At 46.4% G+C, this 144,179-nt stretch overlaps 3 protein-coding genes across 5 annotated transcripts; 1 reads left to right on the top strand and 2 right to left on the bottom strand.

Moving 5' to 3' along the window:
• Positions 1-8,757: 8,757 nt before the first annotated feature.
• Positions 8,758-23,616, bottom strand: PHF13 (PHD finger protein 13). The gene is made up of 4 exons (XM_040429894.1): positions 23,165-23,616; positions 16,603-16,704; positions 14,061-14,661; positions 8,758-11,941 (listed from the first exon to the last, which is right to left on the bottom strand). The coding sequence occupies exons 1-4, from the start codon at positions 23,198-23,200 to the stop codon at positions 11,715-11,717; spliced, it is 966 nt and encodes a 321-aa protein (XP_040285828.1). The 5' UTR covers positions 23,201-23,616; the 3' UTR covers positions 8,758-11,714.
• A 27,226-nt stretch (positions 23,617-50,842) lies between these two features.
• Positions 50,843-84,349, top strand: KLHL21 (kelch like family member 21). Of its 3 annotated transcripts, none has more exons than XM_040429883.1 (5): positions 50,843-50,940; positions 69,867-70,940; positions 78,346-78,751; positions 82,342-82,414; positions 83,815-84,349. In XM_040429883.1, the coding sequence occupies exons 2-5, from the start codon at positions 69,884-69,886 to the stop codon at positions 84,130-84,132; spliced, it is 1,854 nt and encodes a 617-aa protein (XP_040285817.1). In that variant the 5' UTR covers positions 50,843-50,940; positions 69,867-69,883; the 3' UTR covers positions 84,133-84,349. The 3 variants fall into 3 exon arrangements, with proteins under 3 accessions (XP_040285817.1, XP_040285813.1, XP_040285809.1); XM_040429879.1 differs by lacking the exon at positions 50,843-50,940 and adding an exon at positions 51,361-51,472; XM_040429875.1 differs by lacking the exon at positions 50,843-50,940 and adding an exon at positions 67,863-68,016.
• A 7,476-nt stretch (positions 84,350-91,825) lies between these two features.
• On the bottom strand, positions 91,826-114,964 carry ZBTB48 (zinc finger and BTB domain containing 48). The gene is made up of 11 exons (XM_040429866.1): positions 114,898-114,964; positions 111,771-112,460; positions 109,304-109,581; positions 106,271-106,382; positions 101,095-101,187; positions 100,433-100,519; positions 95,502-95,656; positions 94,332-94,468; positions 93,615-93,779; positions 93,445-93,533; positions 91,826-92,302 (listed from the first exon to the last, which is right to left on the bottom strand). Exons 2-11 carry the CDS (start codon positions 112,455-112,457, stop codon positions 92,003-92,005), a joined length of 2,103 nt encoding a protein of 700 aa, XP_040285800.1. The 5' UTR covers positions 112,458-112,460; positions 114,898-114,964; the 3' UTR covers positions 91,826-92,002.
• Positions 114,965-144,179: the final 29,215 nt, after the last annotated feature.

Genomic DNA, 144,179 nt, shown 5'->3' with positions numbered 1-144,179 from the left:
TACCGTAGTTTCGGTGATCACAGCGGCTCTCTAACACAGCTGATCAGTGGGGATGCTGGAACTTGGACCCTCACTGATATGATAATGATGACCTATCCTGAGGATAAGTCATCATTATCTTTTCTGGGATAACCCCTTTAAACATAATTATAACAGGTATGGAAGGTAAAAGTTATACTTCTGCTCCAAAAACCCTCCTCTTCAGCACCGCCGTACCAATCCTAATCACTGCAACCATAATAAATAGCATGCTTTTGCCTGCTGAGATTACGCCCCACTTCATGTGCTGCCATATGGTGCTTCAATACAACACCATATTTTACCCTCATAATATTGTACATCTGAGGGAGAATATAGATTTCTTTTTTCAGATTACATATCCTGAGATGTATGGTTCCACTTATAGAAATACAGGCGGTATTATGTATTATGGCGCTACACAACTTTACACCAGTCTTCTCTGTAGTACCAGTCAGCACCTCTAAGGCCCCTGATCCACGGAGCTTTCAGGGGTAACTAAATCAAAGAGCCTAACTATCCGATTATACTCATATTCAGCCAAACATGTATGTGCATTCAAAAGGGAGAGAGCAGAGGTGTCTGGCAACAGCTTATCTCATGGAAGAGCAAAAGGATCAGGCGAAAATATTAATTTTTCCCGATCCTTCTGTCCCCCCACATCATCAGTCATGGAGAGTTGGGAGCTCCCAATACACATTACACTGTTGGATGAACCAGCGGGTGCAGCTGACATACATTAATGTGTAGGGGGGCCTTAAAGGGGTTGTGCACATTTGGTGGCGGTTTTTGGAACACGCCCACTCCTGGACAGACCTGCTTCCCGATACTGACTCCTGGCTCCTGCGCTTTCCAACCTCTGCTTCGCCGCTTGGGTCCTCGGTTTGACGCCGCTGCATCCAATCACTGGCCGCAGCAGTGACCTGCTCCTCTTGCATCTCCTGACAACCACTTAACAACTGAGGGGTAGAGTACGATTGTAAAGAACAGTGTAATCCAAATAATTTCACTGCAAATGTAAGCCTTACTTTATATTTACCTTTGTATGGAGACAGGTTAGGAACCATTTCAATACAGAACTGATGAAGAAATTCAACCAAATTTATGCATAGGAAAACTGGAGCAATTACCCATAGCAACCAGAGGGCCTTTAGAAAATGGCAGCTGGACTCCAGTTCCTATGGGTAACTTTCCTATACTTATGTCTAGTGCTTGGTGCCATATGAGCAATATAACATATAAAGAAATAACGACAACCACTTAAATATGGTGCAAAATGGCCACGGTCCTTTATTAAGGGTTACATAAAATATTAATCATGAAATCATCAATAAATCATTTAATAAAATAAACAATAATCCATCAGTAATGTCCACAATTGTCCCCCTAGCAAAGCTGGGTGACTAACCCTCCTCTGGTTCCGGACCGCGACTTGTAAATTGGGGAGGGAGGGGGCGGCGCGACGTCTTCTCTCTTCCAGGTTCGGCAATGGACAAGGCTCCAGACCCGCCAAACACCTTCTTAAATACTTGAATCTTCAGGTGTTAGAGCGGCCAATCAGAAAGAGGCGGAAAACCGGTACCCCAGTAACAGGTAGGCAACGATGAACCAATCACAGCTCTTCCTTAAATCACCTCAGATTAGCTGAAAAATAAATGGCAGAAAACAAGCACAAAAAGGGGGGGAGAAATGTGACAGAACTACTACTCCCAATATACTCAATGACACCATGGTGGGAATCCGGCATACGCCTTTGTGCCCATGGTCATGGTGCCATATGAGCAATAAAACAATATAACATATAAAGAAATAACGACAACTACTGGCCGCGGACCTTTATTAAGGGTTACATAAATTATTAATCATGAAATCATCAATAAATAATCATTTAATAAATAACCAATAAACCATCAGTAATGTACACAATTGTCCCCCCAGCAAAGCTGAGCTGGGTGACTATAACCCACCAGACATGCGGGTATTAACCCGCATGTCCCCCACTAACAACCGTGGCCTTATCCATCATGTCCTGAATATCAGTGTTAAAAATATCCAAGCCAATATCGGACAAATGTACTAAATCGTCCCGATAAAGGCCACTAATAAAACCTTCCAACTCCGTATGTCTAAATGACCAGCCATTCAATCTTGGAAGATATTTCTCTAAATTTGTATTGACCTTTTTCTTGATATTCTCTATAAACCCAAACTGATCACCCTTCCATATTAAACGAGGGATGATCTCTGAGAAAATGAACATGACCTCAGGCAACAGGGACTTAATACAGCTCAAGTCTTTTTTCATTTGATCAATCAATTCAGTAGTTTTAATTTTTCCCAAATGGTTCCCCCCAGCATGGATTATTAACACATCTGGCTGGGGTAACGACTGTGGCTCACCTCTCAAAATTGGAAGGATTTGTTTCCATCTTAAACCCCTAAAACCCAATCAAAAAATAGACGTAAATAACGAACCAAAAAACATTTTTTGCGAATAATTACGCTCAGCAGCCCTTCTTTTCGCCCAAAAGACGAATGACCCAGAATCCAAACGATCAATTGCTTTGAACCTAGAAGAGATTGATTTTCAGTTACAAAACTAACTTAGGCCGGACATATAGCTTGTATCTGTTAGATTCCCAACAGCCAATTCTCTTAATCACTGCTTCATTCAATCCTAAATTGGCTGCACCAATTCGGAAAGAATGAGACAAATACTGCTCGGAAGCCAAATTCAATGACTCTAAAAAAAAAAATCTGTATTGCATTAAATTGGTAAATTGTCACACCTGAACCATCCTCGTGTACCAGGAATGAAGCGTTACCATGAGGTCTAATTTCAAAATATAATTTCACTGTCCTCACCGGACACAATGGTGAATCTGCTAGAGCCACTAGATTAATCCAAGAACTTTTCCCCAATTGATCCGTTTTTCATTTTCTAACAAAAAAGGACACCGAACTACCACTTAACTTAATATCTTCCAATCTCAAAGGATCTATTGACCTTCTATTTGCTGCTAACAATTCACCTATGCGAAATGCGCCAAAGAAAGCAACCACAAAAGCTACTTTGAATAACAATGCCTCGTAACCTTAATATGTGCAGAATACTAAAGCCGAAACTAATCTATCCAACAGCTCGAAAGTAATCGGACGTCTACCATCCCTCCGGTTACCAGCTCTCCTAAGGCCTTTAATAAACTGCTTCACCACAAACTGAATAGAAAAAGCCTGACAACCCGCTAGTCTAAAAAAGAATGAGATACCAGCTACCGCCTTATGCAAAACCGAATAACCAAAACCGTCTTCTAACAAAGAGCAAAGAAATTGAAAAAATACGTTTAAATCAAAAGAAAAACAAAACACGTTTCTAGCTAAACAAAATTGGTACCACCTCTTCCAAGCCAAAGAATATCCCCCCCAGGTTCTAGGCGCTAAAGACTTCTGAATGAACGTGCTGATTATGTTCGGATAAGATTCCAGACCTGTTCCGCGAATGGGATTCCCACTCTCTCTGCTTGTGGCACTAGCGAAAATAATCTTTCCCACTGAGCACGGGAAAGAGAATCGGTTATATCATTGTCCTTACTTGCAATATACTTCTTTGCTTTGATCCAAACTGTCAACTGTAAATAACAATGAACTAAATAACACAACAATTTAACTACTACTTCGCTATTTGATGACAAACAATTAACTGCAAACTCCCTTATCCGAAAAAATGAAAACCCTCTTATTCCTGAAAGCATTACCCCAAATAAGTTATATAGAAGAAACCGCAGCACTCTCCTGTCTTCAATTCAGTGGAATTTATTTCACCAGCAAAAAAAAATGTGACGTTTCGACCGTAAAGGTCTTTCTCAAGCAACCCCAAATTACCCCAAATAACAAAAGAGACTACTATAGGAAATAATTCCAATAACACTAAGTTCTTAGTCAAACCGAGCTCCCTCCTCCAATCAGGCCATGGTTCAGCTGACCATTGGCCGTTTAAAAACGCTCCATAACCCCATGAACCTGAAGCATCAGTATACAAACCGATTGCACCTGCTTCCTTAAACTCTTCCTGCCAAGCACTACGACCGTTAAAATGGATTAAAACACCTCCTTAAATACTTGAATTTCCCGCTTCAGGTGTTAGAACAGCCAATCAGAAAGAGGCAGAAAACAGGTACCCCAGTAACAGGTAGGAAACGATGAACCAATCACAGCTCTTCCTTAAATCACCTCAGATTAGCTGAAAAATACATGGCAGAAAACAAGCACAAAAGGGGGGGGAGTGACAGAACTACTACTCCCAATATGCTCAATGACACCATGGTGGGACTCCGGCATACGCCTTTGTGCCCACGGGCAGGACATTAGTAGGAGGTGCATGGGACAGGCATTCAAAGAACACCGGGACACATTTATTAAGGCACTTGTGACTATTTTAGTCGAAAGTCCCCTTTTTAACTGGCCATGCAACAATAATTTGTTGCACAGCAAGTTTTGCTCTGTGTTCACCAGTTGGGCAGGACAGAGGGGGGGGGTGTCAGGGGCCTGGACTCCAGTCCCAGCAAATTTACTAACATTTACGCCTGGAAACAGAACAGGGGCTGGCATAGTTTTATCGCCAGGCACAAGGATTTCCATTAAATCTTAGGGCAGCGCAAGGGGGAAATTAGGACCGACGTAAAGAGCCAGTCTTAGTAAATGCGCCCTACTCTGTTCGGCTCTGCCTCCTCCGTTAGGGTGTAAATCAGAGTAAAATTGCCATTTAGACACTATCAATTATTGCATGTTGTTGTGGTTGGAAAAGTTGTTACTAGCTACAGGTTTGTTTTTTACTTTTTTAAGCCTCTCTTTACAGACTGAATCCTAGCCATGAACTTCAGTAGTCTCAGAATAAGGACTCATACACACAACCGTATGTATTTTGTGGTCCGCAAAAAATACGGATAACATCCGCGTGCATTCCGTATTTTAATAGGATAAGTTCTATTATTTTGCAGAATGGAAGTAAGGACCTACGGAAATGGAATGCACATGGAGTAACTTCCGTTTTTTGTTTTTTTTGCGGACCCATTAAAATGAATGGTTCCACATACTGAACAATAACGGAACAGACACGGAAAGAAAATACGTTCGTGTGCATGAGCCCTAACTATAAAAGAAATGTGAGGCAAATTAAGAAAATAGCCTAAAAGAAAAAACATCTGCAGCAACCAATGAGTAGGTTATATTTTTCAACTGTAGAACACAAAATAAAAGCTGTGCGGTGATTGGTTGCTAAATCTCCCCAATAATGTTTTATTTTACTTTTCTCATTACAGCTTCATTATATCTTAAAGGGGTTGTGTGTGATATTGTAGCTGTTCCCTTGACATCACTGGAATGGAACTGCAATTTCAAACAAACTCGTGAATAGGAGTGCCAAGTTTTTCTAGGCCTTTAACACAAAAAAATATGAAAAAAAAAAGATCACTTTTAATTTACGATGAAAAAAAGAGGTGCTATCAGTGGCGTACATAGAATAGTAAGGGCCCCGTAGCAAGAATCAAACTAGGCCCCCCACACAGGACAGAAGGGTTTCCACCTAAACCCCTTTTAATGACCCTTGGGCCATTTTTTCCACTGCCTCATATGCTCTTAGTTCTTCCTTTAGAGGGTAAAGTCCTGACCAAGTTTTCACCCACAGTAGAAGAGGAGATGATCCCAACTAGGCCCCCTCTTGCCCTGGGCCCCATAGCAGTCACATGGTCTGCCACTATAGAAGATCAAGCCTCTTTCACCACAGTTAAACATTTATTTTCTTTATTGTAAATTTATCCTGTAGTTGCATAGGCAGGGGCGTAGCGAGGGGACGCAGACGGGGAACATGCTGGGGGCTAGGGAGGGGAGCACCCACCCAGCAGTTCTTTTCACTGCCAGGTAGTTTGTTTGCATAGTGAAGCAGTTAAGTATTTGTGTTTTCTTTTTTTTTTTCTTTCATGAAGCTGGAGAGGGCAGGGGGGAGGCACAAGGAGGACATAACGCTGTGAGGGGGCACAAAAGTGGGCATAACTACAGTGAGGGGGCACAAAAGTAGGCATAACTACAGTAAGGGGGGTACAATCTGGGCCTACCTACTGTAAAGGGCACAAAGCTACTCTGTCGGGCATAAAGGTGGGCATTACTACAATGATGGGCCACTAGGAGTACTGTGTGGTAGCGGTAAGGGGAAATGCCCTAGATTAACCTATTATACATTGGGATGGCTCGGTCTTACAGGGCCAGCACAACACCCCCTCATAGGTATTTACCAGGTACAGTCACCATCCCTTCCTTATGTAATTATTCTTTTTCCTTTATCACCACAGGGACCTTGTTCCGGATCCAGAGGACATCACATCGACGCGCCAGAGACACCTTGGATGAGGTAGAACCAGTTAGGTCTTTCGTTTATTGCAAGGTGTATTGGTACCGCCATGTACCCTATGTGCCTTCACATGCTGCGGATTTTGGCGCAGAATTTTCCACGACCGAAAATCAGTTCCTTTTGTTTGAATGGAGCAGCAAACATGTGGATTTCTGCAAGTCCCATTCAGGTGAATGGAACTGATTTTCGGTCATGGAAAATTCTGCAAAATCCGCAGTGTGCATGCTCCCTTAGGCCTCTTTCACACAGGTGTCATGTTTTTTGCCCGGATAAGATGCGGGTGCGTTGCGGGAAAATGCGTGATTTTTCAGCGCGAGTGCAAAACATTGTAATCCGTTTTGCACGCGTGTGAGAAAAATCGGCATGTTTGGTACCCGAACTTCTTCACAGAAGTTCGGGTTTGGGTTAGGTGTTCTGTAGATCGTATTATTTCCTCTTATAACATGGTTATAACGGAAAATAGCATTCTTAATACAGAATGCATAGTACAATAAGGCCGGAGGGGTTAAAAAAAAAAATAATTATAATAATAATTTAACTCACCTTAATCCACTTGATCACACAGCCCGGCTTCTCTTCTATCTTCTTCTTTGCTGTGCACAGGAATAGGACCTTTGATGACGTCACTGTGCTCATCACGTGGTCCAATCACATGGTTCATCACCATGGTGAGGGACCATGTGATGCGACGTCATCACAGGTCCTTAGCCGGCAGCTCAACAGTAAAGAAGATGACAGAGATCCGCAACTACGCGATCAAGTGGACTCGGTGAGTTAATATTTTAATTTTTTTAACCCCTCCATCACTATTTTACTTTGCATTCTGTATTCAGAATGCTATAACATGGTTATAAGGGAAAATAATACAGATCGGGTCCCCAGCCCGATCGTCACCTAGCAACCATGCGTGAAAATCGCACCGCATCCGCACTTGCTTGCGGATGCTTGCGATTTTCACGCGGCCCCATTCACTTCTATGGGGCCTGCGTTGCGTGAAAAACGCTGAATATAGAGCATGCTGGGATTTTCACGCAACGCACAACTGCTGCGTGAAAATCACAGCTCATGTGCACAGCCCCATAGAAATTAATGGGTCAGGATTCAGTGCGTTCACATCACGCATTGCACCCGCGCGGACTACTCGCCCGTGTGAAAGGGGCCTTACAGTTCTTTTCTGCAACATGTGCATGGATTTATTCAAGATAATAGAACAGTTGCAGAAATGTGTGCAATAAATCTGCTACATATGAATATACCCTAATAGTATGCAAACAACTGAAGTGTGTTTCTCTATTCATATTTTGGCATGGGGGTATTGTTTTTTTTGTAAGGGTGCTTTAACACATTTTGTGCCGTTTTTCTGCATTTTTAATCACTCTTTTTTTTTTTTTTTTGCAACAGCAGCAAAAACGCCAGCCCCATGGCTGAAGGTCTATGGGAAATATGAAATGCAGGAAACTGGTACTAGCAAAGTTTTAGCCTTTCTTGCTTCTTTTCAAAAATGCAGCATGCTGGAGCTCTTGCCGTTTTGCCATCACCATCTCTAAAGGGGGTAAAAAAAAAAAAAACACAATGAAGAAAACGCTAGTGGTAAAAGACACTGGTATAGATTTATGAAAACTGTCTAAATGAGAAACTGCCTTTATCGCCCATAGTAACCAAAGTACATTTTATTTTCTAAAATTGCTAAAAAAAAATGAACGCTGAGCTCTGATTGGTTGTTACGGGCAACTAAGGCATTTTACTTTAAGGGTGCCTTCACACGCTGCAGATCTTGTTGCAGAATTTTCTGCGACTGTAAATCAGTTATTCATTTCAATGAGGCGGCAAACAGCGGGTCCACAATACATGGGCACCTGCCATGTGAACGCCGCATCACGGATGAGGACTTCTTCACTTAAATGGGTCCGCAATCCGAAAGGTCAGTGCTTCTGTGGGTTTTCTGTCCGTGCCGCTGCACCACAAAAAAGTAGTGTACCGTCGGATGCGGATCGCGGACCCCATTCAAGTGAATGAGTCAGCGCCCGCATGTGGTGGCCCAACGGTCGTGTGCATGAGGAGAAAAAGAAAGAGAAAAAGAAAGAGAGAAAGAAAGAGAGAAAGAAAGAGAGAAAGAAAGAGAGAAAGAGAGAAAGAAAGAGAAAGAAAGAGAGTTTTGACAAATGGGGCCCATAGGGGGAAATTTATTAAAACCGGTATAAAAGAAAAAACTTGTTGCCCATAGCAATCAAATTCCATCTTTCATTTTTCTAGAGCTCCTGTGTTATTTCTTGACATATAGAATAAAATGATGACTGCCCGTTGAAGTTAAAATATGGATATATTTATTTACAAATGTACAGAGTTTCACAGAAACATCTTCCTTGCAAATACACAAGTCTTGTACATCACAATGTTTTCCAGTCTGTGCTCTATGAAGCATGTTCAATGTTTCTCTCAGTCTTATTGAACAAAAAAACAAAACCGAGATAGATATATTTATATATACAAATACCTCCAATGTCGCTATCGGGAATATTACTGAGAGTAACTTTAAACAATGCAAGACCAAACACCCTAAAAGACAGAAATGAGCAAGTCATGACCAGCACACTCCAATAAAAAAAAAAATAATAATCATCTATGTACGGTAATTATTTTCAAAAAAAAAGTAAAGTTTTCTAGACAGACAATCTCTTCTGACTTGGAAATATATTCATGTACACTGGGTGCTATTGGCTCTGTTGCTTTGAAAGTAATAAGTGAACATGTAAGAAAACAAATAAAATAAAATAAGTGCACAACTGACAAGTAAGACTAACCCCATAAAACTGTGCCAAAGATGCAGACTTTAGATAGTGCCATTGTACAAATGAATGTAGGATAAAGTAGGGCGGTTTAGTACCAATGTTACAATAGTTTTCAGTGTTTGGTTACGAGACCATTTAAAAAAAAAAAAAAAAAAAAAATCTAATTTCTATAGTTAGGGGCGTTGTTTCTACGAACTTGTGATGATATACAAGCCCCTCTGTAGCCTTACAGAAAATAAAACATTAGGACACATTACCGTTTCCACACAATAGGCAGACAAATATACACAAAGATGTGTGTAGAAGACAATTACCTTATAGTTCACAACCTTGTTTTGGTCTCTTTTTTAAAAAGAACGGGTTTAAAATTTCACATAATGCTCTTACTTTGAAGTACATACTTTAAGTCTTCAAAAAAAATTAAAAATTGTCCAATAATAGTGATGGGAAAAAAATGGTGTCATAGTTGGCTAAAAAAAAAAAAAAAAAATGGCAGCAAAGGGTTTAAATGGCAAAGCAATTAAAAGTTTTTGCATAACTGAGCTGTTCTGCAGCAGCAGCTGCGGCTAACTTTCCTTCTATTAGCCAATAGGGAGACTGTACACCATTTTATACAAGTCGGGATAAAAAAAAAAATATCCGCTTATTGCCTTATTATTTATAAAGTGGGGGGAAAAAAAAAAAAAAGGAAAGTAGTTACATTTTCTGTGACATTCCAAAAAAATAAAAAAAATTCAATTGTCAACTACAACAACTAATCAAATGTGTTCCTTTTACCTTGTACTACTAGACTGAATCTCACTGGCTGCTACTCACACCACAATACTTGTGCCAAATATCAAAGGTTCAGTCAATTAAATGTAAATTGTGTAATATGACTGCCATTCCGCCTCTGCGTAACGATGGTGGTCTGGTTTAGTTCCTAGAATATAACCCACGTGTTCTTTTATTAATCCAGGCTCATGTCATTAGGTATATGGGACAAAAAATCCTAGTATATCCCCCCCCCCCCCCCCCCATATTGTGCTGGGAACAGTAGTTCAATTTCTATTGGTTATGTATTATCCGTCTCAGGTTTGTGGGAATGCAACACTTCTAGGACAACTGCAGGAGTTCTCAGTAGATGTCGGCCATTTTGTGGTCATATCTCAGATACGAGTGTGTCAGAGATTTCACAAAGAAAATGGCACCTACAGCCATAGTTTAAATTGTCCCTTAAAATTGTTAATTTGTACATTTTTATTTTTTTTCTGTTTTGACAGATTTTTCACCGTCAAGGAGAGGAATTTCCTCGGGACAACATTAGCCTTTAGAAGTTACTGGACATCCAGTCCATGGTGACTGAAAGGATGTCAACTGATGGCAAAAAATGGTGGATGGCAAGTGATGGTCTAGCAGGAAAAGTGCCTGCCGCTACTGAAAAGAAGGATTGGAATTAAGAACGTATTTAACGTCACTATTCCCCTCCCCCCAATACCCTTTCTCTTAACACCTTCTGTGAATGAAATATAATGGACAGAGGTAGATATATTTCCAGGTGTATGTGTGACATTTATTATGTTTAAAAATTTGCCAGCCTTCTGACCTGTTGAGGGAAGACAGTCTGGTCAGTACCGACACCTCCATCGGGCTTCCGATTCTGCTGAGCTCAGACTGGATCTGTTCCCTGAGTCTCTCTGTTCAGTTGCATACTGTAAATGGAACATATCCAGTCGGGACGTGAGCAGAAGAGCCTGCAGCCAGTATGAGCACACAGAGGAGACTGGGGAATCGGTGGCCTAATGGATGGCTAAGTACTGACCTTCCAACAACAGATCAGAAGGTTGCCGGATTTGTTTAAAAGCCTGGAGAAACCCTTTAACATGGAAGGTGAATTTAGCCTTCTAAGATGATAAACCTCCAAAACATTTACAAAAAAAAATAAAAAATATTTAAAAATTAAATAAAAAATAAAAAAAATCTGTAAATATAACTGACCACCTATGAGGGAAAATAACATTTATTGAAATGTTTTATATTTCTGTACAACAATCCGGCCTGTGTGTGTAGGAGCCAAAAAAAAAAAAAACTAAATGTAAAAACAACTTCAACTTCCACCTAAGTCTTTCATACTGAAAGAATTTTAGAACTAGAAAAATATTACTGTCAAACTGCAGCATTTAGATAAACTTTCAATTTTTAACAATTTTTTTTTATTATTATTTTGGTCTCGCCAGGAAAGGGCTAAAAGTTGCTATGTGGACATTTAACCCCAGTGCTGCCAGGTGTTCACGAGAACTCTTGTCGCAATAAAACAGTTCCTGTGGCCAGATTTCACGCAGGCAAAGATGGCCAACATAAAAATATTAGTTGCTAGTCTGTCAATGTGCGCATCCACGGAAAACAAATGTAGTTTATTGAAACGATACTGGTTTTATCTGCGCAGTAGTGCAGTCCTGTGTGCTTCTTTCGCTGCGTCCCTGTGCACACAATGGCTGTTCAGCTATTAGTTTTTTTTTTTTTTTTCAGTCCAAGAACAGCTTCCTACATCCCATACGTGAGCGGTTTGATCGTCGGATGTCAAATTTGGTGTCTCGGCACTTTTGGCAAACGTAGATTTCTGGAACATTGGACTTGCGGATTTTGGCACAGGACAGGTGAATCCAGGTATTGCATTCGTTGCACTCGATCATCGGCCGGCCAGCGAATGGCTTCATGCAGAAACAAGTGACAAGATGCCAAGATTCGTCATCTGCAAAAGAGCACAACAGTCAGACATCAAATATATAGAGTTACTTTCTTGGCTGGCTCATAACAGAGAACAATAGCTTCAAGACGGCAGCTTAGGAAATTGGGAAAGGGCACCAAGATCTAGGCTGCATTCAAACAACCGTGGGATGGCTGTGCCCGTGTTGTGGACTGCAAAACGCGGGCACGGGCCATGTGCACTCTATGCGGACCTATTCAGTCCAATGGGTCCGTGATCCGCAAGATGCGGCTAAAGACAGGACATATCTTTTGCTACATGGAATGGGAAGGACATGGAAGCCTCTGCTCTGGAAAAAGACGGGTCCACACCGCGCTGCGAGGTGTCCATGGTTTGTGGTCCGCAACACAGACACAACCATCACACATTCAGGTGAATGCACCCTTATTATAACGGTCTAAAAGAAAAATGCCTTTTGTTGCCCAGCAACCAATCACATTGCAGTTTTTATTTTTCAAGAGCACTATAGAAAATTAAAAAGTCACGCCGTGATTGGTTGCTATAGGCAACAAGGCAGTTTATCTTTTAGGCAGTTTCATTAATTCTCCCCTATGGTTTCCTTTATGCCAGTGACACCATGAAGCATGAACATGACATAAACCCCAATCCATCAGTGTAATTAAATTCCATAATCTGAAGAAACTTCCGCCGTCTGCCTATGGAGGCGTTGATGATTACTGCATCTTAACAGGGAAGAATAGAAGCAAAAAATAATAATTTTTCTGAATAATAAAAGTTGGCTGATTGGGAGGATAAGCACCCCGCTGTAACAACGTGCAGATTCTTATCCAAAATGGGCTCTGTTATAATTAAAGAGACATAAAATGTTGCTGGCGACGAGCAGCATAAGGGATTAGGAAATTCCCGGGGCCTTCATTGGCATGCTGGGTGGTAAAGGGCCAAGCAACAGGAGACAAAGACGTTGTTAGGACCTGACAACTGTATAGGCATGTGATGTACTATGCTCTACGATTTGAAAAAACCTTTTATAAAATCTGGATTATCAGATATTACCGTAGATGACCAGAATAATTTTACCAGTAGACAGAAAAGCACATTTTTAAAGATGGCTACATGGCCTTGCGGCTTTGTCCACTCAAGTGACCCATCGGCCTAAAAATTTGCTCATACTGGCAAAATAATTTCCCTTTGAATCAGCATTTGATAATCCATCATTCCTGTTAGTCTAGAACGGAAGACAGCTTTTGTTAACCTGTTTGCCAACTGTTGCTAGAGTAGACAAAATGGCCGCCTGCACTGAGGCCCAAGCTTGATGATAAGTAGCAAAATAGCCACAGCCCCTAAACAGTGAAGGTAGACATTTTAATATGCGTACACAACGGTCTGGAGAGTCCGGTTTGGCAGGATTTTTACAAAAGTTACCGAAGGCCACAGGACAGGCAGCCATTTTGTTTGCAACCACTTTGATGAAAAATATGGGTTAAAAATATTTTCACAATTCCCATATATCCATCATAGACGGGTATATAATAATGCCACATTATCAGTTGACAGACTCTGGCAGGAATGCATTTCTAGGAAAGTTACTCGTCTGGCTTGACAAATCCTAAGAGCCACACCGGCAAAATAATTTCTTGTTAACCCATGGTGCATTACCAGCTCAAAGCTACCAGTTATTAATCACAAACCTCACAGAACCAGACCAGAGGAAACAAACGTTATGCACTTTCTAGCCTACAATGGAAAATGTAGGCTGGTGGTTGCTACCTTCCACTACCTTTGATACACAAGGGTTGGCTGAATGTGGGCAGCCATTTTGTGGCTGAGGTTATTATGTACATGAGGCGGTAGCTTGATAAATGCCTAGGAATACAGGCAATATCTGCTTACAAACCAAAAGAGAGAATAATCTGAAAGACACAGCTGTAAGCAGTGGCAGCCATTTTGTGCACTGGACTGATAATATCCATAACATGGCAGCCAAAGTGCAATAAATCTATTAATGGAACAGGTCACTAAATTAGGGCTTCGGTATAACACTGAACAAACAAGTGTAATTATGCCAATTGATGGTGGTTGAGGGTGGTGCAAGATATGTTGTTAGTTACCTGGTAAAGCCAATCCCACCTATGAGCAATCTTACCTGAATCCACCATGATGTCCTCATCATTCCCTGTGCCGTCTTCGTCCCGGAACACCACCTGCTTTCCCTGCCGTATGACCGTTCGCTTGCCCAGGTTCACCTCTGAGTACTCAGTCTTTATTTCCTCTGCGTCGTCAGAGGTCATGGTGATGGAGGCACTGTCCATACTATTATTACAACTCTCAAATACTGGGTCTGGGGTCTCTTGCTTTAGGGACATTTTTAGGTCCAGTGCATGGTCTAGGACTGGAGCGGGCATGCTCTCTTCCGGCGATGAGTCCTCTGGCTCTATTTTTATGATGGCTTTCATGTATTCTTCCTCTTTTGCGACTTGTTGCTCCTTTTTCTTCATCTTTTTCTTTTTCTTTATTTTGTCCAGTTTCTTCCGGTCCAAGAGGAAGCTGCTGAGCTTGGAGTGCTTCAGCATGGAGGGGTAGGAGCAGTCATGTTTTAGCTCCCCAAAGCTTCTTCGCTTTTTGATCGGCAAAACCCCAGCCGAGGAGACGTCATGGAATCTGGAATCCCAGCTATCGCTGTCTACGGTGCTTCCGGTGCTGTTTGGAGGGCTGGAGCCAGCTCTAAGAGGGGACTCCTGAGGAGACTATTTAAAAAAAATAAAATAAATGATCACCCCTTACTCGAGATATCTCAGATACAAAAATACTTTTGTTAACCTAATTTCACATTGACAAAAAAAAAAATTTAAAATCACTATTCATAAGAAAATCAATAATTCAGTAAACATTAAAAAATGGCACAGATTCTTTACCCTGGAAGGAATTTTATACTGCACCCAATGCCACCACCTGCTGCTGAGTAATGCATGTTGTATGCGTTATCACTTTTTATCATATTGACCAACTGAATATCTTTACAGGATTAGCACTGTGATGGACCCATATATACAAGAATATAACTACTATAATACCACCTCTAATGTACAAGAATATAACTACTATAATACTGTTCTCTATGTACAAGAATATTACTGTAATACTACCTCTAATGTACAAGAATATACCTACTATAATACTAGCCACTATGTAAAATAGAACTACTATAACACTGCCCCCTACATACAAAAATATGACTACCGTAACACCGCTATAGACAGGAATATAAATACTATATTACTACTCCCACCATGTACAAGAATACTTATCTATAAAGGCAAGGACATTTCCTGAACTATGCTCTGCAAGTTATTGCTGGGAAAAAAATATATAAAATCAAGCAAAATATATAAAGTTGCCTAAAATATTCACCCTGTGAAAGGTTAATCACCATTACCTGCAGTTTGGGTGGTGGCAGCCATTTTGTGGGCTGAACGAAAGCTAAGCTTTCCAGTTTTTGAGGAAATGATCAGTGACTCACAATGCTCATCTCACAGCCAGGTCATCACCACTTTGTGATGTCACTGGCGTTTTGAAAAACCTTGGATATGTACCACCACAAAATGTCCGCCGTCACAGCAAAACGACAGCCAGATTCACTGACTAGCCAGATTATATTTACTGCTATAATAATATACCTAAAAAAAAAAAATGGAGTCAGCGGAAAAGGAATATTTATAAAAAATGTGGGCTTTTTTCCCCTCCCATTGCCTCTGTAAACCAGACAGGGTCTCTTTCACCAACACAAACTCCCTAACCCTGCCTGCACATTCCCGGAGGGATCCTTCCCACATTCAATGGTTACATTCACTTGTACCAATGCAAAGTTTGCCAGAAAGACCTATAAGCCTGTGTAACCGCACATATTTTTTCCTCCTCCTTTATGGCTGCGTGCTTGTTAATTTACGATGCAATTTGAGATGGCTCCCCCGGTCTCCTGCAGCCCCTTCACTCAGGAGGCAGAGAGATCCGTTCAGCCCGATGAAGAGGTCTTTAAGAGGAGAAAATGGTGCACATGGCATTGTCATAGTTGCTGGGCATATTAGACACACTTATCTTAAGTCTGGGGGCCTTTTACTTCAATCATTTGGAGTCCTTAAAGGGGTTATCCAATTTCTGAAACAGCCCCCCCTATGTGCCGAGCCCCTCACCAGCAACATACTTACCCGCTCCCGGTCCCCACACCGCCGCTTCTCCCTGTACACGGATGAAAACATCCGGTGTTGGGGGGGAGCAGCCAATGGCAGGCGGGAACAAGCCTCCCTAGCATTGCGGGTGACGTTAGGGAGGCTCGTCCCGTCTGCTCCCCCCTGACACCAGATGTTTTCATCCGTGTACAGCGAGAAGCAGCAGCAGAGGTGCGGGGACCAGGAGCGGCGCAGGGAGGAGGGTAATTATAGTACCTGTGAGGGGCCCGGCACATGGGGAGCTGTTTCAGAAATTGGATAACCCCTTGAAAAGGGATTATCTAAGTTTTTGTTTTTACAAATTGGCATGGATAGTGTTATAATAGTAAAAAAAAAAAAAAAAAAAAAAAAAAAGTTACTTATAATCCCCTCAAACCCCCTCTGTTCCAGTGCCACCTATCTACAGACTTCAATGTCATCAGGAGATCGTTCTTACTGAAACTACCGCGTATGACGACTTACCTCTTCTGGGTATGGTATGTATCCTGCATATGCCAGCACAAACGTACAGAACTTATTGAAGTCCTCCACAGTCCTCCTCCGTCTGTAGTTTGGTGTTCCATCCTAAAATATAATAAAAATAATCTTGTGTAAGAACCAAGTTCTCATCCATATATGTCTTAAACCTCACATAGACGTCTGTGGAACACGGTCCGCGAGATACCGGACAGGCATTGCAGGAGCGCACTGCGTCATTGGTTGCTATGACGCCGTGCGCTTTGTGCCGCAGCAGTACAGTAACACGCTCGTATGATCTATACCAGTGTTTCCCAACCAGTGTGCCTCCAGCTGTTGCAAAACTACAACTCCCAGCATGCCCGCACAGCCAAAGGCTCTCCAGGCATGCTGGGAGTTGTAGTTTTGCAACAGATGGAGGCACACTGGTTGGGAAACACTGATCTATACAAGTGTATTACTGTACAGCAGCGGCAGCACGAAGCGCACGGCGACATAGCAACCAATGACGCCGTGCGCTCCTGCAATGCCTGTCCGGTATCTCGCGGACTGTGTTCCACGGACGTCTGCATGAGGCTTTAGCCAATGTTAAAGGGGTTTTCTGGGAGTTAAAGGAGTATTCCGGTTGTAATAAGTTATCCCCAAACGTTTGGCTATTTCCACCAGTCCTACAGAGAGGAGCAGAGCGACAGTGCATCTACTGGACCTGCTGATCCATCCAAATCCTGGCACCCCTGTCAGCAGGAAGGAGCCCAGGCACGCCTCCTGCCACAAAATGTCCACCCGCCCCTCCTACATCACATCCCAGCCATAACTCTGCCCCCCTTTTCCCTGCTCCCAGCAGGAGGGCATGTCTGGGCTCCTTTCTGCAAGAGTGACGCCCCTCTTGGCATCTTACTGGCTCATTTGCATACCAAATAAACTGGATTTTCAGAAGATAGAAAACATCCCATGATGCAAAAGGACAATTAAATAAGACAATAATATCCCACAACCACAGTGAATCTTTCTGCAAGTGGACATGAATCAAAACTTCATGTGGCCCCTGGATTAAACAAGGTTGAGCACTTTTGAAAGTCACAGCCAGCTAGAAGCAATACCAGCAGGAGCCAGATGGTGAAGCTGAATCTCACAGATACATTGATGCAATACCAGGAGAAACCTCATGGTGGAGCTGAGCCTCACAGCCAAAGAGATGCAATACCAGGAGAAACCTCATGGTGGAGCTGAGCCTCACAGCCAAAGAGATGCAATACCAGGAGAAACCTCATGGTGGAGCTGAGCCTCACATCCATACAGAAGCAATACCAGAAGAAACCTCATGGTGGAGCTGAGCCTCACAGCCATATAGAAGCAATACCAGAAGGAACCTAATGGTGGAACTAAATCTCACATACATATAGAAGCAATACCAAGAGAAACCTCATGGTGGAGCTAAACCACACAGTCATATGTAAGCTATACCAGGAGAAATGTCTTGAAGGAGCTACTATTCATCAACATCCTAATGAAGACTGCAGCAAGTATGTCTGGTATTACTTATGCACAGTACACAAACACATACCCATCGTATGAACTAAGTTTTATAAAAGCACAGACCATTAATAATGGCAATAATATGTTCATAGGATAACATGTAATCAAGTCCCGTCACCTCAAACACAGGCAAAGCGTGTGTTCACATACTTAGTCCTACAGAGTCCGCACCCTTATTAACATACACATTCAATAACAGCAGTGAACACACAGCTAATAAAACCAAATGGCAAGCTCCACTTATGAAAGCCCGGCACAGATCAGTGGGCCCCCTAGTGGACATGGCAGCACTGCAGCACAAGGAAAGTGCTGAATCTGCAAGCCGGCCCACAATTAACCCTTTATGACAGCACTCGCACCTGTCCACAACCTGCACACAAATATCTCACAGTCAGGCAAGGCAATGTTATAATACGAGGTCTTGACAGAAGACGACTCATTCTAGTATATCAGTGTCTGCAAAAGCCCAATGTGTCCACCATTATGGATTATCGGCGATAATTTATCGCCCATCGATCCCAGGCTCCCCGACAACAGATATCCTTATACCCTAACTTCCAGCATCTCTCATACAAGCTTCTGGAAAAGCTTGGTAGTTGCATTTGAAGCTGCTGTGATGGTGGCCATAATGGTTCCCACCCAGCTTTCCCAGATACAGACACGATTATGACACAATTTTTAGCAACTTGACACTAAAGGAGCCCTTTTTATGGTGTAAATTCGCTAATAATGAAAAGCTGTGGGGTTATTTAAAGGGGTCCAGCACTTAAAGAGTGAGGCAAGGACTACAACATCCAAAATCCTGTCCCAAACTGGCATCAGGCGTCAACAAAATGGTGCCAGGAACAACCACCCATAATAATGCTGTCCATATATAAACTACAGAGGGCGGCAAGACAACGGGAGGAGGGCGATATTCTTGAGGTGATCTCCATTAGAATCTTCCCTGCAGATCCCAACAGGACCTCAGCAATGGCTGAGGGGAAGGAGAAGACATGTCAACCTGGACTGTGTCTATAAACAAGGGTTACAAGACCAGCGGCTGATGGCTGCCACATCTAGGGTCACCCCACTGAGGAACACGACCACTAGACTCAGTCTAAAATGGCTGATAACAGGGATCAATACCTCAAATTCAGCAGCACGTATTAGACATTGAGGCGTGCAGTAGATCGAACTATCCTACATTGTCCCCTCCAATATGACCTACAGAGATCAGACTGACCCCACTGCCCTCCTTACAGGGGGTATCTATTGGTCCTCAGTCCGTAACTGGGTGTCAGGAGCCTTGGGGGGAGGTCTTCAAGGGTGGTACCATTGTGAGATACCATACAATAAGAGCTGGCCGACCTCAATGGGTTAAATAATGCTAGGGAGGTTACACGCACATGTAGACAGTATATATATAGAAACATACACAGCACATACGTACATATCTACACAGAGCGAATACATATACACACCCACATGAATACAGAACAGAAATGATATATATATATATATATATATATACACACACACACATACTTTCTGAACACATACGTATATAGACATCACATACATACATATACAGAATACATATACAGGAGACACACAAATATATGCAGAACACATACATATACACACACAGCACATATATACTCTCTATACACATACGTATAAAGCACATATACACATCACATACATACCTATACAGAATATACAGCACTGACACACACATATACATGTATGCAGAACACATACATATGCAGCACATATATACATATACAGAATACATATACAGCACTGAGACACACACACACATATAACATGTATGCAGAACACACAGCACATATATACCTATACAGCACAGACACACACACACACACACATACATGTATGCAGAACACATATATATATACAGCACATATATACCTATACAGCACAGACACACACACACATATACATGTATGCAGAACACATATATATATATATATATACAGCACATATATACCTATACAGCACAGACACACACACATACATGTATGCAGAACACATATATATACACAGCACATATATACCTATACAGCACAGACACACACACACACATATACATGTATGCAGAACACATATATATATATACAGCACATATATACCTATACAGCACAGACACACACACACACACACACACATATACATGTATGCAGAACACATATATATATACACAGCACATATATACCTATACAGCACAGACACACACACATATACATGTATGCAGAACACATATATACTCTCTATACACATACGTATAAAGCACATATGACGATGCACAGTTTAGGAGCTATCGCCTATATACTAGTACACCTGAAACATAAAGTATGTATATCTGCAGTGTAGAAGACCCCACTGTGGAGCCCCCCTTATGCTGTCCAGACAGACCGGGATTCCTTTGCGATCAGCCCCATCTGGACAGCACGTCTGCTCCACACAGCACAGACAAGACTTGTACATGTAGTGCAGCGATATAGGGATTGTCTGCGATCACGACTCGTCGGACCGCCACATACCTGTCCAGTGCCATAAGGGGGGCCGATAATTAACGCATCGCTTGATCAGGTACGTGGTCACATTAAGAGACGGTAAACGTCCTGACCTTGAATACAGCAGCCCAGTGATCAAGACAACACATCTGCAATAGTAAAGCTTCTAAGACCCCCAGCCCGACCACCCTAAACATATTTAAAAGGAAATCTACGTCAGGACTAAGGATGGCTAAACTGTGATTAATGAATAGAATGCGAGCCTATGGATATAACACAGACAAGATCAGACCACTGCCAGACTAAACTGCCATCAAAGGGGTCCTGGTCAGAGGGGGGGGGGGGGGGGGGGGGGTATATGGCTAACAGTAGCACTGCAGCCTTAAGGGACATCCCTGGTGACACTGTATAGGAGGAGACTGGAGGAGAGCCCAAGGGAGGAGCGTGGCTGTGACTGACAGTTAACCCTTAAAGCCCCTTTGGTCTTGAAGCAAATGCTGAGACAAGGCAGTGAGATATCCAGGAGATCTGAACTGACTGGGCAGAAACAAACCCCAGTGGAAATTCATGGAGAGGAGCACTGGGTTTCCCTCTGAAGAGCCCAGGAGCCACAATGTAACAATAAACATTCAGATACATTGTAACAACCAGAGCACCATGTAACAGATCACAGGTGACAGGGCTCTATAGAGCTCAAACTACTACACCCCAGTCTATAAGCATCCAGATTCTAGAGGGGGCTTCTTATTACCCCCCCTTCCCCCCTGTAGACTGGGATCCTCAGGGATACAATGTAACAATAAACATTTAGATACATTGTAACAACCAGAGCACCATGTAACAGATCACAGGTGACAGGGCTCTATAGAGTCAGTCTCTAGCACAACCCTAAAACTCTACTACACCCCAGTCTATAAGCATCCACATTCTAGAGGGGGCTTCTTATTAACCCCCCCTGTAGACTGGGATCCTCAGGGATACAATGTAACCAGCAACTCCTCCTCCTGGCTCCTGTCCAGACACACAATAACCATTTTAATGTTTGATTGTTGCTAAAATGAGGCTAGGACAGGGGCAGAAGTGGCTTTCTAGGGCTGACCCTTGTCTAATAAAAGAGTGAGGGGCTCTACAAGGACTGGCCAGGCTGATTAAGATTTAAAGAAAATGGTCACAGCAGGAGCTGCCCCCTCCCCCACTAACACATTGTGGGTCTCTCTATATCACATATAAATGTACAATACACTGTATTGATAGACATCTAATGGCTAAATCCTATAAAGTCAAGACAGAAGAGGGAGAGGGGGGTAAATGAGGAAGGACCCCCACCACTTCCTGCATATACACCGACTCCCCTGCTTTGTGACCCAAGGGGAAGGGGGGATGGGGCACCCCTATCAGATGTCAGCACCCCAAAGGACAAGGACCCCTCAACCCTCTTCATACTGAGCCACACAAAGCAGATAAGGAATACTAGAGGGAGTGGGTGTAGTCTAGATCATCTGGCTCCCCTGATCTCCTGCATTTCTCTATAACCAGGGGCTCATAGGAACCTCTCCAGGGGGGCATTTTGCACTTCAATATGGGGGTTCATACTTTTAAAATACTCAATCAAACCACCCATCCCCCCCCCCCCAGCCACACTCTGGAGTGACATCTTGATCTTACACTAAACAAGTGGGGTGCAATAGGTTTCCCCTCATCAGCACCCACACATTGCCCCAGTGGAGGTATACCAGAGACCAGTCGACATGATCATGGAGGACTACATGGGTGGCAGGCTGGCAGCTGCTTGCACAGTGCAGGACTTTACTGTCTGGGTTGGAAAAGATTCAAATAAAGTCAAGTAAAAACTGTAAAAACAAGCTTTGGGGGGCAGGGAAGGGTCCCCCATAACAGTCCAGTCCTGACCACAGAACTGGGGTGATCGCCTATGTGGAGAGAGCTGCTTCACCACCACTACCCCCTCCCCCCAGTCTGCCACCAGGTCCACAAGATCTCACACACCCTCACTCTATTCTAATCAATCGACTACATCAAGGGGGTACTTACCAGCCAGATACCCCCCTAGCCCCCCAAAATGTGAGCTTGGTCACGCCTCACAGTCCTGGCTGTGGAGTGCATTCAAGATGGTGATTTTCGGGGGATCACACTGCCAGGCTTAGATACCTGGAGAGCACAATCCATCCCACAGACAATAAAGACACCTACAAATGGACTACAGGGGAAGAGGGGGCTGCCAGGGGCTACAGGCAGGCACATGGGGGGCCCTTCTCAGGGGCCACAGAAACACTTTTTTGTTGCAAGGACAAGATGGCGTAAGTTGTAACGAGAGATGGGTCAGGGAGTAATAGGGCTGATCTGGTAGACAGCACAGCATTCGGGTGCACAAGTACAGCTCCATACATTGCTATGGGTGGGGGAGGGTGCAGTGGGGTACACACACACAAGGGGTGCTGGGGGGGGGGGGCTGCCCTGATGCCTGCATGGCCAAAGCAGAAATAAAATCAACTTACCTCTGAATCAAAAGTTGAGGATGATGCAGTATCCATGAGTGGGGGCTGTGGGGGGGCAAAGGAACCAGGAGAGGCAGTCCAGGGGGGAGGGGGGTGATCTACAAAAGGTAGGTGATCCAGGGAATGTGTCGGTCAAGGGATGGGGGGGGGGGGGGATTCACCCCTTTAATCTGTCGGGGGTCTTCCTGCAAAAGTTGGGGTGCAATCCGAGGGAGGGTCAGGTGTCCTGCCCAGGCACATCCAAGCTCTCTCCAAACCGTCCTCAGGGCTGAGTCAGATCATATCTTCACACCGAGCCAGCGACATATAACCAAAGAGGCAAAACCGCCCCCCACACCGAATCCCAAACTGCCTGCTGCCACCCCCCAAAAAAAGAAGCTCGCACTGTGCAACAGCCCCCGCCAACTCCTCCAGCTTTCAATGGATATCTCGTTTTCTTTGCTCTCTTCTCACCCTCCTAGTCTCTTCTGATGTCACTGACAATTTGCTTTTGTTAATCTCTCCTCCTTGGTAGGATTGGTCAGTCTCTGGAGGAAATCTCCCACAGCGCAGAGGACGCCGGGATATGTAGTTTTTTTTTTCCTTTCTCCGCTGGCAGAGGGTAGATATTTTTTTCATTTTTTTTCAATAAGCTTTATTGGCAACGGACAAAAGTTGTCTAAGGTTGTTTTAAAAATGCGTTATCGGCGTAGGATATATCGCATACCGTTGTTTTTTTTTTGTTGTTTTTTTTTAAATCTAACTTTATAGAAAACTTGCTGTTTGCTCTATTAGAGTGTTTGAAGGGATTTTTGTTTCGTGATGCACTGGTCGTAGGAGCATGGTGGGCGTGGAGGAGCCATAAATCAGATAATAGGTCAAAGCCTTGAGCTGCAGGCTGGTTTGCTGGGCATGGCTGTCTGTCTGTTGCCATGAGGTGCTTAGGTCACATCAATGGAGGGGGGGGGGAGTAGGAGGTGGGTGAGGGGTTTCCTCCTCTGAGGGGGAAATAATCCAGAAAACCATGGTGAAATGCAAGGAGTCTCACTGTGTGACCCTTGTGAGCAGTCGATAAAGTTTATTCAATTGTAACATGTAATTATAGGTCCTCACACTTGCCCCAGGTTATAGTCACCATAGGTGATAACTGTAAGGGTCCATTCAAACGTCCGTAAGTGTTTTGCGGATCCGCAAAACACGGACACCTGCAATGTGCAATCCGCAATTTGCGGACCGCACATCACAGACACTATAATAGAAAATACCTTTTTGCGGACAAGAATAGGACATGTTCTCTTTTTTTCAGGAACCGAATTGCGGATCCAGAAAAAACTGATGCGGATCCTGAAAATGCGGATTCGCATCCGTTCTAGCCCTATTAAAAAAAGTGAATGGGTCCGCAAATTGCAGAACGAATGCGGACCCAAATTACGGACGTGTGAATGGACCCTAAGGCTGTGTTTACATCTCCACTTATTATTTCCGTTTTTCTGTTCCGATATAGGAGCAGAACAATGAAAATGACGAAAGCGAATGGCGCTCAATTGATCCCACTGACTATAATTGGATGGGCCAGGTTTCCATTAGAGAGCCCCCCATTTCACCTGACAAAAGAGCGTATCATACACTATTTTGTCCGGGTCTGCGAGGAGGTGCCTATGAACATATCTTTCGATTATTGGGGGTCTAACCCACACGAGAGTTAGAACAGGGCACCCCAATTTTAAATCTCTACACACAAACACAGTAGTGGTGCGGTGATACAGGACAGGAGACGAGTGGACATGCTGGAGCTCCATACAACTCTATTTCATCTGTGCCCCCTCATTCAGACATGCATTTTAGCTTTCATACTAGAGCTGCAAATCCCTGCTCGACTGCGGGTCTAATGATCCAAACTTACAGCTTCTTATATCCCTTACAGAATTTAAAAGGGTTGTCCTGGGTTAGAAAGACATGGCTGCCTTCTTCCAAAAACAGCACCACCTCTGTCACCAGGGTTGTGTGCAGTATTGCAGCTCTGCCCCATTGAACCCATGCCGTAGGTCAGCCGCATCGGATCGCGGACCCATTCACTTTAATGGGTCCGCGATCCGCCTGTTCCGCTAAAAGATAGAACAAGTCCTATCTTTTTGCGGAACGGAAGTGGGACGTAACCCCACGGAGGCACTCCGTAGTGCTTCCGAGGGGTCCCGTCCCGTGCGGCCGTTCCGCGATTCCAGATTTGCAGACCCATTGAAGTGAATGGGTCCGCATCCGTGATGCGGAATTCACACGGAACTGTGGCCGTGTATTGCCGCGGGCCGCAATACGGCCACGGATCACACACGTTCGTGTGAACTTAGCCTCAAAGGGAATCTGTCACCTGCTTTTACCATTTTAACCTGTCACCATCGCCATGTTCACTAAAGTACCTTAATTCCAGCAGTCTTCTTCTTACTTTATTTCGTTTTGTCATTTTGATAAAAAAGCCCTTTTTATGATATGCTAATGAAGCTCCAAGGTGCCCAGAGGGGCGTTTTTTTTCCTCTCCGGTGCCCTGCAGTGCCCAGCCCGCCTTAATTTGAATCCCAAGAATGCCTCCTGATCCTCAAATAACCTCCCACACCCCGGCAAACGGTTCCGCCCCCTCGCCACGTCATCGTCTACCTTCTAGAAATGCACCGTCCTTCTTCCTGTCGGCGGCCAGAAAACTCGCGCGGGCGCAGTACCGCCTGCGCGATCATCAACCTCCTCAGGGCATAGGCTTGATGATCGCGCAGGCCGCAGGCGGTACTGCGTCGGCGCGAGTTTTCTGGCCCCCGACAGGAAGAAGGACAGGGCATTTCTAGAAGGTAGACGATGACGTGGGGAGGGGGCGGAACCGTTTGCCGGGGTGTGGGAGGTTATTTGAGGATCAGGAGGCGTTCTTGGGATTCAAATTAAGGCGGGATGGGCACTGCAGGGGGGCGTCACTGGGCACCGGAGAGGGAAAAAAACACCCCTCTGGGCACCTTGGAGCTTCATTAGCATATCATAAAAAGGGCTTTTTTTTTTATCAAAAGGACAAAACGAAATAAAGTAAGAAGAAGACTGCTGGAAATAAGGTACTTTAGTGAACATGGCGATGGTGACAGCTTAAAATGCTAAAAGCAGGTGAGATTCCCTTTAAAAATGCCTGATCAGTCCAAAAAATGTATTGAAACGCCGGATCCGTCTTTCCGGTGTCATCCGGTATTTTAAATGCCGGATCCAGCACTAGTACATTCCTATGGAAAAATAAGCCGGATCCGGCATTCAGGCAAGTCTTCAGTTTTTTTCGCTGGAGATAAAACCGTAGCATGCTACGTTTTTCTCTTTTGCCTGATCAGTCAAAATGACTGAACGGATTACTCTCCATTCAGAATGCATGGGGATATAACTGATCAGTTCTTTTCCAGCATTGAGCCCTTTTGACGAAACTCAGTGCCGGAAAAGAAAAACGCTAGTGTGAAAGTACCCTTAGTGAAAAACGGACCAAACATGGACACTACACGGATATTTATCACTTATTTATTAATTAGTGTTAGTATATAGCTTGGCCCACTCCCCCTCACTCACTGAAGCCATATGGCACCAGGAGAGAGATAGTGTGTGGACTCTCATTGCAGTCCTTGGTGACCATGTGGTGCCGGGGGTGGTGTGGGGTGGGCCCAGCGTGCATGCTGGTAAATGCCTTCCCTGGATTCAATGAAGGCCATTTTGGCACCGAAAATGACAGAAATTCAGGTGAGCCCAGCATGTGAGTGGAACCTACACTTTCTGAATTGTATGTTAGCCGCCATGGCACATAACAGGTATATAGTGTTAGGAACCCGTCTAACTAGAGATTGCCTTGAGGTTCGGCAGACGGGCTCAAATAATTTTGTACAAAATGATTTGCCAAGTATCTCTAACTTGCTAGTATAGCATTTGCAATAATGTGGTGCTATGGGATGTGCTGACTGACCCCCTTTTTTACTTCATATTTATCACTGACCCATAGACCATAATGGGCATCACGGACCAATGTAGTGCATGTCTCCATGAACAGACACATTAAAATCAATGGGTGCGTGTGCTGGAAAGCACGTCAGTGAAAAACAGGGATGTGAACAAGGCCTTAGGCCTCATGCACACGGCCGTTGTTTGGGTCCGCATCTGAGCTGCCGTTTTGGCGGCTCGGATGCAGACCCATTCACTTCAATGGGGCCGCAAAAGATGCGGACAGCACTCCGTGTGCTGTCCGCAACCGTTGCTCCGTTCAGCGGCCCTGCAAAAAAATATAACATGTCCTATTCTTGTCCGCAAAACGGACAAGAATAGGCAGTTATATCAATGGCTGCCCATTCCGCAAATTGCGGAAGGCACACAGTCGGCTTCCGTTTTTTGCGGATCCGCGGTTTGCGGACCGCAAAAAACGGCACAGTCGTGTGCATGTAGCCTTAAGATGTAATTGTTCACTGACTGCAAGCTTGATCCTTGCAAAAATGTAGCAGCTTTTTCTTTTTTAGCCACTGCCATGCATGATAATGGAGAGGTGGATGCACTGGAGGTCATAACTGTCAGATATTTCTTTCGTCTGGCAGTCTAATGTGATGTCAGCAATGGTTGCCTTTAGCCTGGGTCAGTCTATGGTTTCCTGTATAAGGGAAGTGAAGTGACCACCCAACAAAGTGGCACCCACAGAATAAGGCCTCATGCACACGACCGTTTTTTTTTGCGGTCCGCAAAACGGATTTCCGTTGTTCCGTGATCGTTTTTTCTTCGGTGGGTCTTCCTTGATTTTTGGAGGATCCACGGACATGAAAAGTGAAAAAAAAACCGAAGTCAAGTTTGCATTGAAAATGAAAGGAAAAACGGACACGGATCACGGACCACGGACGTGGATGACTATCTTGTGTGCATCCGTGATTTTTCACGGACCCATTGACTTGAATGGGTCCGTGAACTGTTGTCCGTGAAAAAAATAGGACAGGTCCTATTTTTTTCAAGAACTGGAAAAACGGATCACAGACGCGGAAGCCAAACGGTGCATTTTCCGATTTTTCCACGGACCCATTGAAAGTCAATGGGTCCGCGAAAAAAAACGAAACAACGGCCGCGGATGCACACAACGGTCGTGTGCATGAGGCCTAAGACTGCCAAACCAAGTTTCCATTTATTACAGAATTACTGGACCAAAAAGCATGGACAGCCTCAAAACTAGACTTACATCACAAGTATGTAACAATCCCATGCTGACTGAACCCGTAAAAGCTGGACCTACCAGTGCCCGCTGTATGCTTCCCCTGGTGGGATCCTGTTGGTCTACATCCTCTTGCAGCATCTTCCGCTTGGTGTGGCCTTCTCGAGAGGAACGTTGGTCATCACCCTACAACACATCCATATTTTATACAGTTTAATGACAAGGGCAGTAGATTAGGGATGAATACCCAACAACCCCCGAGTCTAACAAATGGCTGCCCACTGGTTGCCTACTCACACTTTTACAACTATACTCAGCGCCACACTACTGCCCTCTCACTGCTCTTCATCACTATGCCCTATCTAACAAACAGCCTGGGCAGGACAAAGCCAGGCCAACCTGAATAGAGAGGATGATCGAACCTATTCATGTGGAAAGGTCTGCTGGTCAACTGCTGGATATGTAAGCTGCCTGCATGTATCATGAGCACACCGACCTTTGTGTGCGCATGCACTTGGGAGTTTATTGTGCATGCGCATACCACTATACTCCTCAGGTTTGTATGGACAGGACACCCTGGCCAATATCTATTTTCCTATAAACACGGATCAGCCGTGTACATGATTACTGCCATACAGAGTGATAGATAAGCAGCTGACACATACCTCTGGTGATGCTTATCTCACAGGGAGCAACAGTTTTGTTGTGATAAAATCAAATATGTATGCTGCTTTTATCTTCGATAACAGCCGCCGGGGGCCTTCATCGGGCTGTTCTCGGAACTGCCTGCTCCCGGTGACCGCATTTGATTTCAGACCGGCTCGTGGCACAGGTAAGAGCTTACCTGTGCATCGCCGGACGGGTGAGTCTACCTTACTAAAGATGGCAACACTGTGAACTGACCATCACTGGTGTGGAGAAGTATGGCACCTCATACATCACTTTATTACAAAGTCATTGGGGCACATTTACAATAATCTCTGCACCTGTTCTTAGGTGGAAAAATGCTGTTTTAGAATATTATTTTTTAAATCGCATTACTAGTGAAATTGCCTTTTTCACCTATTTAGATTTTTTAGACTAAGGCTACATGCACACGAACGTTGTTTGTTTCCGTGTCCGTTCCGTTTTTTTGGTGGATAGGATGCGGACCCATTCATTTAAATTCACCGTGTGCGGTCCACATCAGTATGTCCTTTCCGTAGCCCCGCAAAAATATAGAACATGTCCTATTCTTGTCCGTTTAAGACATTGTTACAATGGATCCGCCAAAAAAACGGATGGAATACGGATGTGTTCATGTGGTCGTGTGCATGTAGCCTAATTCAGAAGTTTCATCATTTCTGTGACTTTTTTCTGACCTATTTATGTAGGCGCGCCTTTATGTGCACCTGAATTTGTTGCATTTTGCATTAAAAGTCACACTTTCATGGAGACATGCGCCAAATTACAGCTTATTGGCGCAACTTTTTTTTATGCTTCTACCAGTCTTAGTGAATACAAACCTGTCAAACTGAAAAAGATCCACCAGAGGGCAGACTAATATCAATCTGCCTAGTCTAATTCATGAAGTGCTCTGCGACACCACTGAGCCAATTCTCAGGTAAAGTAATCTAAGGTCCATACGGAGTGGAGGCACAGAGCGGAAGCCCACGGAATCACTACTGAGAGCTTCCGTGGCATTTTGGTCCATGCCTCCGCACCACCAAAAATAGAACATGCTCTATTTGTTTGAGGTGCAGACGAATCACAGATCGATTTATGTTGAATGAGTCTGCATCTGTCAACGCAGGCCACATAGACGGTAACCATGCATTTGGGGATCGCAATGAGCGGCAAACGTTCGTGTGCATGAGCCCTTACAAAGAAATTAAATTCATGTGGCTATACCATTGTGGCAATTACAAATTGGGCTATCCAAGATGTAATTTATGTGTATACATGGTTAAATCTCCTACTTTTAGTTCAACATACACAGGTTATATCTATCCAATTAAAATGCATTTGATTGTAATAGTTCTAATGCAATCTCCAGTACATTGGATGACCGTTAGGCCTCTTTCACACGAACGATACGGATTGGCTTGGGATGCATTCAGTGAAACTCGCACCATTTTGCAAGCAAGTTCAGTCAGTTTTGTCTGCGATTGCGTTCAGTTTGTTTAGGCCCCTTGCAGACGAGCATTTGTCACGCTGCAAGTCTGCAGCGCAGCTCCCGTCCTGACCTCCCAGCACTGACCGGCTCACATAGCATTATATTGATTTATGATGCTATGTAACCCTTACAGTTCTGGAATGTATTGGATAACAGTGGCAGCATTATGTCAGCGTTATCCAATACATTCCAGAACTGTAACGGTTAAATAGCATCATAAATCAATATAATGCTATGAGACCCCAACAGTGCTGGGAGGTCAGGCCGGGAGCTGCGCTCCGGACTCGCAGCATGACACCCGCTCGTCTGCAAGGGTTTACAAACATCTCCTAGCAAGCATTAGTGAAAAACGCATTGGATCCGGATTACAGACGGATGCAATGCATTTTTCACTGAAGCCCCATTCACTTCTATGGGGCCAGGGCTGCGCGAAAAACGCAAAATATAGAACATGCTGCGATTCTGAACTGATGCGGGGGAAAAAAACGCTGATGTACGCAGACCCCCACTGAAATGAATGGGTCAGGATACAGAGCGGGTACTATGCATTCACTTCACGCATTGCAACCGCGTGGAAAACTGGCTTGTGTGAAAGAAACGCATCAGTGAACATAGGTGCGCGTTCAGACCGTGCGGTTGCAAACTGGAGTCTGTCAGGTGCATCCTAGCACTTTAAACAAATACACCAGGGCAGTGTTGGCAGCCTGCGAGTAATTACGAGGTTGTGCCAGGAAAGATCACTTCTCGCCTGAGAAGCATACTGGATTTTTACTTTGAATTCAGTTAAGGCCTCATGCACACGACCATGGTTCGGATGCGGACTCATTCGCTTCTATCAGGCCGAAAAATATGCGGACAGCACTCCGTGTGCTGTCCGCATCCGCACGTCTGTTCCGTGGCCCTGCAAAAAAAATAGAACATGTCCTATTTTTTTCCGTATCACGAACAAGGATAGGACTGCTCTATTGAGGGCTGGACTATCTGTTCCGCAAAATGTGGAATGCACACGACCGGTATCCGTGTTTTGCAAACTGAAAAACGGACACAGTCGTGTGCATGAGACCTAAACTTTATGGAATGAATTATAGATCAGATTTATATTATCATTATTGATTAGCAACTTACATATGCCCTATGGTGTGATGAGGATGTGATTTGTATTAATATGTAAATGTCATCACATATTTGCATGTGTTTGTATGTTTATTTGTGGATACATTTACAAATGTTTAGCTACGATTAAAGGACATATTGCATGTCCGAAATGCGTCAGCATTTTAAAATACTTTCTATGAAATAAAGCTTGCAACATTTTAATGGAAATTACTCTTGCCAGACATTTTTCCTTTTAGATTATTCCCACATCAAATTGACTACAAATGGTTGTGGAGTATGATAGCCAAAATGCTAATCGTTTTGAGCCATACTTGCTAACTTTGCTGGACTGTCCAGAGATTCCCAGAAAAGTGGGGAGGTCCGGGAAGAGCAGGTCAACCTCTTGGGTGTTTGCTTAACAATATACTCATCTCCCTCCTTTTCTGTGGTTCTCTTCATCCACAGTAGACAACGTCATGATGCCAGCCCCAGTGGCAGGATGTTTAATGCAATGATACCTGGGAGTGAAGAGAACTGCAAGAAATGGAGAGAGGTGAGTATCTGCTCATCTGGCCTGTGGTCTGTATTAAGGAAGATATGTAGTCTGATGTCTGTATTAAGGTGGCGGTTTGGTCCAGGGTCTGTATTAAGTGGGGTTCTGTTATGGAAGATGTACTGAATGGTTTAGAGTCTGTATTATTTTAGCGGGTTAGTATTAGTTTACAACATTATATATTTGTTTAGAAGGTCTGATCTGGGGTCTGAAATCCTTTTTTTTTAGCTCGTTATTGCAAACCCTTGTCAGATATAAAATAACTAAATGGAGTAATTAAATCTCCCATTTAAAAAAACACCCATGCCCCCTTCCCCAAAGGAGAGAGCAGAGATGAGAGGCGAAGTTGGTTTTCCAGGTGCTTCATGTATTAAAGATCCTCATCCTACAACACATCCATACCATTAGTGGACTGAGATACCAGAGGGGCCCTGTCCTCAGCATAGAGCACCACAATGTGTCTTCAACAACCCAGCAGTAACTAGGAGCTAAGACATTTACAAGCTCAGCTGGTTACACACAGAAGGAATCCATCAGTGGGGCCCGTGCCTCTGGTCCCCTGTGAGATTTTCTGTACATATATTTTATGTACACCCCTGAAATACCATACTATCTACATGGTTCCAGGTCAGCAATAATAAAGGCAGTAGATTGGGGACTATATGGTTCTAGGTCATCAGTGATAAGGGCAGTAGCTTGGGGATTATATGGTTCCAGGTCAGCAATGATAAGGGCAGTAGATTGGGAACTATATGGACCCAGGTCAGCAGTGATAAGGGCAGTAGATTGGGGACTATATGGACCCAGGTCAGCAGTGATAAGGGCAGTAGATTGGGGACAATATGGTTCTAGGTCAGCAATGATAAGGGCAGTAGATTGGGGACTATATGGTTCTAGGTCATCAGTGATAAGAGCAGTAGCTTGGGGATTATATGGTTCCAGGACAGCAATGATAAGGGCAGTATATTGGGGACAATATGGTTCTAGGTCAGCAATGATAAGGGCAGTAGATTGGGGACTATATGGACCCAGGTCAGCAGTGATAAGGGCAGTAGATTGGGGACTATATGGATGCAGGTCGGCAATGATAAGGACAGTAGATTGGGGACTATATGGACCCAGGTCAGTAATGATAAGGACAGTAGATTGGGGATTATATGGTTCTAGGTCAGCAATGATAAGGGCAGTAGATTGGAGACTATATAGACCCAGGTCAGCAGTGATAAGGGCAGTAGATTGGGGACTATATGGACCCAGGTTTAAAAATGATAACGGCAGTAGATTGGGGACTATATGGTTACATTGGGCAGCCATATAAAACTATATAGATGTTATTATGTTATCTTCATATAATTCACTTACTAATAATAAAGTATTTCCAGTTTGGGCTCCAACTCCTCTTATTCTCCACCCCAATCACGTGATTGTAACTATCCGGCATACACTGAGGCAGCCTGACGTTTGATCTTCAGATCATGTGAATTCCTCCACTTCTAGTGCCGACCCCTTAGACGGAACGTGGAGGAAGTCATGCTGCATCAGTGATCACCAGACAGTTGCGGTCACGTGCCTGGGGGTCATAAAGGGGAGTTGGAGCCCAAACTGGAAACATTATATGACTTTTATGTGAATTGTATTGTATTATAGTGACTGCAGCACCCTTTATCCTGTGCCAGATTTATCACAGCATCTGATGATGAATGATAAATCTGTCACATCTAGTCTAACTTTACCCCACCTATTTGTTGGCTTAATGTATGCCAAAATGTTTTTCAAATTTGTTTGTACATTTTGTGGCGCATGATGTCGCATTATATGCCATGCCTCTTTCCCAGGAAGCCATGCTTCTTTTTTTTCTTTTTTTTTTTTACAAGCCTCACCCCCTCATTGGATGTATGTCAGATTTGCAATGCAATTGTATTTCTAATAGTAGATCTCTGCAATGGAGTCTATGAGAAAAGAGATTTCAGTTAATGATGGCAAGAACAATCGTTTGTTCAAACCTCTTCCAATAATTGCACTGTGAAATGAAATTAAATGAATGGCAATGAACTTCCCACATCGTAGATCGGCATATAGGGTGGTGAGGAGCTGTGTGACCACTGTACCAGGTGTTTGAATGCTGATATGTGTCTCCGGTTTAAAAGTTGTACTACGGTATATTGTATTTTATGCCATGTAAAGCCATGTGTTGTGTACTGTATATGCAGGTTGGCTTCAGATGTGGCAGGTTTGAAAGAGTCAAGAGGGAGCTGCTGGAGCTTGTAGTGTCCTTTGGAACATGCAAACAAGTTTTTGAAGTTTGGTAAGACCCCATTTATAGGTGTGCTGTTTTATGGGACAACTGTATGTGGCAAGATCTTGTTATCCAAGGCTATTGCAAATAATGCTGGGGCAGTTCATCCTACTTAAAGCCTCATAAGGCTACTTTCACACTCGCGTTTTGGCTTTCCGTTTGTGAGATCCGTTCAGGGCTCTCACAAACGGTCCAAAACGGATCAGTTTTGCCCTAATGCATTCCCAATGGGAAAGGATCCGTTCAGAATGCATCAGTTTGCCTCCGATCAGTCTCCATTCCGCTCTGGAGGCGGACACCAAAACGCTGCTTGTAGCGTTTTGCTGTCCGCTTGAGGAAACTGAGCCAAATGGATCCTTCCTGGTACACAATTTAAAGGGAATCTGTCACCTATTTTGAGCCTATAATACTGTTAACATAGCAATGTGCAATAAAGTACCTTCATTCCAGCATGTGTCCTCTTTCTTTTATTCAACTTTTCATTCAGATGAAAAAGCGATTTTTCTGATATGCAAATTAAGTCTCAAGGTGTCCAGAGGGGCGTTATTACTCTGCTCTAGTGCCCAGTAACGCCCCCCCCTGCAGTGCCCAGCCCGCCTTTCTTCCAAGCCCAGCACGCCTCCTAAGAAATAAATGTACTCCTACATCCTTGCCGAACGGCGGCGCCCCCTCCACTACGTCATTTAATTTATTCGCTGCACCGTCCTTGCTTCCTCCTCTCTTGGCCTCCGAAATCCCGTGCAGGGGCAGTATCGCTGAGTGCCTGCACGATACTCCTGCTCCAGAGGCCAACAGCGCTCTGATTACGTCACTGGGCTCGGCGCATGCCCAGTGACACTATTGAGGCTGTTGCCATCAGGAGCAGGAGTATCGTACAGGCGCAGGCACTCAGCGATACTGCGCCTGCGCGGGATTTCGGAGGCCAAGAGAGGAGGAAGCAAGGACGGTGCAGTGAATAAATTGAATGACGTAGTGGAGGGGGCAGGGCCGTTCGGCAAGGATATAGGAGTACGTTTATTTCTTAGGAGGCGTGCTGGGCTTGGAAGAAAGGCGGGCTGGGCACTGCAGGGGGGCATTACTGGGCACTAGAGCAGAGTAATAACGCCCCTCTGGGCACCTTGAGACTTAATTTGCATATCCGAAAAATTGCTTTTTCATCTGAATGAAAAGTTGAATAAAAGAAAGAGGACACATGCTGGAATGAAGGTACTTTATTGCACATTGCTATGTTAACAGTATTATAGGTTCAAAATAGGTGACAGATTCCCTTTAAGTCAATGGGGACGGGTTTTCTCTGACACAATCTGGCACAATAGAAAACGGATCCGTCTCCCATTGACTTTCAATAGCAATCATGACGGATCCGTCTTGGCTATGTTACAGATAATACAAACGGATCCATTCATGACGGATGCATGCAGTTGTATTATTGTAACGGAACGTTTTTTGCGGATCCCGGACGGATCCGCCCAAAACTCGAGTGTGAAAGTCATTGTTAATAGGGGTCGTTTGCTCCACTAACCAGCATGGGGGATGGTGAAATGTTGTTTTGCTGACGTGGGCTCTTTATCCTCCCTGGAGAGTGATGTTGTGGGGGCCATTGGCAGAAGTGGGAGACTGTCCTGATAAAGCTGGTGAGCTGGGGCACAGTAGAGAGGAGAACCCCAGAGTGGATGCTGGAGAAGAAGTTCAAAGCGAGCACTCCTGAAAGAGAAAAGAGAGAATTATCAGCAGAATCTGTCAATCTGGTGTCACCCCCCAAGCTCAACATTGTAGTTAAGTGACTTTCACCAAACCTAAACATGGAACTGTTTTTCTGATGTTTAACTGTTTGTTACCTGAGGGGTTATTACAGAACCCTGTGTGTTGAATCTGCATTTATCCTGTTGTCGCTGTGTGGGGTGATTCTCCTCCCAGTCTGTGTGGTATTAACTTGTTCTTCTAGGCACTCGTCACAAGTAATCCATCTCTTTGTGTGAAAGGAGCCCAAGGTCCTTTACACTCCTCAACATTGAAATTACAACACCAAGAAGAAAAAGTTGTGGAATTATGAAAATCACAGGATTGATATTGTTAATGATATGTAAACAATAAAAAAAATTAAAACAAAATATTCAAAACATCTCAATTTATCCAGTATTGAGTAAAAGCACCACATGCAGGAGACAGGTCTGGAGATGCTGCAGGCAATGGTAACACATTTAGGCCAAGCAGGCCGCTCACAGTACCACGAGGAACATTCAACCTGGTGCTGTCCTGTTGAAAAACAGCTCCTGGGACACTTTGGAAGAATGGCTGTACACCTGGTTCCACAACCAAATCAATGTAACTCTGAGCTGTTAGTGTACCTGAAATTAAGACTAGAGGGGTCTGTCTACCGTACATTATTCCACCCCATACCATAATCCCAGGAGCAGTGTGACATTCCCTTGTAAAGTGAAGAGACCTCCATTGCCATCTTGCTGGGCACCATGATAATGTTTGAGACTGGTGACATGAGGTCAATGGAACGCCTGTAGCTGGACATCTGGCTAATGGTATGCAAACACCATCTGATTGTTTTTTTTTGTAGACATCTGTTTGCCACACTAGGCGTCGGATGTGATGTCTAATTTCACTGGCAGTATAAAATGGATCAGTACGCACCATTCTTCTAATCAGATGATCTGTCAGTTATAACATCTCAGTCTAGGAGCATAGCGATCCTACAGGAGTGACCAAGGTCTCTTAGTTCAAGGATTCTGTCCCTGTCAGTGGCGATAACTAGCAAATAAACGAACAGAAGGTATCACACAATCAACCCATATCCCATATGATTTGTAAGATCTCATTTTAACAAAAAAAAAATTTGATTTCAATCTGGCTTTTTTTTATGTCCCTCTCATGGAGCTAGGTGCTTGCAAATTTGATCTAAGCAACGCAACACCTGCTACTTCTTGGTATTGCAATTTCAATGTTGCAGAGTATATATAGCATAAAAGATGTGATCAATAGTGATGATCGAGCATGCTCGGCCAAACACCTGTTCGGCTCGAGCATCTCGATGCTTGGCACATGGCGGTACTCGGCCGAGTACCGCATATGCTCAAGCGCTACGCAGCTAATAATCGTGCAGGTAAGTACTACCTTTCACTGTAATGCCGTAGGCATGTTGGCTACTGGCATTACAGTGCTTGGCTGGCCGGAACGCGTCATCGGGTGCTATAAAGCACCCGATGACACGAGTTTGGCTCAGTGTTAGTCAGGGAGCGCTGAGCATAGGAAGGGACAGACAGTGTAGGGAGTGTTAGGCCTCATGCACACGACCGTTGTGTGCATCCGTGGCCGTTGTTCCGTTTTCCGTGATTTTCTGCGGACCCATTGACTTTCAATGGGTCAGTTGAAAACTCGGAAAATGCACCGTTGTTCATCCGCGGCCGTGATCCGTGTTTCCTGTCCGTCAAAAAAATATGACGGACAACGGTTCACGGACCCATTCAAGTCAATGGGTCAGTGAAAAAACACGGATGCACACAAGATTGGCATCCGCGTCCGTGATCCGTGGCCGTAGGCTACTTTCACACAGACTGATCGCAGATCCGTCTGCATAAAAGCTTTTTCAGAGCTGAGTTTTCACTTCATGAAAACTCAGATCCGACAGTATATTCTAACACAGAGGCGTTCCCATGGTGATGGGGACGCTTCAAGTTAGAATATACTAAGAACTGTGTACATGACTGCCACCTGCTGCCTGGCAGCACCCGATCTCTTACAGGGGGCTGTGATCCGCACAATTAACCCCTCAGGTGCACACCCCCCTCCCGCCCCAGTTTTAAATTCATTGGTGGCCAGTGTGCCCCCCCTCCCTCCCCTGTATTACATTCATTGGTGGCCAGTGCGGCCCCCCCTCCCTCCCCTGTATTACTGTACATTCATTGGTGGCCAGTGGGCCCCCCTCCCTCCCCTGTATTACTGTACATTCATTGGTGGCCAGTGCGGCCCCCCCCTCCCTCCCCCTCTTAATTAAAATCCCCCCCCTATCATTGGTGGCAGCGGAGAGTTCCGATCGGAGTCCCAGTTTAATCACTACTGCAGCTCCCTCCCCCTCCTAATTAAAATTCCCCCCCCCATCATTGGTGGCAGCAGAGAGTTCCGATCGGAGTCCCAGTTTAATCGCTGGGACTCCGATCGGTAACCATGGCAACCAGGACGCTACTGCAGTCCTGGTTGCCATGGTTACTTAGCAATTTTTAGAAGCATTATACTTACCTGCGATGTCTGTGACCGGCCGGGCGCTCCTCCTACTGGTAAGTGACAGGTCTGTGCTATAAGCAATGCGCCGCACAGGCCTTTCACTTACCAGTAGGAGGAGCGCCCGGCCGGTCACAGACAGCGAAGGTAAGTATAATGCTTCTAAAATTGCTAAGTAACCATGGCAACCAGGACTGCAGTAGCGTCCTGGTTGCCATGGTTACCGATCGGAGTCCCAGCGATTAAACTGGGACTCCGATCGGAACTCTCTGCTGCCACCAATGATGGGGGGGAATTTTAATTAGGAGGGGGAGGGAGGTGGGGCCCAATGGCCACCAATGAATGTACAGTAATACAGGGGAGGGAGGGGGGGCCCACTGGCCACCAATGAATGTACAGTAATACAGGGGAGGGAGGGGGGGCCCACTGGCCACCAATGAATGTACAGTAATACAGGGGAGGGAGGGGGGCCGCACTGGCCACCAATGAATGTAATACAGGGGAGGGAGGGGGGGCACACTGGCCACCGATGAATTTAAAACCGGGGAGGGAGGGGGGTGTGCCCCCTCCTGCCTGGCAGCACCTGATCTCTTACAGGGGGCTATGATACGCACAATTAACCCCTCAGGTGCGGCACCTGAGGGGTTAATTGTGCGGTTTACAGCCCCCTGTAAGAGATCGGGTGCTGCCAGGCAGCAGGGGGCAGTCATGTACACAGTTCGTAGTATATTCTAACTTGAAGCGTCCCCATCACTATGGGAACGCCTCTGTGTTAGAATATACTGTCGGATATGAGTTTCCACGATCTAACTCAAATCCGATGGTATATTCTAACATAGAGGCGTTCCCATGGTGATGGGGACGCTTCAAGTTAAATATACCATCGGATTGGAGAAAACTCCGATCTGATGGTATAATAGGGACTCCTGACTTTACATTGAAAGTCAATGGGGGATCGATCCGTTTGCAATTGCACCATATTGTGTCAACGTCAAATGGATCCGTCCCCATTGACTTGCATTGTAAGTCAGGACGGATCCATTTGGCTCCGCACGGCCAGGCGGACACCAAAACGACTTTTTCTTCATGTCCGTGGATCCTCCAAAAATCAAGGAAGACCCACGGAAGAAAAAACGGACACGGATCACGGACCTCGTTTTTGCGGACCACAAAAAAAACCGGTTGTGTGCATGAGGCCTTATTGGAAGATTTTTATTACAAAAACTTTTCAGAGACCCAAAAGTCCTTTTGAGGACTATTGTGTGTGACAGCAGCAATATATATTTTTAGCGCATCCTGCGCTAAATAGCATCTAATAGGCCGGTGTGGACAGTGAAATTATCCGCGCCACATCTCCTGTGTAAAGTGTGCGCATCCCTAAAATATCAGTGACATCCAGTGTACTTTTTCCGTAGACGGTGTCTGCTGCGGACAGTTAAATTATCCGTGCCACATCTCCTGTGTAAAGTGTGCGCATCCAAAAAATATCTGTGACATCCAGTGTACTTCCTCAATAGACGGTGTCTGCTGCGGACAGTGACATTACCAGTGCGACATCTCCAGTGTAACGTGTGCGCATCCAAAAAATATCTGTGACATACAGTGTACTTTTTACGTAGACGCTTTGGACAGTGACATTACCGGTGGTACCTCTCCTGTATAACGTTTCCTCATCCCAAATACCTGTGACATTCCCTGTAATTTTTTATTAGCCGCTGGTGACATCATTGACATTATCTGCGAGATATCTCCTGTGTGACGTTTCCACATCCCAAATACCTTTTGATTTTTTTTCGCGCATACACTTTCAAATCCTACGCTACTGTACGTGTGACATACTTTCAAGCATATATCACATTTAAAATGAAGAAGGCGAGCAGTAAGGGATGGGAAAGTGGCCGTGATGCTGATGGTTCACTTAGAGGCCGTGGCCCTGGGCGCGTTGAAACTGTGCCTGCTTTCAGAGCACAAGAAAAACAGCCATCCACGATACCTAGCTTCATGTCCCAATTTGCAGGGCAGCACACTCTGTCTTCCACCCAGGGCCGGTGCAAGGATATTTGCCAACACAAGCGAAGCTACATTTTGGCGCCCCCCCCCCCCCCCCCCCACACAGCTCACCTGGCCCTGGTCCCGTCTGCAGCAGCTGGCTTCTCTGTGTGGTCCTGGTTTCTTCTCTCTGCTTCAGACAATCGCTGGTTTGAGGACCGTATTTTTCGCCCTCTAAGACGCACCTAGGTTTTAGAGGAGGATAATAAGAAAAAAATATTTTCTATTGCACCTCAGGTCAGACCAGCAATCAGACCCCCAATGTTAATCAGACCTCAGATCAGACCCCCAATGCCTCAGATCAGACCCCCATGTCAGCCATCATGCCCCCATGTCAGCCATCATGCCCCCCATGTCAGCCATCATGCCCCCCATGTCAGCCATCATGCCCCCCATGTCAGCCATCATGCCCCCCCATGTCAGCCATCAGCGCAAATAAAAACAAAAAAAACAAAACTTACCTCTCCTGCTCCTGGACGCCGCCTCTCCTCACCACCAGCGCTCTCTCTCTTCTTCCTGGTTCTCGGCTGTGAAGGCTGCGCACAGTGAGGTCACATGGTGCGCAGGCCTTTACAGCAGACAGCCGAGCAGAGGACCAGGAAGCGGGGAATACAAATCCTTCACCGATTCCCGGTACTAATGAAGCGCTTCCAAAATGGAAGCGCTTCATTAGTATTCGCCCCATAAGACCCAGGGGTGAAAAATACAGGGTATTTAAAATAAAATAAAAAAGTTTCATTTTTTTCTGCCGCCCCCCTCCCCCCCCCCGTCTCTGCGCCCTAAGGCAGCCGCTTGGTCTTTATAGCACCGGCCCTGCTTCCACCAAGTCCAGTCTTGATACTCCTTCCTCCCACCATGGAGAGTCTGGCCAAACAAGTGATCCCACACTCGGATATTCCGAGGACCTCTTTTCCTCGCCATTCCTTGATTTTGCCCTCTCGCCAAGCACGCTTGAAGAGGGACAGATCTTGTGCCCTGATTCCCAAACTCTTGAGCATCCACAGTCCCAAGAAGTTGATGGTGGGGAACGGCAATTACTGTTTAATGAGGTGGATGATGATGAGACACAGTTGCCAATAACTCAACAGCAATTCCTGTCTCAAGAGGTTGAGGAAGAGGATGAGACACAGTTGTCAATCACTGAGGTTGTGGTTAGGTCAACAAGTCAGGAGGATGAGTAGAGTGAGGAAGTGGAAGAGGAGGTGGTGGACGATGAAGTCACTGAGCCAACCTGGTAAGGTGGAGAGGACGAGCAAAATGGTGCAATACCAGAAGATCCTTTTTGAAAAATTGCTCCAAAAATTTCCATCTGACAACGCTGGCGGCAGAGTCCGTATTTCCTTTCCCAACCGAGGAGGACAGCAGTACAGAGGGGGAGGGATCTGCAGCACCGCAACAGGCTGAATGAGGCAGTGGGGTGGCAAAAGGGAGAACTGTTCCACGGAGCACCCCCTTGCGGAAATCTCTCTTACCAAGGGGTAGGTGTTCCGCAGTCTGGCGCTTTTTTTAGGAAAGTGCAGATGATAAAAGAATTGTAATTTGCAACCTGTGCCATACAAAAATTAGCAGGGGCGTGAACATTACCAACCTCACCACTACAAGCATTATCTGCCACATGGCATCAAAGCACCGTAATAGGTGGGCCGAACGCCCTGGTCCAAAATCTGTGTCTGCGGGTCACACCACTGGCTCCTCTTCCCTGTGTTACATGCTGGCCAATCCCCTGTCCAAGACGCAGGCCCGGATGCCTCCCGCCCTGCACTTTCGCAAGCACCATCAGTGAGCACATCCACTTCCATCCCGCGATACGCAGTCCCTAGCTGCCACTATTTTTCAAGGTATGCCATGCCGGCCTTACACCAACATGTGTCCCGTAACATCACACGTGCCCTGACCAACGCAGTTACTGGGAAGGTCCACTTAACCACGGACACATGGACAAGTGCATTCGGCCAGGGACGCTACATTTCCCTGACGGCACACTGGGTGAATGTTGTGGAGGCCGGGAGCAAGTCGTACCCTGGGATGGCACAGTTGCTACCGACACCAAGGATTGCGGGTCCTACGTCGATCAGGATTTCCGCCAGCACCTAGGTTAGTGGCTCCAACCCCCACTTCTCCTCCTCCGCCTCTACTTCCACCTTCGAATTATCCGCATGCAGCACCAGTCAGTCATCAGTCGGTAGCTGGAAGCAGTGTAGCACTGCAGTGGGGAAGTGGCAACAGGCCGTGCTGAAGCTGATATGCTTAGGGGACAAACAGCACACCGCCGCAGAGCTGTGGCAGGGGATAAGAGACCAGACTGAGCTGTGGCTCTCGCCACTCAACCTACAACCAGGCATGGTTGTGTCTGATATTGTCCGTAACTTGGTGGCGACTTTGGAGCTTGGCAAGCTCACACACATACCATACCTAGCCCAGGTGTTAAACCTAGTGGTTCAGTGAGTTATCAAAACCTACCCCAATTTGCCTGAGCTACTGGTGAAGGTGCGCCGTGTGTGTGCACATTTCCGCAAGTCATCAAGAGCTTCAGACGCTCTGTCAACGCTGCAGCAGCACTTGAAATTGCCAGATCACCGGCTGTTGTGCGACGTGAGCAGGCGCTGGAACGTTCTACATGTTGACCAGGCTTTGTGAGCAGCAGAGGACAGTAGTGGAATATCAGCTGCAACATGGTCGTCGCCTTTCCAGTCAGCTTCCACTATTCACAAGCGATGAGTGGGCATGGATGTCTGACCTCTGTGAGGTTTTAAGAAACTTTGAGGAATCAACACAGATGGTAAGCGGCGATAACGCTATTATCAGCGTAACCATCCCACTTCTGTGTCTACTCAAACACTCGCTGCTCACAATTAAGGATGACGCTTTGCATGTGGAAGAGGTGGAAATGGGGGAAGACATTACACAGGGTGATAGCCAGACCACCCTCAGTTCGTCTTCTCAGCGCGAATTGGACGATGAAGAGGAGGAGGAGCTGGAGACGGTTGCCTCCGCTACAGAGGGTAGTACCCATGGAAGTTTAATTCCATCTGTTAGCGTGGGTGGGCAGAAGAGGAGGAAAAGGATGAGGAGATTGAGAGTCATCCTCTTGATGACGACAGCGAAGTCTTGCCTGTTGGTACTCTGGCACATATGGCTGACTTCATGTTAGGCTGGCTTTCCAGTGACCTGCGCGTTATACGCATTTTAGACAACACGGATTACTGGTTGTTCACCCTTCTCGACCCCCGCTACAAAGAGAACTCATCTCTCATTCCTCTGGAGGAGAGGACGAGCAAAACGGTCCTTGTTGAAAAATTGCTCCAAAAAATTTCCATCTGACAGCGCTGGCGGCAGAGTCCATACTTCCTTGCACAACCGAGGAGGGGAGACAAGGCGAACATACAGCAGTTCCAACAGAGGCTGGGCAACACTCTCCAAAGCCTGGGACAGTTTCATGACACCCCGCCAGCACCCTCACCCTGATGCGCAGCCTAGTGTCACAAGGAGGGAAAAATTTTGGAAGATGGTGAAGGAGTACATAGCAGACCGTGTCTGCGTTCTCAATAATCCCTCAGTGCCTTACAACTACTGGGTGTCCAAGCTGGACACGTGGCACGAACTGGCGCTCTACACCTTGGAGGTTCTGGCCTGACCTGCGGACAGCGTTTTGTCTGAGTGGGTATTTACTGCTGCTGGTGGCATTATAAGCGCATAAGCGTATCCGCCTGTCAACTGAAAATGCTGACAGGTTGACTCTTATAAAAATGAACAAGGCCTGGATTGACCATGACTTCTCGACTCCACCAGAGGAAAGCTGATGAACATAAAAGCACTTTAAATGTTTTGTTTATAATGTACTGAATGCACTGTATTCCCATGCACCCCTTCCACCACAAACAAGGGTATTTGGTTGAATCTTCCTTTTCTCATCCTTCTCCTCCTCTTCCATCATATCAACATGCTTATTCGTCGCATATAATGTTTTACAGGGTCAGCTCAGCTGCAGGCCGTCGCATATAATTTTTTAGAGGGACAGCTCACCAACAGGCCCTCACCTACAGTGTTTTACAGGGTTAGCTCAGCTGCAGGCCCTCACATATAATTTTTTAGAGGGTCAGCTCACCAGCAGCCCCTTAACTACAATGTTTTACAGGGTCAGCTCACCAGCAGGCCCTCGCATATAATGTTTTACAGGGTCAGCTCACTAGCAGGGCCGTACCTACAATCTTTTACAGGGTCAGCTCATCTACAGGCCCTCTCATATAATTTTTTAGAGGGTCAGCTCACCAGCAGACCCTCACCTACAATCTTTTACAGAGTCATCTCACCTGCAGGCCCTGTCATATAATGTTTTAGAGCGTCAGCTCACCTGCAGGCCCTCACCTACAATCTTTTAGAGGGTCAGCTCACCAGCAGGCCCTCACCTACAATCTTTTAGAGGGTCAGCTCACCTGCAGGCCCTCACCTAATTATACCTAATAGGTAATTTGCGCGCATGCTGCCTTGTTTGAAAGTGGTAGCCGTAGCTGTTTCACAGGCTCCCTCTCCGGAATCAAACCCTGATTCCCCGTTACCCATGGTCACCGTGGTTGGCGCTGAAAATAATATTGAAAGTTGATAGGGCAGATATCTGAATGGATCGTTGACGTCACGGGGATGCGCGATCGGGCCCAGGTTATCTAGAGTCACTAAAGCGGCAGCCGGCCCTCGCCCCTAATGTTTTAGATGGTCAGATCAGCAGGCCCTTGCTTCAAATGATATTGAGGGTCACCAGCAGGCCATCAATCATAATTTTTCAAGGGTGTGTATGATGCCCTCCTTTATGTGTAATAAAGGGTGTATTGTAGTGCTGGTTCCTTGTAATTTTTGGCAGCCCTTTCACTTAGTGCATAGGCTTTATGAGTGTAGGTGTCCCATTACCTGAACAATTGTACCACAATGTGAATGAGGCCCTCCTTTATGTAATATACAGGTTGTATCGGAGTGCCTCTTCCTTGTAATTTTTGGCAGCACTTGCACTTTATATACAAGTAAATATACAGAAAAGTATGTTTCCTAACAATTTTTCCTCTAAAATCGATTTTATCTTTTGTTTTGTGCGTATTATTGTCAATCTGTAAAAGTGGCGTACTACTCGGTCAACATCGTTCCCAGCAGTGACCTGGGAGTCCAAGATGCATCCAGACATCCTCCCTATGGTGTTCCCGAACCATTTCGGTGGTGTTTCCATCAATTTCTGACCTTTTCCTATGAACCAGGCACCCTCCCCTCTTCAGAGCAGGGGGTGCCTGGTTTAAAGCTCGGGTTCTCCCATTGACTTCCGTTATACTCGGGTGCCCGGTAGAGCACCCGAGCATCCCGATGTGTTTGGCCCAAGCCCCCGAGCATTAAGATGCTCGATCAACATGTCACGGTGAGGAGTGGGGGAAACTCCCCACCATATGATAGTGGGTATGCAGGGAAGCAGCTAGGCCAGGATGCCGGGATAAGAGAGCAGGTCACCTCCTAATGGGTCCCTAATTCTGACCCTGACTCCTAACCGTATAAGCCAACCCAGATGGTAGGAGGGCTCATACTCTGGAACCTCGGGGCCCTACTAACCCTCAGGAAATCCCTGGACTAGGAGCAGGGTAAGACGACCTGTTCCTCCACAACACGGACGAACAGGAGTCTCCACCGGCCAAGCTGCAAGGAGAGGGGAACACATACAGCTATAGAGATGGCAGGTAAGCGAGACTAGTAACACACTTACCTGCCACAGACACACTGACTGGAACTCGTGAACAAGTGCTGGTGTCCACACCAACATAAAAAGGACACAGCACACACCACAACCACACAGGAACCCAGGACATCCATAGCTGCAATAAACGTGAGACACCATAAAAACATCTTAACATCTATGACCACAACGGTGGCCCTCACTGGACAGATGGAATATGAAGACCAGGAGGATAGCTCCAGCATACACCATGGCTGGAGTACCCCTCAGCATCAGGCATCCAGCAGAGGCTAAATAGCCCAAGCAGCCACACCCACACACACATAAACCCAGTGTTAACAAAACACTAGGAAGGGAGTTTAACCTTCCAACACCAGACAAGGGAAGGAAGCCACTTAAAGGGGAAGTGCACACACAAGCATAGAAATCCACATGTTACCACCGGCAACAGCATGCGTGGCAACCATGTCCCGGCAATCACCCAGAAGGCCGAGACACTGCTACCGCATGCTCACACAGCAACACGTTGCCGCGGGCAAACGCAAGTGTAGCAACAGTGTCACAGCGCACACCATAAGCCGTGACACAACATTAGTGATCAACAACAAAAGAGCGTTTGTTGACTAATCAGTGGGCATGTTTAGGCTGGGGCAAGATCACAGTGTAGTGTTGCCTACAACTAGGGTGGCCAGACGTCCGGTTTTCAGGCTCCCTGTCCTCGGTCCGGTGCAGGGCCTGGACGGACACAGGGATGTCCACCCTTCCAGTAGCTCACGCTCAGACAGCAGCAGTCTAAGCTGTCTAAGCTCGAGCTGTAGCAACTGACTGAGGCTTCTCTCACCCCCAGTCAGGCACTAGAGCCCGCAGACATGGCTCCCTGTGGCTGACTGAGGGGAAGAGAAGCGCCCCCGAGCTGCCCCCAGCTCACCTTCCCCTCAGAAACTTCTTCCCTCTCCCCCCGTTTTTTCCCGGCCGGCGATGGGGGCGTGGCTTCACGGAGCCGGGGCGTGGTTTATCTGTTTAGGGACATGGCCGGTGAGGTCCGGCTTTCTAGGGTGAAGCCAGTGGCCACCCTACCTACAACACAAGCAGTCACAACTGATGTAAGTGAATGGAGGTCATTTATCAAAGACCAGCATTTTACGCTGGTCTTTGGTAACCCCTTTGCCGCCGGGGGATGCTCTTAATTTATGACATGGCCCCTAGATTGTAAACTACTCCAGCCCCTGTCATAATAAATGACCCCCAATAAGTGTCGGACTGGGCTGTTTAGGGCCCACCAGTAAAATTTATTTTGGATGCCCACCATATGGATACATCTAAATATTACCTGCTCACACAGCAGCAAGATGCTACAATATGATTGATTATGGGGGTCCCTCCAGCAACTTTCAGAAGGAAGGTCCCTGGGAAAGGAGGACACTGGCTGTCCTGCCTCTGTACCTATAAATTATCTCAACCACATTATAATAATAAACTGGATAGTTTCTTAAAGGGAATCTGTCACCTGGTTTGACCATATTAAGCGGTCACCATTGCCATGTTTAATAAAAGACCTTATTTCCTGCAGTGGTTTTCTTTCTTATATTCATGCTTTCATGTTGCTAAAAAATAGATTTTTTTATTATGCAAATGAAGCCTGAAGATGTCCAGAGGGGCGTTAACTAATTTATTCAAGCCACGCACCTGGAATCTTCAATTCGTCCGTCTGAAATCTCGCGCAGGTGCAGTACCGCCTACTGCCTGCGCGATCCAACCGCTTCTGAGGGCACAACTGTCACTGGGCATGCGCCGAGCCCAGTGACGTCTTCTTATCGCTGTTGGCCTCAGGAGCGGTTGGATCGCACAGGCGCAGGCAGTACTATTGAAGATTCCAGGTGCGTGGCTTGAATGAATTAGTTGACGTAGCAGAGAGGGCGGTGCGGTTAAACTAGGCTGTGGGACGATACTGCATAACGAGGAGGCTTGCTTGGGCTCTAAATAAAGGCGGTCTAGGCACTGCAGGGGGGCGTTACTGGGCTCAGAGGGTGATGAATAACGCCCCTCTGGGCACCTTCAGGGTTAATTTGCATAATACAAAAATCGTTTTTTTTTGCAAAATGAAAGCATGAATATAAGAAAGAAAACCACTGCAGGAAATAAGGTATTTTATTAAACATGGCAATGGTGACCGCTTAATATGGTCAAACCAGGTGCCTATCGATATGTAGTGCAGTAAGTCTACTGTGTTATGTGCCACTTGTGCAGTGGGTGGGAGACTAGGGGCCCACATTGCTCAGGGGCTCACCGGGGGATTCACCTGTGCTCTTGTGGGCCAGTCCGAGCCTGCCCCCAATGAGTTCACTTTGTGGCATGCAACTTTTTACAGCACAACAGTCATCTGTGGAAACCCGGCTGAATTTCTTGTGACTTTCTTGTCACTATTACAGCAACTTGCAGATCACAAAGTGACCCCATTTACTTTGTGATGTGTACAGCTCTACACTGGGCTCTTTGCCCTTGTGACGTGTGTTGTACCTAAAGTTACCACGTAGCCCCAGCCTTACATGGCGCAATGATCCGTATGGAAGTGTGCAGCTTTTAGTGTCTTGCACCTTTGTACTATTCTCTTGACTCCCTGCAGAGGTCACACCCATTGTGCAGATCTGTAACAGGATGTTTGAGCGGCTGGGGACTCCTGAGAGCGGTGTGTACACAGTATTTCACATCATGCTCATTATGCAGTCAGCCTGGCTTCAGACACTGAGGAAAGCCAGGTGCAGAGATCAGCCAGGTGAGGTATCTGCCGGGCCATGGTAAAATTCTCCCAACAATTGGAGAGCAGACCATTACTTACACTAATCACTGGCAATTGGTGGTTCTCCAACTGTTATTGAACTACAAGTACAAAAATGCCTTGCTAAGGGTACTTTCAGACTTGCAGCAGAGGATTCCGGCAGGCAGTTCCGTCGCCGGAACTGCCAGCCGGATCCAGCAATCCGGACGCAAACTGATGGCATTTGTCAGACGGATCAGTCTCTCCGGTGTCATCCGGAAAAACGGATCAGGTGTTAATTTTTTTGGGGCATTTTTAAAAGGTCTGCGCATGTGCAGACCGAAAAGCCGGATCCGTTTTGCCGGAACACTTAATGCTGGATTCGGCACTAATACACTTTAATGTAAATTAATGCCGGATCCGGCAAGTGTTCAGTATTTTTGGCCGGAGATAAAACTGCAGCATGCTGCGGTATTTTCTCCGTCCAAAAAACGTAAAAGGGACTGAACTGATGCATCCTGAACGGAATGCTCTCCATTCAGAATGCATTAGGATAAAACTGATCAGTTTTTTTCAGGTATCGAGCCCCCAGGACGGAACTCAATACCGGAAAACAAAAACGCTAGTGTGAAAGTAGCCTTAATGATAATAGGTGGAGGTCTGCTGAGTATTGTTGAGTGAACTTGTGGTTTCAAGTTCGGCGTACAAGGTTCGGGTTAACTAAGAATTCCGTTATGGATTCCGATACCACGGAATCCTACCAAAAGTAAGGTTTAGATCATAGATCCGAAGTCGATTCACTCAAAAATTTGTTTGAATGCTGTACGGAGAGTGCTCTGGTGAGGGAAATTCGTTATCACCAAAGTTTTGCAGGACTTCGGTAAATAACTTTGGACTTTGATTTTAGAACTTGAAAACCATTTCAAAACTTGGATCTGAAGTCGATGTCAGTACCGAGGTACCAGCCAGTACAGAAGCAGACTTTGGATTCCTGTTTTAAAATGGTTTCAAGTTTAAAAATCGAATTTCACCTCGCCGGAGACAACGTAGTGTTGAACGAATTGTCTTTGGCTCTTGGATACGAAGCTTGATTCGCTCCACGCTAGCTCTGATCCCGGACAACCCGTTTAAGTGTCCACTTTTCTGCACCAACCTCCAGGGTGCCCAGTTTGACTCCTACCACTGAGGGTACTTTCACACTAGCGTTGTTTGAATCCGGCGGGCAATTCCGTCACCGGAACTGCCCGCCGGATCCGGAAAAAACGTGTGAAAACGGATTACATTTGAATCCTGATCAGGATTCTGATCACAATGAAAAAATGGATTGGAAAAAACGGATCCGCCATTTATGGACTTTAACTTTTTTTTGCACTTTTTTCGTGTTTAACATGCAAAAGCCGGATCTGGGTTGATGGAACACACGGTGACGGCATTATTGAAAGTCAATGGGAAAAAATGCCAGATCCAGCGTTCAGTCAAAGTGTTCCGGATTTTTGGCCGGAGGTAAAAATACAACATGCTACGGTTTTCTGAAAAGCCTGATCAGTCAAAAAGACTGAACTGGATGCATCTAAAATAGCACTAGTACTGTCACCTACGTGTTTTATTTGCGCCCCACAGACATAAACCTGCCAAAAGGACACTCTTTTATGCAACGTTTTCCCCTCAGGATCCCATGGGACCAGGGGAGCAGCTGTTACCAGGCCCAGGAGCCGGAGGGGGCCCAAAGACCTCTCTGCCACATACGAAGACACCACTATTCTAGAACGCACATGGTAGGTGGGGGCTGTGCTACAGATTTTGCACTGGAGCCCAGGATGTTCATGTTGCGTCAGTCTTCCCGGTCAGACATATAGCCCCATGCGGTGACTGAGCCCAACCTGCTCCTCCTCCGAGCTCTCAGAAATGGTGCTGCCGAACTGAAGGCGCAGACACCAGCACAGCCTGCATACCAGGACAATGCTATTCATTCAGGTCGGATCATACCATCATCGTGTAAATGTAGGGGGGAGCTCAGCTTTTATCTCCTATATACAAAAGCCTTTGAAAACACATCACAATTTTGTACCGTTTTATGCGGGTTTTTACATTACAATAAAAAGGCAGAAGGCGAACTGGTTGAATTGCAGTGAGAAGTTTTGGAGAAAAACAGCTGACCCCCCCACCCCTCTACCAGTACTATGTCCCTGGTTTAACTGCACTAGCTGGCTGCAGCAGAAATAGCTCAGGGAGAGGAATGTGAGGAGGACGCTCAGCACATAGGCTGCTCCTAAGGTGAAGTGGGACCGCTGCTGCGTAGAGACCTGTGTAAGTATAATATCATCCTTATTTATATAGCACCGACATATTCTGCAGCCCTTTAAGACCACCGTGAGCAGCAGACATTGTGGAGCAAAATAGCATGTGCCAATACTGACAAAAACAACTACTAAAAAAAACAATAGGAGACCCGAGTCTGTCCCATAGAGCTTACAATCTGAACCACCGGCCTATGCAATCTATTGCCATACTCCAGAGTCTGGTCGTGTAAACTTTGAGCACTAGCCCACTGAGCCGGGTTATCTGCGCTTGTGTATCGATCCCCCCGAGTCTTCGTCACGTGTCAGGATTTGAAACTCAAGAGTACGGATCCTTATTCTGGGACGTAAGTCTCTGCGGAGTTCTGTCTTTGCTATTTTCACGACTTGTAAAGGCGCGTTCTGTGTGTGTGCGAGACTCTGCTAATACACTGGCTCCACACCAAAGACTTTATAGCTAACGGCCAAAGGCAACAAGAGACAGTGAGCTACAGGGAGAGGAGAGCTGTCAGGAACATTCTCATATAGGGGTTGTCTTACCAGCAAATGCCATACATCATAGAAAAAGTGAATACAAGGCACTTACTAATGTATTGTGATTGTCCATATTGCCTCCTTTGCTGGCTGGATTCATCTTTCCATCACATTATACACTTCTCGTTTCCATGGTTATGACCACTCTGCAATCCAGCAGCGGTGGTCGTGCTTGCACAAGTACCACAATAAGCATCCTATACAAAATAGCAATTATGTGGATGTGATAAACAATATAACAATATAATAATATTTGCAGACAAGTGCACTCTGCGGTCTTACTAAACCCTCAAACTGATGTTAAAATTGAGATATTAGCCAACATATCCTACTATGGAGGACATATGCGTGAGCTGGACCGGGGTATGCACTCTGAAGCCAAATTATGCAATGGCTTGGTCAGGTGTAGGTGATACTCTATAGTTTTGTTCGTGATGCCAATTGCAGCGTGCGCAGGGTACAATCACAGGGCCCTCCAAGGTGTTATAACTCACGTCCCAGGTTAGGAATGCCAGAGTGGTGTAATGTCTCTGTATGGCGGTGATAACGGTATCTCCTACCTGGGTACAGCTGGACTCTTGGATCCTGGCTCACTTGCAATAAAATGAGTGTAGTGCTAGTAGGAGTAATAGAGGGATTTTGCAGCAGAAATTGAGATCCAGACCTTTGGGTGAAGTTCAAACTAGTCTTTACTGATTATAACTTTCATCCAAGCAAGGTACAGCTTTAGTCTTAGGTCCCAGCAGGTATTGGCAATGGTTGGCAGGAATTTATCTTCTGCTCTCTCATGTACCTGGAGCTTGCAGGAAAGGACGTCTGCTTTGTTAGCTCTATACTGTGGCAGGAATTTGGCTTCTGCACTCTCTATCTTCTGCTGTATGGGGACTGACTAGCTGAGGAGGAATATGGCTTCTCCTGGGTCTCTGGACTTTACTCACAGTTATCTTCTCAGGGGATGATTTCTTCCTGGAACTGGAGTTGTCTGCTTGCTTCGTCCAGCTGAGGCTGCAGGGCTCAGGCTGGGGATGATGATCAATGTCTCAGCCGAGACAAGATCCTGGTTTGATTCCCTATATCTGGGAGCTCCTAACACACACAGCCTTCCCCTAGCAGGGGTGGCTGGCACACTGAATCTAACTTCCTTCCCTCCCCATGAGGCAGGATGTGGGCACAGCCCACTCTGCTCACAGAGGGGGGAGCTAAACTGGAATGAACTATTCCAGCTTAGATGTACTAAACTGAACTTAAATCCTTGCCAGAACATTGCTGCCACCTGCTGGTGAGCATGGAAATTACAGCAATATACATTTAACAAGGTTTATAATGCACATTTTAGGATGTAAGGTAAAATTACATGAGATGACAAGGTTAACGCTCTTAGAAGATTGTGGCGGGGTAGAAGAGTTTAGTAACACAACTCTGGGGTGTTACACATGTCTGAGCACGAGCACCGCGCCAAGGTTTCTCAAGTAGCTCGGGTCCTAACACTCACCTACCCTTGTAAACCTGCCTTAAAGGGGTTGACCACTTCCTAGTTACTGTTAACCAATGTGTTTGTGAGATGATTATATGGCACTTACTAATATACCGTAGTCGTTGAAATTCTGCACCATTTTCTATATTTCATAAGGTATGCTACCTTGTTTGCCAAGTCTTTTGTGCTGTCCACACACAGGTCATGTCCATAAAATGGCCACTGATGGAGGGTCATGTGACCAGGCAAATTACCTCAAATGTGGTCCACAATACGTGTGCAAGAGGCCTAAAGCAGTCTGTCTTTTTGGTCTGAGGTATAGATTTGCATTACTACATTTGCAATATTGATCCAGAAGGTGTTTTTCTGCTTCATATCTGTATATCAGAGTCTGCCTTGTATGTTATTTCATTGTTTGATGCAATTTGGGTTTTAGAAATTTCTATATTCAGATAATTTTTGCACTATTGTGTAAAAGTAAACTATTAAAGTGTATAAATATGCAGAAAAAAATGGAATTTTACACAATGAATCATATGTCCCTCTTTACTCGTCCAAAAAAGTTAGGACCTTCTCTGGACCTTATTCTGCTCTCACAAGTGGGAAATCTGTGTATCTTCACTGCCCCTAGTGGAGGTGACAAAAACTGCACATGAAATCGCGAATAAAAGCATATGGATCCGTTTAAAGCTGAGTAATGGACAATGGTTATCAGTCTTGATTCCCCACTTAAGGTCAATTCACACGTCCGCAATTCTGTACCGCATTTTGCGGAACGGAATTGCGGACCCGTTCATTTCTATGGGGCCGCACGATGTGCTGCCCGGATCTGGAAATGCGTACACCCGCACTTCCGGGTCCTCATTTCTGTTCCCCAAAAAAATAGAACATGTCCTAGTCTTGTCCGCAATTGCAGACAAGATTAGGCATTTTCTATTAAGTGCCGGCGATATGCGGTCCGCAAAATGCGGCTTGCACATTGCCGGTGTCCGTGTTTTGCGGATCCGCAAAATACACGGATGTGTTAATGGACCCTTATAGAGATTTTGTCACGTTACTGAGTCAGATCATTGCCCATGTAAACATGTCCACAGTAAGCCGATAAACCACCTAGTTTGTTGGCAGCACATCTCCCTGTATAAACGCCCCAACCATATGCAGACTGTATTGACAATCATTCTGCCACATGTAAATGGCCCAGACAAATTGCTTCTCCAGGTCTTCAGCAGTCCAGCATATGGTGACGTGTGTGGGCTGCTTGTAGGACTACAAGTGACAGCATGTATAGGAAAATGTTCATCTGTCCAACACCATTTTGGCCGACAATCGTTTGCGAAAACACCGTTTATCACTCTCATTAAAGTGAACCTGTCACCATTAAATGCAGTGCAATCTGCAGGCAGCATGTTACAGAGCAGAAGGATCTGAGCAGATTGATGTATAGTTATGGGAAAAGATTCAGTAAAACTTATAATATATATTTATTTCTCTACTTTCTAACTCCATGTACAGCTATCAGTGACTGACAGCTATCTCTGTGTTAAGAGAAGGCAATAAGCGGTGTGAAAGATTTATTCTCTGTAAATGAATGTTATCTCAGAGATTATCTGGCCCACTCTCTCTGGAGCAGATTCTTCAGATCTTGTAACATGCCGTAAACCCTTTCGACAAATTCAGTCCTGTGTTCAATGTGTCAAGGAGTGTCATAAATTTATATTCCCAAATTCTTCTGGATCTTTAGCATTTGAAATAGATTTTTTATGATGACTTTCATATGATCTTCATTGTGTCCTGGGTAACAAATGTTTCACCACAGTAAAATGTCTTTTTCTCTTTAATTGTGAAGTGATGAGTCCTGATCTTTTCTTTAAAGGGGCTGTGTCATCTGAGGCATTGGTGGCTTAGGCCTCTTGCACACGAACGTTCTGCATCCGTTCCGTGCATTGGGGACTGCAAATTGCGGTCCCCAATGCACGGGCAACGTCCGTGTGGCGGCCGGGGCGGATCGGGACCCATAGTAGTGCTTCCGTGGGGTTCCGATCCGTGCTTCCGTTCCGCATCTCCGTGATTGCGGACCCATTCAAGTGAATGGGTCCACATCCGTGATGCGGAGTGCACAAGGGCCGGTGCCCGTGTATTGCGGACCCGACGTATGCGAGCCGCAATACGGGCACACAACATTCGTGTGCAAGAGGCCTTATTGCTAGGATAGACCTCCATATCAGATGGGACCCGCTCCTGTCTCCAGAAAAGTAAAGGAGAACACATTGCGCAAAAGCAGCCAACCTCCATTCACGTCTGTGGGAGTTCTGAAAATAACAAAGCTCTGGCTCGGCTATTCTCGGAAGTCCCATAGAGGTGACTGGATAGGTGGCCGTGCATGCACGAAGATGCTTGGATGTTTTCGGAATTCTCATAGAAGTGAATGCATACACAGTGTGATTTATTTCGTTTTGAGGGCCCCGTTCTGAGGATAGGAAGGTGGGACCCACACCTATCTGACATTAGTGGCATATCCTAGCCACCAATTCAGTTTTGCTGCATGTTGGGGATCCGTATACGGTCTGTAGTCATTATGTGGGAGCAGGTTTTACAAACTCCTTAGGCTACTTTCACACTCACATTTGGTGCGGATCCGTCATGGATGGATCCATTAAGATAATACAACCGTCTGCATCCGTTCAGAACGGATCCGTTTGTATTATCTTTAACATAGCCAAGACGGATCCGTCTTGAACACCATTGAAAGTCAATGGAGGACGGATCCGTTTTCTATTGTGCCAGATTGTGTCATAGAAAACGGATCCGTCCCCATTGACTTACATTGTGTGTCCGAACGGATCGGTTTGGTGTCCGCCTCCAAAGCGGAATGGAGACGGAACGGAGGCAAACTGATGCATTCTGAGCGGATCCTTTCCCATTCAGAATGCATTAGGGCAAAACTGATCCGTTTTGGACCGCTTGTGAGAGCCCTGAACGGATCTCCCAAACGGAAAGTCAAAACGGCAGTGTGAAAGTAGCCTTAGATTGCAGGGATTAGTTCCTTTTTGTGTGCCAGTGGGCAGTGAACATTTCTTAGGTTTGGAAGATTTGCCATAAATTAGGCGCACCACGATCAGCCTGTATGCCTGGAGTTACTGGAGTACTTTTCACTCCTCTTTTACGCCTTTTTCCAGGTGTCAAATATAGTATATTTGTCTGGGCCACTGGCGAGGACGGTGCAAAAAGAACACCCGTGCAACAAAAAAGTTGTGACTTTATGCCAAGAAGTGGCGTGGCACACTTAGTAAATGACCCCCATTGTTTCCAAACAATTATCCTTGTGTAGGAGATGTTGTAGTACTTCTTATTACTTCTAGCTGTAGATTGTAGGTCACTACCAGTCCAGAAGTACAGTACATGATTTTTGACTTGTGCCTCTTTTATCTTTAACTGAAGCAGGGTGATAGCCCTACTTTTTATTAGGGCTCATTCACACGAACGTGTGAAGCCCATGCTGTGGACCGTAAATTGCCAATTATTCTTGCATGTGTATGGCAGACTTATAGGATGCCTGTGAGCAGACTTGTACCTATAAAACTCGCTGACCTGTTGCATGTGCTCTTGGCAGCTGAAGACATCTGTGTTGGTCCCATGTTCATATGTACCTGTATTGCTGAGAAATATGATGTTTTAATATATGCAAATGAGCCTCTATGCAAATGAGCCTCTAGGAGCAACGGGGGCGTTGCCGTTACACCTAGGGGCTCTGCTCTCTCTGCGACTGCTGTGATCTCTCCACTTTGATTGACAGGGCCAGGCAGTGAAAAGGTCATCACACCGGTCCCTGACTTCTAAATCAGGAGATTAGGTAGAAGAAGATGTAATTAGAAATACATTTTAATTAAAAAGTCACCCTTGGCCTCACCCACTTTATCCGAGTAAAGGGGAGCAGGTGCTTCATAAATATGGCATTCATTCTGACCACTGTATTTTTCAATGTATTCACGCCTGACAACTGTCATAAACACACTGATAAATCTCCTGCTTCCTGTCTATTACAAAGCACTGTGCCTGCAGCCGCCACCACTAGGGGGAGCTCAGTGCATAGGAATTTGTACAATTGCTGTAATCATCTATTTGTACAGAGCTCCTCCTAGTGGTGACTGCTGCAAAATGCAGTGTTTTTACATTGGGAAATGAAAGAAGAAGGGCAGAAGTCCCCCTCACCTTGAACCCTATAGCAGTTGCCTGGCCTGCTGCCATTGAAGGTATGCCACTGTTCACAGATCCAGGATCATCGTAACTCCCATTGTGTTAGGATATGTGACGTCATCAGTCTACCCACATCTTGCATTATCACCCCCCCCCCCTTCCTTCCTTGCACAACAGTCTCATTCAGGGCAGACTTTGTGCAGCAGAAGTCGTTCCTTTTTCTTCGCCGTGATGACGACGTGTTCCCCTATTACACTGCTTGTAGTGGCTGTATATGGCCAATAACATGCTGCTGCTTCCTGTGCTTCCCACACGCCATCATGAGTGTCACTTCTCACCTTCTGTAGTAGTGCGAGGGAATGACTCAGATCTGTCGAGATGGTGTTTCAGACTTGTAGGAATATTTTACATCACACTGGGGGATATTTCAGCAGACTCCTCCCTAGCAACAGCACAACATGAGCTCTAGGGACAGGCAGTTAAAGGGACATTCCATACATAAAAATCATAATCCACGACCTGATTGAGGAGGCCAAGTGGTAGAAATTCTGCTCATGTAGCAGCCCTTGTCCACATGCCGTCTGAATAAAAGCCTGTTTCTAATGGCTGTACAGTGGCTTCACTAAGCGTCCCACTCTGTGCACGGCATAATTTATTTATTTTATGCACTTATATATCGCTGCTATAAAACCGCAGTGCTTTATAGACATTAGCATCAAGCTGTCCCCAATGGGGCTCACAATCTAAGGTCCTTATCAGTATGTCTTTGGATAGTGGGAGGCAACCGGAGTACCCGGAGGAAACCCACGCAAACACTGGGAGAACATTGGTCCGATTCGAACCTAGGACCCCAGCGCTGCAAGGCACCAGTGCTAACCACTGAGTTCTTATCTGATCACTTTGCCTTGGAAGGACCTTTCTGTTTGAGGGGTGAACATGCCATGAAGGCAGCCTATGGCCATTGACGACAACCTGGCTTAGTCCTATCTTCTCTGCTGTGGGGTGGTGAGAAGCTGTGCAGATTCCCCCTCTTCAGAGGCACTGCATTGGTAGCAAACAGGGGTGTGTGGAATTGACCCAGGGTCATGGAAAACGGCACTGAATGGGGAACAAAAATGAGGCCCTTCTGACCCGAGTGGCAACTCTAGCTGGCCCATAATAAGAGGCCCACATTTGATTTTAGCTGCGGAGTCCCCTCCCTCTTATGTACTGAAATAGTGGTCACGCTGACAGTAAAGGGCCTTTTACATAAGTCAATAATCTGGCATGAATGTTCGTACGCCCTATTGTTTAAACATGGCACCTATCATCCGACAACTGAGATTCTGCTGGTTTGTCAGGTGATCACATCTTTTACGCAAGATGAAAAACTGCCAGTTGTCAGAGGAGCATCACCCTGTGTAAAAAAGTGCAAATAGAGAAAATTAACAGACATATATAATTTTTCTAAAAAAAAAAAAAGTCTCAAGTTGCATCTCCTACTTTGAGCGCTGCAGGATCCAAATATAAAGATGATAGGACCGCGCTGCTCTTTCTTTGCCCACAAACAGACAGAATCAGGTAGAGCCTGTAGATAACCTTTTTTCTATTTTCGTGTAGTCAATCACTGCTTGTTGTGTCTTTTGCGTTATATCTTCCAAACTCTTAATGCCTCCTCACTTCCAGTAGTTAGTCAGAAATTGAGGGGCAAAATAGTGAAGCACCGCAGACAGTATAAAACCAACAGATTTCTTATACTCACAAAGGTGGTTTAAAGCAAAGCACATCAAATAGCTTCGCCCAACCTAAGTTTCACCACCGCTTCATCAAGGGCGTGTAAGTATGTTCCTTTCCATAGCGGAGGCAGGCTGCAGCAATCCATGAAAAGTTATTTATTCCCAGACAACCCCTTCAAAGGGTTTCTGTCACCCCACAAAACTCATATTTTTTTTTTTGGGATAGTTAGATTCCTCATAGCGCGATATAGGAGAATATAATAGTCTTACTTACTTTCATGCGGCCGATTCTTTATAAAACGAAGTTTTATAATATGTAAATGAGGGCTCTACCAGCAAGTAGGGCGTCTACTTGCTGGTAGCCGCAGCAGAAAACCGCCCCCTCGCCGTGTTGATTGACAGGGCCAGCCGTGATCTCCTCCTCCGGCCGGCCCTGTCAGTAATTCAAAAATCGCGCGCCTCTGGTCTTTCGGCGCATGCGCTCTGAGATGAGGAGGCTCGTCTCCTCAGCACTCGCTCAGTGCGCCTGCGCCGATGACATCATCGAAAGTGAAGACGTCATCGGCGCAGGCGCACTGAGGGAGTGCTGAGGAGACGAGCCTCCTCATCTCAGAGCGCCTGCGCCGAATGACCAGAGGCGCGCGATTTTTGAATTACTGACAGGGCCGGCCGGAGGAGGAGATCACGGCTGGCCCTGTCAATCAACACGGCGAGGGGGCGGTTTTCTGCTGCGGCTACCAGCAAGTAGACGCCCTACTTGCTGGTAGAGCCCTCATTTACATATTATAAAACTTCGTTTTATAAAGAATCGGCCGCATGAAAGTAAGTAAGACTATTATATTCTCCTATATCGCGCTATGAGGAATCTAACTATCCAAAAAAAAAAATGAGTTTTGTGGGGTGACAGAAACCCTTTAAAGGCTAATAGACATTTTTAAGTAATTTGTGGTGTTTTTAGTATAAAAATATATTTTTACCATCTGTTGCTTCCATGTGTCCAGTGGTGTTGCTGCTAATTTGTGCGGCTGGGTTTGGGCTCTGTAGAGAATTAGTCTCCTTCCCCTTCTGGCAGCTGTCTCGTCTTTACAATCCTAACACACTAGGAATAGGAGGTCTTGTCAGCTATACTGCAATGGTAATACAGAGGCTCTGCTTTTTCCTTGACAAGCAGAGCTAAAATTTCATTTGGCTGCTCTGCAGTGGACAAAGAATGACTATACTGAGCTGAGAGTGACTGAGCATGTGTGTCCACTGGCAGACATGCATATTGCTATACACTTTGAACACCAGGTGGCACCATACTATTCAAGTAATGAATGAATATATACGGCAGGGCTTGACAAATTTCCTTGGAATCTAGGAGCCAGTTAAAAAAGTTAGGAGCCAGGCGGAGCCGCGTCATAAAGCCCCCAGTAGATGCCCCCATAGTGCTCCCCCCCCCCCCACTTCTCCATAGAGCCCCCCCAATAATGCAAGCCAGTACATAGGGCCCCCAGTAGATGCCCCCATAGTGCTCCTTCCCCTCTTCTCCATAGTACCCCCCATAATGTGCCAGTATATAGGGCCTCCATAGTGCCCCCCATGTTGTGCCAGTATATAGGGCCACCATAGTGCTTCCCCTCTTCTCCATAGTGCCCCCCATATTGTGCCAGTATATAGGGCCCAAAAAGTGCTTCCCCTCTTCTCCTTAGTGCCCGCCCCCCCATATTGTGCCAGTATATAGGGCCCCACCCCCCTTCTTTCCACAGTATACTATAAATAATAAAAACAATAAACTCATATACTTACCTTATGCTGCTGTCAGTGATGCGATGCAGGCCTCTTCCAGGCTGTGTCCCGCACTGTACGGCTCAGGCGGCGCGATGATGTAATTGCGCCGCCTGCATCGGCCTCTGATGGGCTACAGGCCTAGTGCCTGTAGCCTAACAGAGGAACGGGCAAGGGAGACGTCTCTCCTCTGCTCCTCCGCACCATTCATCTGTATCGCTGTCCTGAGGACGGCGATACAGATGAATATGGAGATGAGCGCTTCCACAATGGAGGCGCTCATCTCCACTCCTGCTCGTGCACCTTTGAAAACGGGCTGACAAATACCCAAGCGCCAGGACCAAATTCCTGATCGCCATGGCGACCTGGCGCCTGGGATTTGTCGAGCCCTGATATACGGTATGTACTGTATGAGTATATGAGTAGTGTGTGTGTGTGTGTATATATATATATATATATATATTAATATTACACACTGTAGTTGCTGCAGTGGAGTTAGCCTTTAGCTTATGGTTCTACCAGAGGCCTTAAAGGGAATCTGTCAGCTCTGAAACCTCCTCCAAACTATAAGTGGTATATAGTGTAAGTGATGCCAAGACCGGTTATGTAATTTTTATCTTCATATTCACTTAAATTCTTATGCTGTGCTTCCATAAAACCGCAGTAAGATGCATTGAGAGGACTCCTGAGCTCACGCACATTATGGAGAGGATTTAATGAGGAGTCCTCTCACAGATCGCTTTAATAGTGCGACTGCTGAGCCCCATTACTATCACCAAATGTGAATGTGGCCCAATATTGTCTTCCTGCGCAAGGGGAGTGTCTATAAGAACCAAAATAACCGTGGGTAATATTAGCACAGATAATGCCACGTCCCATAAAGGATACGGACGGCTTATTTATAGGGGCAGTAATATTTGCCATTACACTCAGCATTTATATTTGACACATTTACGTCCCGTTTGCCAGTAGGAGATTGTATTATGTACCTGACACCTTTTATGAGGCCATAATGAAAACGACTTTTGTTCCTATAATCATTCTTCAGCTTTTGTGACAGGAAACTTCCGCTCTCAGATTTCACAACGTGAAAAAACGTTTTTTAATGTCTTTTTATTACACGTGACTTTTATGAAAGGTGAACCTGAAATCTGAGCATGGAGATGATGATCCAGATAATTTGTCCTGAATCTTTCCAGCAGGGAGCTAAAGGGATATGTTCTTATAAGGCCTCATGACCGTCTTTTCGGTCCGCATCCGATCCACACTATTTGCGGCTTGAATGCTGACCCATTCATTTCTATCAGGTCGCAAAAAAAAATGTGGACAGCACGCAGATGTCATCCGTGTGCTGTGTGCAGCCATGCCGCAAATTATAGAACATGTCCTATTCTTGCCTGTTTTGCAGCGCTGCTCTCATTGACGTGAATGGGAGCAGTGCAGCAGTTGGGCTACGTTCACACTTGCCTTTTAACTTTTCCGGTATTGAGATGCGACAAAACTGAACAGAATGGAATGCACCAAAATGCATTGTGTTGCGTTTGGTTGCGTTCTCATACCATGGAATGCAGAGCAAAAAGGATCCGGCACCATTGACTTGCATTGTGTGTCATGCCGGATCCGTTTAATCGGACACAATAGAGTCTCCAGCGTCAGAGCTACTCTGAAAGAGAGCTGATCAGCGGAGATGTGGGGTGTCAAACCCTTGCCATTCTGATTCTGATGGCCATCAATGTTAAAGGGGTTGTCCAAGTTATGAAAAAAAAATATATATATAGCACTGTAAATCTGATGGGCGGCAATATATAACTGAGCTAAGCAAGTTTTAGGTAAAAAAAAAATATAAATTCCTAATTTCCCTGGTTCTCTTCTGGCTCTTTGTTTACTTGCAATAACAACAATCTCTGCTACTCCCCCTGCTCTGCAAAGGGAGTGAATACTAATGCTGCCCTGAGTGACATGTCTGCCTGCTGGGAGACTCAGCAGCATGTTGTATGTGTAGGACTACAAGTCCCAGCTGTACAATGACACTGCTGATACACACAGGATCTTCCCCCTACCTGTTCTTTTGCAGAACTCCTCTAGTCTGTGAGCTCCTATGCCCAGCATTGGTCTCCTCACTGCCTGCAGCTACTCAGTAAAGCCTTCAGCCCTGAGTCTGTGCAGCTAAGGGGGTTAAGAATCCAGGGAGAGAGCAGATGGCAGTGAAGGGGGGAGTGGCCAGCACTGTGAGGTCTGGTGTACAGACACACACCTGCTCTTTCAGGCTTGTGCACCAATCATCATCAGAGCAGGGAGAGAAGGTGACATCACAGGTCATGTGACCCTCAGTGAGATCTGAGAAACCAGCAACTTGAGATAAAGTAAGTGAATTATTAAGTCCTTTCCTTTGCCTAGTTAGAAACATACAAAGAACAAAAAAAGAACTCTGACAACCCCTTTAATATTCTGAAATACCTCTTTAAGATCCATTGACCCAAATAACCAATATAATTTACTATAGCACATTATGCAATTTTATTTACATTTTTTCTCCTTGCCTTTTTTTTTTTTTTTTTGCTAATAACAAGCCACTGTTTGTGGGTTCGTTGAAATGGAAATCCCGCACTATGACGCTAAAATAGGGTCACTTGGAGAGTACAAGAGGGCTTCACAATCAGGTTGTTGTCCCCCTCTCCCTACATTCGCAGTGCTCACTATTCCGTCCTCAGGCTGTGTGGCATGGTTACAGTGCGAATGACTTTGCATCACTGCTGTAAATGTTTCCTGTGTTCCTGTGATGGCGAGAAGACCACAATGTTTGTCGAGTGAGAGGGAGGGAGTCTATATTGACGTTCAGAAGTATCTGAATAAGCCGCCTTGTTCAGACATCTCAGCTTCCAGGAACCCCCAAAATATCCTGACCTCTGACAGGACTTGGACTTAAGTGTTTATGGTGCTCCTGATATATATATAACTTTACTGTGTGTAGTGCTAGACACAAGGACCTGGACCGACCATGAGACTATATGTATTATGCAGCACAGAGATTCTGGATGTAATACCTAAACGTCAACTAGGTGGCAGTACAGAGTCAACAGTCATTCCTATCCATGAAGTTTCAGATCCACCAGTTAGTCAAGGGGCCGTGATTAGAGGCGGCATAACCGCCCTCTGCTGTCATACAGGGTCACAGAGCAGGGCTGACACTGAGTCTACACAGTCATCTGACAGGTCAGAGGTGAAGAAAGTGTTCAACTGGAAATATCAGTTACATTCCAGGCTGTGATCCCAGCATGTCCTGTTACTGCTGCTTTATATAGTAGGGTGACTCTACGTACCCAGTGTGTATGTGTCATCCGAGTATTATATGATATATTACTCAAGTAAATGACATCAACGTACCCCTAAGACCGTGATGATTCCCTGTGCTGGACATTAATAGCACGGTATTAGGACAGTACACGGGGCCCCTGGGGTAAAAGTATCACCACAGACAGATTTCAGTTTAGGGTAAGGTAACATCAAGCTGTTAGGGTTCTTCCACACAAGCGGATGCCGTGCGGGTCATCCGCTGCGTGAAAGAGAGCCAAGCCGCGTTCTGGACAGCAGAGACATGGAGCATTAACATGAATACTCTGTGCCTCTCTGTGATCTTTTTACTACAAAATCACGGTGACAACTTTATCTCACTGTGATTTTGTAGTAAAAAGATCAGAGAGGCACGGAGCATTATCAATCATGTTACTGCTCCGTGTCTCTGCTGTTTAGAGCGGGGCTTGGCTCTTTCACGCTGCGAATGACACGCACGGCATCCGCTCGTGTGAAGGAGCCCTAAGTGAGTTCACTGTATATTAGTTATATTAAAGGGGTTTTCCAAGAGTTTTTTTTATTGATGACCTATCCTCTGGATAGGTCATCAGGATGTCATCGATGGGGGTCCGACCCCCACTGATCAGCTGTTTGAGAAGGCACCGGCACTCTCCATAGCTTTTTCCAGCTTTTCCTAGAACAGTAACGACACGTTTATTGGTCACGTGGCCTAGATGCAGCTCAGCCCCATAGAAGTGAATGGGGCTAAGCGCAATACCAAGCACAATGTACGGCGTAACGGCGCTGTGCTTGGTGAGCTGAGAGAAGGCTGCGGCGCTCACAGGAGCATCGGTGACCTTTTAAACAGCTGATCAGCTGGGGTCCCGGGTGTCAGACCCCCACTGATCAGATACTGATGACTTGTCCGGGGGATAGGTCATCAGTAAAAAACTCTCGGAAAACCCCTTTAAAGCTGGGTGACAAGCAGTGCAGCCGTCATTACAGCCTCAACAGGAACACTCACTCCGCTTTCCTAGACTCCTGTATAGTGATGAGCGAAGCGAGCTTCGAATCCTAGATCCAAGGTCGCTTCGCTCGAAATTTCGGATTAATGCTGTACGGAGATCCGTCTCCGTACAGCATTTAAATGTATTGGTTCCGATGAGGCGAAGTCAGCTATTCCTGGTCTGCCAACTGCAAACTGATACCATTTGTAGATGGCTGCGGATCCGTCTCACAAATGCATTGCAATACCAATGGGAGCGCACCGTGCATGACCGGCCACCGCTACCATTCACTTTTATGGGCTCAACAAAAATGGCCGGCTATTTAGGCCAGCCCCATAGAAAATGAATGGAGGGCGGCTGCGCATGCGCAGTGCACCCTCCTTCACTTTCGGGGCTCCGTTCTCTACATAGGTGCAGGTCCCAGCGGTGGGACCCACACCTATAAGACAATGGGGGCATATCCTAGCGATATGCCCCCATTGTCTATGAGGAGACAATCCCTTTAAGACCTTAGGACTGTCATACTCTCTGCATACAATTAAAAGGGAGGTGTCCGCTATAATTTTTTTTTTCTGTTGCTAAAGGGGTTGTCCAGCCTTTTTTAAATGGGATATCCCATGAAAAATATTCTACATTTTTCAAACCAGCACCTGAATCTGAATACTTTTGTAATTGCATGTAATTAAAAATGTTATTGAATAACTCAGGGGCTATGCAAAATTTATCCGTATAGCGCCACCTGCTGTTTTTTTTTCCTTTCCCTTTTGAAGCTCACTGAGAAGGCCGCACATGCTCAGTTTCATCCTTCAACTGCCTCCTGAGCTGTGATAGGGAGAGCATGGACACACCCCCTGAGCTATGATAGGGAGAGCATGGACACGCCCCCTGAGCTGTGATAGGGAGAGCATGGACACGCCCCCTGAGCTGTGATAGGGAGAGCATGGATACGCCCCCTGAGCTGTGATAGGGAAGGCATGGACATGCCCCCTGAGCTGTGATAGGGAGAGCATGGACACGCCCCCTGAGCTGCAGCAGAGAAGACACTCCCCTTGAGCTGTCAGCTTGATATAAATGCAGAGCAGTGAATGTGGAGATCTCTGGATCCATGTGAGGTACAGGGCTGGTTCTAGCTTTGTTAGAAAAAGATTGTCATGTACTATATGATGTCTGATTATCATTTTTCACATTAGTCATGGGATAACCCCTTTCAAATGATGTCCTCAGGATAGGCTGAACAACTCCTTTAAAACCAGTGATGTACATTGTTTGTTTTATTTTATTTCTAATTTATTTTTATTTTATGATTGTAGATTTTTTTTTTATTCTATTTTCTGAACGTGATTACGGGGGCTGCCATCTTGTCTGAGCTGTTCTTAGCAGCATTTTAGAGAATTGTTTTACAGCAGCCACCATGAGCCATAGACACAATGGTCAGGAGGAGACCTCATTGACTTCTATGGGTGATTTTTCTAGGCATGCTCTGTGACCTGTGAAGAGGTATCACAGCTTATCTATAGGTGATATCTGTCATTGTAATCCTGCCTGTGAAGATATGATGGCTATAGAAAAGTCATCTGTGCAAACCTATTAGGCCAACACTGCAGGATTTTAGGATTCTTTGAAAAACAAAAACCATAGTAACATGGAAAATTAAAAAAAATCTTTAAAAATATGTTTCACATAAAAACTTGATTTATTGTTTTCTGATGACAGGTTCCTTATAAGCTTGCCAGATCCAGTGACCAACATCTTCATAGCAGCACATTTGCACTGAATGTGAGGGAACTGGCACTGCACCATATAACCAATGCGCTGTCTGTACAAGCAGTGCTCTGGGTGAGTGGATGTGACGTGTCCTGCTGCCTCCAGGAGACCTCGTCACTATATCGTGCTGTAAACCTGCGCCTCAGTGAGCGGAGCTTCGATTTCTGCCACATTTATTATCAATAGACATTTGCCAAAATGCTGCCCCCTGCAGGCAGGAAAGGTTCTGCCTATGGATGATGTGTCACCAAGAGCAGATGGTCGGAGGCACTGCGCGCTCTGGAGTCCCTGCAGACTGAGAGCAGATACTCAGGGTGGAGCCCCCGCCCCCCCAGCAGCACATCCTTTTAACTCTTTCCCTCCCAGAGTGCACAGCTTTAGCGGACACAATGGTTCTGTTCTCAGTTTCCCGTCTAAGCTCTGCGCTCTGTAAACGAGAGGGTTAAACCAGCGCGCTAATGAGGATTAAGGAGCCCAGTAACGGCTCTGCCTGCTGGGGAGTTTGGAATTTGTAACTCTTTCAATTCCAGAGGACACGGCTTTAGAGGGAACAGCGGCTCCGTGCCAATGTTAATGGGTTAACAGCGGGGCGCGCCATGCTCGCTGGCAGCAGTCTGTCTGCGGCCTGGGACACGTGCTCCTTGGCCCCGCCCACTGGGCGGACGCTCAATGACAAAGCCACCCTTGTACTGTAATGTGAGCAGCTGTGGAGCAGAGACGGCAGCCACTCTGTGCGCAGCATCCGGGCAGAGGCTGGCACAGGATCCGCGCCACTCCAGAGGTACTCTTCACATAGTGTTACCCACAGGTCAGTATTATGGGCACATCTACCTGTTCACTTCTACCCACTAGCAGCGTCCGGCTCAGTGGGTAAATGCGCTGTCGTTTCATGAATGCTCAGCCATTACTTTATTAGCAGAGCATTGGAAGATGCTGTTTTGCAGTATGGAAATGTTACCTGCTTCTCTGTCTGCTGCGTTCTCCAGTTGTACAGTTCTGAAGAATATGTGGGCGCAATATAAATGATCATTGTGTTCTTATAAATGTATTAGTAATATGCAAAGAGGAGGAGAACCTTCTCCCTAGCGCCACCTAGGAGCCACTTCCACAAGGTGGCGCTGGCGAGATGGGTTTCTTTCCTTGGGAGATACCTCTTGGCAGTTGGCACTGTAGCTTTTTCCCATAGGCAAAGGAATGTTTACATAAAAAAAAAAGTCAGTTTTTTTTTTTTTTTTAAAACAAAACAAAAAAACTAAAATTTTTGAAGGAAGCCTTAGGCTAGTTTCACACTAGCGGCAAGGAACTCCGGCAGGTGAACAGCCTGTCAGATCCGTGCTGCCGCTAGTGCACGCGTGCCCCCGGACTGCCACTCCGGCCCCATTGACTCCAGCCCGCCCCCATTATAGTCAATGGGTCCAGAGCGGTAGTCCGGGGGCACACGTGCACTAGCGGCAGCACAGATCTAACAGGCTAGTTCCTTGCCGCTAGTGTGAAAGTACCCTAATGAGTATAATGGTAGAATCACAAGTCTGGCAACTCAAACCAGTCCATTGCATCCTAGTTGCTGGATATTTGTGAGAATTGTCTGATAGGTGGGGGTTACACCTCTGGATTCACACGACCGTATGTGTTTTGCGGTTAATAAATTACGGGTCCGATAAACACCAATATCCGCTGTGTGCATTCCGCATTTTGCGGAACACGCGCGGCTAGCCCTATGATATAAATGCCTAGTTTTGTCCGCCATAGGTCATGCTCTATCTTTTTCCACTATTGAAGTTATTAAACGAAGTCACGGGCGACTTTGTGAATAACTTACTTCGGCTCATTGGAGCCCATACATTCTAATACTGTACGGGGATGGATCTCCATGCAGTATTAGGGCTCATACACACGACCGCATGTATTTTGCGGTCCGCAAAAACCAGATCAGCAAAAAATACGGATGATGTCCGTGTGCATTCTGTATTTTGCGGAACGGAACAGCTGGCCCCTAATAGAACTGTACTATCCTTGTCCGTAATGTGGACAGTAATAGGACATGTTCTATTTTTTGTGTGGAATGGACGTGCGGACATAAGGAAACGGCCTGTACACGGAGTAACTTATGTTTTTTTGCAGACCCAATGAAATGAATGGTTCCGCACACTATTAGCAAAAAAGAAAAACGGAACAGACAAGGAAAGAAAATACATTTGTGTGCAGGAGCCCTTAATCCGAAGTGTTGAACAAAGTGACTTTGGATGTAACATCACTAGTTGCTATGGGCCACTAAGCCAGTTTTCTTTTACACCAGTTTTGTAGAAGGCATTAAAGTGTGAAGAAAAATCAAATTTGTCCTTAGCAACCAATCGGATTCCAGTTCCATTAGCCTTTGGCAGATTGGAAAATAAAAGCTGTAATCTGGTTACCATGGATTACTGCTCCAGAGTATGGAGCTTTATAGTACATATGCAGCCAATAAGATTCCAGCTTTCATTGTGCTAGAGAAGAGTTGCAGATATAAGCTGCTCTGTGATAGGTTGCCATGGGCAACACATTGCTGCTGTGTTTTTTTTTATTTGTTGTGCCGGCAAAAGATGGCGGCGCTGTGTAAGGTGGTTTACAGCATGTGAGCGCCCTGCCGATCTCATTCTCAATTTCTCTCCTTCTCCACAGATGATCCGGCGCTGACTATGGACAAAGCGCTCCTCTCCTCCTCCTCCTCGCCCCCGGGTTCCCCGGGCTCGGCCGAGTCCTCCCTTCCTTTCTTCGACTCCTCTCACGCCCTGCATCTTCTTCGCGGCATCAATGAGCTTCGGACAGAGCAGAAGTTCTTTGACATGACGCTGAGTGCCGGCGGCCATGACTTCCCCTGTCACCGCACGGTCCTGGCCGCCACCAGCACTTACTTCCGCGCCATGTTTGCTGGGAGGCTGAAGGAGAGCCAGGCGGAGCGGGTCGAGCTGCACCACGTCACCGGGCCTATCCTGGGCCTGCTGCTGGATTTCTGTTACACCGGGGGGGTGACTGTGACCCGGGACAACGTGGAGCCACTGCTGCAGGCTGCCGACCTCCTGCAGTTCCCCTCGGTGAAGGACGCCTGCTGCGCCTACCTGGAGCGCCAGCTGGATGTCAGCAACTGCCTGGAGATCCAGGACTTCGCTGAGGCCTACGCTTGCCGAGGCCTGGCAGAGAGCACCAAGCGCTTCATCCTGGCACACATGGCACAGCTGGCACAAGCTCGGGAGCTAGAGCGGTTGCCATGGCAGCGAATGCTGGAATACATCATGGATGACCGCTTGTGTGTGGACAAAGAGGAGACTGCCTACCAGATAATCCTGCGCTGGGTTCGGTCCGACCTGCCCCACAGACAGCACCGTTGGCCCGAGCTTTTCCAGCATGTCCGCCTGCCGTTCATCCGCCGCTTCTACCTCTTGGCCCATGTGGAGAGCGACCCCCTGGTCTATTACAGTCCTTCATGCCTCAGACTTATCGGGGAAGCCCGAGCCTTCCAGTCCAGCGAGTATGACCGCCATGACCTGCCCTGTGAACGTATGAGGCCCCGGCCGTCCACTGGCCTGGCGGAGATCATGGTGGTGGTTGGCGGGTGCGACCAGGACTGCGATGAGCTGGTCACTGTGGACTGTTATAACCCACACACCGGGCAGTGGAGGTACCTGGCGGAGTTCCCCGATCACCTGGGTGGTGGCTACAGCATTGCAGCGCTGGGCAATGACATATATGTCACAGGTGAGATCTTCCCTATGGTGGAATGGCCATAGTTGGCAGCCAGGGATGCTTTTCAGGCATCGGCATGAATTCTTGCTCCTTATCTCAGTCCTAAAATCAGCTGTGCAATGAATAGACCCCCATCCTCAGTTGTATAAGGGGGCACTGACACAGTTTGCTGTGTGCTTTTGGCATGTACACTGGGAAATCATCCATTAGGTGCGTAGGGGCCTTTGAATATGTTTTGAGGCTTAAAGGGGTTGTCTTGGGGTTTAAGATTGAGGGCCTGTCCTTAAGATGGGTCATCAATATCTGATAGGCAGGAGCCTGACTCCTGGGACCCCTGCTGTGGTACTCCTCGCAGCTCATCAAGCACAACACTGTATGTTTCATAGTCTCTGTGCTTAGCATTGCATCCCAGGCCTATTCCCTTGAATCGGACTGAGCGACAAATAGGTCATGTGACACCATTGGACAGCCTAGGAAGAGGCTGCAGTCCTCACCGGAGCGCAGCAGCCTCTTCAAACAGCTGATCGGCAGGGGTGTTGGGAGTCAAACCCCCACTGATCAGATGTTGATGACCTATCCTGAGGATAGATCATCAGTATCAAAATCTCAGACAACCCTATTAAATATTAGAACATATCCAAAGGCCCCTACTCACCTGATGGAGGCCACAAAAGTGTCGTAAAGAGCCTCTGATAATACCGCCATACAATACTTATGTGGTGTAGGTCTCATGCATACTACAGAGCCGTGGTCACCTGTTCTACCTTTATGTGGCGCTCTATTATAAAGAAATTCTGTGTTGTGCTGGAGAATTTCTCAATAATATAAAGTCTATAGAACTTTTCTCTTCTATTAGGTTCTGTTAGGAGAAAGGGTTGTGTATGTTTCTGCATTCATGCAGTGGCACACTGCTTTGGTAGGAATAAGATCGAATAGCCTGTAGTACTGCACAGTATGGAGCACAATATGGCTCTGTATTAGGGCTCATGCACACGACCGTATGTATTTTGTGTGGCAGGCGCAGAACTATGAAGTGTCTTTTGCGCTGTGGCATTAGAAGAATTCTGATATCTCTGACTTTTTAGTCTAACCAGACTGTCTATTACTCTGTAATTCCTCTAGCGCCGTTCTATGGAAACAGTAGTAGGTTTAAAGAGCCCACCAAATGCTTGAAATAATTTCTTTATTAACTTCAACTTTTCTTCATATATAACACTGCCGCATCCGCAGCAGATAGTCCATGTACATAACACGTGTTGAAAAGATATCATAAGATGGTGGTTCAACTGTTCAATCTTGTCATTCAACATAAAATGGTGGATATATTTCTCTCTTTAGTATCTGTACTCTCACTTTAAGTTATTTAAGCACTTTATGATCTCCCTGAGAGGTATATCTGAGGTCTAATAGTTCACTTATTGAATTTGGTCGCAGTATGCAGTTAGTAGTAACTAGGGTTGTCCCGATACCACTTTTTTAGGACCGAGTACAAGTACCGATACTTTTTTTCAAGTAGTCACCGATACCGAATACCGATACTTTTTTAAATGTCATGTGACCGTTTTGGGGGATCTGTGGATGACGCACTGTCATGTGGGGGATCTGTGGATGGCACTGTTATGGGGATCTGTGGATGGCACTGTTATGGGGGATCTGTGGATGGCACTGTTATGGGGGATCTGTGGATGGCACTGTTATGGGGGATCTGTGGATGGCACTGTTATGGGGGATCTGTGGATGGCACTGTTATGGGGGATCTGTGGATGGCACTGTTATGGGGGATCTGTGGACGGCGCTGTTATGGGGATCTGTGGATGGTGCTGTTATGGGGGATCTGTGGATGGCACTGTTATGGGGATCTGTGGATGGCACTGTTATGGGGGATCTGTGGATGGCACTGTTATGGGGGATCTGTGGATGGCACTGTTATGGGGGATCTGTGGATGGCACTGTTATGGGGATCTGTGGATGGTGCTGTTATGGGGGATCTGTGGATGGCACTGTTATGGGGATCTGTGGATGGCACTGTTATGGGGATCTGTGGATGGCACTGTTATGGGGATCTGTGGATGGCACTGTTATGGGGGATCTGTGGATGGCACTGTTATGGGGGATCTGTGGATGGCACTGTTATGGGGGATCTGTGGATGGCACTGTTATGGGGGATCTGTGGATGGTACTGCTATGGGGTGGGATATCTGTGGATGGCATTGTTATGGGGTGGGGGGATCTGAGGATGGCATTGTTATTTGGTGGGGGATCTGTGGATGGTGCTGTTATAGGGGATCTGTGGATGGAACTGTTATGGGGAGGATCTGTGGATGACACTGCTATATGTCATCCACAGATCCCCCTCATAACAGTGTCCCCCAATACACCGGGCCCCGCCGCTCACCGAAGTATTTATAAACGTGAATCCTTATCCTGTTGTTAAGTTGAACTAACGCTGCCCTCTCCCATGTTCCCCTGTATCCCCCTGTATCCCCACAGCACTTACTTAAGCTTCCATAGCAGGCAGAGCGGACGGCACCAGTAACGTCACTCACTGACGTCGCGCGCCTGCTCCGCCTGCTTCACTCATAAAGTGGGCGGAGCAGGCGCTCTACGTCAGTGAGTGACGTTACTGGTGCCGTCCGCTCTGCCTGCTATGGAAGCTTAAGTAAGTGCTGTGGGGATACAGGGGGATACAGGGGAACATGGGAGAGGGCAGCGTTAGTTCAACTTAACAACAGGATAAGGATTCACGTTTATAAATACTTCGGTGAGCGGCGGGGCCCGGTGTAAGAGTACAGTGACTGCACCGGGCCCCGCCCATAGTATTCTATTTATGTATCGGGGCGGGGTATCGGCGGCTGAGTACCGCCGAGAAAACTCGGAATCGGTCCCGATACCGATACTAGTATCGGTATCGGGACAACCCTAGTAGTAACTATTTGCAGATTGGTTGAGTATGATCTGGTATGGTTGTATGCAATTTGGTTTGCAATATGGAATTCTAATTTGGATTGTAAACTTTGTAGATTGCAATTGGTGGAACTGTAAGTGAATACACATATAACTGGTTCAGTATACAATTCTAATCACTATATGAACAGTAGGAACATTATATAACTGTTTTAAATGCCTATTTTGGCCTCTGCTTCCATAAAACATAGCTCTTAGTGGAGTGAATGTCTGTTCAGCTTCTCTGTGGTGAATGATTCCAGCAGCTCCTGCTAGGGAATTTCCCACACAGGCTGTGTGTGAGGTTGGCTGTGATTGGCCAAGACTCCTGCCCAGCAACAACAGTTTAACTCTATGGTTTCAGTTTCTGCTGTATCATTGAGCTTACCTCACATCCATATAATGAATCTTAAAGGCATATTATCTTTTCTGCTTCTGTGAACACAATATATAGCAGTTATATGACATCCAAACATGAAGTCACTGTAAATTACTCCTTTTGTCGTTAACACACAAACATAGGAACTGTATTAAGGTTATTGGCAGGTCTAGCTGTATAAACATCTAAGCTGTATTAGCAACCTAGATGACGTCTGTGTGCATTCCGTATTTTGCGGAACGGAACAGCTGGCCCCTAATAGAACAGTCCTATCCTTGTCTGTAATGCGGAACGGACATACGGAAATGGAATGCACACAGAGTAACTTTCAGCCTTAAAATCAATATGTTCATCATCGAAGCTGGACTGGCGAAACCCGGGTCGGGTGGACTTTTGATGAAAACATATTGATTTTAAGGCTGAAATTTAAAAAGTAGAATAAAACCTGCTAATTGCGGAACTTCACTATTTGTGTTATAACTTCCCTCTAGGGTGCAGGTGTACGTGAGTGCACCAGCCTCTGGTAACCGATTGTTTGGCTACAAGGTGAAACAACTGCGCATTTGGAATAAGAATCTGGGATTGGAACCCTACACTCATAGGCAGTGCGATCAACATTTATTGGAACTTTGACTGTGAAGAGAGTTCCATAGTCTCACTGCTCTTACCGTAAAGAATCCTCTTCTATGTTTGTGTACAAACCTTCTTTCCTCCAGACGCAGAGGATGTCCCCTCGTCACAGTCACAGTCCTGGGGATAAATAGATGATGGGATAATAAATAGATGTTGAAGAGGGCACCGGCCTTGTGACATTGCGTTCATCAGTCACGTGACCCAGGTGCAGTTCAGTCTTATTCAAGTGCATGGGGCTGAGCGAGCAACCAAGCACAGCCGCTATACAATGTACAGTGATGTGCTTATTGAGCTGAGAGAAGGCTGTAGCGCTACTGTGAGAGCTGGTGCCTTCTCAAACAGCTATTCGTCGGAGGGTCCCAGGTGTCGGACCACCACCGATCAGATACTGATGACCTATGCAGGTCATCAGTTAAAAATCCCATCAAACCCCTTTAATGTCTGAGATGCTGTGGTCATTTGAAGGTAGGGGGCTCTCCTGGTGACTGAGAGGTTCGGAAATGGAACCAGCTTAAGGGAGACCAGTTTATTCGTCAGTATGTTAATCCCGAGCATCAGTACAGGGAGGAGAAGACGCCAGGGTTTCTTAATGGGTGTCTCATTCTCCCTGGCTGTGCCGCCATCCAGTCATAGCGGAGCATCACAGCCAGAGAGGAGACACCCATTGAGAAACCCTGGCGTCGCCTCCTCCCTGTACTGATGCTCGGGATTAACATACTGAAAACTGTAGGGGGGCACAGCAAGGCATAGGAGCGATATTAAAAAAAAACAAAAAAAAAAAAACAGGGGGTTGGCATCAGCAGGAAAGGTATTTAATTAAACTAGAAAATTCCAGTGACGGGTCCTCTTTAATACTATCCGATGGATAAATAGTATAGGAAACAGCTACCAGGTGTATTGGATCAGGGCTGGCTCGACGGTCAGACCTATCATAGGCCTCAGGAGCACACGACTCAATGGGCTAGGTGCCAGTAACAAACTTCGAGGAGCATTGGTTCCTGGGATTTGGCCAACCATGGCTTCAAAGAGACGGCGCTGATCTGTGTGTTCTGCTGCTCTTCTTTCTGGACCGGTACCACGTTACCCAGGCACACGGACTGGAGGCTCCTTATAGATCATTGCTGAGCTGTACATCTGTGTATGGGGGAGGGGGACGTAACATTATTATAGTGTGCTGCCATGTTTGCATTGAAATATAAGAATCTACTCTTTGCAGAGAGCCTGGTTGGTGTTCAGATCTTGGCGCTGTGCCTTCTGTGGTTGCCCCTTTCCCCCAACCAGGGGCTATTTATAACAATGTGACTGGCGTGACTCCCCAGAGAGCGGGTGCAGCAGGTGCAGGAACGCTGAGGACTACATAGGATTTTCTCATAAACACCAGTTAGAAATGGAGGTGTGAGGGGCTGCGCTGCTGTCACACTCACAATGCGGCCCTTCTGCTGCCAACAGATGCTGATATATCAATTTACTACATTTCTCCGATCCATCGCTGTCAGTGCATTCATTACCTTACTTGTATGATGGTTCCTTGTATAAGATTGTATTCTCACACTGCAGAATGAGGGCCTCCGAAATGACCTGCCCTGTGTCTAGGAACGAACAATGGATAAAAAGTGACAACCCCTCCCCCGCTGTGTGCATAAACGTGGTTACCAAGGGTGGATGTGAAATAGCAGTTTGCCTCACTATAGCTGAGCCGATGTCAGAACATCGGGCTGCATTTTCTGATCTCGCTGCACCTAGATCTGTCCCGTAGCTTAGCGGGAAAGGGGACGTGGCCTAAGATGCAGCAGTCTGTGCCAAATTTTTGGCACAAAACTATGTTGCAAGGTAAGCCAAACCATAGGTGGTATAAGGCTAGATAAGTGTCTATCCAAGCCCCAGTTCTGTAGTGCAGCCTCAGCTTCCCTGCTATGCTGATCAGGCAGTTCTTGGGCCGTTCTAGAAGACCACCCGGTAAAGCTGCTCCTGGCACCTGTCAGTTATTTTCTATAGTGTAACATGAGCGGGTAGAGACCTGATCTTGTGTCTGGGAGCCTCCAGTCCCTCCATCACCTAATGGCTTCTCCCCTGTACACTGCTCGGGAAGGAAGCGTTCCTTCCTGGCAATCGACTGCTAGTCAACGGAGGAGACACCTTTACATGCAGCGATCCCCTCCACAGTAGGGGGAGTAGTGATTACCAATGTCATCGCTCTTCCCCATACTGAATCATTGTTTGTGGACGGCAGAGGCTGTATAGACGACACTGTATGCTGCCCACAAATGATAACTTAAATGACCATCAACCATGTATTACCAGACAAAACAAGCGTTTTGCTTGTTCATCAGATTATTGGCGTCAGATTTAGGCTACTTTCACACTGGCGTTTTGAATTCCGTTTGTGAGATCCGTTTCAGGGATCTCACAAACGGTTCAAAACGGATCAGTTAAGACCCAATGCATTCTGAATGGATAGGGATCCGCTCAGAATGCATCAGTTTGGTTCCGTTCAGCCTCCATTCCGCTCTGGATGCGGACACCAAAACACTGCTTGCAGCGTTTTGATGTCCGCCTGACGAAGCGGAGCCAAACGGATCCGTCCTGACTTACAATTTAAGTCAATGGGAGAGGATCCGTTTTCACGGACACAATATGGTGCAATTGAAAACTGATCCGTCCCCCATTGACTTTGAATGTAAGTAAGGACGGATCAGTTTTGACTTTGTTCTTCATAATGCAAACTGATCCGTTCTGAACGGATACAATCGTTGCACCATCCTCTTCAGTTCTCGCCTGAGCCGGGCCCAGGCACCCGCAGTGCTGTGTCTACTATGGGCAGAGGCACAGACATGCAGTGCGCATGAACCGGTTAACGCCACGGCTCGCTGTCCTCTGCTGGTCAGCCGCGGCACATGTCCTCTGCACATAGTAAACAGAGCACTGAGCGTGCCTGGGCCGGCGCTGAAGAGTGCAGGCGAGAACTGCAGAGGATTGTGCAAGATCTGCCGCATCCTCTGCACTTTGACAGGGCCAGGCAGTGGAAATGTTTGGCCCTGTCAATCAAAGTGGAGAGGGCACGGCAGCTGCAGAGAGAGCTGAGCCTCTAGGTGTAAGGGAAACTCCCCCGTTGCTCCTAGAGGCTCATTTGCATATATTAAAACATTAAATCATTTTTCTCAGCAATGCGGGCACATATGAACATGGGACCAACACGGATGTCTTCAGCTGCCATGCGCACATATAACAGGTCAGCCGGTGTCATAGGTACAAATCTGCTGACAGCTGCTTTTTGAGAGGTTTTCCAGTGAATATTCATTAGTTACCCCACAATCTCTCGCCATTCCAACACTGCTCCTCTCCACTTTCGACACTCAGGAAATGGCTTGGACTGTCCGCTCAGTCAGCCTGTTGTATGGCCTCATGAATATCTAGAGAACCATTAGAGAATAATTTGTTTTTATTGTGCTCCCTCTTTTCCAGGAGGTTCTGATGGTTCAAGACTTTATGACTGTGTTTGGAGATACAATTCCAGTGTGAATGAATGGACGGAGGTCTCTCCGATGCTGAAGCCCCGGGAATACCACAGCTCTACTGTGCTGAAGGGTCTGCTCTATGTCATTGCCTCAGACAGCACCGAGCGCTATGACCACACCATTGATTCCTGGGAATCCTTGCGGCCGATGTTATACCCCATGGATAACTGCTCCACCACCTCCTGCCGGGGCAGACTCTTTGCTATTGGGTCACTAGAAGGCAAGGAGACTATGGTCATGCAGTGCTATGACCCAGAAACAGACTTGTGGTCACTGGTGAACTGTGGGCGTCTGCCCCCGTGGTCCTTTGCACCGAAGACTGTGACACTAAATGGATTAATTTATTTTGTCAGGTGAGTGACCAATCTTCCGACTGGATAGTACAAAACAGGGGTCTGCAACCTGCGGCTCTCCAGCCGTTGTTAAACTACAACTCCCAGCCTAGATCTGACGGCTGGAGATCCACAGACTATGAAACCCACTGGTATTGAATATATCTGCAGGAAAATATTCTATAGCCCTATTGTCAGTTAATATATGCCAAGACAGGAATAGTTTTCTACCAGGCCTGGTCTTAAAGGGGTTGTCCACTTTTATTAAAGGGAACCTGTCACCAGGATTTTGGGTATATAGCTGAGGACATGGGTTGCTAGATGGCCACTAGCACATCCACAATACCCAGTCCCCATAGCTCTGTGTGCTTTTATTGTGTAAAAAAAACGATTTGATACATATGCAAATTAACAAAAGAGTCATATCTTACTTGTGTGACCAGAGAAGAGTCATATTTTCAAGCTCTGACTCATCTCAGGTTAATTTGCATATGTATCAAATCGGTTTTTATACACGATAAAAGCACACAGAGCTATGGGGACTGGGTATTGCGGATGTGCTAGCAGCCATCTAGCATCCCATGTCCTCAGCTCTATACACAAAATCCCAGTGACAGGTTCCCTTTAAGTGATGACCTATCCTCAGGAAGTTCTGACACCCTGCACCCTTGCTCATCAGGTGTTCGGCCATAGCTCCGGTTCTGGAAGCAGACATTGATGTGAATGGGAGCAGCACTTCAGCGACTAGCTCGGTCCACTACAATGTAAACTGAGCTGTCTGCTTTTGGCTCCAGAGTTATAGTTGAGCAGCTTATTGGCGGGGTGTTGGGCCCCCGACAATCAGCTAGTGATGGTCTATCCTGAGGATAAGCTATTACTTAATATAAGATTGACACCTGCTCTAAACTTCTTCCCCTTCATTATATATTAATCTGGCATTGTTCACATTTATACTGGTCCCCGGTATGGACTAACTGGCTTCTAGTCTAGAGATTTCGGCTGGCCATGGTTGTAGAGGGATATACAGGGGAGATACATCCTTCAGTCTGTCACCACACCCCTCTGTTGAAGGAAATAATTGTATTCCCCATGAAATAACAATCCTGGAATATCTTTTCCTAAAACGGTGGATTGTACTGTCCTGTTATTCCCTCTGGAAGTATATGAATAAATTATCATTCCCCTTGCAAATAGGATTTGCCGCTACACAATCTGTCCGGTCAGTGCTGAAGACTGTGTAGGGGCATGCACCATGATCTAAGGCAGGCATGCTCAACCTGCGACCCTCCAGCTGTTGTAAAAACTACAACTTCCAGCATGCCCAAACAGCTTACAGCTGTCAGCCTACAGCAGGGCATGGTGGGAGTTGTAGTTCTACAACAGCTGGAGGGCCGCAGGTTGAGCATCCCTGATCTAAGGAAATGGTTTTCCCCAGTTGTCAATTAAGTAAAACAGGAGGAATAGCAGAGGAACAGCACAATGCAGAGTTTTAAGAAAAGATGTGTACCAGGCTGACAGAGGTCAGAGGGGTGCTGTTTTTGCACCTGTTAGTTGAATGGAGGACTATGGATACATAGGCCACCTACTGTGAATGTAAAGCAATGTGAGCAGAGCCTTCCCCGTGCTTTGTCCACCGCGTTGCACTGTTCTCCTCTATAACTTTTTTATATGGCTGCTTTGTGTTCCTACGTCTTGTTTGAGATGGATGTGTAGACAGACTTCCCTAAGTGCCACGAATATAAATCTAACCAGCCGTAGGATCTGAATCCCAATCTTGGAACAATGTCGTCCTTGCAAGAACATAGCGTTCCCTTAAAACCCACAGAACATTAACAATGCTGAGAATGACAGCCTTGTGTGATCTGGAGAAGGTCCTCAAGGCCTTATGTCGTGGCGGAATAAATCACATGTTTTCCTCTTAATGTCTCCTGAATGTCTTTCTTCAGTGAGCGTTCTTGAGACATCAGCTGCCCGGAGCCTGTTGGTAACAGCTAATGCCCCTCACCTGCTCCTGCCACACACAGCTCTCCTATAATAAAACCAGGGGAAATATCTGCAGGATCAGCTCCCTGCCCGCTTGGCTAACATCCCAGTGTGTTGTGTTCTAGCCTGTCACTCTCACTTCCAAAAGTGGCACTATTTTTCTCTTAGCCCGTCCAGTGTCCAGGTGCCAGCTACGTATCAGTCCCCAGTTACTACCGATTGGTAATACCGTGTATGCCAATGGGTTACAGTCTGTAAGAATGACAGGCTGTCTATTAGGCTCTGCCTGCAGCGCAGTCTAATAGGCAGGTCCCGGGGCCTTTGTTAGGCCATGGCAACATATCATATGAATGGGGACAGAGGGAGCCCCCTCTTTCTGGCTAACTGCCTAGTTGCAATGGTCACTGTTGACCATGGCATTTAGGGGGTTAAACGGCCGGGAGTGGAGTTAATGTAAATGGCAATTAATTGAATTACTTAATCACCCAGTCCTATGTGCCATAGGAGATATGCAGGCAGCTTAAAAGGGTTTTCGGAGATTACAACGTTAATGGCCTGTTCTCATAAGTCAATATCGGATCAGTAGGGATCCGACTCCTGAGACCCCTATCGGTTAGCGGTTTGGAGAGGTTGTGACCTCCATACTATACGAAGCTCAGTGCTGTACATTATATAGTGGCGGTGCCTCGTGCTGCTACACAATCCCATTCACGTAATAGGGACTGCACCGCGATGGTGTGTATGGACAGAAAGAGAACAACCAACAAATCCTGTTCTAATAAGAGAGCATATCAACCGTAGGGGGCACTATAGTGGAACTTAGAGATCCTGCTGTTTGGAGCACCTCTTTCCTGTATGATTAGTAATCTAAGGGCTGTACATTTTACGTACATTGATCTTAAACATTGTATAGTAAAAAATGTCTGCAATGCTCTCCTGTACTTTGTGTTTCAAGCACTCACCTTTTTCAAGATCTCTGCTTACTGTTTGTGAATGGGAACATTCTTCTTTCCATCCACAGCCTGAAAATCTGTATAGACTTAATACTTCTCACAGCTGAAGGTTTGGTACAGTTGTATTAATTCTACACAGCTCTTCTAGGTAAATGGCTTGCCTGGAGCCCTGGAGTGCAGACTGTTCAGAGGATTACCAAGCGTGGCAAACCGCAGAGTTCACGGACGGCAAGCAGGGTTTTTAGAAAAACTCCTATTTAGTACCAGGGAAACAGAGAAGGGGAAAAAAAAGGAGATGGGAAGGTTATAGGTGCCTGAGAATTAAATGGGTTGACTTTGCTTCATAGATAGGGATCTGCCCCTCAGCTTGTATAGCAGAATCACGTAAGTAGACTTTGATCATTTGTCTCTGTAGGAAATAAGTGGCACCCGTGGCGTCTGGCAGCTGCTTATCCTCTGCTTTATTAAAGTGTATTCTGCTGAGCCAGATGTATATGTTACTGAGGGAGCCACAGCTATTGGTGGTCTATGGCCAGATTATTGCTGGCCTCCAGCGGGGATGTACGGGATTAGTGCAGGCCAGGATGCCATTATTCATGTTTATTTTCATTGTGTCTCTTCTGCTCATTTTGTTACCGGTTTTCTGACCTCTCTCTTTATTCCCTTTTGGTACAGAGATGATTCAGCAGAAGTGGATGTATATAGTCCGCAGGAGAATGAATGGAATAAAATCCCTCCCATGAAGCAGGTGATGTATTGCCCGCCACTAACATTGTGTGGAGTTAGAGAAGGGGATCTGTTGTTCCATCAAACACAAAGCTCCCTTAGGTTTGGGCCATACTTAGGTTTTTGGCTTATGACTGCTGCAAACTATATAAATACATTGGTTTGTGCAACTTCAAAGATACAACAGTATGTAAAGTCCCAGCTTAAAGAGTTTTTGTTTTTATGGAAATAAAAATTATTTAGTGTAAAATGAAACATTTATCCAAGTTTTGAAAATGATTTCTTTTAATTCCTCACCATTTTTAAGATTTGCTGGCTGTGAGTTAAAGGGGTTATCCATGAAATTATCACATCAGCGAGGGTCCAAGTCCTAGCGCCCCTGCCGCTGGCAGCTTTCCAAGAACAGCGCTGTACATCGTATAGTGTCGGTGCTTGGTACTGCAGCTCAGCTCCATTGACTTAAATGGGGCTGAGCTGTAACTAGGCCATGTGACCGATATACAGTGATGTCATTGGCCTAGGAAGAGGCTGCAGCGCTCAAGGCCTCTTCTAACAGCTGATTGGCAGGGGTCCCCGATGACGCACCCCTGAGGATAAGTCATACAGTAAATATCTTTTTCTGGATAACATCTTTAATAGAAATTATTTAACCCTACATGATGATGACTCTGCTAGGGTGCGGAGTAGAGATGAATTTCCACTTATAAAATTCGTTCACACTTCGTTTGTTGGTAAAAGTTGAATTGCGTTATGGATTCCGTTACCACGGACCATAACGGAATGCATAACTGAATTCCTTTTGGAGGCATTCAGTTATTCATTCCGTCATAATAGAAGTCTATGGGCTGCAAAACAGATCCGTCCCATTTCCGTTAGGCCTCATGCACACGACCGTTGTTTTATTCCATGTCCGTTGTGCCGTTTTTCGTGATTTTCTGCGGACCCATGGACTTTCAATGGGTCCGTTGAAAACTCTGCTAATGCACCGTTTGTCATCCGTGGTTCCAGTCCGTCAAAAAAAATATAACCTGTCCTATTATTTTCGCGGAAAACGGTTCGCGGACCCATTCAAGTCCCTTTTTTTCCTATCATTTGCATGGCAAACTATCCCTCTCAAAAGGAATATCCTTCCTTGTGTTATCATCCATGACTGTACACTGCTCAAACCATTAAGGCCTTTTTTTGCAGATCAGATGCAGACCCATTTATTTCAATGGATCCTTAGGTTCATTCTGGGGCCCAACAAAACTGATAGAACATGTCCTATTCTTGTCTGTTTTGCGGACAAGGATAGGACATTTCTAGAGGAGTTTGGAAAAAAATCATGGCATGCACACAGCCAGGATTTGCGATTTTGCGGACTGCAAAACTGATATGGTAGTGTGCATTAGGCCTAACATTTTGATTCTCTTATAATTTCAGGTACACGTTGGAGGGAGCCTGGCTGCTCTGGGCGGAAAACTTTACGTGTCAGGCGGTTATGACAACACATTTGAACTCTCTGATGTGGTGGAGGTTTTTGACCCGAAAACAAAGGAGTGGAGCATTGTGGGACATCTACCCCAACCAATGTTCTGGCACGGCAGTGTCAGCATCTTCAGACAGTTCATGCCATCCACACAGTACAGCTTCGACGGCGTCACGCTGGACAACGCCAATCACGAAAGGAACACAATTAACCTGAACAGGCGACGGCAGACCCTGCACAACCACAACCTGAATGAACTGCACCGACGATAGGTCTCAATGCAAGTCTATTTCATCAAGAGACCAGATGGGCAGAGGGCCAACGGTGGGTCGGTATGAAGAGGGGAGAAGAATATGAATGGCTTTCTATTTTATTAACGATACATATTTATAAATCTACAGGGTTTTTTCTTCCCCCATCACACATGAGAATCTCCCGCATGAAGGCTATTCCCTCGTACATAGTTTATTTTTTCTAGCAAATAAAAAGAAAAAGAAAAAAAGAAAAGTAAAATCCTTAAACCCTCTGCTTTATGGCAGATTAATTCATGCATGAATGAAATGCACGTGTCCATTGTGCTAGCAGAGAAGAGCAGCCATTCTGTCAGCTGGGCCAGTATTCACAAACCTATCCAGCTAGGTTTACCCGCACTGAGACACATGGTGGGGCCCACAAATTGGCTGCTTTCTCTATGTACAAGGTACTGCTCTTGTAGTCAGTTGCGTACATAAACCTTGCCACTTCAGCAAAATTATCTTCAGGCAAAAATATCGGTTGGCGCTACCCATTACCTTTCATAGTCATGTACACATCAAGTATATTAGCAGCAGGTGACAATGCTCTTCAAGGACGCCTGATGAAGGGGCTTTATGCTTTGAAATGCGTTGTTAGCCGAGACTAATAACAATGGACACTAGCCAACAACTCGCAATAAGTGACCGTTGCTCCACCGGAGGTGTTCTGCCAGTTGTTATCTGATCCTTTAGAACATTAACATTAGTTTCCATCTTCTCTTTAGTATTTTGCTGTTCACATAAACTAAAAGGAATACTCCAGGTAAGGCTACTTTCACACTAGCGTTGTTAGAATCCGGAAATCTGTATGCAAACCGATATGTTGTTTTTCCGGATCCGTTAGACTTATTCATTGAAATACTGGATCAGTCTTTCCGGAATAATGGATCCGGTATTAAATTTTTTGTCAAAGCTAGAAAAAACTGCATGTGCAGACCGAATCCGGCGAAGCAGCAATTTCCAGAACACTTGGTACTGGATCTGGCACTGATACATTTCAATGGAAATTAAAGCCGGATCCGGCAAGTGCGGTAGTGTTCTGGAATTTTGGCCAGAAAAAATACCGTACAAGGGACGTACTGAACGGATTGCTTTCCATTCAGAATGCATTGGGACAAAACGGAAGTGTTTTTTTTCCGGTATTGAGACCCTTTACCGGATTTCAAAACCGGAAAAGAATAATGGTAGTGTGAAAGTACCCTAAAATTGATACTGTGTAGGGATTGAGAAGGCGGACCATGAGACAGATTATCAAAGAGATTTTTTGGTGTCAAACTCCACCCCCAGGTGTAAAATGTAGACTCTAAGGATCTACCAGTAGTTGGCCCTCTAGAATTTATTTGGCTAAACACTTTTGTCTAAATTTACACCAAGTATTGGTAGGCTTTCTTTGTGCCAAAATTGTTGCATTTGTTCCCCTATTTCTCTAGCAATGCTACTTTTATTGAGCTAGGAAACGGACACAAGTGGGTTAGGGGCAGTGGACTATTGTTTTTTTGCGCATTTGCTTTACATAAACATTTTAAACTTGATGCAACCCTTTTATGCCAGAAATGTTCCAACAAAGTCCAGGTGCAGTGATGATAGTGAATTACTCAATTCTCAAAGTCTCAGTTTTGTGTTTCTCTAAGAGAAGGTGCCACAAAAGTTAATACACTGCTATGGAAATCTATAGGGATGGGGTTACCAGACCAAGCAAGCCTCATGCACCGTCCTGCAGGCAAAGTGGCCTCAGGCCTGGAAATTGGTATTTGAGGGCTGGATCTGAAAGGTGGTGTTAACATTGCATAAGCCCTCTTTGGTGCAGTGTGCCCCAATAGTGGGTGACAAGTGCAGCCGCCAGTGCCCTTTGCAACCAATGTGCCATCCATGATCCCAATCTATAATCATCCACATATCTTACCATAACCTGAGTTTCGCATTTAAGAACGATGAGCACTTACCTCCTCACCTAGATGGAGCGCACATTGTATGAGGTTGTATGTACCCCCCCCTAATCGTGTGCCATAAGTGGAGGAGGTGATCAATCATTGAGACAACTTGGCCCCTGAGTTTCTTGAAGTTCAGTCTGACATCCTCATTTGGGACACTATTGCTTTTCTTAAAACCCCATTTGTTTAATACAAGTGAGATAGTACCTATATTTGCACCCTCTAAATAGGAGGCAACATTAAGCACATTATCTCTTCAGTCAGTGAGGGCTCTTTGTGGTAATCTGTAGTCTGCATGGTTCAGATTGGCCACGAGGATTACCAATATATGTGCCCTCATATATTAAAGGCTGTGGATAACTTTGGGGGGCAATTTTTTTTTCTTGTTGCTGCATTCTACTCATTTTGGAGGGAGGGGGAAACATAAAAATTGTTTAGAGTCACTCTACTTTCACCCTATTTCATTTAGAGAATGGTGTAAATGGAATTTCTTTCTAAAAATAATAATTTTAAAGACACTACCTGCATCCGCCTGGAAAAAAAGCTGTAAAGTCATGGCCATTAAGGTCTCCCTTACACCAGACTTTCAGTCAGAAGAGGTAACACACATAAAATGGGTGCGTTTCAGAGCTAGCTGAGTTCCTGAGGCTGATAGAACTGCTTCTGAAGAGCAGAGAGGCTCCTGTGTGTCTGGAAGGCTACTTTCACACCTGCGACACAAAAATCTGGCAGACAGTTCCCGGGAAACGGCTGGACACAAACGGCAGCATTCAGTCAGATTTCAGCATTTTTGCCGGAATGCGGCCAAATCTCCACTGGACCCCATTATACTTAATGGGGCTGGTAGTCATTCCGGTTGCATCCGGCAGTGCCAGATCCAGAGAATTCATGCTGGAGGTGTGAAAGTAGCCTAAGTCTAATCTCTCTCACCTTTCTGAGCTCTGTAGAAGAAAACATAGTGGGAAGTAAGAGAAATGACATCATTGCATACAGTACTGCCCTCCTGCTTTTAAGAGACGTGCATCTAGCTGTGCAAGTGAAACAGGGAATCATAAGGCCGAGGAAGACATTCGCAAAGCTACAAAAAAGACCTGCTCTTTCAGTTATGATTCTACAATGAAGCACAGCCATTATGCAAACATTATTATTTTTTTTTAACTTGGGTACACGTTAAAATTTTTAATGGAGACCATCAGGTAGAATGCAATAATACAAAAAAAGTCTACAAAGGTTACCATAGCCCTTAAAACATTTTTCAAATGCTTCAGAGGCGTCCATCATACTCAGGTGCCATATAGCCACATTTTAAGAAATCGCTTAATAAGATTTCTCACAAACATAGACTGCTTACTATGATAAACTTCTAAACGAGAACATGTCAACAGGATAGGCCTAGCAGAATAGGGTGTGTTGCACTGAGCCACTGTTGCCTTGTGCAGGGTAATGAGTCTAGCTTCCCATTCCGTCATTTAGGTCTCATGCACATGGCTGTGCCCACAAACAGCGGGTCTGCAATATATGGGCACCGCAACTGGGAGATGTGGTGCGGAACAGAGGCTCGGATCGGAAGACTGTCCGTGCCTCTGCACCGCAAATAAAGTGAATGGGTCCTGTGTCCACATACCACAATTTGTGGTCCACAGCAGGGGCCAGCCGGCACACGTTCATGTGAATGAGCCCTAAACAAGAATAGTGCGATTTGCCAACTGTGGAGTCTGCATGATAATTGGAGGGGGGCACCATGGTTGCCCCGTACCATGTTGTGCATGACCCCAGAATAATTGTAAGTCCTTGTTCAATGCTAATGAGGGTCCTGCCAGAGGCCTATCCTATGGATGTGTTACCTGCTTGTTTACAATGCTATTGGTGTGACTGTTCTTACTGATCCAGCACTGCTGCTTATTTAGAGATTGCAAATGCTTGGTTCTGCCACACGACATGCAGTGGCAGCGGCCATTTTGACATTCTGCCTTGTAGTTCACCAGTAATCTCTCTACAGCACAGAGCTAGTCCTTGTGAAACTTGCCATGTCCCACAAGAGGCAGCTTCAGTTATTCCCAAGTAGTGAGATGACGTCACTTTCTACACGACGTGTTTGCTGCTTTAGGGTTGTGCTCAGACACAGTTCAGTATTTCCTCCACAAGCTCCCATAGAATTCAGAGGTTTGTGCTGTTAGATCTTGCTTTTTTTATTGCAGTATTTTACACCATTGTATTTTTTTGTTATGAAGTTTAAATAAAGTTGTTTCAAAAATAATTTGTGGTTTTGTTTTCCTCATGGGATATCCAGTAAAGGGGAAAATTATCAAGATGGGCTTCTTTTTCGCCCGTTTTGATTTCACCCTGTGCCGCCGTAGGGTGCAACAAAGTTATGTAGAGGTGCACGGCTCTTCTAGGTTTTGTCGCATCTCCCTGCTTGTCATGCGCCAGGCTCTTAGTGTGAATAAAGATAAACGAGCCAGACCTGCCCACCACAATATTTTTCTCACCACTTGTGAAAAGGCGCAGATTTTGCAGCAAAAATGGTGTATGACAAAATCAGCAATTTTAAAACACCACTATTGTGGCATAAAACTGTGTTTAGGGGCCACCTTGTCACTGAGGGTACGTTCACACTAGCGTTATTCTTTTCCTGCATAGAGCTCCATCCTAGCAGCTCGATAATGGAGAAAAACTGATCAGTTTTATCCTAATGCATTCTGAATGGAGAGCATCCTGTTCAGTATGCATCAGGATGTCTTCAGTTCAGTCACTCTTACCGTATTTGGCCGGAGAAGATACCACAGCATGCTGCGGTATTTTCTCCATCCAAAATTCTGGAACACATGCCAGATCAGTCATTTTTTTCCACTGAAATGCATTAACGCCGGATCCAGCATCAAGTGTTCCGGCAAAACAGATCCAGTTTTCCGGTCTGCGCATGCACAGACTTTAAAAATGCAAAAAAAAAAATACCGGATCCGTTTTTCCGGATGACACCGGAGAGACTGATCCGGTGTTTCAATGCATTTGTTAGACGGATCCGTCTACAAATGCTATCGGTTTGCACACGGATTTCCGGATCCGGCATCTTCACATCACAAGTGGTGTGAAAGTACCCTGAGCTGTGTTTTGTTTTTTTCCCCCAGGCTGATTACCAGGACAGGAAACTCGAGATGTGGGATATAAATGTATCTGGTATTCTGGATCCTCAAAGTCTCCATAACAGCACTATACATGACAAAGGATAAACATTATCAGAATCCAGAAGTAGGGCACGCTTTGTTGAGTTCACTTTAAAGGGGTTGTCCGGGCTTTTACTATTGATGACCTATCCTCAGGATCTGCGGGGGTCCAACAACTGGCACCCCCGCCGATCAGCTGTAAGAGGAGACTATTCACTGCTGCTGTCTATGGTCTTTGCCAAGGACAGGAAGAGAGACCGCACGTGCATGGCTGATCGGCGGGGGTCTGACATCAGATATTGATGACATATCCTGAGGATAGGTCATCAATAGTAAAAGCCTGGACAACCACTAAGGGGATTTCTGGGATTATTATGGTTTTTATCAGATAAGTTCATACAGTTGCTTACCTTGTACATCTTCCACGTGTTCTTACTTTTTAATTTGGACTCCTGTGATCCGTTTTCACCATGTACTCAAATCCCTCAGGTTTGTCTCCATCCTGCATGTAGCACTTCCTGTATCCAACCAATCCCATGATGCACTTCTCCTTTCACTGCCACAGCTCCAGCACTGTCCCTAACACCCAGCTAGTTTATAGCTCCTCCCACCCAGCCGGTCAGACACTCCCCTATCACTGCGCCACCCATGGACACATCACAGAAAATAGGAAAGAACTACATGGCCATGTGACCACAGAACAGAAGATAGGAGCAATAAAGGTAAAATAAATATATTACAAAATTACAGCAACCTTGATAAATTATTATTTTACAGGATGTTGATGCAAACTGGAAAACTCAGTTAAAGGGACCCTGTCAGGTAGAACATGGTGTCTGAGCTGCAGACAGTATGTTCTAGAGCAGGAGGCGCTGCACAGATTGATGTACAGTTTTATGGGAAAAGATTCAGTAAAAGGGTGCATTCACACAACCTTATCCGTTTAGCAGTCCGCAAACTGTCAATACCAGCCGTGTGCCTGCCATATCACGGTGCAGACCCATTGACTTAAATGGATTCGTGGTCCGCATGTTGCACGGCAATAAAGTACGTGTTCTAGCTTTTGTGGAGCAGGTGCATGGATATGGAAGCCCTTCTGTGTGCCTTCGCATACATGCTGCCACGGCAAAAATGATAGAACATGTCCTATTCTTTGCCGCAAACTGCAAGTCAGTGGGTCCATACTGCAATGCAGGGTGCACACAGCCGGTGTCTGTGTTTTGCAGTCCATGCAACGGTTATATGAATGGACCCTTAGACTGCATAGGGCTGTTTGTGGTCTGAGGCTGTGGTGACAAATCTGCATAGTAAAGCATCACTCAAATATAGTTTGTAGTTCTCTGTGTGCACTAGTATGACTTACGGTCAAAGCCAGAAGTTTGGGAATCATACCACTGTGAGAGCCAGAAACAGCAAAAAATTAGCAGCTTTTTACAACTACCCACCATGTGTGTGTGCAGGTATACTATACAGTACAAGGGCACTGTTACCCAGCTTTCCTAGGTGTCTGATTGTCAAGTTTACCTGTGTAGGCAGGAGGAAATTCTCACTCTCTAGGCAAATATGACATTTATCAGTGTTGGAAAGCTGGATTACACGTCTCGTTGAGTTGTACACAAGATATATATACTGTTACCCTTACAATGTGCGGGTTACCCAGCTTTCCCAGGACCACAGATGACAAATCTGCTAGCTATGGCACTATTTGGGAGAAGGCCTTATGCACACGACCATTGTGTGGTTTGCGTTCCGCATTTTGCGGAACAGACAGCCTTTAATATAACTGCCTATTCTTGTCCGCAAAGCGCAGACAAGAATAGGACAGGTTATATTTTTTTCACGGAGCAATAGATGGGAACAGCACACAGAGTGCTGTCCGCATCTTTTGCGGCCCCATTGCGGACAGCTCGGATGCGGACCAAAACAACGGTCGTGTGCATGAGGCCTTGAGTGAAGGATTTATCTAGACTTAGTATTTAGGAGTCTTTATTACAGGTTTCCTTAATTTGTTACCCAGCTTTCCTGGGATTCTGAATGATGAATCAATCTACTATGCTACAGTACGAAGGATTTGTCATTGGGATTCTTACTCAGCTTTTCCAGGCTCCTCCTTAGCAAATCCAACTAGGTATTCTACTATATTGGAGATCTCTCATTCTGCAGTCCAGGACAGCTGGGTAATGATCTCTGCAGTGCAGTGATTGGGTGGGGGTTATACTGGTTATATAAAATACAATACTGCCCTGACACATTATGTGAATTTATCATATGGTACCACAGCAGCATAATCTGTTGTCATCAATGCAGCTGCACAGTGTTGTCACCTAGCTTTTCCAGGACCCTGAACACAAAGCAGTCTAGCTATATGAAGAGACTTCTTAATAGATAACTATGTAAATTTTAAATCCAGCAGTCAGCGAAGGCTGGGTAACAACCTCTGCAGAGATGTAATGGTGTGTGTGTGTGTATGTATATATATATATATATATACATATACACACACACACTTTTGTCTTGAGCAAACCACATGCTACTCCGCTTTCTAAAAGGTGCTGATAAGCAATTCATGAGGCATAATGGGGGACTGAGCTGCAGTACCAGCCACAGCCACATGGGCACTGCATTTAGTTCTACAGTGAAGGAGCATTTGTGTGCTTCTTTCTGTAGATTCTGACTGAGTTCCACATTGTTTATTTGGTAATAAAATACATGAACTAATAAATAAAAAAGCATCATCTTCGTGGGGGGCACAGATCACGTCTCACACTCATCAATAGGGATAGCGGTGGCAGTGATGATGATAGACTGTTCCATGACTTCAGCTGGGAACCCATCATCTGTGCACAGTCTCTGCTCTGTCACCATTTCTGGCAGAGTGCTGGATGTAATAGACTCCACTATGATCTCTGCCGATCCGACGTCTAGCTCATGGGTGTTCTGTAAGCCGATGACCATGCTTTTTTCTTCATCAATTATGAGATTACGTAGCTTTCTTTGACGCGGATTGTAATTTTCAATACGGTTGTGAATTTCCATATGTCGTCGGAGGTGAGCCTTAAGAAAAAAATTTAATATCTTGGGTTCTTTCCATACTGTGACTGCGTTTACCATATTACTGGTGTATACATGAAACAAAGCCATAGACCCTATTACACCCTGCAGCGCTCCACTCCTTGCATGTCAACATCCAGTTTGACAGTTGCTGCAGCCAATCACTGGCCACAGCGGTGGTACCTCCTTCTTGTGGCATGTTGATTAGTCAGGTGATGCAAGGGGGAGGTGTCACCGCTGCGGCTACAATTGCGTAATATAAAAATCTTGTTAAATACCGGACCAGCACCACAGAGGAGAGCAGTGGAGAACAGGGGGTTCTCCACTGCTCTCCTCTGTGGTGCTGGTCCAGTCATGCTTGTTTACAAACTGCAGTGGTGACATTTTAGTATATAGCAGGCATCCTCAAACTGCGGCCCTTCAGCTGTTGCCAAACTACAACTCCCAGCATGCCCGAACAGCCTACAGGTATCAGCCTACAGCAGGACATTGTGGTAGCTGTAGTTTTACAACAGCTAGAGGGCCCCAGTTTGAGGATGCCTGGTATATAGCATGTGACCAGTGGACCCAATCACTGTCCTCTGGTAATGTGCAGTCATATGGAAAGTCACTGCTGCAGCCAATCACTATCCTCAGCGTTAGGCCGCATGCACACGACCGTGGTGTATTTTGCGGGCCGCAAAATACGGATGGCATCCGTGCGCATTCCGCAATTTGCGGAACGGTACGGACAGCCTTTACATATAACTGCCTATTCTTGTCCGCAATGCCACGGACAAGAATAGGACAGGTTATATATTTTTTTTTTTGCGGGGCCACGGAACGGAGTGCTGTCCACATCTTTTGCAGCCCCATTGAAGTGATTGGGTCCGCATCCGACCTGCCAAAACGGCGGCTCGGATGCGGACCAAAACAACGTCCGTGTGCATGAGGCCTTAGACTGAGGTTTCCATTGCAAAATCCTCCCACAGGAAACCCTAGGCTGACACTGCAGGTGCATTGTGAAAAGCGCCTTACTTAGGTTATAGGTCCCAAGAGACTTTGATGTTATTTTTGACAGAATTTCACTTTACAGTTTCCAGTTCCACATCTTTTCAATACATGCAGTAGAAAACCCATTTTACTGTCAGTGACTGTGTCCTTACCTGCCGTGTGAACTTGTACCCACACTCCGTGCACTCAAATTTCCGAACCCCACGATGTCTGGCCACATGAACACGCAACTGCTCTGCCGCTACAGGGGGAGAGAATGAAGCACAGTGAGAAAAAGGAATAAGCTTTCTGCATAGTAAGCCTTCTATACTATGATCTTTACCTTTGAACGTCTTGCCACAGACTTGACAGTAGTACGGTCTCCCTTCCTGATGTCGGCTGGCGATGTGTCGCAGGAGAGGGGTCTTGTCTGTAAAGCGCTGCTCACAAAATTCACAGCTGAATGGTCGTTCCCCTGTGTGTGTCCGGTTATGTTTGAGTAGACTGGCTGAAATAATAAGGTATGGAGACAAGTACAACGCATGAATATAATGAACATTAGCTGAAACCACAAAATGAACATGTAAAAAACAAAACAAATAAAAAACACGACTAATGAAGGTGAATCGCAGACTACTACATGGATGGAGGTACAATCCTGTCCTAAGTCACATAACCCATCAACCAGTGGTTCTCCAGCTGATGTAAAACTACTACTCCCAGAATATACTGGTTTAGTTGGCAAACTGAGATTTGTAGTTTTCCCATCATCTTGAGCCCAATGGGGAAACAAACTACAAAAACTAGCGCACATTTGAGCTTCTTTTGTCAAGATGTTGAAGGGATTATCCAATTCTAAAGATGACCCCCACAATGCCCCGGCCCCTCCTATAGATCATACTTACAGGTGCCAGGGAGCGGGGTGTCACTCCAGATCCCTGCTCGGCTGCGGCATCTCCCCGTCGTGTGGATGAAAACATCCGCCAAAAATAGCAGGCCGCGAACGGCCCCCTGGCAACACAGGTGATGTCAACAACCTGACTGTTTACTGGTCTCTTACCTTGTGTTCGGAACGTCTTGCCACACAGGTGACACTGGAAGGGTTTCTCCCCTGTGTGTGTCTTCAGGTGCATGTTGAGGTTGGTTTTCTGGGTGAAGGCGTGGTGACAAAATTCACATACAAATGGACGTTCATTTCTATAGGAAAGAGAAGGAGACATTCACCAATATACCATTGATATTTTAACCCCCCCCCTCCAAACTCATGACAACAATCAGTGGTTCCAACTTATCTGCATCGTGTTACTTTGAAATCAGTAATTCAGAATGTGGTTTCATCCACCATACTTTACGCTGCAACTATTTTTGTTTGTTTGGAATCAGCTCACCAAAGCTTATAGATTAAAAACTACAAGCAACTTGAGAAAAACTATGTTAATAGGTAATTAAGGAGCTTTTAGAAGCACAACGTACAACTAGCTACATTTAAATCCACAAGACAATGCGACAGTCACCCGTCATGATGGTCAATGTAAATCTGCTACAACCCAACAAGCCTCACAGGAAACAGTAAAAACCTGTGCAGCTTACGAGGATCCTGTACTGCTCACACATGCATTATCAGCAGTTAAAGGGGTATACCCATCTCAGAAACTTATGGCAAAGCCAAAGAACTGAGACCTGCACCTCAATGAATGAGAATATCCCTTTAAGCCTGCCCTTCACCTCATGGGATAAGAACAATATGTGTTAAAGGGAACCTGTCATCAACTTTATGCTGACCTCACTGAGGGCAGCATAAAATTGTGACAGAAATGCTGATTTCAGCAGCTAAAAGTAAGTGATTGCCGAGAACCAGCATCTTAATCATTGCAGCCCAGGCCTTGAAAAGAGTCAAATCTACCTGAGAAGAGTCCTGGTTATTCATAATCTCCTGCTCCCCCGTCCATCTGCTGATGATTGGCAGTTCTCTCCTAGAGAGAAAGGGAGAAAACTAGGTAGAAAGCGGTCAATCATCAGCAGGTGGACGGACCATGACTCTTCTCAGGTGGCCATGACTTTTCCAGGCCCAGTCTGCAATGATTGTGATGTTGGTTCTCGGCAACCACTTACTTTTAACTCTTAAATGACAGACCGCTGTAATCAACTCACCTGTCTCTACTTTATTCTACCGTTAGTATGGATAGCATAAAGTTGATGACAGGTTCCCTTTAAGACATAGGGTGCTGACCTGTGTTTGGCTTTGATATGCATCTGTAATCCGCTTCTGCTCGAGGCTCGGTGACCACACTCCTCACAGACAAAAAGCTTCTCTCCCCGATGCTTAAAGGCTTCGTGCAGACGCAGCTCTGTCCGGGTGAAGAAGCATTTCCCACAAGTCGGACACTGCAACAGAATACTGTCAATTTAAACAAATCTCAATCCAAAAAGCAGTAGATTCAACCTGTGTCTAAACTACAACTCCCAGCAGGCTACTATGGGTATTCGCTTCAGGAATACGTACATTTCTGAAAGGTTTTCAGATGGTGCCGACTGCTGCCCTCTGGTGGACTGTGGGTGTAAAACAAATCTCCGTTTTGGAAATCTACATTTACTTTGCCATATAAGGAGACAACCTGGAGCAAGCATAACCGTGAATCCATCGCTTACACACAGTGCACCATTTTCGGGACCAGGGTGCATGATATTTAATATATATGAATTTAGATGTGGTTAATAAAGTGGCAATACCCTGCAGATCTAAAGTCAGTCCCCCACTGATCATCAGTATCCGATCTAAGGATAGCTCAATATCTACAGCCCAGAAAACTTCCTAAGGGCTGGTGTAACACATAGGATTTTTGTTGTTTCTGGGCCATTTTGCAGTTTTTCATGTATTTTTTGCTGACGTTCTTTTTCGTCAAAAGCCAGCTCTAGATATTACATGGAAGTCTATAGAAAACAGTAAATGCAGTGGTGGTTTTCAACCTTTAAGTGCGTTATTTGGACAATTTTATTTTTTCAAATCGAAGCATGCTCTAGCATTTATTCTCTGATCGCCTGTTTTTTTCTCCCACAGACCTCCATTTTATTTTTTTTTTTAAAGTTTCAAAAAACAAAGTGAAATTTTTTCAAAAGGGCTGTCCAACCTTGTTTGTTCAAGTGATGTCCTATCCTCAGTATAGCCCATCACTAGCTGATCGGCAGGAAGCCGGCACCCCACACCCCTGTCGATCAGCTGTTGGAGGTTAGCACCCCAAAACACCGTCAACGAGTGTGAACGGCGCTTACTACTACAGCGCTGCTCCCAGTGATTTCCCTTAAAAGGTTGTCTCATCTCGCTGGTACTAAGACTAGATGAGAGCCAGTCCTAAACCAGTTGGCCGTAATTTTGCTACTTTCACAAGACAATAAAAGCAGTTTGAAAGAAAAAAAAAAAAAAAAACATCTTTTTGTGTTGCCATAATTTTAGTTTTCTGCCGATCGTCTTGTGTGAGGGCTTGCTTTTTCAGGATGAGGCAACATTTTCATTGTTACCATTTTGGGGTACATACAACTTTTTAATCGCTTAGGTGAGGTGACCAAAAAATGGCTGTTCTGTCAAAGGTTTTATTTTTTTTTATGGTGGTCACCTGATGGAGAAGATCATGTGATATTTTTATAGAGCAGGTTGTTAAGGATGCAGCAATACCTAATTAATTTTTTTTGTCTATTTTGTACAATTATAAATGGCCCGATGAGGAAAAGTTTTTTTTTTAACATCTGAAAATCCTTTTATTTTTTTATAAAACTTTTTATATTTTAGTTTTACACTTGTTTTTATTTTATTGCCGATTTCTCCTATACCTTGGCCTGACATACCAACCTAGGATACAGGGAAAATACAGCCCCTAGAGAAGATGTACAGCGCTGTACAACCTCACTGCAGAGTGATCTGGGTCTGCTAAAACCCAGGAGCTCGTGTAGACTCCTGACACCCGCTGGATCAGGAAGTTTTAACTGCGCTCACTGAGTGTTGTGTATATTGTGATGGGAAGGTGGGGACTGGCTTGTCTAAGGGCAGCCCTGCTGTCACAGACAGCGGGTTCCCGTCTTCCACAGTTGTACGATTAGCATGCAGCTGCCATCTGTGCACAGATATTTTAAAATGTCATTGGGGAGATATGTTCCGACTTCCCAGACGTTTATAGTCTATGGGCAGTCTGGAACGGGTTAAAACAAGGCTGGGAAAACCCCTTTAACAACCCCTTTGCAAAGAAGAGGTGACATGACACAGGGTACATACTTTCCTCTATAAAAAGGTATGTTAAAAAGATACAAATAGAAAATGCCAGATTGTAGAAATAAAAAATAAAATAAAAAATATTTATATATACACTCACCTAAAGAATTATTAGGAACACCTGTTCTATTTCTCATTAATGCGATTATCTAGTCAACCAATCACATGGCAGTTGCTTCAATGCATTTAGGGGTGTGGTCCTGGTCAAGACAATCTCCTGAACTCCAAACTGAATGTCAGAATGGGAAAGAAAGGTGATTTAAGCAATTTTGAGCGTGGCATGGTTGTTGGTGCCAGACGGGCCTGTCTGAGTATTTCACAATCTGCTCAGTTACTGGGATTTTCATGCACAACCATTTCTAGGGTTTACAAAGAATGGTGTGAAAAGGGAAAAACATCCAGTATGCGACAGTCCTGTGGGCAAAGGTCAGAGGAGAATGGGCCGACTGATTCAAGCTGATATAAGAGCAACGTTGACTGAAATAACCACTCGTTACAACCGAGGTATACAGCAAAGCATTTGTGAAGCCACAACACGCACAACCTTGAGGCGGATGGGCTACAACAGCAGAAGACCCCACCGGGTACCACTCATCTCCACTACAAATAGGAAAAAGAGGCTACAATTTGCACGAGCTCGCCAAAATTGGACTGTTGAAGACTGGAAAAATGGTTTCTTGAACATGACAATGAGTTCACTGTACTAAAATGGCCCCCACAGTCACCAGATCTCAACCCAATAGAGCATCTTTGGGATGTGGTGGAACGGGAGCTTCGTGCCCTGGATGTGCATCCCTCAAATCTTCATCAACTGCAAGATGCTATCCTATCAATATGGGCCAACATTTCTAAAGAATGCTATCAGCACCTTGTTGAGTCAATGCCACGTAGAATTAAGGCAGTTCTGAAGGCAAAAGGGGGTCCAACACCTTATTAGTATGGTGTTCCTAATAATTCTTTAGGTGAGTGTATATATACACACACAGAGATATATATATATATAACTTTCATATTATAAAAATGAATTTCTGTCTATCTAGACGTCTGTCTGGACGTTCTTTATGTGCGACCAAACGACTGGACCAATCTTCACCAAATTTGGCACACAGGTACATCAGTTGTCCGGGAAGGTTTTAGACCAGGCCTCAGCTCTCTAGGACGTACCGTTCCTGAGATATTCCCAAAAAATGACCTGCATTAGCCAATACAAAACGACCTAGCCATTTTCCTTCACTGCTATCAGTCAGCTTTAGGCTAGGGCTACACGACAACATCCACAGCTCAGCAGACAGTACCACATATGATAAGATTAGATACACAGATCAACAGACAGTATCACACAGGATAGGATTAAATACACAGCTCAGCAGACAGTGTCACACAGAAATCGGATTAGATACACAGCTCCACAGACAGTATAACAGGATAGGATTAGATACATAGCTCAGCAGACAGTATCAAACAACATAAGATTAGATACACAGCTCCGCAGACAGTGGGGCGGGGGGCTGTAGAGGTCACTGTTATGGGGGAAACTGTCGATATCTTAACGACACACAAACTTTAAATGAAATATACCCGTGCGAAGACGAGTCCTTCTGCTAATATAAATTATATAATATATATATCATATATATAAAAATGAGTTTCTGTCTGTCTGGACGTCTGTCTGTTCTTTATGCGTGACCAAACGACTGGACCAATCTTCACCAAATTTGGCACACAGGTACATCAGTTGTCCGGGAAGGTTTTAGACCGGGTCTCAGCTCTCTAGGACATACTATTCCTGAGATATTCCCAAAAAATGACCTGCATTAGCCAATACAAGCCTGCAAGTATTTCTCTTCATATCCCAACTGCCATACACACAGTTTTACTCCAGGTTTCCATAACAACCCAGCCATTTTTCTTCGCTGCTGCAGGTCAGCTTTAGGGCTACACGACGACAATAAGTCGCATGACACATAGGGCACAACTACACTGCGACATTGATATCGCACGACAATTTTTATAATGGTAGTCTATGGTGTTGCACTGCAACATGCTGCGACAAGTGTCAGAAAAATCCATCTTGGATGGATTTTTTTCGATTGTCGTGTTGCAGTGCGACACCATAGCCCATCATTATAAAAATGGTTGCACGACAAAATGTCGCGTGACACATGTAGTCATGTAGCCCTAGCCTTAAAGGGGCAGCTGCTGTGGAGGTCACTGTTAAAGGGGCATTCACTGAGGATGTTACTGTTAAGGAGGCAGGCCGCTTTAGAGATCACTGTTAAGGGAGCGGGGTACTTTGGCAGTCACTGTTAAAGGGATGGGTGATGTGGAGGTCTCTGTTAAGGGGACAGGGAACAGTGGAGGTCACACATAAGGGGACAGTCCCCTGTGGAGGTCAGTGTTAAGGGGCTGGGTGCTGTATAGGTCACTGTTAGCCGGAAGGGTCTCTGAGGATGTCACTGTGAAGGGAGTGGGGTGCTGTGAAGGTCAAAGGCTTCAGGTTGGAGCCGAAAAGTCGCGTCACCTATATATACACACACACACACACACACACACACACACACACAAATATATACATACAGAAACACCTACAAAAATAGTTTAAGTAATTTTTTTTAGGGAGAAAACAAGCACACCATATATATATATATATATATATATATATATATATATATATATATATATATATATATACACACACACCATAAAACTGCATGTGTGGCAGCACCCTAAGGATTAAACCTGGGTCAATGTTTCCATCAATGGAAAAAAACAAAAATCCAACGCCGCTTAGAAAGACCATATACATGTCTTTGTGTGACCTTCTGATGGTTTGGGGTAATAGATAATCCCGCAGCAGTCAGAGCTGCTGGACAGTTTGAATTTTCCTGCATTATACTCACAGCATGGGGTTTGGGTTCTCCGTGCATTTTTATCATGTGGCTTTGAAGATGTTTCTTCTGCATGAATTGCTGAGGACATGTAGAGCACTGAAAATACAATGGATAAAAAGAAAGGTAATTGAAACGGTTAATGAGTGATGATATGCAATGTTGATCCCACAAGTGACTTATTGCTCTCTGTATTTCAGATAAAGATGAACTCTGCCCTCTGCTGGTGAAAAAAGGGAGAAGAAAAAGACATGTTCTACCTTTTTTTGCTGCTAGCATCTTTTGTGGCCCCACTAAAATTAATGGGTCCACATCCGATCTGCAAAATTGCGCATCAGATGCGGAAAAAAAAAAATATGGTTGTGTGAATGGGCCCCTAAACCTTTTCTCTATTCCACTCCTGCCTTTGGCTTACAAAACTGACCATGTGAAAGTGGCCAAAAATCCCCAGCGACACCTACTGGTGGAATAGAGGTAATAACATACATTATAAAAAGCATCAGCAAATTGCCTACTGTGATAAGTAAAAATCACTTCCATTAATTATTATTTTCCATATACAAACAAATCATAGTATGTAATAAAAATATTACTGGATCAGAGGTATTTTACTGTATTTTCATATCTCTGTCCATAGAATAGATACTAGATAAATACACTCAGTGGCCACTTACCTTATAAGGCATCACGCCCGTGTGAGACACCGTATGTAACCGCAATTCCATCTTTCTCTTAAAAACCTCATTGCAGGAAGGACAGTTAAAAACCTGGGAAAAATACTAAAGGTCAGATATTCCGAAGCCTCTGCAGACTTGTTGAGCTGCATTGAAATGGAACAAAATGAGAGTGTGAAGCAGAAGCTAGAGAGCAACATCAGTGACCAGCAGCGGGGAGCGTCACACAAGTGACAGACGATGCTGCAAAACACAACAGGCAGTCTCTTTTCACCTTTCTATACCATCTTGTTTTTAGGTTTTTGGAATATTTTTTAGGTTTTTCTTTGCCCTCTTGTGGACTTCTACAGATCATTTGGATATATATTATATATATATATATATATATATATATATATATATATATATATATACCGTATTTTTCGCCCTATAAGACGCACCGGCCTATAAGACGCACCTAGGTTTTTGAGGAGGAAAATAAGAAAAAAAATATTTTGAACCAAAAGGTGTGCTTTGGTGGGTTTTGAACTAATTGTGGTCTGTGGATGGCGCACTGTTATGGGGGATCTGTGGATGGCGCACTGTTATGGGGGATCTGTGGATGGCGCACTGTTATGGGGGATCTGTGGATGGCGCACTGTTATGGGGGATCTGTGGATGGCGCACTGTTATGGGGGATCTGTGGGTGACACTTATGGGGGATCTGTGGGTGACACTTATGGGGGATCTGTGGGTGACACTTATGGGGGATCTGTGGGTGACACTTATGGGGGATCTGTGGGTGACACTTATGGGGGATCTCTGGATGGCACTGTTATGAGGATCTGTGTATGACAGTTATGGGGGGGATCTGTGGATGACACATATATAGCATCTTATGCTATGTGTCATCCACAGATCCCCTCCATAAGTGTCCCTGTAGTGAATGACCCTCAATACACGCTGGGGGCCGGCATCTGCTTTTATAATGACAGCGGGGCCCGTGCAGTGACTGTATTCTACTACACGGGCCCCGCTCACTGTATGATCCTATGTCTAATAGTTACCGTAATTGTAATTGTATGTAATCAGGAGCGCTGTGTATTGCCGGTACTTACAACTAGAAGCGGTAGGTACTGGTAGCAGAGAGGAGGGAGGAGGCAGGCCGGGAGGACGGAAGCTGGCAGCGTGAGTCATACGTCGTGCGTCCACGCCGCCTGCTTCATTCATTCATAAAGTGGGCGGCGCAGCCGCAGGACGTATGACTCACGCTGCCAGCTTCCGTCCTCCCGGCCTGCCTCCTCCCTCCTCTCTGCTACCAGTACCTACCGCTTCTAGTTGTAAGTACCGGCAATACACAGCGCTCCTGATTACATACAATTACAATTACGGTAACTATTAGACATAGGATCATACAGTGAGCGGGGCCCGTGTAGTAGAATACAGTCACTGCACGGGCCCCGCTGTCATTTTAAAAGCAGATGCCGGCCCCCAGTCCCGCCTCCCTCACAGCTGATACACCCGCCGCACGGCATCGCGGCGGGTGTATCATTGAAAACCCGACAAAATCGGCAGCATTCGCCGTATAAGACGCACTGCTATTTTCCCCCCACTTTTGGGGGGGAAAAAGTGCGTCTTATACGGCGAAAAATACGGTATATATAAATTTTTTTCATTTTCAAATACATTATAAAAATCAAAAACAATGCCACATTTTTTTTTACAAAAGGGGATAAAAACCTACATACCAGAATACCATTGATTCCATATTTGTTCAAGACCATCCTTCCTTCCCTTGTTATCACAACTTATTTTTTCCATTCTGTTCATACAGTCCTGATGAAAAGTTTAAGACCACTTGAAAAATGGCAATAAAATTATATTTAGCATGGCTGGATCTTAACAAGGTTCCAAGTAGAGCTTCAACATGCAACAAGAAGAAATGGGAGTGAGACAAAACATTTTTTGAGCATTCAATTGAATGAAAACAACGAATAAACTGAAACAGGCTGTTTTTCAGCTGATTAAAAGTTTAGGACCACACCTCCAAAAAAAAGCTAAACCCCTCAAAACAGAAATCCAACTTCCAAACATGAACTCAGTAATGAGTAGCTCCGCCGTTATTGTTTATCACTTCAAAAATTCGTTTCGGCATGCTTGATGCAAGCGTTTCCATGAGGCGAGTGGGAACATTTCTCCAAGTGGTGAAGACGGACGCACGAAGGCCATCTACTGTCTGGAACTGTTGTCCATTTTTGTAAACTTTCCTTGCCATCCATCCCCAAAAGGTTCTCAATTGGATTTAGATCAGGGGAACATGCAGGATGGGCCAAAAGAGTGATGTTATTGTCCTGGAAGAAGTCCCTTGTCCTGCGGGCATTGTGTACTGTAGCGTTGTCCTGTTGAAAAACCCAGTCGTTACCAGACAGATGAGGGCCCTCAGTCATGAGGAATGCTCTCTGCAACATCTGGACATAGCCAGCGGCCGTATGACGCCCCTGCACTTCCTGAAGCTCCATTGTTCCACTCAAGGAAAAAGCACCCCAGACCATTATGGCGCCCCCTCCACTGTGGCGCGTAGAAAACATCTCAGGTGGGATCTGCTTGTCATGCCAGTAACGTTGGAAACCATCAGGACCATCAAGGCTACATTTTTTCTCATCAGAGAAAAAAACTTTCTTCCACCTTTGAATGTCCCATGTTTGGTGCTCTCTTGCAAAGTCCAAACGAGCAGTTCTGTGGCGTCTTACTGCGTCCCACCTCAGCAGCGATGGCGCGCTGTGAGAGACCCTGCTTATGCAGTTCAACAACCTGACCACTTTCAAAAAGGGAGTTTTTTTGCCTTTGCCATCACAACGTGTGACTACCTGACAGAAAATGGCAATGAATCCACATCTTTGCACAGATTTGGCCTTTTAAAGGCATGTGGTCCTAAACTTTTGATCAGCTGAAAAACAGCCTGTTTCAGTTTATTCGTTGTTTTCTTTAAATTGAATGCTCAAAAAATGTTTTGTCTCACTCCCATTTCTTCTTGTTGCATGTTGAAGCTCTACTTGGAACCTTGTTAAGATCCAGCCATGCTAAATATGATTTTTTGCCATTTTTCAAGTGGTCTTAAACTTTTGATCAGGACTGTATTATGCACAGATTTTTTTTCCCATTCACACAATGGGGGTTGATCCTTTTTAATCCATTTTTCCAGAATAAGCAGTCTTGCCTGAAACAAGAACTTACAAAGTGCCTGTTTTTCTACCTTTCGAAGCTTCAGATGAATTGTTCCTCCCAATATACAGATTACCAGATCATCATATATCTGTACTCCTAAAACTCTGTCAATACCAATACCTAAATAACTTGGGGCATCTCCAAATCAGATGTATAAGGCCTGCCTGTTCTTCACCACATCTTGGACATTCATCTGTTGGGCTTAAGACATTTTTTTTTATATTAAAAGGTGTACGATGTAGCCTATGAATAAGGAAAAACTGAGACCCCATGTGAGGCCCTTATTGAGACTAGGGGTCAATTTCTTAAAATATCGATCATTTGGATTCTTAAAGTAAATATGTCACCCTGACTTTGGACCATAATCTTTCTACAGTAATACATGAGTAGTACTGCACATATGGAGTCCAGATTGCTATTTTTTTTATTTTCCTACTGCCTCCCATTCCTCCGTTATCAGAGATTGGAGCTGCATTGAAATGCATTGTTATGAATGCTGTTTATGTGGACGAGTCCTCTCCATTATGTTAGAGCGGTACAGCAGTCTGGACTGAGTATTTGAGTGCAGCTCCGAGGGCTGACAGCAGGGACCAGGGGCAGTAGGAAAACAGAAAATAGTGATCTGGGCTCCTTATCTGCAGTACTGTTCATGTGTTACTGTAGAGAATCCAAAATTGGGGTGATTCCCTTTAACAAACACCATTTAGGGTACTTTTACATTAGTGGCAGGGGAGTCTGGCAGGTGAACAGCCTGTCGGACCCGTCCTGCTGCTAGTTCACTTGTGCCCCCGGACTGCCGCTCGGTCCCCATTGACTATAATGGGGGGCGGAGACGGAGTTCCGGCAGCAGCACGGCGAGAGGTGGATCTGACAGGCTGTTCACCCGCCGGAACAGCCTGCCGGACTCCCCTGCTGCTAGTGTGAAACTAGCCTTAGTGCTTTTACGCCATTAAGGGGACTCCTGCTGTGAGCTGGCGCAGAATTGTAGTGCATTTGACCACACCATGTGAATATACCCTAAATCCCTTGAAATCATGTTTGGGCGGGGGAATTTTCTGAGAGATGGAGACGGGTAACAGAGTCACCGTCCCATTGTTTATATCTTTAGCTGTAGCAGTCATCATTAACCATGGCATCTAAAGTGCAAGGGTATGTTCACACTGGATTTTTCCACCACAGCAGAAATCTGAGGTTTCTACTACAGTTTAGCATTTTACATGCTGTGGGTCTCTGGAGCATTAGGCTCATTTCATGATCATAAACTGCATGCAGACACCCATCATGGTTAACAGCGGTTTTCATTACCCAGGGATGTCAGCTGTTGATCCCACAGGTGATGGTGTGGGCACAGCCTTCTGCAACATCAGCAGAGTTCGGGAAAGGGTTAAAGGGCATCTGTCATCACTTTCCATGTCAAACAGTCAGTAGCTGTCCATCCGCACTTGTAAGCAGAGTCCCATGTCGCCTCTGGCATTTCCATGTGCTCCATCAATCCTAAGAGAAAAAAAAAGTTTTTATAATATGTAACATACCCCCTGGGTGCAACAAGGGTGGCACCATTGCACCCAGAGGCTCCCCCCCAATTTTCTATGTCACATCCCCACTGGAGTGATGTATTAGCCAGGCAGTCCCTGAAGTCTTGTGGGATCGTACTCTGTACACACGCAGTAATGGGAAGGTAGCTTCCCATCTGCCTGATGGTCTCCATCCCTTTACTGCGCATGAACAGAATGCGATCCTGCGAGATTTGATGGGCTGCCTGGCCGATACATCAAAGCGGTGGGGGCATGGCATAGAAGGCATGGGGGAAGGGGTGGCAAGCCTCTGGGTGCAAAAACTGACATATTATAAAAAGTCTCTTTTTTTTTTTACGGAACACAAGGAGATGCCAGCTGGATGCTATGATGGACAGCTGCCGACGTGTGGTAAAGTGACGGAATCCCTTGAAGAAAACCGTGCCACCTGGACATACCTGTTCAGAGCGGCTCATACAGTTCCGGGCCTGGTGCTCCACCAAGTTCTCTTTTCTGAAGTAACATTTCCCGCACTTTTGACATTCAAATGGCTTCTCTCCTGTGTGTTTCCTGCAGGAATAACAAGTGTTAAACCAGTTCAAGACAATTTCTCTCCAAAATAAGACTTATATATATATATATATATATATAAAATAAAAATAAAAAGATAGCGCCGACAGGTTCAGACCCAGCTTTTTCTCCTGAAAGACAAATCTGCCAAGCTAGCAGCACTACATGCCCCAAATCCCAGACAGCTGCACAAGCCCTGCAGAAGCAGTAACGCTAGCCATAATGGATGTCACTCAACTTTTCCAGAAACAGATAAAATTATGGATTTTTATTTTTTAAACTCATCCATTCAGCACTGGCTCTTCTACCCAACAGGGTATCAAATGAACGGATTAGGTAAAATCCAAATGTATCTCTAAGTGAATGGGCACTGAACTGCAGAAACTCAGCACAGCCATTACACTTTGAGGGAAGCTGTCCTTCCTGTTCCACTCAAGGTGCTAATTCAAGAGGCTCCAGGGAACGACTGATCAGTGGGGCTGTGGGGTGTCAGACCCTCACTGATGGGATATTAATGACCTATTCTATGGATAGATGGTCATTATCAGGAGCCTGGAAAACCCCTTTAAAGAGGTTGGCCCATTTCACTAGTATAATGTCACCAATGTCAGAACAGGGGCCCCCCAAAGTCAAGGAGAGTGAATAAATGGGGCACTGCACAAGCGTGGCCACTTCTCCGTTCACCCCTATAGGAGTTCTGGAAACAGCCAAGCTGGCACTCACCTATTTTTGGTACTCCCAAAGAGGTGGAGGGGGCCCCGCTTGTGTGGCGTTCCCTCGTTCACTTTGGGGGTCCCGCTATATCGGTTTTTTTTACAGGATTTTTTAGGGATAATGCCTTTAAAATAACAAAGCCAGTGATGTTGGGGGGGGGAGAAATCGACGCAGCATTAACTAATGGAAGCGCTGATTAGTATAGGACAGGAGGCCCAGGGAGCGGTGAGTATAGCACTGCGGTCGCTGCGCTGCCATTACTCACTGCTACCTGGTCCTCTTCAGTGTGTGCCAGCGCTGCCCTATGTCCTGACAGCGTACAGCCTCAGGATGCAGTACAGCACTGGTACCAGGACACAGTGCTGCACTGCAAAAGAACTGGAATGGTGGTAGCGAGCAGAGGGCAGTTATGTTTTCATTTCGTCTGCATGTAGGGGATGGGGGGTGGTGTTGGGGTTATATGGGTCATTAGTCTAATTTGGGGTCTGATCTGACATCTGTATCAATTTGGGGTGTGTATAAATCGGGGGTCTGATTTGAGGTCTATATACATTTGGTTTCTGATCTGAAGTCTGTATTAATTTGAGGGCCGATTACGGGTTTAATCTGGGGTCTGATCTGAGGTCTGTATAAATTGGGGGCCTGACCCAAGGTCTGTATAAAATCGGGGTCTGATCTCAGAGCTGTATAAAATTGCAATCCAATTTGGAATCTGTGTAAACGGGGAGGGGGTCTTCTCTAGGGTCTGTATACATTTGTGGAATAATCTGAGATCTGTATTAATTTGGGGGCTGATTTGGGGTTTAATTCAGCATTTGTATAAATTGGGAGTCTGTTCTGCGGTCTGTATAAATTTTGTGTACTGTATTCATTTGTGGGCTGGCCTGGAGGTGTGTATGAATTTTGGGGTCTGTATTAAATTTAGGATCTAGTCTCGGGTTCTGTATTAATTCTAGAGTCTATATTAAAGGGGTTATCGGAGAATTAATATTGATGACTAATCCTCAGGATAGGTCATCAATATCAGATTGTGGGGGTTCGACACCTGGGACCCCCATCTATCAAGCTGTTAGAGGCCAGTTGCCCCACTGTACGTTGGTCACATGGCCTGGTTGCAGCTCAGCCCCAAGCACAATCAGCTGATCAGTGGGGGTGCAGGGAGTCATACCCCTGCCGATGTGATATTGAGGACCTATCCTGTGGATAGGTCATCAATATTATTTCCCAGATAGCCCCTTTAATATTTGTTATCCATCCATGTGAAATTTACTTTTGAAAACTAATTAGAATGCCACAAAAAAGTAGCGATACCTCTCTCATTCCACTGTTCTCAGCACTAGGGGAGCTCTTGGTATCATTCCCAGGTGTTGCCGGCTGACGTGAAGTTCGGGGTGGTGACTGCAACACAGGTATGTGCTCAACATGTGTTATGTGTGGATACTGAGGCCCGTCAACTGGAATTTTTTTCTATGTGCAGCCCATATATTTTGCCGAGTTTGAGAACCCTGCTCTGATGCATCTAAAACATATATTATAAAGCTCCTACAGTTTTAGGGTCGATTCACACTGTGTTTTGTGGATCCACGGATCTGCAAAACACAGACATCGGTGATGTGCGTTCCGCATTTTGCAGACCGCACATCGCCGACACTTAATAGAAAATGGCTATTCTTGTCCGCAATTGCGGACAAGAATAGGACATGCTCTATTTTTTTCGGGAACGGAATTGCGGGCCCGGAAGTGCGGATCCGCATTTCCGGATCCAGGCATCACATCGTGCGGCCCCATAGAAATGAATGGGTCCGCAATTCCGTTCTGCAAAATGTGGAACAAAATTGCGGACGTGTGAATGGAGTCTTATGCCTGCAGCTCTTATGTAGAACTATGTGCCTCCATGGTTATAGACTGCAAACAAACCCAGTGTAGTTTGATTCTGTGTCATGCATAAGACTCGGTACACATTCAGTTTGAGTTTACCATCGCATACGAGACACACCAGCTGAACATCTGGTGAATCGAGTGGGAGCGTTCCCTGGTGCCTGTGCCGTACTTTCTTTTTTGCTAGTTTTAAAAATGCTGACAAAGCTCATTGACATGGCATAAGTCAGGCCCTGATTTAGGGCTGGTCTGCCCCATGCAGTGAGGCAGGACATCACCAGATCTGAAGACCCACTAATCTCATCACCACCCTGACATCTCTGTCTTACCTGTTATGGACTTTGAGATAATATTTGCTGAGAAATTTTTTGTGACATATAGGACATTCCACCGGGGTGCTGGTGTTTTTCTTGCTCTTCAGATCTCCGCCATCAAGTGTGGTGTCATTAGATGAGGATTCTAAGGGGATGATATTCTTGGGCACACAGTTCCTCTTCTTGGAGTTCGGGGTCTTCTTCTCTAGGACATAGTCTTCATCTTCATCATTTTGAATGTAATCTGTCTCCTCTGCCAAGACATCATGGATCTGATCCACCTCCAAATCCCACTACATCAGAAGAGACAACATTGGTTAACAGTTTCCCTGTCCGTTTTCAATTCTTAGCTGATTGCAGCAAATTTGACTTCCACCTCTTAGGAGTTTTTGCCTTCCTCTGGATCAACTTTGCCGGATAACAGGCTGATTTTCAGCCTTACAAATGATGCGAGAGATAGTCGCAAGCCACATTCAACACGATCTCACATATGTCCTTCTCTAATTAAAAGGACACATTCACGGTGACGTGCTGGTGTATGGCATGTGACCACTGCAGCCAATCACATTCCTCAGTGTCCAACAGCTAAGGACAATGAGAGTGGCTGCAGTGGTGACGTTCCATATACCAACACCAGCGGTGCAGAGAAAGTGGAAAGATTTTTTTAAATTTATTTAAGGCAATTGGGGGTGGGGTGGGGGGCTATTCTTAGACTTTGCCCATCTTGGACAACCCCTTTAAAGGGAATGTGTCAAGGACATTTGTTTTCTGCCAGTTAAAACCAGATAGTGAGAACTTATTTTTGTTTCATCTGTCTTTATTTTCTGATTCCAGATTTTTTATTCTATTTTCTAAATATGATTATGGGAGCTGCCATCTTGCCTGAGCTTTACAGCAACCACCATGGTCCATAGACACAATGGTCAGGAGGGCACCTCATTGACTTCTAAGGTACAGTTTTCTTGGCATGCTCTGTGACCTGTGCAGAGGTCAGGAGGCAGTAGATAAGCTGTAATATCACCTATTGTGAATGGTCAGGAGCTGATATCTGTCATTCTAATCCTGCCAGTAATGATAAGGAAATAACTGCAGTAAAGTGCTCTGTACAGACCAAGAAGTGGTGCCTATTATTAAGCTTGGTGGCCAGTGCAAAAACTGCAGGATTTTTTTTATATAGCGACATGGAAAATTAAAAATAACATAACCCAAAATTCTTTTAAAATATGTTTAACATAAAAACATGATTTAAACAATACATCATTTTCTGGTGACACATTCCCTTCAAGTGTGGCAGGGCAGGTATTGGGAAGACATGAGGAGCCACGCTGTGCCATCATTGACAATGCACATACTGGTGGAGGAGCATGGAGCCGCTAGCTTCGGCTCCTAGATGCGGCCTCATAAGCGCCAGATGTCATGCAGGTGATGTTAAAAGGGTTCTCTCACTTCAACATTGGCATTTATCACGTAGAGAAAGTTAATACAATGCACTTACTAATGTATTGCGATTGTCCATATTGCCTCCTTTACTGGCTTGACTCATTTTTCCATCACATTATACATTGCTTTTTTCCATGGTTACGACCACCCTGTAATCCAGTAGTGGTGGTAGTGCTTCTACATTATTGGAAAAGGCAGCGGCTTCACTGATGCCCAGGACCACACAGAGGCCAGTGTTTTTTCATTCAGTGTGCAAGCATGACCACTGCTGCTGGATTGCAGGGTGGTCATAACCATGGAAACGAGCAGTGACTAATGTAATGGAAAAATGAATCCAGCCAGCAAAGGAGGAAATATGGACAATCACAGTACATTAGTAAGTGCCTTGTATTAACTTTCTCTACGCTATTTGCTGAAGTGAGACAACCCCTTTAAATGCTGGAAAAAGCAGTTACAGCAACAATGTTATACAGCTCCTCCCCTCTCTTCAGCCACACTACAGAAACGTGCCACCCATCTGATAGACCTCTGCTAATGTTACAGTCTAGCAAACTCCAGATAACGCTGTATTCATATATGCAATGTAAACTCTGGTCAATGTATCGAGCATGTATGCTAGAAAGCTGCCAGATCCCCGACGGATTCCATTACAGTGAATGGGGATCCGGCGGTGCATAGTGGTAGCCAGCTATGCTGGATACAGTGAACCCCGGCATTCTGTTCCTCCACTAGAACAGATTGACGGAATTCACAGCGCATAGGTGAACACGGCGTAAGCCACCTGGACTCCAGGCTGAGACAATGTGCCGGCCTATCAGAAGAGCTGAGATTATTCTGTGGTCTTTGTTTCCTACATTGGATCAATGTAGGTCAAGTGCCTTGGCCTGGAGTCTAAACTGAAAAAAAATAAAAAAAATGATTACCTAGACTGATACATTGTCACAAACCCTAAGCTGTGAGACGTATTATATTTGTACAGGTTCTCAAACCCTTTATTTAAAAGCTCTGCTGAAAACCTCAAGGCAAAAGCAAAGCATACTACCGTCATGCAGCCGCCATCAGCAGTGATGCACTGCTCGCTCTTCTGCCCTCTTTTTAGTCGCTTGAAGACTCTGCGTTCTATGGTGTCGGTGCCAATATCTGGATTTTCCTGGAAGGAAGAAGGGGAGGAAGGCTCTACTGTCTCCTGCAGCAGGGTCAGGCCACTGTCCTGACTATTGCTTGGTTCAGAGGGGACTTCAGCATCGGCCAGGACATTGCTAAGCTCTGAAATGCCCTTTAAAGCCTCCTCCCCGTCAGATTCCTCCGCCTCCTTCAGGTGTCCATTTAAGGTCTCCATTGCACCAGACTCTTGAAAATACTCTTCACTTTGGAAGCATTTTGTCTGGAACCTCTCACAGACCTCAACTGCTTCAAAGACAGCGAGTTCCTTTGATGCCAGAAGAACTTTCTGCACATTCTCCTGTGAAAGAACCAGCTCTCCAGTGTACAGGAAGTCCAGGAGAAGACCGATGACCTCAGAGAACCGTTCATGGAGGATGATGCTGGGGGAGCCCCCATCGCCATACAGGCTCTGAAAGAAGTGACTGCTACAAGCCAGTATGCTCCAGTGGGCTTTGAAGTGGAGATTTCCTATGACCAGTGTGGCATCACAGTATCGGCCGTCTTCCCTTTGCTTATTGAGAGCCTGAAGGACTTTAACGCTGTGCTGGATGAACACATTGTCCATGGCCTGCAGGAGAGAAGCACATTGATTTTCAGTAGCTTTTAGTCAACGTGGAAAACAGTATATAAAAAAAAGGGGGGGGGGGGGGGAGGTGCAGCTGCAGATTTCAGTCATTGTTTCAATGAATCAGCATGAAAGGAGAACCGGTAGCAGAGGTAGACATTCGATTGGCTTAAAGAACACAGTCCTGGCATCATACCAAGAAGTGCCTGTCCATGCATGGAATGGAAAACTGTCTAGACAGCAGCAAAAGGAAGGAAGATGTTTGTGGAGTAGAACACAGCAGCTACTTAAAGGTCATCAATAGTGATGGGCGAACTTGTGTTTTAAGTTCGGCGTCCAAGGTTTGGGTTATCGGAAAATCCTGTTATGGATTCCGCTACCACGGGCCATAATGGAATTCTATGACGGCATGCATGCACCATGGAAACCTATAAGAGGCATTCCATCATAATAGAAGTCTATGCAGGCCATAGACTTCTATTAGGACGGAATGCGATACGTACTGCCTTAAAGGCTTCCGTGGTGCATGCTGTCATAGAATTCTGTTATGGTCCGCGGTAGCGCAATCCATAACAGGATTCTCCGATAACCCGAATGCCGAACTTAAAACACATGTTTAACATTAGTCATCAATAAGTGATTGGTGGGGTCCAACTCCCAGTTGACCAGCTGTCTGAAAAAACTGAGGCCCTACAGTGAACACTGCAGCCTCCTCAGAGCTTACCAAGCACAGCACCATACATTGTATAGAGGCTGTATTTGGTATTGAATGATGCCGGAGCGGACTTCCGGCAGCACGGATCCAGCAGGCTGTTCCCCCGCCGGAGAAGGCGGCAGCTAGTGTGAAAGTACCCTATGCCGTTTTCTACGCCAAAAACTGGTGTAGAAAATGTGGAACGAGACAGGCCAGCAGTCCTGCTTCCTCGCCCACACTACACCTCTCTTTCTCGGAACTCTGGAAAGGTGGGGTGAGTGGGGGAAAGTTGCAGATTTTGCCGCAAAAATGCTGTGCAACAAAATCGGAAACTTTAAAACGCCCAAAAGTGGCGTTTATGTGTTCCTAAATGACCACCAGAATGTATGCAGTATCATTAAAGGGAACCTGTCATCAACTTTGTGCTGCCCATACTAACGGCAGCATATAGTAGAGACAGGTGAGTTGATTTCAGCGGTCTGTCATTTATAAGTTAACAGTAAGTGGTTGCTGAGAACCAACATCACAATCATTGCAGACCGGGCGTGGAAAAGAGTCCCGGCCACCGGAGAAGAGTCCTGGTTATTCATGAATTCCTGCTGATGACTGACAGTCTTCTACCTAGTTTTCTCCCTTTCTCTCTGGGAGAGAACTGACAATCATCAGCAGATGTACGGGGGAGCAGGAGATTATGGATAACCAGGACTCTTCTCAGGTAGATTTCACTCTTTTCTAGGTCTGGACTGCAATGATTATGATGCTGGTTCTCAGCAACCACTTACTTTTAGCTCATGAGTGACACACCGCTGACATCAGCATTTTCTGTCACTAATTTATGCCCTCAGTGAGGTCAACATAAAATTGATGACAGGTTCCCTTTAAGTGTCTTATACATCTGGAGTATAGGCATGCCCTATGTAATCTGTATAACTATGTACAGTATTAATAGCATGTATGTGATGTGTACATAGCACGCCTTATATATAACCAGTAAAAACTGTAGGTAAAATAACTGACATCAGCAACATAAATGCTGCTGTTGCAAAACTACAACTCCCAGCATGCCCAGACCGCCTACAGCTGTCAGCAGGGCATGGTGGGAATTGTAGTTTACAAGAGCTGGAAAGATGCAGGTTGGCCATCCCTGTGCTACGTCACCAGCACATGTATGTATATTATATGTTACGTATGTTCTATTAGCATGTTTCATAGTGTTACAGATATTACCAGGATAAATGTCATATAACTGTGTATGACATCACATATGCCATGTATGTACTATAAGCATGCTTTATATTACATGTATAGCTATGTATCATATGTGCACATCTGTTATCTGCATGTACTAGAAGCGTGGTTTATTTTATGTGTTTTGTGGACATATATAACTATGTATGATATCAGCATGTTTGGTATATGTATGACCTATAAGCATGCATTCTATTATGTATGTTACAGTATTACTGACACATTTAACTGTTTATGATATTAGCATGTCTGTTACATGTATGTCCTATAAGCACATATTACATTCTGCTACATATAACTGTGTATGATGCCATCAGCAGATACACCACTATAAACACGCATTACTATAAATGCAATGCATTCTGGGTGGGATACCAGCAGCATGTTCTGTACTGTAGATACTAGAGGTTATGCCATATGCTGGAACTTGTGGTTCTCCAGCGTACCGGTAACATGTGGGAGCAAGTGGCCCCTCACAGTCGCAGGACGAGGCGTTACCTGTTCTCAAGTCCCAGCAGCTCCAGCAGCAGCAACATCAACCAGCGGCACAGCTGCTTCCGTCCACCAACTATCGCGAGATCTCACCACACGGGAACTCGCCAACGACGCCATCTTAGGTGTGGCTCTGTGAATGGGAAGTCAGAATGACGTTTCATGCGCGCCATATTTAAGGTAGAAGCTTTGTGTAATGGTTGTGTCTAAACTCCAGACACCAAACGGACCTGGTCCTTTTGCAGTATGGGAAATAGCCAGGTCTATAATTAGAGCTGTCTAAACTCCAGACACGGTACGGACCTTTTAGCCCCCTAGTGGACGGGTCCGGAACAGAGCTAGTGTTTAGCCAGCTCACATTGATATTGCTAAACTCCATACTCCGTAAGGACCTTCTTAACCCTTTGTGGTATGTGATCCATTACAATTAATTTTGCCAAATAAAGTTGAACAGATGAGTGGTAGAAAATCTCTTTTTTTATTTTTAATCCTTATAAGGCCTCCTGCAGAAGACCGGATGGTTTTGCAGGTCCGTTTTAAAAGGATCCATTTTTTTAAATTTTTTGTTTCAGTACTGTCTCAGTTTCCGTTCCGTTTTTCCGTTTGGTTTGCGTTTATTGAGGAACTTAAACAAGGCATATACAGTAATTGCATTCTAAAATTCGGCTGGGCATAACATTTTCAATAGACGGTTCCGCAAAAAAATGGAACAAATATGGAAAACATACGGATGCATTCTGTATTCATTCATTTTACAGTCCCATTGACTTGAATGGAGCCACGGGACATGATTTGCGGGCAATAATATGACCTGTTCTATCTTTGAACGGAAAAACGGAAACTAAATGCATACGGAGTACATTCCGTTTTTTTGCGGACCCATTGAAATGAATGGTTCCATATATGGAATTGAAAAAGCGTTCTGCCAAACGGAAACAAAAAAACGTTTGTGTGCAGGAGGCCTAACTGTTTAATATCACCATAAAACATGAATCCGTATCATGGACGTGAGAACAGGGTCTGAGCTCAGATTATGCTGCAGATGAGCCTCTAATCACTGAGAAATGTCCGCCGTCCAGTGTCCGAGAAAACTAACGTATCGGCTCAAATTCTCTATTCATCAAGAGTTATCTGTGAAATGTTCTCATCAAAGTATACATTCAGATTGCAATACTCTGGCGGTAACCTGTGATTTCACCGTCATCATGGGCAAAGGAAAGCTCAGCATGTGGCCCCATCAGATCTCCTGCTGGTGAGGTCCTCTTCAGACATGGAGTTTAGCCTGCTCACAGTGAACTGTCTATTTCCCATACACCAGACGGACATTTTCTATGTGTTATATACAGAGAGGTCCTCCTGCTGGTGAGGTCCTCTTCAGACATGGGGTTCGGCCTGCTCACAGTGAACTGTCTATTTCCCATACACCAGATGGACATTTTCTATGTGTTATATACAGAGAGGTTCTCCTGCTGGTGAGGTCCTCTTCAGACATGGAGTTTAGCCTGCTCACAGTGAACTGTCTATTTCCCATACACCAGACGGACCTTTTCTATGTGTTATATACAGAGAGCTCCTCCTGCTGGTGAGGTCCTCTTCAGACATGGAGTTTAGCCTGCTCACAGTGAACTGTCTATTTCCCATACACCAGACGGACCTTTTCTATGTGTTATATACAGAGAGGTCCTCCTGCTGGTGAGGTCCTCTTCAGACATGGGGTTCGGCCTGCTCACAGTGAACTGTCTATTTCCCATACACCAGATGGACATTTTCTATGTGTTATATACAGAGAGGTTCTCATGCTGGTGAGGTCCTCTTCAGACATGGAGTTTAGCCTGCTCACAGTGAACTGTCTATTTCCCATACACCAGACGGACCTTTTCTATGTGTTATATACAGAGAGGTCCTCCTGCTGGTGAGGTCCTCTTCACACATGGAGTTTAGCCTGCTCACAGTGAACTGTCTATTTCCCATACACCAGACGGACCTTTTCTATGTGTTTATATACAGAGAGGTTCTCCTGCTGGTGAGGTCCTCTTCAGACATAGAGTTTAGCCTGCTCACAGTGAACTGTCTATTTCCCATACACCAGACGGACATTTTCTATGTGTTATATACAGAGAGGTCCTCCTGCTGGTGAGGTCCTCTTCAGACATGGGGTTCGGCCTGCTCACAGTGAACTGTCTATTTCCCATACACCAGATGGACATTTTCTATGTGTTATATACAGAGAGGTTCTCCTGCTGGTGAGGTCCTCTTCAGACATGGAGTTTAGCCTGCTCACAGTGAACTGTCTATTTCCCATACACCAGACGGACCTTTTCTATGTGTTATATACAGAGAGGTCCTCCTGCTGGTGAGGTCCTCTTCAGACATGGAGTTTAGCCTGCTCACAGTGAACTGTCTATTTCCCATACACCAGACGGACCTTTTCTATGTGTTTATATACAGAGAGGTTCTCCTGCTGGTGAGGTCCTCCTCAGGTATGGAGTTTAGCCTGCTCACAGTGAACTGTCTATTTCCCATACACCAGACGGACCTTTTCTATGTGTTATATACAGAGAGGTCCTCCTGCTGGTGAGGTCCTCTTCAGACATGGAGTTTAGCCTGCTCACAGTGAACTGTCTATTTCCTATACACCAGACGGACCTTTTCTATGTGTTATATACAGAGAGGTCCTCCTGCTGGTGAGGTCCTCTTCAGACATGGAGTTTAGCCTGCTCACAGTGAACTGTCTATTTCCCATACACCAGACGGACCTTTTCTATGTGTTATATACAGAGAGGTTCTCCTGCTGGTGAGGTCCTCTTCAGGTATGGAGTTTAGCCTGCTCACAGTGAACTGTCTATTTCCCATACACCAGACGGACCTTTTCTATGTGTTACCTACAGAGAGGTTCTCCTGATGGTGAGGTCCTCTTCAGACATGGAGTTTAGCCTGCTCACAGTGTACTATTTCCCATACACCAGACGGACCTTTTCTATGTGTTATATACAGAGAGGTCCTCCTGCTGGTGAGGTCCTCTTCAGACATGGAGTTTAGCCTGCTCACAGTGAACTGTCTATTTCCCATACACCAGACGGACCTTTTCTATGTGTTATATACAGAGGGGTCCTCCTGCTGGTGAGGTCCTCTTCAGGCATGGGGTTTAGCCTGCTCACAGTGAACTGTCTATTTCCCATACACCAGACGGACCTTTTCTATGTGTTATATACAGAGAGGTTCTCCTGCTGGTGAGGTCCTCTTCAGACATGGGGTTTAGCCTTCTAACAGTGAACTGTCTATTTCCCATACACCAGACGGACCTTTTCTATGTGTTATATACAGAGAGGTTCTCCTGCTGGTGAGGTCCTCTTCAGACATGGAGTTTAGCCTGCTCACAGTGTACTGTCTATTTCCCATACACCAGACGGCAATACAGGTGCAGAAGATGTCTGGCCTTGCAGTTGTAGTAGCAGTTGGTTGCAGCAGTGACGGTGTGGAACATGACGGACAAGGTGCAGGAGATGTCTGGCTGTGGTGGGTTTGCAGTGGCGGCAAGAGCGGTGTGTTACTAGTGGACGAACCTAGAAATGATTTTCTTTTGCCAAACATTTGCTAACCAAATCTACCTCTGTCTACTACACACAATTTTTTCCAGAAAAAGTTGCTTTACACCCACATTTTTCACTTTCACAAGGGGTAACAGGACAAAATGCACCCCACATGATGTATAGCCGCACGGAAGGCTTCAAAGTGAAAGGAGCACCATATGGCGGTTAGTAGAGAGGATTTAGTTGGAATGGTAATTGGGAGCTATGTCGCATATGAAGACACCCAGAGGTGGCCCTAGAGTGGAAACCCCCAAAAGTGACCCCATTCCAGAAACTACACCCCCGTACGAACATTTTAAGTGGTGGTAAGGGTACTTTTTACCAAACAGGTGTCTCACAGAAGGCAGAAATACTAGAGAGAGGATTTCAAAGCACACATTTGTAAAAATGAAAAATTACTAGCAGACCCAAATTTTTCACTTACACAAGGGCTTAAAGGAGAAAATGCACTCCAGTATATGTTCCCCATTTTGCGAACACCCCATATGTGCTCGTAGTCTGCTGTATTGGCGCACAGCAGGCCTCTACAGGCAAAGTGCAAAATATGGTTTTTGCAGGCCTGAATTGGCAGACATGGATTTTTGCTGCCATTCAAACCGCTTCCGGTTCATGGTCTGACTGTAAATTGGAGTCTGGTAGAAAATGTCAGAATTCCAATATTGTCTAATGTTTGGCTTCTTTACTACGCCCATATGCAGAACGAGTCCCCAAAACTTCATCATCTCTGCTGCGTCTACTGGGGTCCAACCTAGGGGTCTAGCGTATGGCGAACTAGGGTTCTGAGCAATGAATTGTTGGGCGTATAAGTTGGTTTGGGCCACCATTAGATTTACAAAATCTTCAGAGAAGATTTTGAAAAAAATCTAGCTTTGTGAAGTCCGCACAATCTATCAGAATTCCTGAGTGGCCCACGAACTCCGGAATTTGGGGCTGATAATCGTCAGGGGGTGGGGTCCATGTGGGCTCACTCTGGGGGGCTGCCTCCGCTGCTACCCTGTGGCACCTTCTAAAGCAGGCATGCCCAACCTGCGGCCCTCCAGCTGTTGCAAAACTACAACTCCCAGCATGCCCGAACAGCCTACAGCAGGGCATTGTGGGAGTTGTAGTTTTACAACAGCTGGAGGGCCGCAGGTTGAGCATGCCTGCTCTAAAGGGTCCCTCATCAGCGGATGATGATGAGGGGGTAGAGGAAAGTGGCATCCTCTTCTTCCCCACTGGCAGACTCTGTATCGGAGGCAAGCATGGCGTATGCCTCTTCAGCTGAGTATAGTCGTTGGGATGAATGGGACATTTTTATTTTATTGGGGTGTGACGTGTGAAACGTGTAAACCTTTATTTAGTGTGGGGAGTGTATGTAGTGTTTTCACACGTGAAGGGGCTTGTAATAAAATTGAAATTTACATTTAGAAGAAAAGTTCTAAAAAAAAAATCGGCAAAAAAAAAAAAATTACTTGCAGCGCAAACTGAGCAGACGCTATCAGTAATGGACACTACTGATCGGTGCTCAGTGGTTGCAAAATGCACGTACGCAGATGGTGCGTTCGTGCTGAAATCTAAACTGACACTAACTGAAATTGAGATAGATATATATCTATCTAACTAACTAAGGCTACTTTCACACTAGCGTCGGGGCTCCGCTTGTGAGCTCCGTTTGAAGAGGCTCACAAGCGGCCCCGAATGCATCCGTCCAGCTACTAATGCATTCTGAGTGGACGCAGATCCGCTCAGAATGCATCAGTCTGGCAGCGTTCAGCCTCCGCTCCGCTCAGCAAGCGGACACCTGAACGCTGCTTGCAACGTTCGGGTGTCCGCCTGGCCGTGCGGAGGCAAACGGATCCGTCCAGACTTACAATGTAAGTCAATGGGGACGGATCCGTTTGAATTTGACACTATATGGCTCAATTTTCAAACGGATCCGTCCCCCATTGACTTTCAATGTAAAGTCTGGACGGATCCGTCTGAAGCTACTTTCACACTTAGAATTTTTTCTACAATATAATGCAGACGGATCCGTTCTGAACGGATCCAAAGTCTGCATTATATGAGCGGATCCGTCTGGGCAGACCCCAGACGGATCCGCTCTGAACGCAAGTGTGAAAGTAGCCTTAAACTAACTACCACTAACTGCAGTTATTTTTTCACACACAAATGTGCAGATTCTACTGAGCACACTACTGTGTGCGTGCTGCAGAGCACCACAGATCGTATAAAACATTACTACATTGGCTAAAAAGTTTACTTATATCTATATATATAGAAATATATAACTATATACTGTACACTGCTCAAAAAAATAAAGGGAACACAAAAATAACACATCCTAGATCTGAGTTAATTAAATATTCTTCTGAAATACTTTGTTCTTTACATAGTTGAATGTGCTGACAACAAAATCACACAAAAATAAAAAAAATGGAAATCAAATTTTTCAACCCATGGAGGTCTGGATTTGGAGTCACACTCAAAATTAAAGTGGAAAAACACACTACAGGCTGATCCAACTTTGATGTAATGTCCTTAAAACAAGTCAAAATGAGGCTCAGTAGTGTGTGGCCTCCACGTGCCTGTATGACCTCCCTACAACGCCTGTGCATGCTCCTGATGAGGTGGTGGACGGTCTCCTGAGGGATCTCCTCCCAGACCTGGACTAAAGCATCTGCCAACTCCTGGACAGTCTGTGGTGCAACGTGACGTTGGTGGATAGAGCGAGACATGATGTCCCAGATGTGCTCAATTGGATTCAGGTCTGGGGAACGGGCGGGCCGGTCCATAGCATCAATGCCTTCGTCTTGCAGGAACTGCTGACACACTCCAGCCACATGAGGTCTAGCATTGTCTTGCATTAGGAGGAACCCAGGGCCAACCGCACCAGCCTATGGTCTCACAAGGGGTCTGAGGATCTCATCTCGGTACCTAATGGCAGTCAGGCTACCTCTGGCGAGCACATGGAGGGCTGTGCGGACCTCCAAAGAAATGCCACCCTACACCATTACTGACCCAATGCCAAACCGGTCATGCTGGAGGATGTTGCAGGCAGCAGAACGTTCTCCACAGCGTTTCCAGACTCTGACACGTCTGTCACATGTGCTCAGTGTGAACCTGCTTTCATCTGTGAAGAGCACAGGGCGCCAGTAGCGAATTTGGCAATCTTGGTGTTCTCTGGCAAATGCCAAACGTCCTGCACGGTGTTGGGCTGTAAGCACAACCCCCACCTGTGGACGTCGGGCCCTCATATCACCCTCATGGAGTCTGTTTCTGACCGTTTGAGCAGACACATGCACATTTGTGGCATGCTGGAGGTCATTTTGCAGGGCTCTGGCAGTGCTCCTCCTGTTCCTCCTTGCACAAAGGCGGAGGTAGCGGTCCTGCTGCTGGGTTGTTGCCCTCCTCCACGTCTCCTGATGTACTGGCCTGTCTCCTGGTAGCGCCTCCATGCTCTGGACACTACGCTGACAGACACAGCAAACCTTCTTGCCACAGTTCGCATTGATGTGCCATCCTGGATAAGCTGCACTACCTGAGCCACTTGTGTGGGTTGTAGACTCCGTCTCATGCTACCACTAGAGTGAAAGCACCGCCAGCATTCAAAAGTGACCAAAACATCAGCCAGGAAGCATAGGAACTGAGAAGTGGTCTGTGTCACCACCTGCAGAACCACTCCTTTATTGGGGGTGTCTTGCTAATTGCCTATAATTTCCACCTGTTGTCTATCCCATTTGCACAACAGCATGTGAAATTGATTGTCACTCAGTGTTGCTTCCTAAGTGGACAGTTTGATTTCACAGAAGTGTGATTGACTTGGAGTTACATTGTGTTGTTTAAGTGTTCCCTTTATTTTTTTGAGCAGTGTATAATTTATATAAAGCCCTAACTACCAGTTCTTTTTTAACCCCAAAAAATTTAATATGAAAAAAATTGGCAAAAAAATCAGCACAAATAATCCCCAGGTGCTGATCATGCAGGTATGCACTGAAAAGCACTTGGCGGTCACAGCTCACACACAGACAAAGTGATGCAGAGCTGGAAAATGGTAAAAAAATAATAATAATACCAAAAAAAGTGCACCGACCAAATGGTGTCCGTAAAAAAAAAGGATGGGGGGGGACAGGAACAGCTGCAAATGAAAAAAAAAAATGCATGCAGGGACGTTCTGCCTCTTCCTGTGCAGCTATAGCGCTGCCATTGGCTGGAGCGTTGTTTCAGCCAATCGCAGCGCTGGCAGGGGACCCAAAACACTGGTGTCTCCTGCCTCACCTTGGATGTGACCGGTGCTGACCAGTTCAGCACCGGCCACTGTCCTCTGACCTCCTCCCGACCCTCCCCGCAGCTGCTGACAGCTTCCTGTGTTGCGATGTGACCGACACATTGATCATCCAATCGCAGCGCTTGGAGCTGCAGGGGTGGATCGGCACCATGCTGCTCTTTCCCGGCATAGCTGCCTGCCGGTAAGAGCAGCCATGGTGCAGCGATTCCACCCCGATCTTCCCCCAGACCTCATGAAGTACATGTACGTCATGGGTCTTTAAGTCCCGTCAAGATATGACGTACATGTACATCATGGGTCCTTAAGGGGTTAAAACAGCACCCAGCAGCTATGGTGCTTGCGAGCTTCTGCCATATTTAAATACCCACTCACCGAGGTACAGTCCTGATCAAAAGTTTAAGACCACTTGAAAAATGGCAAAAAATCATATTTTACATTGTTGGATCTTAACAAGGTTCCAAGTAGAGCTGCAACATGCAACAAGAAGAAATGGGAGTGAGACAAAACATTTTTTGAGCATTCAATTAATTGAAAATAACGATTAAACTGAAACAGGCTGTTTTTCAGCTGATCCAAATTTTAGGACCACATGCCTTTAAAAGGCCGAATCTGTGCAAAGATGTGGATTCATTGTCATTTTCTGTCAGGTAGTCACACGTTGTGATGGCAAAGGCAAAAAAACTCTCCCTTTTTGAACGTGGTCGGGTTGTTGAGCTGCATAAGCAGGGTCTCTCACAGAGCGCCATCGCTGCTGAGGTGGGACGCAGTAAGACAGTCATTTGAAATTTCTTAAATGATACTAAGGGTTATGGAACAAAAGTCAAGCGGAAGACCCCAAAAAATTTCATCAGCACTGAGCCGGAGGATCCAATTGGATCCAGTGTCAAGACACTGGACGATCCTCGACCGAAATTAAGGCCCTTAATGGTGCTGACTGCAGCCCCATAACCATCAGACGGCATCTGAGACTGAAGGGCTTCAAAAACAAAAAACGTCTTCAAAGACCTCGTCTCCTTGAACGCCACAGAACTGCTCGTTTGGACTTTGCAAGAGAGCACCAAACATGGGACATTCAAAGGTGGAAGAAAGTTTTATTCTCTGATGAGAAAAAATGTAACCTTGATGGCCCTGATGGTTTCCACCGTTACTGGCATGACAAGCAGATCCCACCTGAGATGTTTTCTACACGCCACAGTGGAGGGGGCGCCATAATGGTCTGGGGTGCTTTTTCCTTCAGTGGAACAATGGAGCTTCAGGAAGTGCAGGGGCGTCAAACGGCCGCTGGCTATGTCCAGATGTTGCAGAGAGCATTCCTCATGACTGAGGGCCCTCGTCTGTGTGGTAACGACTGGGTTTTTCAACAGGACAACGCTACAGTACACAATGCCCGCAGGACAAGGGACTTCTTCCAGGAGAATAACATCACTCTTTTGGCCCATCCTGCGTGTTCCCCTGATCTAAATCCAATTGAGAACCTTTGGGGATGGATGGCAAGGGAAGTTTACAAAAATGGACAACAGTTCCAGACAGTAGATGGCCTTCGTGCGGCCGTCTTCACCACTTGGAGAAATGTTCCCACTCACCTCATGGAAACGCTTGCATCAAGCATGCCGAAACAATAACGGCGGAGCTACTCATTACTGAGTTCATGTTTGGAAGTTGGATTTCTGTTTTGGGGGGGGAATTCGTTTTTTTTTGGAGGTGTGGTCCTAAACTTTTGATCAGCTGAAAAACAGCCTGTTTCAGTTTATTCATTGTTTTTATTAAATTGAATGCTCAAAAAATGTCTAGTCTCACTCCAATTTCTTCTTGTTGAAGCTCTACTTGGAACCTTGTTAAGATCCAGCCATGCTAAATAGGATTTTTTGCCATTTTTCAAGTGGTCTTAAACTTTTCATCAGGACTTCATATTTACGTTGGGTGGTCAGAAAGGGGTTAAAGCATTGTACAGGGAGTCCCCTTGTAGCAGTAAATGCTGCTCCTCACAGATCCGCAGGGCGGTGTAATGTGTGCGTCTGTTAGGCCATTGTTGGTGTCGAGGGCAGTGAGCGTTGGAGGCTTCATCCGAAGTCGCTTCGTTTAAAACTTCGGATTAATACTGTACAGTGATTAGTCTACGTACAGTCTTAGAATGTATGGGCGCCGAGGAGCCAAAGTAAGTTATTCACGAAGTTGCGCGAGACTCCATTGAATAACTCAGGTAGTTATTCAATGGAGAAAAACACTTTAAAACTTGAAAACTAACTCGGCTTCGGTCCCTTCTAGAACCTCTGAACCGAAGTAGAGCTCTGATTAAAGTTTAAAAGTGTTTTTCCGCTTTAAAAATCAACTACCTGAGTTATTCAATGGAGTCTCGCGCAACTTCGTGAATAACTTACGAATCACTGTACAGTATTACTCCCAAGTTTTGAATGAAGCACCTGAAGCTCGCTTCACTCAACACTGACCATTATGGACGTCTGCGTCCATCTCTACGCACAGCTACAAGCGCTGAGATTACAGAACTGCAATAAAAAATAATTAATAAAAAATTAATAGAGAAATGAACATAAATACTGTATATAGAATACTTTTTTTTGTTCAACAATAAGTTTTTATTGAAAACAGTAAAACCTGCAGCTTTCACTTGTACAGTAGAAAATATATAAGAATAAATATCGGGTGCGGAATAGATGAAAACCTGTTCTATTCAGTAAAACATGTGACATACAACGTGGCCCCCCAGATAGCAGCCCGCAACAAAATCACACTGCGCCCCCCCCCCCCCCACATACCAAATCACACTGCGCCCCCCCCCCCACATACCAAATCACACTGCCCCCCCACATACCAAATCACACTGCGCCCCCTCCCACATACCAAATCACACTGCGCCCCCCCCACATACCAAATCACACTGCCCCCCCACATACCAAATCACACTGCGCCCCCCCCCCACATACCAAATCAGACTGCGCCCCCCCCCCCACATACCAAATCACACTGCCCCCCCACATACCAAATCACACTGCCCCCCCCCACATACCAAATCACACTGCCCCCCCACATACCAAATCACACTGCGCCCCCCCCACATACCAAATCAGACTGTGCCCCCCCACATACCAAATCACACTGCGCCCCCCCACATACCAAATCACACTGCGCCCCCCACACATACCAAATCACACTGCGCCCCCCCCACATACCAAATCAGACTGCGCCCCCCCACATACCAAATCACACTGTCCCCCCCACATACCAAATCACACTGCGCCCCCCCACATACCAAATCACACTGCCCCCCCACATACCAAATCACACTGCGCCCCCCCCACATACCAAATCACACTGCGCCCCCCCACATACCAAATCACACTGCGCCCCCCCACATACCAAATCACACTGCCCCCCCCACATACCAAATCACACTGCGCCCCCACTGCATCCAAAAAAAAATCACACAGCACCCCCCCTGCATCCAATATTACTCGGCCCCCTCTCTGCACACGGCAGCCCCCCCCATCATACAATCCCACACCGTAGTCCCCCCATCCCACACGGCAGCCCCCCATCATACAATCCCACACCGTAGTCCCCCCATCAATCTCACACCGTAGTCCCCCCATCCCACACAGCAGCCCCCCCATCATACAATCCTACACCGTAGTCCCCCCATCCCACACGGCAGCCCCCCATCATACAATCCCACACCGTAGTCCCCCCATCCCACACGGCAGCCCCCCATCATACAATCCCACACCGTAGTCCCCCCATCAATCTCACACCATAGTCCCCCCATCCCACACGGCAGCCCCCCACATCATACAATCCCACACCGTAGTCCCCCATCAATCTCACACCGTAGTCCCCCCATCCCACACGGCAGCCCCCCTATCATACAATCCTACACCGTAGTCCCCCCATCCCACACAGCAGCCCCCCATCATACAATCCCACACCGTAGTCCCCCCATCAATCTCACACCGTAGTCCCCCATCCCACACGGCAGCCCCCCTATCATACAATCCTACACCGTAGTCCCACCATCCGACACGGCAGCCCCCCCTATCATAAAATCCCACACCGTAGTCCCCCCATCACACACGGCAGCCCCCCATCATACAATCCCACACCGTAGTCCCCCCATCCCACACGGCAGCCCCCCCCCTCATACAATCCCACACCATAGTCCCCCCATCCCACACAGCAGCCCCCCCCATCATAAATCCCACACCGTAGTCCCCCATCAATCTCACACCGTAGTCCCCCCATCCCACACAGCAGCCCCCCCATCATACAATCCCACACCGTAGTCCCCCCATCCCACACGGCAGCACCCCCCATCATACAATCCCACACCGTAGTCCCCCCATCCCACACGGCAGCCCCCCCCATCATACAATCCCACACCTTAGTCCCCCTATCATACAATCCCACACCGTAGTCCCCCCATCAATCTCACACAGCAGCCCCCCCATCCCACACAGCAGCCCCCCCATCATACAATCCCACACCATAGTCCCCCCATCCCACACGGCAGCCCCCCCTCATACAATCCCACACCGTAGTCCCCCCATCCCACACGGAAGCCCCCCCATCATACAATCCCACACCGTAGTCCCCCATCCCACACGGCAGCCCCCCATCATACAATCCCACACCGTAGTCCCCCCATCAATCTCACACCGTAGTCCCCCCATCCCACACAGCAGCCCCCCCCCTATCATACAATCCCACACAGTAGTCCCCCCATCCCACACGGCAGCCCCCCCATCATACAATCCCACACCGTAGTCCCCCCATCAATCTCACACCGTAGTCCCCCATCCCACACAGCAGCCCCCCCATCATACAATCCCACACCGTAGTCCCCCCATCCCACACGGCAGCCCCCCCATCATACAATCCCACACCGTAGTCCCCCCATCAATCTCACACCGTAGTCCCCCCATCCCACACGGCAGCCCCCCTATCATACAATCCTACACCGTAGTCCCACCATCCGACACGGCAGCCCCCCCTATCATACAATCCCACACCGTAGTCCCCCCATCCCACACGGCAGCCCCCCATCATACAATCCCACACCGTAGTCCCCCCATCCCACACGGCAGCCCCCCCCTCATACAATCCCACACCGTAGTCCCCCCATCCCACACAGCAGCCCCCAATCATACAATCCCACACCGTAGTCCCCCCATCCCACACAGCAGCCCCCCCATCATACAATCCCACACCGTAGTCCCCCATCAATCTCACACCGTAGTCCCCCCATCCCACACAGCAGCCCCCCCATCATACAATCCCACACCGTAGTCCCCCCATCCCACACGGCAGCACCCCCCATCATACAATCCCACACCGTAGTTCCCCCATCCCACATGGCAGCACCCCCCCATCATACAATCCCACACCTTAGTCCCCCTATCATACAATCCCACACCGTAGTCCCCCCATCAATCTCACACAGCAGCCCCCCATCCCACACAGCAGCCCCCCCATCATACAATCCCACACCATAGTCCCCCCATCCCACACGGCAGCCCCCCCTCATACAATCCCACACCGTAGTCCCCCCATCCCACACGGAAGCCCCCCCATCATACAATCCCACACCGTAGTCCCCCATCCCACACGGCAGCCCCCCCATCATACAATCCCACACCGTAGTCCCCCCATCCCACACGGCAGCCCCCCTATCATACAATCCTACACCGTAGTCCCACCATCCGACACGGCAGCCCCCCCTATCATAAAATCCCACACCGTAGTCCCCCCATCACACACGGCAGCCCCCCATCATACAATCCCACACCGTAGTCCCCCCATCCCACACGGCAGCCCCCCCCCTCATACAATCCCACACCATAGTCCCCCCATCCCACACAGCAGCCCCCCCCATCATAAATCCCACACCGTAGTCCCCCATCAATCTCACACCGTAGTCCCCCCATCCCACACAGCAGCCCCCCCATCATACAATCCCACACCGTAGTCCCCCCATCCCACACGGCAGCACCCCCCATCATACAATCCCACACCGTAGTCCCCCCATCCCACACGGCAGCCCCCCCCATCATACAATCCCACACCTTAGTCCCCCTATCATACAATCCCACACCGTAGTCCCCCCATCAATCTCACACAGCAGCCCCCCCATCCCACACAGCAGCCCCCCCATCATACAATCCCACACCATAGTCCCCCCATCCCACACGGCAGCCCCCCCTCATACAATCCCACACCGTAGTCCCCCCATCCCACACGGAAGCCCCCCCATCATACAATCCCACACCGTAGTCCCCCATCCCACACGGCAGCCCCCCATCATACAATCCCACACCGTAGTCCCCCCATCAATCTCACACCGTAGTCCCCCCATCCCACACAGCAGCCCCCCCCCCATCATACAATCCCACACAGTAGTCCCCCCATCCCACACGGCAGCCCCCCCATCATACAATCCCACACCGTAGTCCCCCCATCAATCTCACACCGTAGTCCCCCATCCCACACAGCAGCCCCCCCATCATACAATCCCACACCGTAGTCCCCCCATCCCACACGGCAGCCCCCCCATCATACAATCCCACACCGTAGTCCCCCCATCAATCTCACACCGTAGTCCCCCCATCCCACACGGCAGCCCCCCTATCATACAATCCTACACCGTAGTCCCACCATCCGACACGGCAGCCCCCCCCATCATACAATCCCACACCGTAGTCCCCCCATCCCACACGGCAGCCCCCCATCATACAATCCCACACCGTAGTCCCCCCATCCCACACGGCAGCCCCCCCCTCATACAATCCCACACCGTAGTCCCCCCATCCCACACAGCAGCCCCCCAATCATACAATCCCACACCGTAGTCCCCCCATCCCACACAGCAGCCCCCCATCATACAATCCCACACCGTAGTCCCCCATCAATCTCACACCGTAGTCCCCCCATCCCACACAGCAGCCCCCCATCATACAATCCCACACCGTAGTCCCCCCATCCCACACGGCAGCACCCCCCATCATACAATCCCACACCGTAGTTCCCCCATCCCACATGGCAGCACCCCCCCATCATACAATCCCACACCTTAGTCCCCCTATCATACAATCCCACACCGTAGTCCCCCCATCAATCTCACACAGCAGCCCCCCATCCCACACAGCAGCCCCCCCATCATACAATCCCACACCATAGTCCCCCCATCCCACACGGCAGCCCCCCCTCATACAATCCCACACCGTAGTCCCCCCATCCCACACGGAAGCCCCCCCATCATACAATCCCACACCGTAGTCCCCCATCCCACACGGCAGCCCCCCCATCATACAATCCCACACCGTAGTCCCCCCATCCCACACGGCAGCCCCCCCATCATACAATCCCACACCGTAGTCCCCCCATCCCACACGGCAGCCCCCCCATCATACAATCCCACACCGTAGTCCCCCCATCCCACACGGCAGCCCCCCCATCATACAATCCCACACCGTAGTCCCCCCATCAATCTCACACCGTAGTCCCCCCATCCCACACAGCAGCCCCCCCCCCCTATCATACAATCCCACACAGTAGTCCCCCCATCCCACACGGCAGCCCCCCCATCATACAATCCCACACCGTAGTCCCCCCATCAATCTCACACTGTAGTCCCCCATCCCACACAGCAGCCCCCCATCATACAATCCCACACCGTAGTCCCCCCATCCCACACGGCAGCCCCCCCATCATACATTCCCACACCGTAGTCCCCCCATCCCACACGGCAGCCCCCCCATTATACAATCCCACACCGTAGTCCCCCCATCAATCTCACACCATAGTCCCCCCATCCCACACAGCAGTCCCCCCATCATAGAATCCCACACCATAGTCCCCCCATCCCACACGGCAGCCCCCCATCATACAATCCTACACCGTAGTCCCCCCATCCCACACGGCAGCCCCCCATCATACAATCCCACACGGTAGTCCCCCCCCTCATACAATCCCACACCATAGTCCCCCCATCCCACACAGCAGCCCCCCCCATCATAAATCCCACACCGTAGTCCCCCATCAATCTCACACCGTAGTCCCCCCATCCCACACAGCAGCCCCCCCATCATACAATCCCACACCGTAGTCCCCCCATCCCACACGGCAGCACCCCCCATCATACAATCCCACACCGTAGTCCCCCCATCCCACACGGCAGCCCCCCCCATCATACAATCCCACACCTTAGTCCCCCTATCATACAATCCCACACCGTAGTCCCCCCATCAATCTCACACAGCAGCCCCCCCATCCCACACAGCAGCCCCCCCATCATACAATCCCACACCATAGTCCCCCCATCCCACACGGCAGCCCCCCCTCATACAATCCCACACCGTAGTCCCCCCATCCCACACGGAAGCCCCCCCATCATACAATCCCACACCGTAGTCCCCCATCCCACACGGCAGCCCCCCATCATACAATCCCACACCGTAGTCCCCCCATCAATCTCACACCGTAGTCCCCCCATCCCACACAGCAGCCCCCCCCCTATCATACAATCCCACACAGTAGTCCCCCCATCCCACACGGCAGCCCCCCCATCATACAATCCCACACCGTAGTCCCCCCATCAATCTCACACCGTAGTCCCCCATCCCACACAGCAGCCCCCCCATCATACAATCCCACACCGTAGTCCCCCCATCCCACACGGCAGCCCCCCCATCATACAATCCCACACCGTAGTCCCCCCATCAATCTCACACCGTAGTCCCCCCATCCCACACGGCAGCCCCCCTATCATACAATCCTACACCGTAGTCCCACCATCCGACACGGCAGCCCCCCCTATCATACAATCCCACACCGTAGTCCCCCCATCCCACACGGCAGCCCCCCATCATACAATCCCACACCGTAGTCCCCCCATCCCACACGGCAGCCCCCCCCTCATACAATCCCACACCGTAGTCCCCCCATCCCACACAGCAGCCCCCCAATCATACAATCCCACACCGTAGTCCCCCCATCCCACACAGCAGCCCCCCATCATACAATCCCACACCGTAGTCCCCCATCAATCTCACACCGTAGTCCCCCCATCCCACACAGCAGCCCCCCATCATACAATCCCACACCGTAGTCCCCCCATCCCACACGGCAGCACCCCCCATCATACAATCCCACACCGTAGTTCCCCCATCCCACATGGCAGCACCCCCCCATCATACAATCCCACACCTTAGTCCCCCTATCATACAATCCCACACCGTAGTCCCCCCATCAATCTCACACAGCAGCCCCCCATCCCACACAGCAGCCCCCCCATCATACAATCCCACACCATAGTCCCCCCATCCCACACGGCAGCCCCCCCTCATACAATCCCACACCGTAGTCCCCCCATCCCACACGGAAGCCCCCCCATCATACAATCCCACACCGTAGTCCCCCATCCCACACGGCAGCCCCCCCATCATACAATCCCACACCGTAGTCCCCCCATCCCACACGGCAGCCCCCCCATCATACAATCCCACACCGTAGTCCCCCCATCCCACACGGCAGCCCCCCCATCATACAATCCCACACCGTAGTCCCCCCATCCCACACGGCAGCCCCCCCATCATACAATCCCACACCGTAGTCCCCCCATCAATCTCACACCGTAGTCCCCCCATCCCACACAGCAGCCCCCCCCCCTATCATACAATCCCACACAGTAGTCCCCCCATCCCACACGGCAGCCCCCCCATCATACAATCCCACACCGTAGTCCCCCCATCAATCTCACACTGTAGTCCCCCATCCCACACAGCAGCCCCCCATCATACAATCCCACACCGTAGTCCCCCCATCCCACACGGCAGCCCCCCCATCATACATTCCCACACCGTAGTCCCCCCATCCCACACGGCAGCCCCCCCATTATACAATCCCACACCGTAGTCCCCCCATCAATCTCACACCATAGTCCCCCCATCCCACACAGCAGTCCCCCCATCATAGAATCCCACACCATAGTCCCCCCATCCCACACGGCAGCCCCCCATCATACAATCCTACACCGTAGTCCCCCCATCCCACACGGCAGCCCCCCATCATACAATCCCACACGGTAGTCCCCCCATCAATCTCACACCGTAGTCCCCCCATCCCACACAGCAGCACCCCCAATTATACAATCCCACATCATACAATCCCACACCGTAGTCCCCCCATTAATCTCACACCATAGTCCCCCCATCCCACACGGCAGCCCCCCCTATCATACAATCCAACACCGTAGTCCCCCCATCCCACACAGCAGCCCCCCATCATACAATCCCACACCGTAGTCCCCCCATCCCACACGGCAGCCCCCCATCATACAATCCCACACGGCAGCCCCCCCTCATACAATCCCACACCGTAGTCCCCCCATCCCACACGGCAGCCCCCCCTCATACAATCCCACACCGTAGTCCCCCCATCCCACACGGCAGCCCCCCCTCATACAATCCCACACTGTAGTCCCCCCCATCCCACACAGCAGCCCCCCTATCATACAATCCCACACCGTAGTCCCCCCATCCCACACGGCAGCCCCCCATCATACAATCCCACACCGTAGTCCCCCATCCCACACGGTAGCCCCCCATCATACAATCTTACACCGTAGTCCCCCCATCAATCTCACACCGTAGTCCCCCCATCCCACACAGCAGCCCCCCCTATCATATAATCCCACACCGTAGTCCCCCCATCCCACACGGCAGCCCACCCAATCATACAATCCCACACCGTAGTCCCTCCATCAATCTCACACCGTAGTCCCCCCATCCCACACGGCAGCCCCCCCATCATACAATCCCACACAGTAGTCCCCCCATCCCACACAGCAGCCCCCCCTATCATACAATCCCACACCGTAGTCCCCCCATCCCACACAGCAGCCCCCATCATACAATCCCACACCGTAGTCTCCCCATCCCACATGGCAGCCCCCCCTCCCCTATCATACAATCCCACACCGTAGTCCCCCCTTCCCACACGGCAGCCCCCCCTATCATACAATCCCACACCGTAGTCCCCCATCCCACACGGCAGCCCCCCCATCATACAATCCCACACCGTAGTCCCCCCATCAATCTCACACCGTAGTCCCACCATCCGACACGGCAGCCCCCCTTATCATACAATCCCACACCGTAGTCCCCCCATCCCACACGGCAGCCCCCCCATCATACAATCCCACACCGTAGTCCCCCCATCAATCTCACACCGTAGTCCCCCATCAATCTCACACCGTAGTCCCCCCATCCCACACTGCAGCCCCCCCATCATACAATCCCACACCGTAGTCCCCCCATCCCACACGGCAGCCCCCCCTCATACAATCCCACACCGTAGTCCCCCCATCCCACACAGCAGCCCCCCTCTCATACAATCCCACACCGTAGTCCCCCCATCCCACACAGCAGCCCCCCCCTATCATACAATCCCACACCGTAGTCCCCCCATCCCACACAGCAGCCCCCCCTCCCCTATCATACAATCCCACACCGTAGTCCCCTCATCCCACACGGCAGCCCCCCCATCATACAATTCCACACCGTAGTCCCCCCATCAATCTCACACCGTAGTCCCACCATCCGACACGGCAGCCCCCCCTATCATACAATCCCACACTGTAGTCCCCCCATCCCACACGGCAGCCCCCCATCTTACAATCCCACACCGTAGTCCCCCCATCAATCTCACACCGTAGTCCCCCCATCAATCTCACACCGTAGTCCCCCCATCCCACACAGCAGCCCCCCCTATCATACAATCCCACACCGTAGTCCCCCCATCCCACATGGCAGCCCCCCATCATACAATCCCACACCGTAGTCCCCCCATCCCACACGGCAGCCCCCCCTCATACAATCCCACACCGTAGTCCCCCCATCCCACACAGCAGCCCCCCCTCATTCAATCCCACACCGTAGTCCCCCCATCCCACACAGCAGCCCCCCCCCATCATACAATCCCACACCGTAGTCCCCCCATCCCACACGGCAGCCCCCCCATCATACAATCCCACACCGTAGTCCCCCCATCCCACACGGCAGCCCCCCCTCATACAATCCCACACCGTAGTCCCCCTATCCCACACAGCAGCCCCCCCTCATACAATCCCACACCGTAGTCCCCCATCCCACACAGCAGCCCTCCCCTATCATACAATCCCACACCGTAGTCCCCCCATCCCACACGGCAGCCCTCCCATCATACAATCCCACACCGTAGTCCCCCCCATCAATCTCACACCGTAGTCCCACCATCCGACATGGCAGCCCCCCCCCCGTATCATACAATCCCACACCGTAGTCCCCCCATCCCACACGGCAGCCCCCCCCTCCCATCATACAATCCCACACCGTAGTCCCCCCATCCCACACGGCAGCCCCCCATCATACAATCCCACACCGTAGTCCCCCCATCCCACACGGCAGCCCCCCATCCCACACAGCAGCCCCCCATCATACAATCCCACACCATAGTCCCCCCATCCCACACGGCAGCCCCCCCATCATACAATCCCACACCGTAGTCCCCCCATCCCACACAGCAGCCCCCCCCTATCATACAATCCCACACCGTAGTCCCCCCATCCCACACGACAGGCCCCCATCATACAATCCCACACCGTAGTCCCCCCTCATAGAATTGTCAGCCCCCTCCACAGGCTTCACATGTACCTCTCAGGCAGACACTCTCCCCTGTCAGTGCTAAAGACGCTGATGCGCAGAACAGCCATGCCTAACCTTCCTACTGTAATGGTAGCACTGTAATAGAAGCGCGCGCTGGCTGCCGACCCACGTGACCTAGAAATTTCACGTGATAGTGTGACGTCAGAAGGTCCGTTTGGTGTCTGGAGTTTAGTCGCTACCTTTGTGTAATGAGTCCTTTAGCATTGTTGTAGAACAAGAATTCTAAAGTTATATTGTAATCATGTGCTGGTGATTGTTCAACGGTTTAGCTGTGGCAAACTGACAGACTGTTAAAATGTCAGCCATATTGGTGGTGGCATATTATATATATATATATATATATATATATATTGTATATCCCTTCTCTCTCTCATTATGAGCAATCGATTCAAACAAATCTCTGTTGAGGGCCCTGTCCCCACAGGTAAGGAAGCGCCCACCTGTCTGTTATAAAATGAAGTATTTAGTAAATACTTGTATTACCAAGGAAATATTAATGCTGGATCATCTTTTCTTAGAACAATGTGGTGAACAGTTAGGCTTGTCCCTAAATTTGTAGGATCAAGAACAGAGGAGCGGCACAATGGTCAGATTTAGGATTTAGTATGTGCCAGAAAAGTGGTGTTAAAAAGTTGCAAGTGTGCGTGTTGGTGACACCATTGGTAAAATATTCTCAGAAGTGTTTTGTTTTAGTTTTTTGTGCTGCCCTTCCCATTTTTATGAAAGGGGTGTGGGAAGGAGGCATGGCCAGCAGCAGAGACTCCTGGAGTATGCACCTCGTAAGATCCTGGGTCCCGCCATAATTTAGACGCATTCCACGGCAGCGCAGAGGATAGCAAGACCAGAAAGCGTCAGTCTTGATAAATCTCTCCCAATAGGTTCTAAGAAAGGATGATCCAGCATTAAAGGGGTTCTCCGCAAAATTGATAGCCTATCCTCAGGACATGACATCGATATCAGATCAGCGGGGGTCCGACACTTGGATAAGCTGTATGAAGAGAACGCAGCACTTGTACAAGCACTGAGTTCTCCTCACTATATAACTGCTCAACATCGCAGCGGCGAGCAGTGTATTTACAGCTCCTCTGTCCCATTTACTTCAAGTCAAGTGAATAGGATGGAGCCGTCCTATGGAAGTGAGGATAAGGCCCCTTTAACACGAGCGAGTTTTCCGTGTGGGTGCAATGCGTGACATGAACGCATTGCACCCGCACTGAATCCTAACCCATTCATTTTAATGGGTCTATGTACATAAGTGTTTTTTTTTTAATGCATCAGTTCTGCATTGCGTGAAAAACGCAGCATGTTCTATATTCTGCGTTTTTCACGCAGCCCTGTCCCCATAGAAGTGAATGGGGCTTCAGTGAAAAACACATTGCATCCGGAAGCAAGTGCGGGTGCGATGCGTTTTTCACTGATGGTTGCTAAGAGATGTTGTTTGTAAACCTTCAGTTTTTTATCACGCGCGTGAAAAACACATCAAAACATATTGCACCCGCGCGGAAAAAACTGAACAACTGAACACAATCACAGACAAAACGGACTGAACTTGCTTGCAAAATGGTGCGAGTTTCACTGAACGCATCCCTACCTAATCCCTCACACTCGTGTAAAATAGGCCTGAGGCCCCTTGCAGACGATTGTGTGCAAATTAGGTCCAGATGCATTGCAAAAGCATTCAGTGAAAAAGGCACGATTTCGCAAAAAAAGTCATTCAGTTTTGTCTGCGATCGCGTTCAGTTGTTCAGTTTTTATCGCGTGGGTGCAATGCGATTTAATGTGTTTTGCACACGCGTGATAAAAAACTGAAGGTTTACAAACAACATCTTTTAGCAACTTTTAGTGAAAAACGCACACTTCTATGGGGCCAGGGCTGCGTGAAATAGAACATGCTACGATTTTCATGCAACGCTCAAGTGATGCGTGAAAACCAACGCACATGTACACAAACCCATTGAAATGATGGTGTCCGGATTCCGTGCGGGCACAATGCTTTCGCATCACACATTGCACCCACGCGGAATACTCGCTCGTCTGAAAGGGGCCTAAGTCATCAATACTTTAAAAGCGAAAAACCACTTTAAGGCCTCTTTCACACGAGCGTGACGGATTGGCTCCGGATGCGTTCAGTGAAACTCGCACCATTTTGCAAGCAAATTCAGTCAGTTTTGTCTGCGATTGCGTTCTTTTGTTCAGTTTTTTCCGCGCGGATGCAATGCGTTTTGATGTGTTTTTCATGAGCGTGATAAAAAACGGAAGGTTTACAAACAACATCTTTTAGCAACTTTTAGTGAAAAACGCACACTTCTATGAGGCCAGGGCTGCGTGAAATAGAACATGCTACGATTTTCGTGCAACGCTCAAGTGATGCGTGAAAAACAACGCACATGTACACAAACCCATTGAAATGACGGTGTCCGGATTCCGTGCGGGCACAATGCTTTCGCATCACACATTGCACCCACGCGGAATACTCGCTCGTCTGAAAGGGGCCTAAGTCATCAATACTTTAAAAGCGAAAAACCACTTTAAGGCCTCTTTCACACGAGCGTGACGGATTGGCTCCGGATGCGTTCAGTGAAACTCGCACCATTTTGCAAGCAAATTCAGTCAGTTTTGTCTGCGATTGCGTTCTTTTGTTCAGTTTTTTCCGCGCGGATGCAATGCGTTTTGATGTGTTTTTCATGAGCGTGATAAAAAACGGAAGGTTTACAAACAACACGTCACCCATTGCACCCGTGCGGAAAACTCGCTCGTGTGTGATGGGGTATATGTGACTCCATTTTGTCTTATTCAGCCATGTGTATTACATTTGGTTAGTGTACTTACAAAATGTCTCTTCCCCCTTAAGGAATGTGTGACACATCCTGGGCTGTTTCAAGAAATCCATACATTCCTTAGGTTGTAAGTTTGAACAGCCTTCCTACCATATAAGGCCATCTGGCTCAACTGTATGCTAGCCCATGTGTATATACCTGATTGGTCAAATGCTGTTACTAGGAGTCATCTATTATGTTAATGCAGAGCTTATGTGTGACCATACTATAGGTCAAATACTAATGCTAACATATGATTGGATGTCAAGGAAGCTCAACCCCCTCTATTATAACTGTTTGCCAACTGTGAAATAAACCAGAATGGATTGGAAATAGACATGTGTTCATGTGGTCAATCTAATGCATTCTCCCGGTACCGGTTAAGACTTAATTCAAGCTGATCACTGAAATCATGTGTCAGGGACACACGTTAGGCAAGAGAGTAAATTTTCCTAACAGCTGGGGGCTCGGTCCGAGATTGGGAGGGTCAACTCTTCAGGTCTACAGTCAAAGACATCAATTCTTGTCCTCCTTGGACCTGGGAGCAATGACCAAAATCCCATTCAAGTAAGTCGAACCATCTATTTATGATTTCGGTGGATTGCGATGTCTGGGACACGCAAATGTTGATTTTAAGCGGCTTATATCATAGAGTCCATATCGTTAGGTATAAAAAATGTTGATTTTAAGAGGCTCATTGAGTCCGTATCGTTAGATAGTGCACTAAGGATATCTGTTCCGGGAACAGAAGGATACAAGCTTGAATTAACTCTTATGTATATATAGTATAAGTATTTTAGATGTATTAAGATTATCTGTCTGTGTGAGATGTTGGCCGGGTGGTAAGTTTACGGTCGCATCCCGCTTTGAAATCATTCTGTTTATATCACTGCCAACATGTAAACTTTGTTGCACGGTCTAGTCCCACAAATTATTTCCTAGTTAACACATGGATAGACAATTGGGCAGGATGTGAGAATTGACAGTTAAAATTATTATTATTATTATTTATTATTAAAGCGCCATTCATTCCATAGCGCTGTACATATGATGAGCGGTGCACATACATAATACAGACAATTGCACTAATCATAAACAAGACAAGTTACAAACTGGTACAGAAGGAGAGAGGGCCCTGCCCGTGAGGGCTTACAATCTACATGGTATGGGAGAAGGACACAGTAGGTGCGAGTTAAGTAGGTCATGGCGGTATGGAGGCAGCAGGGTCACTGGTTGTAGGCTTGTCTGAAGAGGTGGGTTTTCAGGTTTCTTTTGAAGGATTCCAATGTAGGTGAGAGTCTGATATGTTGGGGTAGCGAGTTCCAGAGTATGGGGGATGCACGGGAGAAATCTTGGAGTCGATTGTGGGAAGAGGCAATAAGAGGAGAGGAGAGAAGGAGGTCTTGTGAGGATCGGAGAGTGCTTGTGGGGATGTATCGGGAAAGTAGCTCAGAGATGTAGGGAGGCGACAGGTTATGGATGGCCTTGTATGTATTTGTTAGTACTTTGAAGTGAATTCGCTGGGCAATGGGGAGCCAGTGAAGGGATTGGCAGAGGGGAGAGGCAGAGGAGTAATAGGGTGAGAGGTGGATTAGTCGGGCAGCAGAGTTGAGGATAGATTGGAGGGGTGCGAGAGTGCTAGATGGAAGGCCACAGAGGAGAATGTTGCAGTAGTCTAGGCGAGAGATAATAAGGGCATGTACAAGAATTTTCGCAGATTCAAAGTTAAGGAAAGCACGGATGCGGGAGATGTTTTTGAGTTGGAGGCGGCAGGTGGTGGAAAGTGCTTGGATGTGCGGTCTGAAGGAGAGGGCAGAATCCAAGGTCACTCCGAGGCAGCAGACTTTGTTGACCGGGGAGAGTGTGCAGCCATTGATCATGATAGATAGGTCTGTTGAGGGGGTTGAACAAGATGGGGGAAAGATTATGAATTCTGTCTTATCCATGTTAAGTTTTAGAAAGCGAGAGGCGAAGAAGGATGATATAGAAGATAGACATTGTGGGATTCTTGATAGTAAGGTGGTGATGTCTGGACCAGAGAGGTAGATTTGCGTGTCGTCAGCGTAGGAGTGATACTGAAAGCCATGGGACTCTATGAGCTGTCCCAGGCCAAAGGTGTAGATAGAGAAGAGCAGGGGTCCTAGGACAGAGCCTTGCGGGACACCAACAGAGAGGGAATGAGACGAGGAGATGGTGCGAGAGTGGGAGACGCTAAACGTCCGGTCTGTGAGGTATGATGTGATCCAGAAGAGGGCCAGGTCGGTGATGCCAAGAGATGAAAGAGTTTGCAGCAGAAGGGAGTGGTCAACAGTGTCGAAGGCAGAGGACAGGTCAAGGAGAAGGAGGACAGAGTATTGTTTCTTGGTTTTGGCTGTCAGTAGGTCATTGGTGACTTAGGTAAGGGCAGTCTCGGTCGAGTGGTGGGGTCGGAAGCCAGATTGTAGGCGGTCAAAGAGGGAGCAGGAGGAGAGGTGGGAGGACAGTTCTGAATGGACATGTTGTTCAAGTAGCTTAGAGGCAAATGGAAGAAGTGATATGGGGCGATAACTGGACAAGGAAGATGGGTCAAGTGAAGGCTTTTTGAGGATGGGTGTAATGGTAGCATGTTTAAAAGCAAAGGGGAAGACACCAGAGTTTAGTGATAGGTTGAAGAGATGAGTTAGGGCTGGGATAAACACTGTGGTGAGGTTAGGGATGAGGTGGGATGGGATTGGGTCAAGTGCACAGGTGGTCAGATGAGATTTGAAACAGAATGTTATGCCCGGCTGGCAACAGGGATGAAAAGCTGTAAAAATCTGTGAAGTTAGAAGTTTACAGACAGTGTACATCAGAACTCCCGTGATTGTGAAGGGGGGGCTAGGGTGAGTGAGAGGACACAGCAGAGTCAGGAAGTTGATTCATGGCAAGGGAAAAAGTGTTTCAGTGTTTGCAATTAGAAAGGGCTTGTGTTAAACGTTCAGAAATGAACTGGTTAAGTTTTGTTGCCCTAATGATCTGTGTGTGTTTAAATACAGTAGTGACGATTTATAGTCCTAGGTTTAGAGATTACAGCACTAAAAGATGGATAGTTAATGCATAAGTGTATTGATAATTAAAGTTAGAGAAATGAAATGAGCAGCATTTCTTATTTCAAAATGGAGGATTTTAAATCCTATAGAGAGAACAAAGTTGCCATGAGGCATCCCTTCCCCCACCACATTTCAAAATGTCACTTGTAGTCCTACAAAAACTTTTCCTGTTTTCTCTGCAGTGTGCTCTCAGAGACAACTCCCTCCCATCTCACCCCCCCCCTCCTCTGCTCAGGAATTTAACTAACCTACATATGGGGGTTGGGGGAAGGGGAGGGGGGCTGCTAATTTGTAATGCATGAGCAGAATGTGAAGATACTAACCTGTGTTATCTATAAGATATTCCAGACAGGTCTCCAGTATTGGATTGGATCTTTCCAAATTGTATGTTCCGATGGTTTAAAATGTGCCTGCAGTGATGATGCTAATTGGAAGTGTTCAATCCTATCAATCTAAGGTTGCACCCATTCTAAGTCCTTATTCAGATATGAGTAAAAGTTTGAGGAACATTTGGGACAGCTGAACGTCTTGATGTATTGCTTTACTTCCCCTGTTTGAACACTCCTGAAATAAGAGACGAAAGGCAGAGGAAATGGAAGGGGTAGTTATATATAGAATAAGTAACGATGTGTATAACACTAAACCAAAAACTACATGGCATATAAGATGATTTGTTAATTTTAACAAAATGACTGTATGATTAACATGTATATTGTCTTACAGTGACAGACCATCAGCAATTCTGGGTGTGGTATGAATATCTGTTTCCCGGAAAGCTGTGTTTGTCTGTGCTGCAAGTTTTGGGATGAAACAAAGACAATTGTGTGATTAGGATGGAAGACAAATGATTCAGTGGAATGTGAATGGGTGTGGCTTTGAGTTGTAGTGGAGTTGAAAGTGTGAAAGAGCCCTAATGGATGCTTATAGCAGAGCTGTGTGTGTAATTCAGTTTTTATGTGTAAGGGCGTGGTTATGAGCTGTTTTGTGAAGATGAGTACATAAAAATGTATATGAATGCGTATGGAGTATGGTATTTGTTTTTAAATATGCGCATTGAGAATTTTATTTTATTTTCTTGGAAGTTTTTGGTTTTTTATTGGTACCAACAGCATTGATCAAGCTGTACATTTTTATTTATTGAAGTCAATGAAAAGTTTTTATGGGCCCTTTGTGTGTTCATGTCTGTATTGTCAGATCTGTTTGTTTCAATGTTTGCAGTTACATGTTACATGTTAAGTGTTGTGCTTAACATCAGAGCTCTGCTCGTATGGACAGCTAAGATACTAATGGCAGAACAGAGGACAGACCAAAGCGTCCACTAAAAGGGGTGGACTTAGGTGACTCAGAATGGGAGGAAGGAAATGTGAGCCCTCTATGGGAATAAATGGGGTACTGACAAGGACATACAGAACAGATTCCTTACCAGTAGAAACCATGGACAGGGAATACATCATGGCATGTCTTCAGCATTATATTAGATTGCCCAGTCAGCCTATTAGGGAGAGATTTGTTCATTAAGCTTGACTTGCAGGTATCAGCAAAGACTCAGGGCATAAGAGTACACTCAGATCTCATTCCAGTCACTACACCAGTGCCACTGATTCTTGCAAACATACAGGACCACCCAGAACTTAATAACATTAACCCTGCATTATGGTCCTCAAATGAATATGACACAGGATTCATAGATTTGCACACATTACAAAGCTACTGCAAAACCAGGTGTCATCTCAGTGTTCCAGAAACAATACCTGCTGTAAAAAGAGAAACTTGATGGACTTAGGCCAATGATAAAGGAATTCCTACAAAAGGGAATCCTGGAAGAGGTGATTTCGCCCTACAGCACGCCCGTGAATCCAGTGACAAAGGCAGATGGTACTACCCGCTTTGTACAGGATTTAAGGGCCATCAACAACATCATTGTGCCTATAGCCCCTGTTGTACCTGATGTCACATAATTATTATCTGCCATTCCAGCAGACGCTGTTTGGTTCAGTGTGATAGATCTGAAAAATGCATTCTTTTCTATCCCAGTTGATAAGATAACCAGACTACTTTTTGCTTTTTCCTTTGACGGACGCCAACTGACCTGGTGCAGACCCCAGGGATATGCTGATTCACCTGTAGTGTACAGCATAGTCCTCCAAGCGATGTTAGAGTCATGGTACATCCCCCCAAGGTTCTGTGCTGCTGCAATATGTCGATGATCTGTTACTATGTATCATGTCAGCGGAGGCCAGCATATAGGAGGGTTTATCACTGTTAAAATGGTTGTCAGGATGTGGTCACAAAGTGACACTTAAGAAAATGCAATGGTGTAAAATGCAGGTTGAATACTTGGGCTTTGTCCTCACAAAAGGTGAAAGGAGAGTCAGCATAGAAAGAGTCCAGTCTATTGCGGGTTTGGTCGCCCCGCACACCAAGAAAGAAATGTTATCTTTCCTTGGTATGATAAACGGTAGACAATGGATTCCTGATTGCTCCTATTATGACAATGTTTTGAGGCAAGCCACTCTGGAAGAAAATCCAGATTTGATTAAATGGTCTTCTGAAATGTACAATGCATTTGATTATCTGAAATGTTCACTCATGTCGAGTCCAGGGCTGGGCCTCCCTGACTATAATATGCCTTTCCACATGTTTGCACGCCAAAATTGTAAAACCATGGCGGGTGTACTGACACAAGAAAACGGAGGCAAATTGCGTCCTTGTGTGTTTTTCTCAAAGGTAATGCCCACCTCTGTCCAGGGGATGCCGGCATGTCTGTGTTCTCTTGCAGCCTGTGCTATGATGGTAAGAGTTGACAAATTCTTTCACAATGTGACATTACACCATTTTGC

Source organism: Bufo bufo, chromosome 1, assembly GCF_905171765.1.
Source record: "Bufo bufo chromosome 1, aBufBuf1.1, whole genome shotgun sequence".
Classification (NCBI taxonomy): domain Eukaryota; kingdom Metazoa; phylum Chordata; class Amphibia; order Anura; family Bufonidae; genus Bufo; species Bufo bufo.
This window is presented reverse-complemented; position numbering and strand designations above follow the sequence as displayed.

Bases quoted from the DNA above. Each gene is read 5' to 3' on its own strand.
- PHF13 (XM_040429894.1), bottom strand. From the start codon at position 23,200: ATGGATACTGCATCATCCTCAACTTTTGATTCAGAG. The intron at 16,705-23,164 runs GTAAGTTGATTT...ATTATATTTTAG, and splicing joins CCTCAACTTTTGATTCAGAG to GATGGAACACCAAACTACAG. The intron at 14,662-16,602 runs GTAAGTCGTCAT...TTTTTTAAATAG, and splicing joins ACATACCATACCCAGAAGAG to TCTCCTCAGGAGTCCCCTCT.
- ZBTB48 (XM_040429866.1), bottom strand. From the start codon at position 112,457: ATGGACAATGTGTTCATCCAGCACAGCGTTAAAGTCCTTCAGGCTCTC. The intron at 109,582-111,770 runs GTAGTATGCTTT...CTTCTGATGTAG, and splicing joins CTGATGGCGGCTGCATGACG to TGGGATTTGGAGGTGGATCA. The intron at 101,188-106,270 runs GTATGTCCAGGT...TATTTTTCCCAG, and splicing joins GTATGAGCCGCTCTGAACAG to GTTTTTAACTGTCCTTCCTG.
- KLHL21 (XM_040429875.1), top strand. From the start codon at position 67,878: ATGACAAAGCCACCCTTGTACTGTAATGTGAGCAGCTGTGGAGCAGAG. The intron at 68,017-69,866 runs GTCAGTATTATG...CCTTCTCCACAG, and splicing joins TCACATAGTGTTACCCACAG to ATGATCCGGCGCTGACTATG. The intron at 78,752-82,341 runs GTGAGTGACCAA...CTTTTGGTACAG, and splicing joins GGATTAATTTATTTTGTCAG to AGATGATTCAGCAGAAGTGG.